We start from the raw sequence: 121,896 nt of genomic DNA on the forward strand, positions 1-121,896 counted from the left end.
CCGCGGGCCGGCAGCGCCGCGGAGAGAGTGGGTGGGCAGGCGAGGGAGGGGAAGGGAGAGGAAGGAGGGAGGGAGGGAGAGGGCGAGGCGCGTCCCCGCGGCGGGGGCGCGCTCTCGCGCGGGCTGCCGGGATCGCTCGCCGCCGCTGTGGTAATGTCCGCCATGTTGGCCATGGCGCAGGGAGCGGATCGGGCGGGCGAGCGGCGGATCTAGTGTGTGGAAGCGGCCGCGGGCGGCGGGGGTCTGTTTTCGGGCGGGGTGGGCGCCCATGCTGTGGCCGGGGGCAGTGAGGAGGAGGAGGAGGAGCGGGCCGGCCGCGCTGCACTGAGGAAGGAGGTGGAGGAGGCGGCGGGAGTCCTCCCCCCCTCCCCGCCCGCCCCGCCGCCGCCGCCCGGGCTGTTCCTGTAAGGCGGGGAGACAATGAGTAAACTCTCCTTCCGAGCGCGGGCGCTGGACGCCGCCAAACCGCTGCCTATCTACCGCGGCAAGGACATGCCTGATCTCAACGACTGCGTCTCCATCAACCGGGCCGTGCCCCAGATGCCCACCGGGATGGAGAAGGAGGAGGAATCGGTAGGGACTCGAGTGTTTATTACCCCCCCCTTCCCTCCTCCCCCCTCCCCTTTGTCAGTCGGGCCTCGCCATTCACAGAGCGCTTTACGCTCGCTGGAGGGCGCAGCTGCCGCTCCAACGCATGGGACCCTACGCCGGCGGAGTAGCGTAAACCCTCTCGGCCGGCGCAGCGCCCGCCCGCGGCCGCCATGTTGTTGCGTCCCAGTGTTGTGATTAGCTCGCAGCGCCGCTTACGCTGCCGTAAGGGGGCCTTGCCGTAAGCGGCGGCCGGGAATGGCGCAGGGGATGTTCTGGCCGCACTTGGCGTACGGCCTCTGTTTACCTTCCACTCCGAACCTTCCTCCGGCACGGGGTTAATTAATGGGCGAGGGATCTTTTGGCTAGGAAAGGTTTTCTCCTCCCACTTTCAAATTTAGTTTTGCATTGGGTTCTCGTTGAAATGACTTGTGGAAAGTAAAGCGCGTTCATAACAAACACCTTCCTCCTAGCAAGGTAATCCCGGCTCCCCTGCCGGCGGTGGTGCAGCGGGATGAGGCGGTGCAGCACTGCGGCGGGGGAGGGCGGGAGCCGCGACTACCCAGCGGGGTGTAGCGGTAGAGAGCCGTTGACCGGCTAGCTCCGCGGCGGCGAGAGGGACGGCGCTGCCCACCTAGCCGGGACGGCACCGGTTCGGCACACAGCGTTAGAAAGCAAACAGGGATGTTCACCTACGAGCCACTGGCGCTGCCCTGTCCCCGCGCCGCGTCCCCGGGAATTGTCATCATAGAGGGTGGTCTTTTGGAAGTTGAGGATTTAATGCATCCAAATTGACGGTTGCATTTTTGATAACACAACGGTTTCTGCAAAGAGTCTGCTTTTCTCCCTGATGGAATTTGGCATACTGTTGAATTTTGTCTGGCTTCACTGTGTTTATGACTCTGGAGTGGTGTTAACTTGCGTGCGAAGTTCATAGTAACTGCACCCTCAAGGATTTCTTCAATGAACCTGCGGTCCCGCCTTATTGTCAACCCTGGGTGTGCGTGGATTGGTTCTCTTGCTTCTGTGACTGTCAGAAGAAGGCTCGAGGTTTCTGTGATTGGTTTTCTCTTTTGACTATTAATATTGCAGGAAATGCTTTTATGCCTTTGATTGGCTGCTCCAGTTCTGACCTCATTATATTACCCTGTTATTACTACTTTCTGCTGTGATTTAATCACATTTTTCTTTGGTCTTTGATTACTTGAAAGTCTTACACTTTCAGGAGAAAATGAATATGGCAACGGTATCGGGATGAACATTAAGTATTCAGCTTTTCAAAAAATAAGATGAAAACCCAACATTTGCTGTAGATTTAGATCTAAGTCATATGAGAATATTCTTTTTGTTTTAAAAATGAAGTTTATTTCTAGCAGCTCAATTTTCCATGGGAACGATAATTAAAATAAAGTTATAGTATGTACAAGAATTGAATTGGAGGGGCGCCTGGGTGGCTTGGTCGGTTAGGCATCCGACTTCGGCTCAGGTCATGATCTCACGGTCAGTGAGTTCGAGCCCCGCGTCGGGCTTTGTGCTGACAGCTCAGAGCCTGGAGCCTGTTTCAGATTCTGTGTCTCCCTCTCTCTCTGCTCCTCCCCTGTTCATGCTCTGTCTCTCTCTGTCTCAAAAATAAATAAACGTTAAAAAAAAAAATTAAAAAAGAAAAAGAAAAAAGAATTGAATTGGACTTTAAAAAACACAACTTTGTATTCCACAAAGTTAAATTTTTGTTAATATTATTGTATGGGATTTGACCCAAGAGGAGAAGTAGCTTATGAGTCTTCAAGTATCAGTAGTGATGTAATTACTTGGATCCAGTTATTTGGGTTTGAGAAGGACTAAAATCAAGAAGCTTGTTCTAGAATGAACAATTAACCTGAAAGATAAGTTACTTTTTGTGAACCGAGCAGCAATATACTTACAGCTTTTGGTCCTCAGTTTGCCACATATGTCTTGGTATTTTACCTGAATTTAGGAAGAAAACTTGCAGTTTAGTTATTTTTTTAATGATGTATTAAAAACAAATAATTTAACCCTTTTACTGTTAACTTTTTCAGTAACAGTTGTGATTTTCAATCTGGAGATTGGAAATCAGATTATATTGGATTATTTTCAGTAGCCTGCTTCAGTTGCCCACTTCCAGGGAAGAAGAAATCCAATTTATGGTGGAACTAGAGTTGAAACCCAGGACTTCTGACTCTTTGGTCCTTTCTGCCTCTTTAATGTTACAAGTGGTGGTACTTATAATCAAAACAAAACTGAACAAACCCTGACAGTTAAGATTTATAATTATCTTTTGCTTCCCAGAATGTACAGTTGGGGTGTTCGTTTTTTCTTTCCTCTTTTTTAAATTAACGTGTAAGAAGACTTGTGCTTACATGAGTGACAGTCGATTCAGTTCTTCTGGTCCTGTTTACAGGACTTCTGTTATTAAGCAGAATTATTTGTTCATTTTAAAAAAATGTTCTGCCTTTAGCACCTGGGTGGCTCAGTCAGTTAAGCTTCCGCTTGATTTCGGCTCAGGTCATGATCTCATGGTTTGTGGGATCAAGCCCTAAGTCGGGCTCTGCTCTGACAGTTTCTCTGTCTCCCTCTCTCTCTCCCTCTCTCTCTCTCTGCCCTTTTCTCGCTCATGTGCACTCCCTCTCGAAATAAAATTAAAAAACTGTTCTGCCTTGAAAAGCAGTTCTAAGCAGCAGTAAAATATAAATTTCATAAATGTTTTGTGTTTCATTTGAGTTGTATTTCTTTTTTTTTTTTAATGTACGTTTATTTTGAGAGAGAGAGGGCATTCACGCAAGCAGGGGAGGCACAGAGAGAGGGAGACAGAATCTCAAGCAGGCTTATACTCACAACCATGAGATCATGACCTGAGCTGAAATCAGGAGTCAGACCCTCAACCGACTGAGCCACCCAGGCGCCCCTGAGTTGTATTTCAATTCAACTTCCATTACCAACATGTTCTAGTTACTTTTGTAAGTATTTTTTAAATTATATAGACTTGTAAAAAAAAATAACAACCTTGGCTTGTGGATTTATAATTGTTGCTTTGCATTTCTAAACTATCCACAATATGACTCCTTTCCTGCTTGATTGACAGAATCTTTTGACTTCACTTGAACCACCTTCATGAATCTTAACCTCCATTCTCACTCCGCCCCCACCCCGCCCCGGTAAAATTAAAAACTGTGTCTATTGGATTATTATTAGACTTTGTTTATATAGTCATTGACTCAGTTTTGAGTTATATTTTGATAATACTTAGATGAGATAATCTAGGCATTCTTTGAGATTGGTAGCACTCTCATCATTCTCTTAGCTCTTTCTTTTCTTTTGGACATGTAGGCATCTTCTTTTGTTCCCTTTCCTTATTTTTTCCTTGTCTTTTGCCTAAGGTCTGCCAGTAGGCATCCTCCTAAACTTGGTCTCTATAGTGCTCTACGTGACACTTGATTTAGGTCAAATACTGTTAACTTGTGTTTATTTAGAATCTAAACCAGAATGATCAGGTGATCATCGCAACACCCCTTGAGTGTTGTATAGAGATAGTTGATGTTTTTTGATAATACAGTACTGAACCATTTTTCGACTACTACTTGTGTCCCAGATACTATGTTAATAACTTTACATACGATTAGTTCATTTAATCCTTTTTAAAATTAACTTTTTTGAGTTATTTATATGCAATAAAATGTGCTCATTTAAAGCATAGAGTTTATGAGTTTTGACAAACATGTACACACAAGGAAATGCCACCACAATCAGGATAAAGCAACATTTCAAACACCCAAAAAATTCCCTTGTGCTCCTTTGCAAGTCAGTCCATCTACACCAGTAGTTCTAAGCAATTACTGATTTGTTTTCTTTCCCTATAGATTTTAGTATTGTTTTTTCTAGAATTACATTTAAATGGATTTCACATACTCTTTCATGTCAGGCTTCTTTTGCTCAGCATGATGCATTAACGATTCATCCTTGTTACATGTATCAGTCCATTCCTTTTTATTACTGAACGGTATTCTAGTGGATTGTTGTAATATATTCATCCATCCATCTGGATATTTGAATTGCTTCCTGTTTTTGGTTTTCATTGAATCTTTGTAACAACAGCCTATGTAGTATTATTGTTTCTGTTTTATGGATGAAAAAACTGTGGGTCTCACTGTTAGTAACTGGCAGGGCTATAATTCATGCCCTTGGTTTTAATATCACAAAACCCATTCTTATAACCACTGTGATTCATGTTGACTTCTTACAGAATCCCAAATTAGCTTCTGAACTGTTAAGTTCATTACAGGTTTTGTAAACATTGTTTTACTTTTTGTAATTGGGGAACTTTGAAAGATGACATTGATTTGATTGGAATATTAAATTACTAACTAGGGGCACCTGGGTGACTCAGTCGGTTGAGTGTCCGACTTCAGCCCAGGTCATGATCTTGCAGTTCAAGAGTTTGAGCCCCGCATCGGGCTCTGTGCTGACAGCTCAGAGCCTGGAGCCTGCTTCGGATTCTGTATGTGTCTCTCTCTCTCTGCCCATCCCTGGGGCCTGTGTGTGTGTGTGTGTGTGTGTGTGTGTGTGTGTCTCAAGTAAATAAACATTAAAAACAATAAATTATTAAAACAAATAAGTAAATTGCTAACTGTAGTTTTTCATCACTTAATTGTGTATGATTTTTGCTTTTGGCTTTTCAGATTTTCTGTTTCTTTTTCCTTTTTTTCTTAGAAGTTTATTTACTTTGCTTCTCTGTAGTGGTACCATTATGTTTATCTGAATGTTTACGTTACCATAAGCATGTAAGAAATTTGTGGGAAACTATTATTTTTTATTGTTTAGATTTTATTCTAATAGAATATAATCTATGTAAGGACAAGGATCTTTGCATATTTTGTTCATTAATGTATTCCGAGTATCTGAAACTGTGCCTGGAACATAATATATGTTTGCTAAATGTTGGTTAAGTGTTGAATGAGCCTCTTTTTTTTTTCTTTCTATACTAAGATCTATGTTTTTATGAAACACTGTGTGTGCGTGCATGCGTGTGTGTGTAATTCATTAGCAGATTTTGGGAAATTATTCTTGGAATTCTTTTTGGTTTCTTACTTTGATACAACATGTACCTAAATACTAAATGTATATATTTTTTCCCTCTTGAGTCAGAGGCCCCTTTAAATACACAATTTTGAACACATAGGTATGGCTGCAATATTTTTATTTTGTGTTAATTACCCTTCTCATAGGTATATGTAGATTTGTATATGATACCTTTTTGTATTAGAGTGAACCAAAATTTCTATGAAGCATATGATTCTGCTTATTTTCAGTTTTTAAAAATGTTTTATTTATTTTTGAGAGAGAGACCGAGTATGAGCAGGGGAAGGGCAGAAAGAGGGAGACACAGAATCTGAAGACAGCTCCAGGCTCTGAGCTGTCAGCACAGAGCCTGACGCGGGGCTCGAACTCTTGAACTGCAAGATCATGACCTGAGCTGAAGTCAGACGCTTAACTGACTAAACCACCCAGGTGTCCAATTCTGCTTATGTTTAAAGAAAAAGATCATGACTGATTTGAATTGCCATTTCTCCTTTTATGCTTTAGTTGCCTAATTTTGATATCCTCTTAATATTTTAAGCAACAGTGAGAGTAGGATATATTCAGTGTTTCTTACATTTCAGAGTTATTTTTGGCACTAATACATTTCATGTTTCATTATAGAGGAGTTCTAGAGAGGGTATAAAATAAAATTTCGTAAATTGATATTGTAAAAACACTGAGCATTTATTCTTTCAACAAAAGCATATACTAGCCAGTTATCATCTGAGTGCCAGGTGTTATCTAAATATGACATCAGGAAACTTTTGAAGGGGTAACCATGGATAAGGGTATTTGTAAGGCTGTGTGCTGAGTGTTGCTAGGATTAAAATTAAAAGAAGAATATGATACAGAACTTGACTTTGGGAAATGTAAATGAGTCATTGAGGTCAAAAACATATCTGGAAAGTTAGCAGAAACTACCAGGTTAAGTTGATCTGACAAAGAGCATTAGAAATAGTTAAATTTTAGTATAGTTAAGAATTAGAGAAAACTGTTACTAGAATGTATAGAGGGATTGGAGAGAGATTTAACAAGTTGGACTTTCAGGTTTGATTGTATGGTGTGTGTTGAAGCAAATACTTGAATCCAGGAATGTTTATTTTTTTTTATTAAAAAATTTTTTTTAATGTTTTTATTTATTTTTGAGGGGGAGAGAAACAGAGTGCGAACTGGGGAGGGGCAGAGAGGGAGGGAGACACAGAATCTGAAGCAGGCTCCAGGCTCCGAGCTGTCACAGAGCCTGACGTGGGCTTGAACTCGTGAACCACAAGATCATGACTTGAGTGGAAGTTGGACGCTTAACCGACTGAGCCACCTGGGCACCCAGAATCCAGGAATCTGCCCTTTTCAATCCATCATCCCCTGCTGATAGAGATTTCAGGAGGGTAGTACTGCATCATTTCTGAGCACGCCATTCTCTTAGCTCTTTCTCTTTGTTTTTTTTGGACTTACAGATGGCTTTTACTTCTTCTCCTTACTTTGTTCTGTGCTATATCTTCAACACTAGAAACTGTTTGTAACAAAGAAGGCACTTACTAAATATTTGGTGAATCAATGAATAGAAGTTGAGGTGGAGATACAGCTGCAAAAGGGTACAATTATACCAGATGACAGATAGTTTCAAATGTTAGCCCAGGGGTTTGTAGAATGGTGTAGAAAAAAGAGCACTGACTTGCAAGTGTGAAGTCTCTTTCTAGTTTTGTTTCTGTTCTTTAGTGGCCAAATGATCTGGGAAAGTTGCCTACCTTCTCTGAGTCTCAGGTCATTCATCACTACCATCACAGCTACCATTTATTGTGCGTTACTGAGTGTGTTGAGTACATGCCAGGCACTTTGTTAAACTCAGTAGGTGGTTTACGACTCATTATAACGACAGGATGTATAGTAGGTGCTATTATGTCTTTTCTAGAAGACGAAGCAGGCTTTGGAGATTAAGTATCTTGCCAAAGTTCACTCCTACTTGGACTAGAACATAGTAAAGCCAGTATTTGAACTCAAATCCTGTGAGTGATTGAGTCTAGAGCTCTGACCTTTACCACTGTACTGCTTCATCTGTAAAATGAGTGGGTTGAGAACTAGATGATACCTAAAGTTTATTACATTTTCATTGTTCTGTCATTTATTATTCTGTACTACCATGGAAGAGTCATTAAAAATTTTTGCCTCGGGGAATGATATGAAAGAAGCTTTAAGGTGAATGCCTTTTGTAAACACATTTCTTTTTTTTTTTTTTTTTTAATTTTTTTATTTTATTTACTTTTTTTTGGTAAACACATTTCTTTAACACAAACTTTTAAGGAATGATTTATCTGTGGGGTAAGTTTAGATTTCATCAGTATCAGATCTCTAAAAACGAGGCCTAAAAATGTTTAGCAGGTAGGATCATTAGGTTGATTTCAAGTAACAGAAACCAAATCTGGTTTCTTTAAGATTCCTAGGTGTTGCCTTGAAGACCCCAAAGAAGGCTTGAATGGTCAAGGCTTGAGAATGCCAGGAACCAGGGCAGCTATGGGCTTTTTAGCAGCAAGTGACATTAATATCACTAAACTCTAACAATTCCCAGTCATTTGAGAGGTAGTAGTATAGTGTTGTGGTGAAGTGCATATCTTCTTCTTTGAGCCAGACTGAATGGTTTTGAGTTCATCTATAAAATCTCATGGGTTGTTGAGAGCATGAATTGTGTGCTTGGGACAGTTTGTGGCATTCAGTAAGCAGTCAATAAATATTAGCTGTTATCATCATTGTTATGTTTCTTTTGTTTCAGAATCACAGATCCTGGTCATTATTGGTTTGGCTTGAATCAGGTGTCTGTGTACCTATAAGTCTGACAGTCTGACAGGGGAGGTTAGTACACAAGTGCTGTTAGGGCTACTCTCCTGAGAATGAGGCTTTAGTCAGAAGCTGCCCTTTAGACATTTACTGCTGGTGTGTATATAACATTATGACCAAAAGTTATGAAGTTAAATTGTTAATTAAATTGTTTTAATCCATAGTTTGATCCAAGGTGAATTTGGATACTTAGGGTATTTTTACAGACGTTAAGTTTGTAAGGTGTTTAAATGGGATAACGATATTTTACATATTTCACAATATAATGGTAGGATGTGTATTGCATTTTTTAAATGAAATTTAAATTAAGGACTATAAAAGAAGTCTCCAGAATCTTTTTAAAGAAAGCATACCCTTCATCCTAATTTTCCAAATAGTAAGGGATGCATTTTGTGTGACCTCAAAGAAGTTATTTAACTTTCCTGGCCCTTAGTTTCCTCATTTGTGAAGTAGAATTGGATTGAGTGACCGTTACAGTACCTTTGGGTCTAAAAATTACTTGCTTCTGTGAATCCACATGTCTATCTACTAGGTATATTGTCCAGAATGTTAATTAGATGAAAAGAACTAACAAACGAAAGACTAAATATTAGGAAGATACTAGTAGTTAAGCTTTATTTAAAGAGTTAATTATTGTAATCCTGTTAATTTGGTTTAGAGTCCTTTTTTTGTGAGGTTCAGTTATATTTATCCACTATTTAATACTGATTTTTCCTAGAGATCAAAAGAGAAGTCCCCTCTGTATGTTTTGGATATGATCAGTTACCTTTTCATGGAATTTTCTTTTACTGTCTCTTACTGTAAATGTCCTGAATTTTGGTATACTTTTAGCCCAGACAATTTGAGTTTTAAAATAAATTTTTTAGTATCTCGTGTTTCTCACTGGAGGGATGTATGTGTATGTATGGATATATGCATGAGAGAGTGATAGATACTTGTTTTCCCATTTAGACCAAATGCCTTAAGGAAGGTATAAAGTCTTTGTTTTACTCAGCAGAGGCTGGATTACCTATCAGGTACTTACGTGGTAGAAAGTTTGTGATACAGGCATTGACCATAATACTGGCCACTGGGATTGGATTTGATTGTATTATTAAATGTACAGCTCTGCATCTTCATTTCATTTCAAGTACAGTTGAGGTAGAAAAACCAGTAATGGATGTGTAGGTGACACCTGGTAGGAATAAGCCATGAATGAGACCAATGTAGATAGCAGTAGGTCCATCATGATTATTTGATTTTATCTTAAAACTGATCCTTGTTGATATTTTGACTTGTTTACACTTGCATGAAATAGAACTTTGGGTTTGCCTAGTCTGTCATCCACCACTGTTTTTTTGTGGGATCAATAGTGGAGGAAGATGACAGCCACTTCCAGATTCTTCTTAGCACCATTTCCTTACATTTGTTTTTAGGTTTCTTTTTTCTTGCCAGCTAGTATCACCGTGCAGTCAGAAGAATGAAGAGTGAAAGAGTCAGCCTCTCTGCTAGTTCTCTAACTCATATCTTTACTTCCAGCTTTCTCACTTCCCTTTTTTGGGAGGAATGTGGGCAAAGGATAGGAGGTTGTTGGTTGGGGAGTTGACAAGCAGCCCTTATTTGTACTGTTAATTTGATGAAATTGGTACTTCAGAATTGTGCCTTAGGTTCCAGGCCTGGCCTCTGTCACTTTCCCTTTGGGCAAGATAAATTACTTCATCTCATTAAGCCACTTTGCTTCATCTGTTTAATGAGAAGTATCTTGAAAGGTAATCTTAAAGATTATCTTTTTGTGGACTTAAGTCAGTGCCTTATACAGGCAACTGCTTTTTTTTTTTATTATTAATAACAGTTTTCAGTTATATAGGCTAATAAATGTGAAGGAATATGGAAGAGTAAAATATACAGAGTATCACCATACATTATTCTGTGGAATAGTTTCACATTTTTTTCTCCAGTCGATTAAATATATTTTTATAGTTGTCAAACATCAGCAGATTGATACGTATATTTTCCTCCTTCCATCTCTTCCTGGCAGAGCATTTTAACAATCAAAATGATTTAAAAAATTAAAGACTTGAAAAATTAGCAAAGAAACTAAATTTTCAGCTAATCCTCAGAGTAATATTTGACTCCTGAATAATTGATACTGTATTTGTTTTTAAAAGTGATTTCCTTTTTTTTCTTTTTCTTCTTCCTTTTTAAAATTTTTTAAAAATGTTTATTCATTTTTGAGAAAGAGAGAGAGAAAGGGGCAGGAAGGGTCAGAGAGAGAGGGAGACATAGAATCTGAAGCAGGCTCCATCCAGACTTTGAGTTGTCGGCACAGAGCCTGACGTGGGGCTCCAACTCCCGGACTGTGATCATGACCTGAGCCAAAGCTGGACACTTAACCAACAAAGCCACCCAGCATCCCCGCTTCTTTATTTTTTTGATTGTTAGTTGGTCATGGGGAAAATAAATTTTAGTGATGAAAATCTGTTCAGTGGGTGGTATACATTAGAGAATCAAATGACAAGAGACATTCTAATATACCAATGAACTCTGGGATGAACACTTAAGTTTGGAACTTTGAAAAGCATGGTACCAAAGAGGTAATCTTGCCATTTGATCCTTGAGATGTTTCTCAACTGGCATGGTTTTGGCATTCAGTTTTTTGGGTGTATGGGACTGTCACAGGCATATCATGAAGTTTATTGATATCCTGCCTGCTAATTGTGATAACCCCGAAATGTTTTTTTCTCGATTTCCAAATGAGGGCTGTGGGATCTGATTTAAGAACCATTGTCCAAGGCTTCTTAACCTTTTGTGACTTGGGACTTTGACAGCTTGATAAAATTCCTGCTTTTCCCATCCCCTGCTGCAACCCCCAGTTTGTCCTCTGTATTTAAGAGTTTGTTTTTTTGGTTCGTCCCTTTTTTTTTCTTTGTTCATTTGTTTTGTTTCTTAAATTCCACATATGAGTGAAATCATATAGTATTTGTCTTTGTCTGACTTCACTTAGCATTTTACTTTCTAAATCTATCCATGGTGTTGCAAAAATGGCAAGATCTTACTCTTCTTTATGGCCAACTAATATTCCATTATATATATATGTGTGTGTGTGTGTGTGTGTGTACACATATACACACACCCTGCATTTTGTTTATTCTTTCATCTATTGATGGACACTCAGGTTGCTTCTATATCTTGACTGTGGCTTATAAATAATGCTATAGTAAACATAGAAGTGCATGTATCTTTTTAGTAGTGGTTTTGTTTTCTTTGTTCCAGTTCTTTGTCCCAGTAGGGGAATTACTGAATCATATGGTAATTCTACTTTTAATTTTTTGAGGAATCTCCATACCGTTTCCAACCGTGGCTGCCCCAGTTTGCATTCCCACTAACAGAGCATATCGTTCCTTTTTTTCTCCCACATTCTCCCAGCATTTGTTTTTCCTTGTCTTTTTTGATCATAGCCATTCTGACAGGTGTAAGGTGGTTTTGATTGTGATCTCATTTGTTTTGATTTTGTCTCATTGTGGTTTTGATTGGCATTTCCCTGATGAATAGTGATGTTGAGCAGCTTTTCATGTGTTGGTTGGTCATTTGTAGGTCTTCTCTGGAAAAATGTCTATTGCACCAAAAAGAATATAATACCTGGGAGTAAATTTAACCATGTAGGTGAAAGACCTGTACTCTGGAAACTATAAAACAGTGATGAAGGAAATTGTGGAGGACACAAACAAATGGATGGATACTCCATACTCATGTATCGGGAGAACCAATATTGTTGGTTCTACAAAGCAATGTACAGACTTAATGCAATCTCTATCAAAATACCAATAGCATTTTTCACAGAAATAGAACAAATAATATGAACATTTGTATGGAACCACAAAAGACCTTGAATAGCCAAAGCAGTCTTGAGAAAGATGAACAAGGGTAGAGGCATCACAATCCCAGGCTTCAAGATATACTACAAAGCTGTAGTAATCAAAATGGTATTGTACTGGCTCAAAAAATACACACAGAGATCAATGGAATAGAATAGAGACCCTAGAAATAAACCTGTGCTTATATGGTCAATTAATCTATGACAAAGGAAGCAAGAATATACAGTGGGAAAACTGGATAGCTACATGCCAAAGAATGAAACTGGAACACTTTCTTACACTGTACACAAAAACAAACTCAAGAGTGGATTAAGGACCTACACGTGAGACCTGAAACCGTGTAACTCCCAGAAGAAAACATAGGCAGTAATTTCTTTGACATGGGCCATAGAAACATTTTCCTAGATAGGTCTCCTGAGGCAAGGGAAACAAAAGCAAAAATAAACTATTGGGACTACACCAAAATAAAAAGCTTTTGTATAGCTCAGGAGACCATCAACAAAATGACAAGACTACCTACTGAATGGGAGAAGGTATTTGCAAATGATGTTATCTGATAAGGGGCTAGTACCCAAAATATATAAAGAGCGTATACAACTCAATACCAAAAAGAATCAAGTAAAAAATGGACAGAGAGCCTGAATCAGTATGGTTTTAAATGCATAAAATAGAATCACATAAGCCAATTATATTGAAAGTTATCAAAATAATATAAGTTTGTAATTTACATGCTTTAGTAATACATTAATGACAAGATTTAGAGTTGAATCTAATTATCTTAGTTTTAATGTTTATTTTTGAGGGAGGGAGGGAGGGAGAGAGAGAGAGAGAATGGGACTGAGCGACTGAGCACGAGTGCGGGGGGGCAGAGAGAGAGAGGGAGACACAGAATTCGAAGCAGGCTCCAGGCTCCAAGCTGTCAGCAAAGAGCTGGACCGGGGCTCGAACTCCCGAACCATGAGATCTTGACCTGGTCTGAGGTCAGATGCTTAACTGACTGAGCCACCCAGGCACTCCTAATTATCTTTTTAAGTAGTGATAAGTATAAACAATATTTAAGTAGTGATAAGTATTAACAACCCCTAATTATCTTTTTAAGTAGTGATAAGTATAAACAATATTTGGACAAGTGCAACCACTGTAATAGGACAATGAAACGATCTGTGATTTCTGTTGTATTGCTAGTCCTGAGTATTACTAGTACTGTTATTTTGCCTTTTGCCTACATTAGTAATTGAAGGAAATGTTAAATTTGATAGAAGTTAGTGGAATAAGAGAAATGATTGTTTTCTCACCCAAGTTTATGGCCCCTCAATTCTTTCTTTGGAAGTTTTGAAGGTCTTTGACCTGAGGTTTAGAATCCCTCAGAAGAATTTCTTTGGCCCAAATGGCAACCTTATTGCCATGTCATCCTTGTCCCAAATATATAGTTAGGCTAAAGATTTTATTTCTTATTACTATAAAGGAGATGTTACTGTAAACAGAATATGTTATTTTTGTGTTTAAGATATTTTCTACGTTTTTTAAGTTGGAAAATAATATACCCATGTGATGTAAAGATAAAAATTTATACCACAAAATGATATATATGAAAAGTAAATGTCCTTCCTCCCCACATCCCAGACACTCTACAGAGGCAGCTGTTGTTGGCATCATGCATGTGTATCCTAGAAAACTGCTAAACAAATGCTTATTTCTTGTATTCATTTTGTAAGTAATATGTGACCTTAGAGTTAGTTTCTTAATCTAGAGTCATTCATTAAGTCAGGTAATTTTGATTTTAAATTTAAAAATCTCTGAGGAATTGAGAATTGGCAAATTGTAGCTTTCTAATTGGATTGTTGGGAGTTTAGATATAAAACCTTAATCTTTTATTCCCATGTTGCAGTTTGGCTGTCTGTAAGCCTTGCATTGTGCATAGGACTTTTGTTTATTTTTCTATATATAAAATAAGTATTTTAAAGTCCGATTAACTATTAAATGTCTTGTCAGTGAATTTTTTTTTTTTTTTTTTTTTTTTTTTTTTACCAATTATTTATGGCCTTAAGTAGCAGTTTAGGTCAGAAGAGCAATAATAGGCTCCCCTTTTGAAGAAAGCCATCTTTTTTTGGGTTATCATATTGGTAAGCTGGATCTTTCACACAGACTGCACTCTTTCAAACTTTCATTGCAGTTGTTTGTATGTGTTCATTCATTAAGTAGCTCCATGAATGCATGGACTGTGTCTGTATTACCTTTGTGTCCATCATCTGGTGCAGTGAATGATGTATGGTCGCTGCTTACTAAATAGTTGCTGATGGAACGAGCAACGCCTGTTATGTACTTTAGGTTACAGAAAGGAATAGAGGTGGTACCTGTCTTCAAGCAGTTTGTAGTCCCAAAGAAAAGAGTTGTACATGGATGAATGCATATAAGGTTTAATGTGTTATGTAAAAAGTAAAAATTATATTGTAGAAATTTGTGTCACAAGGGACGTGATTTGAACAAGAGTATGTCTGAGTTCATGTAATAGCTAGTAGAAGATACCAAATTGGGGTGTCTGGGTGGCTCAGTCGGGTAAACATCCAACTCTTGGTTTCAGCTCAGGTCATGATCTCACTGTTGGTGGGGTTGAGCCCTGCACTGGGCTCTGTACTGTCAGCAGAGATTCTCTGCTGTCTCTCTGGGATTCTCTCTGTCTCTCAAATAATAAACTTAAAAAAAATACTACTGAATTATTTTTTACAAATGAGTTTTGAAGTTATTTCGTATGCCACGATGTCATGAGTTTTTTGTTTTTGTTTTTTTTCCTGGTACATGTCATTGCTTTTCATATTGGAAAGTGTGTGATGTCCTGGAGAGTTGTTAGAGGGTTGAAAGAATTTTTGTGGTCTAGTGTAGAGTCACCTTTTAGGATAGGCAAACTTGTGTTAAGAGCATTTCCTGTTGTTTTTGTTTTTGTTTTGGTTTTTGTTTTGGTTTTAAGAGCAGTTCCTGTGTAAAGAGCTGTGGGAAAAGAAACTTTGTGATATGAAGGATGATCTGAAGAACTAGTGCTGCCTTATTTATTGTACAAGTAATGTAGAGATTTTATTTATTTTGCTTTAAAACACAGAGGACACTTTCCGTGGAGAAAGTACTTAGAAGATTTTCTGTACATTATAGGTGCTTCAGACAGCAGTAGTTCCCCTTCAACTTTATCTGAAATATCAGCTCAGCCATCTTACATTCATCAGGGCTTTCAAAATACCTCCAAAAGAAATACAGAAGGTTTAGGTCAGTGATTCTCAAACTTTGTCATGCATCAGAATCACTTGGAGGGCTTGTTAAAACACTGATTGCTGAGCTTCATTCTGACATTGTAGTTTTTAGTGGATCTGGAATGGGACCTAGGAATTCGTATTTTTTAACAGGTTCCTGATGCTGCCTGTCCAGTGACCCCACTCTGAAAACTACCACTGTAGGAGGAAGAATAGCAGTTCCATCTTGAACACATAGCAGAACAATCTGGGGTGCTTTTGTGAAGTACATGTGTTTACCTTAGACTTCCCAGCCAAATCACAGTTTATAAGTGATTCTGATTCTGGGTCGAAAAAACGGTTAGTTATGTATGCCCATGTCCCCTGCATGTCTGCCTTGCCATTTTACCATTCCAGTAAGGAGTATTTCTCTTATTCATTGGCTTTTGAACTCTTTTGATTGACTCAGTGTGTGTGTGTGTGTGTGTGTGTGTGTGTGTGTGTGTGTGTGTGTGTAGCTGAAATAAAACTGAAATAAAGTGTGTCTTGACATGCACACACACTACACACACAAATATACTGTTGGGTGTTTGTTTATGCAGTAGTTATGTTCTGTCAGGTTGCCACAAACAATGGATTAATGAATACTGAACCATTACTTCTAAAGGAAATACAGGGCTGGTCACAACATTTTCATCAAACAAATCAATACAAATTCTTGTTTTATGCATGTTTGTGTTTTGAAGATACTTTATTTAACATATACTATTGATTCTTGGCATTGAACTCACAGCCAGCAGCACTGTAAGTCATGCCTGAATGAAACTTGTCTAACACAGTTTCTCTGTAAGTTACATCACAGCCGTCTTGTGCTTAAGAACATTATAGCACTTCACTGCTGCATTTGGGGAGTCCATAAACAATGAAATCATCAAAAAACTATAAAAATGCAAAAAAGTGGCACTAAATAGAATGTTAGAAATACACTTATTTATAGTATAAGAGCTGAAAGAAGAGTGTCACCTCCTTTGACCTCAGCTGGGAACATATGACTGGGATGATTCGAAAGCCGCTTTGCACATTCTTCGAATGACTGTGAAAGTACTGCACATATTGATTTTGGGGATCACACATTTGTGTGAGGTGAATTTGCAAACACAGAATTTGTGAGTATTGAGGATTGGCTATACATATAGCCAATAGAAATAGCTATTTCTGTTTTGTTAAATGAGCTAGTTACTGATTTTATGATTGACTAGAGATTCAACCCATAGTTTGAAAAACACTGTTCTAATACAGCAACACATGTTACATATAACTTACTAGTTATGCAGTGTTAAGTAGTTAAGTGATATTAAGCGATATATATATATATATATATATATATATATATGAGTGTTTGTGTGTTTCCTTCATTTAGAGTATATAAGGTTTAATCTTGATAATGGGGAGCTGTGGTTTTGGAGGGTGCATCATCAGGTTTGTATTTGTAAAAGATCATTGTTGGTGGATGGGTTGTGGAGGGCAGCACATGGGTAGCAGTGATAGTGGTGGTGGCAGAACAGAGACTAAGCTAGTTATAAGGCCAAAGCACTGGAAATGTGATTTCTAGCTATGTATTTTCAGCAGATTTGTGACAGAGTAAAGACAATTGGGATGCTTTGTGGATTAAGGGATTTCAATTAAGTCTTAATTTTATATCAGGGATTCTTAATTGAAATTTCTGGTACCTAGATAGACTTAATGGGGTCTGTGAACTTACTGATTTTTAAAAATTATTTTATTTTAGAACAAAAGTGGGGGAGAGGGGCAGAGAGGGAGAGTGAGAATCCCAAGCAGGCTTCCTATGCAGGGCTCAATCCCATGACTCCAGGATCATGACCTGAGCTGAAATCAAGAGTCGGATGTTCGACTGAGCCACCCAGGCACCCCTTACTGATTTTTTTTTTTTAACCACAGTTTTATGTATGTCTCCTGATTACTCCTCTCATCATCAGGTTATTAATGAAGAAAATGACCTAGAGGAGGTTAAGAATTACAGTTTAGTAGATAGTACAGATTGCTTTTTTCATTGTTAATCCTTATTGTATATGAATCACAAAGTTATAAATTTTCTGAGAATTCTAAGGAGGTATATAAAAAGCTTTAGACTGGGGCACCTGGGTGGCTCAGTCAGTTAAGCGGCTGACTTCCGCTCAGGTGATGATCTCATGGTTCATGAGTTCGAGCCCCACATCTGTCCTGCTCTGTGCTGACAGCTCAGAGCCTGGAGCCTGCTTCGGTTTCTGTGTCTCCCCCTCTCTCTCTGCCCCTCCCCTGCTCTCGCTCTCTCTCTCTCTCTCTCTCTCTCAAAAATAAACATTAAAAAATTTAAAAAGCTTTAGACTGAGTTTGTGTTATTATGAAATGCAGAATTTTTACGTGGAAGCACGTTACTGAAGAAAGTAAATGTACTGAATGTAGATTCTTTGAATCGTACTTTACAAAAGTAAAATTTAGATAATTGTTTGCCTGTATTGTAGTGAATTTGTGTTTAGAAAACAGTGGTATAATTAAAATTTGCCTAATATGTTTTTTGTTTTTAGGGCATGATACAGCACAGGAAGATACTCATTCTATAGAGTGGTAATGCAGTGCACATGATCACTGGAAATGTGCTCAGCCACCTGAGCATGTCTGAAGTAGCTAATGTCTCTGTAAATTGGAAAAGCAAACCCCCAAAACATCCAGCTTGTTTTATCTGTTTTTGAAAATACCCACCTCTCCTTTGTAGCAGCATCATACATATATGCTTATATGTAAAACATTCAGAATATACCCATAAGTATAAAGAAGAAAATACAGATCCCTTGCAATCCTACCATTCTGAAATACCTACGTTTTTGACCTTTGTGGATGTACTTCCTTCCTTGCTTTTTTCCCCTCTGTATTTATGTATTTATAGGTATATAAGTATAGGGTGTGTGTGTGTGTGTGTGTGTGTGTGTGTTAAGAGAGAGATTTGCTTTTTAATCTCTTCCTTTCAGATTGAGAAATCTGTGGCCCAGCCTGAGTCATCTTGTCAATTAATGGATTAACCCTAGTTACTGTAGCCTGAGAAGTGGATGGTATAAGAGAATGGCAGTTTGGGGCGCCTGGGTGGCGCAGTCGGTTAAGCGTCCGACTTCAGCCAGGTCACGATCTCGCGGTCCGTGAGTTCGAGCCCCGCGTCAGGCTCTGGGCTGATGGCTCAGAGCCTGGAGCCTGTTTCCGATTCTGTGTCTCCCTCTCTCTCTGACCCTCCCCCGTTCATGCTCTGTCTCTCTCTGTCCCAAAATAAATAAAAAACGTTGAAAAAAAAAATTAAAAAAAAAAAAAAAAGAGAATGGCAGTTTGCATTTTGATCATTGGTGTAAAGGGAGTTTGGGGAGGAAGGAACAGGGATTCCCCAAAACAAGGGATTAAGGCATAAATACAGTTGTTAAAAAAAATTCCTGTGGGATAGGCATTGATTCTGATTTGTTAAATACTATAAGTAGGTGGTGTTCCATTGTACATTTAATCAGTGTCCTCTTGATGGATATTGGTTGTTATGTAGCCAAAATTTTCATTTCTTAATGAAAGAATGCTTCTGGTTTTTTAATTTAAATTAAGGTCGTTTTGCCACCTCTCTCAAAATTTACCTCAAGATTTCTTCTAGAACCTGTCTGATTTGTTCTAGTACACATGGCTCTGTAGGTCTGTTTTTTTTTTTTTTTTTTCCATCTAAATGCATGTCCAGTTGTCCAAACACCATTTAAAAAAAAATCTTTTCTTCCTGGTTTGAGATGCCACTTTCATCATCTTTGAAATTTCTTAGCCATTTGGATTTATTTTTAAATTTTCTATATTGTTTCATTGGGCAGAAGACTTTTTAAAACACGTTTTTTTGAAGATATACCATTGTAATATCAATCATTTCATTGTTTTATTTTTATATTTTTATCATTTAAAAAATACATGGTGAGGCTAGTTCTAACATTCTTACTGCTTTCCTTTTCCGAGTTTTCCTTACTATTGTGCTCGTTTATTTTTCCATATGACCTTTATAATTTTGTCTGACTTCAGAAAGAAAATGTTGGTGTTTTACTGGCACTTACCATACATTTGTAAATTAGCTTATAGATAATTGACATCTTTGTGATGTTGACTTTTTATCCAAGAACATGATTTGTCTCTTCATTTGTTAGAGTCTAGTTATATTTATTTTCAGGAGCATTCTTTTTCTGTTTGCTTTGTTTTTGGTTAAGCTTATTTCTCGGAATTTTATCTACTTGGTTGCTATTATAAATGTTACCTTGTTTTCTATTATACTTTATAACTTGTTATTATTTGTATTTTTAAAAACTATTGATTTTTATATATTAATTTTATATCTTGTGACTTTAAGTTACCTGATTGTACTTACTTTTGCATGGGTTCTCTTGAGTTATTGAGCTATAAATACCATGTAACTTACTTACAGAGATAGTTTATTTCTGCTTTTCTAACTAGTGTGCTTCTCATTACCTTTCATTATTTAAAATTTCTGTTGGGGGGCGCCTGGGTGGCTCAGTTGGTTAAGCATCCGACTTCGACTCAGGTCATGATCTCACGGTCCGTGAGTTCGAGCCCCGCGTCGGGCTCTGTGCTGACAGCTCAGAGCCTGGAGCCTGTTTCAGATTCTGTGTCTCCCTCTCTCTCTGGCCCTCCCCCGTTCATGCTCTCTCTCTGTCTCAAAAATAAATAAACGTTTAAAAAAAAAATTTCTCTTGGAAAATTATTTCCATTCCATATTGAATAGTAGTAAGGATAATGGGCATCTTTGTTTCTTACTTCAGTGTGACTGCTGGTAGTGTTTCTCCATTAAATAAGATGTAGATTATTCTAGACTGATGTATAGACGTAGAAAACAAAATAGGTATTTACTCGGGCACCTGGGTGGCTCAGTTGGTTAAAGGTCGAATTTTGGCTCAGGTCGTGATCTCACAGTTTGTGAGTTCAAGCCCCGCGTCAGGCTCTTTGCTGACAGCTCAGAGCCTGGAGCCTGCTTCAGATTCTGTGTCTCCCTCTCTCTCTGTCCTCCCCCACCCCCTGCCTCTCAAACATAAATAAACGTTAAAAAAAATGTAGGTACTTACAATAGAATATTATACATATGTATGTAATTTCATAAAGATAATATGTAAAACCTCCAGTGTTTCTACCATAAATGAGTCTTGAATATTTTCAAGTTCCTTTTTGGAATTTGTGGAGATTTTCCCTTCAGATCTGTTCATTATTGATGAATTATAATATTGAATCATCCCCAGCATTTGTGGAATGAACACCATTTGGTGATGAGGTGTTATTCTTTTTAAAAATATTTTTAGTCTTAATACATTCTTCTCTGTAACAGGACTTACAGAGATTTGGCGTCTTGTTGGCCCAAAGTGGCCACTCGATAGCTTCTACATTTATATCTATTTAAGCAGAAATCTCTGGCTGAGAGTAGTGATTCACTCTCATTTCTAACTTCCCAGGAGATGTAATATGATTGACCTAATTCAGGTAAGGTATCTAGCCTGATTCAGTTGACTGTGTTTGGGGTAAGGTGAGATGATTGACTACCTTGGTGGATAGCAACCCACTCCTGGGGAGACAGTGGTAGTTGAGAGAGTGGACATTGGTGGGAGTGAGACTGACTTCTCAAAAGGTGTCTAACTATAATTTTGTATTTTGCAAAACCCTGTTTATATAGTTACATAGTTAGCAAAATTCCAGGTTTTACTGAAACAGACTAAGATTTCTTTTTTAAATTGTAGTCTATTATTGGATCACCACTGGCTTTCTTATCTACTCTACAGTACACGTTTTCAGTGGTTACTTGGAGTTAAGAAAGATCCTAAATGGCTGTCCCTCTGAGTCACCTTACACCACTACTGCCTACCCCACTGCAAGGGGGAAAGTTCTTAATCTTAGCATATGTGTAAAGGTGTATATACTCAGGTATATTTCTGAGGTACTCAGAAATACCTACCGAGTACAAAAAGACTCGCTGGAAATATCACTGAGACAAAAGACACATTCTACGTAACCAACAAGATGAAGGATCCTCCCCCTGATAACATATCTATATTCACAGGGAATGCCTATATTGTAGCTTCCCGAGACTTTGTCCGACATGTCTTAGAGAACCCCAAGTCCTGACAACTGATTGAATGGGTAAAAGACACCTATAGCCCCGATGAGCGTCTATGGGCCACGCTTCAGCGTGCACCATGGATGCCTGGCTGTATTCCCTACCACTCCAAGTTTCACGTCTCAGATATGGCAGCCATTGCCAGGCTGGTCAAGTGGCAGGGCCATGAGGGAAACATCAGTATGGGGGCACCTTATGCACCTTGCTCTGGAATCCACCAGCGGTCTATCTGTATTTACGGGACTGGAGACCTGCATTGGATTCTTCAAAACCATCACCTCTTGGCCAACAAGTTTGACCCAAAGGTGGATGACAATGCTCTTCAGTGTTTAGAAGAGTACTTACGTCATAAGGCCATCTATGGGACTGAACTCTGAGATAAACTATAAGAGGATTGCTACCTGTGGGGCAAGAACATGTGGATACATACTTCAGATGGGCTGGGACAATGTGGGGTGGGAGACCAGGGCTCTGCAATCTGTGGCATCCCTAAGTTAGGGGGCTGCTATCAGAGTGTGGGTAAGTAGATCTGCCTTGCAACTTGCTGTCCTGGGTGAACACTCCTGGTGAGCATTCACCCACCCCACTCCTAAGAGCTCTCCCACTGACTTTGTCACAGAGTCAAAATAAGAAGCAGATATTTGGGGGAGTAAGGGAGGGAAGTGTGGCAGGGGACCCTGGATTTTAGTTGAGTGCTTGCTGTCTGCTTTTCTACTCTATGCTGGTTCTAATAAATTCTAGGCTTGGTAGTGGGGGCGGGGTGGGACTTTAATGAAAAGAGGGCCTTTTGTACTATTAACTTAAAAATAGCTCTTTATTAAAAAAATATATATATATATTCAGTTCTGACATCTATTCCAGTGTGGGGGATCCCCTCCCCCCCCCCGCACACACACACCAAGCAATTCTCTGACATCAGCAGAGTGTCCTACAATTCAACTCAATTCTGACACTGTCTGGAGATAGCATTAGATCCTAAAGGTTAAGGGCTCAGTTCTACAAGACTGTTCCCCTCCCTCACTTTCAGATGCCAATCACGAGTTCAGGTAGTCACCTGTGCATCTGACTGACTGGTTCTAGATCGGCGTATCCAACCACCCCCTCCTTAGGTTCAATTAATTTGCTAAAGTGGCTCACAGAACTCAGAGAAACGTTTTACTTGGTAGATGACTGGTTTATTAATAAAAGGATAAAACTCGGGAACAGTCAGGGAGAAGGCAATTTATAGGGCAACATATGGGGAAAGGGGCACGGGGTGTCCATACCGTCTTGGAATTTGCCACTCTTCCAGCCACCTCCATGTATCTATCAGCCTGTAAACTCTCTGAACCTAGTCCTTTTGGGGTTTTTTATGGAGGCTTCATTACATAGGCATAATTGATTAATTAACTATTGGTGATTGATCTACAATCTGTAGGCCATCTCCTCTCCCCAGAGATTAGGTTTGGGACTGAAAGTTCCAATTCTCTAATCACATGATTGGTTCTCTTGGCAACCAGCCACCATCCTTAGATGCTTTCCAAAAGTCACCTCATAACATAAACTATATATGCTTGAAAGGGATTTGTTAGGAATATCAAGTCACATTTATCACTTAGGAAATTCCAAGAGTTTTAGGAGTTCTGTGCCAGGAATTGGGACTCACATCGAATGTGTATTTCTTGTTATCACAGTATTACATGGGTTTTCAAAAGTTAGAATTTAATTATTTATGTATAGCAAATTTTCTATTTGAAAGATGTCTTTCTAAAATAGATTTGTTGAGGTATATTGATGAATGAACAGCATATACTTAACATGTACAATTTGTTGACATTTATATACACCTGTAAAGCCGTTATTACCACAGTTAAGATAATGAACATATTTACCATCTCTAAAAGTTGTTTCCTCATGCTCCTTTCTAAGTCCTCTCTCCTTTTTTCAGGCAAACACTGATCTGCTGTCACTGTGGATTAGTGGTTTGCATTTTCTAGACTTTTATATAAATGGAGTCATTAAGCATATATTCTTTCTTGGTCTGGTTTCTTTCACTCAGCATGATTGTTTGAGATTCATACATATTATACCATGTATCAATAATTCATTCCTTTTTATTGCTGAGAGTAGTCTCTTTTATGGATATACCACAGTTTATCCACTCACCAGTTGAGCAAATAAAGCTGCTGTGAACATTTGTGTACATCTGTTTTCATTTGTTTTGGGTAAATACCTGGAGATTAAACGGCTTGATTATATAGTGGGTATATTAAAACTGTTTAATTTTTTTGAAAAGCTGTTAAACTGTTTTCCAGAGTGGTTATACCATAAAGATACCTTTTGTGAGATGCATAGTTTAGAACCTTGCTGTTCAGTTTGGTCTGTGGATATGGCATTACTTGGGATTTTATTAAAATTGCTTGAATTTGAAGTCTCATTCTACACCTGTTGAATCAAAAATGTGCATTTTAAAAAGATCGCTAGGTGGTTCATATGCACATTAGAATTTGAGAAGCTTGGGTTTAGAGCAGTAGTTCTCAACCTTTTTTTTTTTTTCCCCTGTAACATCTGAGGGTTTTGATACATTTCTATGAAATTCTCAAATGGGTCCAAGAGATGGAGGATGGTTTTTTAAAATCTAACATAATATTGATGAATGCAGAGTATCCTGCCTCCCACACCTCCCCTATGTGATTGCTTCCTTCATAGTGGCAGTAGAGTGTTTTTGTCTATTGCCCATTTCAGATTTGGTGGTTTCCGGAAGAATTGCTTTCCAAGCATTTTTCCAAGTATAGAGCTTTATAGTCTGGCACAGTTTTTTTGTGGGTGAGAGATACTTATTTTCTTTCTGTGTAATTTCTAGGGTGAATGAATCCATTTGCTAGCTTTTTTTTTTTTTTTTTTTTTAATGTTATTTTTCCTTTGCGTAACCAGTGATCGAATTCTTGGTTGTTTTCACATATAGGTATCTTGAAATTTTCTGTAAGAGCTGTCTCTCTACTCTTAGTATTCAAGAAATGCAAAATTATACCGGAAATGACTTTGTTAATCAATAGATGAATTTGCTCAGTATCAAATAATGCTTTTTAAAACCCTGTGTCAGTGATTTATTTTTGCTTAGTTTTGAATTTTCTCTACTACTGCTCATTTCTGTTGTTGTTTGTGGATATTTAAGAGCAAGCCAGCCATTGATGTTATTATCACCTTCCTAAATTAGTGTTGATGTTGAAGGTCAGGGTCTTAATCAGCATCAGGAAATTCTCAATTTAAAACAAGGTTTCAAAAACCCAACAATTAGATAACAAAGATTAATCATTTGTTACTTTATCAAGTGGAACTAGTTGCTGTTATATAACTTCTAATTGACTTGTTTTCCAAAACTGGATTTGTAAGTCAGGTTCTAGAATTATAACGTGTATGATAAAATATGTCCATACAATAAGATTACTTTCACTTTTACATTTCTGCTTAAGGTATCAGTTACTCCAGCGATTAAAGTCCTCTTACCTTCTTTTCTTCTTCAAATCCCCACAGGCAGTTAAGATAGAGAAACTGAGGGTGATTCAGTTCTTATTCATTTAAAATTTAACACAGCTGTTTTTCAGAAGAGAAAAATCTTTACCCTGTTATTAAATTCTAAAAAGAATTTATTGCAAATGGGCACTTATCTGTTTAGTTGATAAATGTCTTTAAATCCACTTTTATAGAAAAAAACAGAAACCTTAGTAATGTGACTGTTTATTGATTTTTAGCTAAAGCTAATATATTTCTTTGGGAGGCAAAATTAATGAAATACATATAACTTTACTTACAAAAGCAGTATTTAGAATATTAGAGGAATGGATAGATAGCGTATTGAGAGTAGATATCCCTGTCTTCCTAATTTTAGAGGAGAAGCATTCAGTATTTCACTGAAGTACGATGTTGTGGGTTTTGTTTTTAGTAGATCTCCTTTATCAGATTGAAGAAATTCTCTTATATATTTTTAGTTTTCTGTGAAATTTTAGAAAGGATGTTGGATTTTGTAAATGCTTTTTCTGTGTATAGAAATGATCATGGCTTAAAAAAAATTAATAATAGTGAATTACACTGGTTTTGAAATCAATGTTGCATTCCTGGGATAAACCGTATTTGGTTATGTGTTCTCCTTTTAACATGTTGGATTCTGTTTGCTAAATTTTTGTTTGGGATGATTGTATCTGAAGGGATATTCATCTGTAGTTGTCTTCTCCTGAAATGTCTTTTTCTGGTTTTGGTATCGTAATACTGGCATCATAGAATGAGTTGGTAAGTATTCTTTCCACTTCTGTATGATGGAAAAATTTGTGTAGAGTTGCTGTTTCCTCCTCAAATATTTTGTAGAATTTGTCAGTGAAGCCATCTGTCCCTGGAATTTTCTTGTATGAAGGATTTTTAACTATAGCTCAGTTTCTGTAATAGAGGGTCATTCAAATTATCTGTTTCTTCCTGAGTGAACTTTGGCAAAAGTTTGTTTCTTTTAAGGAAATTGTCCTTTTCACTTATTGACAAGTTTACTGGTATGAAGTTCATAATACACTCTAGGGTGATGTTTCCTCCTATGTTCCTGATATTGGTAATTTGTGTCTTCCCACTTTCCCCCTCATCAGTCTCGCTAGAAGCTTATCAATTTTATTGATTTTGTTAAAGAATCAGCTTTTGGGTTCATTGGTTTTTCTCTGTTGATTTTGTTTTGTTTTATTGATTTCCACTTTAATCTTGATCATTTCCTTTCTTCTGCTTACTTGGGTCTAATATGCTCTTTTTCTAGTTTCTTAGGGTGGAAGCTAATGTTATTGATTTAAGACCTTTTTAATGTAAGTATTGAGTGCAATGAATTTTCTATTTTAGCAATATTTTGCAACCTTTTGTTTAAATTTTCGTTCACCTTAAGATACTTTGTAATTTTCCTTTTGATACCTCTGACCCTGGGGTTATTTAGAAATGTGTTATTTAGTTTCCAAATATTTAATGGTTTCACAGAGATTTTTCTGTTATGAATTTCTAACTTGATTGCATGGTGGTCTGAGGACATATGGTTTGAATTCTTATAAACTTTTTTGAAATATGTAATACACTTTTCAGGGTATGTTCTGTCTTGGTAAATGGTCCCTGTGAACATGAAAAGAAGGTGTATGCTGCCTTTGGATGGAGCATTGTGTAAAAGTCAGATCAAGTTAGGGGTGCCTGGGTGGCTCAGTCAGTTAAGCATCCGATTTTGGCTCAGGTCTTGATCTCACAGTTTGTGGGTTTCAGTCCCGCATCAGGCTCTGTGCTGACAGCTTAGAGTCTGGAGCCTGCTTTGGATTCTGTGTCTCCCTCTCTCTTTGCCTCTCCCACACTAGCGTTCTGTCCCTTTCAAAAATAAAATAAACATTAAAAAAAAAATTTTTTTTAAGTTAGATCAAGTTAGCTAGTAGTGTTAAAGTCTACTATATCTTTGCTGATTTTCTGTCTACTTGTTTTATGTGTTATTGAAAATATGATATTAAAACCTCTGTAATTGTGAATTTGCCTTTTTACCCTTGAATTTATACTCGTTTTTGTTTAATGTATCTTGAAGCTTTGTTATTAGGTGCATAAATGAGTAGGGTTGTTATGTCCTCTTGACTGATGGATCTCTTTAAGCATAATGAAATAAACTTCTTGAGGTGCCTGGGTGGCTCAGTTGGTTAAATGTCTGACTTTGGTTCAGGTCCTGATCTCACAGTTCGTGAGTTCTAGCCCCACATTGGGCTCTGTGCTGACAGCTCAGAGCCTGGAGCCTGCTTTGGATTCTGTGTCTCCCTCTCTCTCTGCCCCTCCTCCACTTGTGTGTGCACTCTCTCAAAAATAAAAATAAATATTAAAAATATAAATTTCCTTTTTTTAGGGTTTTTTTTTTTTTTTTTTGTAATTTCTGCACCCAATGTGGGGCTCAAACTCACAACCCCGAGATCAATATCCGCATGCTCTTTCTAACTGAGCCAGCCAGGTTCCCCAATGAAATAAACCTCTTAATCCTTGGTAGTTTGTTCTGAAATCTTTGTTGGATGCTAATACGGTCATATTAAATCTCTATGACTAAGCGTTAGCATGGTTTATCTTTTTCGTTTTTTTTTTTTTTTTTTTTTTTTTTTTTTTTTTTTACCTCTAACTTACTTAAATCTTTATATTCAAAGTGCATTTCTTATAGGCAGCTTATAATAGGGTCTTGTTTTTACCTAGTCCGACAGTCTCTTTTTTTAAGAAAGTGAATGTGTGCACGCACGAGTTGGGGAGAGGCAGAGGGAGAGAGAGAGAATCCCAAACAGGCTCCATGCCCGGTGTGCCTAGTGTGGAGCGTCCTGACTCGGGACTTGATCTCAGAACCACGAGATCATGACCTGAGCTGAAATCAAGAGTCGGTCACTCAACTGATTGAACCACACACGGGGGCCCCTAAAAGTGTAAAATCCTTATTAAAAAATCATGTTAAATGTAAATGATATTAACACCACTATTAAGACAGAGATTGTTGGGACCCCTGGGTGACTCAGTTGGTTAAGCCTCCCACCCTCAATTTCAGCTCAGATCATGATCTCATGGTTCATGAGATTGAGCCTCGTGTCAGACTCTACGCTGACAGCAGGGCTCTACACTGGCAGCATGGAGCCTGCTTGGGATTCTCTCTGCCCCTCCCCAACACGTGCATGCTCTCTCATTTTCTCTGTCTAAAAATAAACATAAAAAAAGATTTTACACTTTTTAAAAATAATGTTTCATATCTAGAGGCATGCATCTTAAATTTACTTATTTTGAGAGAGAGAGCGCATGTGTGAGCAGGGGAGGGGCAGAGAGGGAAGGAGAGAATCCCAAGCAGGCTCCAAGCTCTCAGTGCAGAGCCCCACTGTGGCTCTATCTCCTGGACCATGAGATCATTACCTGAGCCAAAATCAAGAGTCCAATACTTAACCAACTGGAGCTGCCCAGGTGCCCCAGGATTTTATACTTTTAGAAGAACAGTTTAAGGTTCACAGCAAAATTGTGGGGCAGGTACAGAGATTTCTTATATATCTCCTGTCCTCATACATGCATAGCCTTCCCCATCATCAGTATTCTCCACCAGAGTGATAAACTTGTTACACTTAGTGAACCTACATTGACAAATCATAATCACTTGAAGTCCATAGTTTACATTAACATTCTGTGGGTTTGAACAAATAAATGTATGACATGTGTCTATCATAATGGTATACACAGAGTATTTTCAGTGCCATTGCCCCCAACCCTCCTCACCCACTGATCTTTTTACTGTTTACATTGCTTTATATTTCCAGAATAGCATTTAGTTGGAATCATATAGTAGGTAGCCTTTCAGTTTGACTTTTTTCACTTAGTAGTATACATTTAGGGTTTCTCTGTGTCTTTTCATGGCTTGATAGGTCATTTCTTTTTAGCATTGATTAATATATTCTGTTGTCTGGATGTGCCACATTATACATTCACCAACTGAAGGGCATCTTGAGTCCTTTAAGTTTTGATAATTATGAATAAATATCTGTGGGCAGGTTTTTATGTGGTTACTAGTTTTCAGCTCGTTTTGTTTAAGTATCAAGGGCACAATAGCTGTGTTGTATGGTAAGAACATTTTAATTTGGTGAGAAACTGCCAAACTCTTCCAAAGTGACTGTGTGTTTTTGCATTACCACCAGTAATGAATGAGAGTTCCTGTTGCTCTACATCCTTGCCAGCTTTTGATGTTGCCACTGTTCTGGAGTTGAGCCATTGCAATAGTGGTGTAGTGGTATGTTTTAATTTAGTTTTCCCTGATATACAGTGTGGAGCATCTTTTCATATGCTTATTTGCTATGTGTATATCTTCTTTGGTGAAGTGTCTGTTAAGGTCCATGGCCCATTTTTCAATAAGCTTGCTTGTTTTCTTATTGTTAAGTTTTAAAGGCTCTTTGCATATTTTGGATAACAGCTCTTCATTAGATTTTTTTCTTACTCTGTGGCTTGGCTTTTCTTTCTTTTTTCTTTTTTCTTTCTTTCTTTCTTTCTTTCTTTTTTTTTTTTTTGACATTGAACAGTTTTTTTCCACGGAACAGAAGTTTTTAATTTTGATGAGGTCTAATCTATCAATTTGTTTCATGGATGGTGCCCTTAGTGTTGTATCTAAAAAGTCGTTGCTATGCCCGGCGTCATCTAGATTTTCTTCTGTGTTGCCTTATAGGAGTTTTAGAGTTTGCCATTTTACATTTAGATCTGTGATCCATTTTGTATTAATTTTGTAAAAGAGGTAAGATCTGTATCTGGTTTCATTATTTTGCATGTGGATGTCCAGTTTTTAAAGCACCATTTGTTGAAGACTTTTTTTTTAAATTTTTTAACTTTCATTCATTTTTGAGAAGCAGAAATAGAGCATGAGTGAGGGAGGGGCAGAGACAGAGGGAGACACAGAATCCAAAGCAGGCTCCAGGCTGTGAGCCTCAGCACAGAGCCCGATGTGGGGCTCGGACCTATGAACCGTGAGATCATGACCTGAGCCGGCTGGACGCTCACTCAACTGAGCCACCCAGGCGCCCCTGGAGACTTCTTAAATTAAGTTTTCTTCTCCATGAATCTAGAATATCTTATTTAGTTCTTTGATTTTGTTCCTCAGAATTTTGTAGTTTTTCCCTCATAGATACTTGTTAGATTTATATCTAAGTCTTTCATTTTGGGAGATGCTAAGATAAATGATCCTGTGTTTTTAATTTCAAATTCTACTTGTTCATTGCTGGTATATAGGAAAGTGATTTAGTTTTTATATATTAACTTTGAGTCCTGCAACCTTGCTATAATCACTTACTAGTTTGAGGAAATGACAAAATACTTCATTTTCTACATGGATGTTCATAACATTTGCAAACAAAGTAGTTTTGTGTCTTCTTTCTCAATCTGTGTACCTTTTACTTCCTTTTCTTGTCTTACTTCACTAACTAGAACTTCCAATGTTGAAACAAAGTGATGAGAGGGACATTTTTCCTGTGTAAGTTATCTTAGTGGGACAGCTTCAAGTTTCTCACCATTAACTATGATGATGTTAGATGATAATTTGTAAATAGTCTTTGTCGAGTTGAGGAGGTTCCCCTCTATTCCTAGTTCACCGACATTTAATACGATTTTTGATATAGTTAGGTTTCACTCTGTCATCTTACTCTTTTCTGTGTTTTTTGTTTTTGGTAGGTTCTGTGCCCAAAGTGGAGCTTGAACTCACAAGCCCTAGATCAAGAGTCGCATGCTCTACGAAATGAGCTAGCTAGGCGCCTTTAAAAAATACAGAATGCTTTGTGATTTTGCATCTCATCCTTGCACAGTTGTTCCAATTTAGTGTCTGTGCTGTGGAAGCAAACAGTGTTTTCTGTTTCTTCTCGTTTTCTTTTTCTCTTACTCTACCTTCTTTTAGATTATTTTTTCTGATTGCATTTTGTCTCTGCTTTTGGCTCATTTCCTATTTTTTTTGTTTTTTGTTTTACTTTAAGTGATTGCTTTAGAGACATGGTTGTCAGATGGGTCTCTTTTATTTCCCAGAGGACATTGGGTAATGTCCAGGAATATTTTTGATTTTCACAGTGTGGGGAGGTTGCGATTTGTGTTCCCAACATCTCATGGGTAGAAGTCAGGGATACTGTTAAACATTCTCCAATGCAGAAGCCATCCTCCCACAACACAGACTTGCCTTGCCTAGAATGTCGCTAGTGCCAAGATTGAGAAATTCTGATTTAGGGTTTATAATATACAGATGTTCCTTGACCTAAAATGAGTTAATTTCCCAGTAAACTCATTGTAAGCTGAAAATATTGTAAGTTGAAACGTATTTAATGCACCCAACCTTCACTTCATGGCTTAGCCTAACCTACTTTAAAAGTACTCAGGACACTTACTCTACAGTTGGGCAAAATCATCTAGCACATAATCTTTTATGATAAATTTTGAATATTTGATGTACTTTATAGAATACTGAAAGTGAGCAACACAGTGGATTTATGGGTACAGGATGGTTATAAATGTATGGATTGTTTGCCCTCATGATTGTGTGGTTGACTGGGAGCTGTAGCTCACTGCTACTGCTCAGCATCACAGGAATGTATTGTACCACATAGTGCTAGCCCAGGAAAAGATCAAGAGTAAAATTTTGAAGTATGGTTTATACTGAGTGCATATCATTTTCAAATCATTGTAAAGTGGAAAAATGGCAAGTTGAACCATCATAAAAATCGAGGACCATCTGTATATCTTCAGTTTATCACAGTCTACCTTCGTGTGATATACTACTTATGTATAGTGTAAGAACCTTGAAATAGTGTATTTCCATTTCTCCCTGCTAAGACCTTACGCTGTCGTTTTCATACATTTCACACTTGTAATAAACCCTGTGGTACATACTTATTATTTTTATTTTAACAGCCAATTATTTTTCACATACTTGTAAATGATAAGAGAAAGATGTATGTATTTATCCTTGTAGTTATTATTACTCTTGCTTTTCATCTAGACTTCCATTAGGTATCATTTTCCTTCTTCCCAAAAGGACTTCTGTTAACATTTCTTGTAGTGCAGGTCTACTGGTGATGAATACTTAAGCTTTTGCATGTCTAAAAGTATTTTGTCCCCATTTTTGTATGTGGTAAAGCAAGTAAATTTATCCTTAACATTTTTATAAATATAAATTACAGTATTGTTAACTGTATGTGCATTTTTGTACAACAGATATCTAACATCACCTTTGTTTTTGAAAATATTTTTGCTGGATATTTAATTATAGCTTGACAGTTTTTTTGTCTAGTATTTAAAAAATGGTGCGCTAGTCTTCTCACTTGCACTGTTTCTGATGAGAAATTTAATGTCATCCTTACTTATTTCTTCTGTGTGTAGCATGTCTTTTTTCCAGGCTAGTTGATGGGAACAGGTGCTCTTCTTGGCCCTGAGTGACAGACAATTTTTCCTCTAATCCTTTGGGATAGCTCTTTCTCCAGTGTCAGGTAGTTCACACACCTGTGCTGATGAGGACTATGTGGAATACTTCAGAGAATTCTGCAGATCTCCTAGGTTCACTCTCTGCAATTCTTTCCTTTTTGGTACTGTAGTCTTAGGTTCATCTTCTCAGACTCTTGTTTCTGTCTATGCATTTCCTGAAGTCTCTTAGGCTCTGTCTTAGTTCACTTTCATGTTCCATGGCATGGAAACTTTTCCAAAATAGTAAGCTGAGGCAATTGTAGGACCCCACTTGTTGTTTTACTTCTCTCAAGTATCATTGTCCTTCATTGCCTAATGTCCAGTGTCTGGAAAACCGTTGTTTCAACTCTCATCAGATTTTTTTGTCGCTTCAGGTAGAAGCGTGAATTCATTCCTTGTCACTTGATCTTTTTTTCTTTGCAATTTTTTTTATTATAATACAGTTTAACATAATTCACATATTAAAGTGTGCATTCAGTGGTTTTTAATACATTCAGTGCTATACAGGGTCATAAATTCAGTGTTATACAATATGATAACTATCTTGTTGCAGAACACTTCCATCACCCTAAGAAGAAATCCCATACCCGTAGTCACTTTCCATCCTACTACCTTTACCACTCCCTGACAACCACGAATACACTTTCTTTGTGGATTTACCTATATCTGGACATTTCCTGCAAATGGAATCATACAGTATGTGGCCCTCTGTATCTGATCATTTTCACTTATATAGTGTTTTAAAGGTCCATGCATGTTGTATCATACGTCAGTACTTTTTTTTTATTGGCTGAATAATATTCCACTGTATGTATTTCACGTTTGTTGGAATGAAAGGCAGCTACTGAATCCTTTGAACAATTTTATATCTCCCATGTAATCCGTATATGGTTTCTCCAGGTGACTTTAATATGTTGCTAGGACTGAGAATCAGATTTAGAAGGTACTAGAAGAGAATCAGGTTTAATTAGAATAGGATAAGGACTTATCTAGAGTCTTTTTTCCTTTTGTCTTCCTCTGTCTCTTCTTTCTTTGACTCTGACAGGGATACCAAATGAGTAGTTTTAAAGATTGACATGGGTTGCTTTTTGTAATACATATTACTTGAGTAAACTTCAGAAAATGTAGAGGAGAAAATAGGTCACTTATAATTTCACTATTTAATACTTTTGAATCTTTTTTTTTTTTTTTTTTTTTTTTTTTACTTTGGCACATTCCTTACTAGCTTTTAAAAAAATTCTACATTTATTCATGCTGTCATCTTATTCTGTTTACCTTACTATATTTTAGATTATCTTCAGTATGTGGTTTTGTTTCCTGCTTTTTCTACTTAATGCATAAATATTTTCAGATGTCATTATTTAAGAAGACTCAAAGGACGATGTATTTAAAGCTTAGAAACATCTTCCCAAACTCTACTCCAGATCATACCAATTTACACTTTAACACATTCACTAGTACTCATTCTTGAAAGTGCCTGTTTTACTACAATTCACTAGCTTTGTAAATAATGCCTTGCCAGCATGTTTTGTTTACATTAAATTTTTGTTTCATCACAGGTTATTATTATTCCTCCTCCTCCTCCTCCTCCTCCTCCTCCTCCTCCTCCTGCAAACCCCTCTCCCTTTTTAAAGCCCAGTGTGGGCCTTGAACTCACAACCCTGACATCAAGATTGGCATGCTCTACCGACTGAGCCAGTCAGTTGCCCCTCTTCTTCGTTTTAAAAATCACCTTTATTGAAGTGATTTACATACAGCATAAAGCATTTATTTTGTGTGTGGCTCTGTGTTTTAATAAACAAATATATCTGTGTAACCACCCTTCCAAAAAATAAGTAGAACATTTTCATTCCCTACAAAAGTCCCCATTGAGCCCTTTTGTAGTCCTGTCCTCCACCCCCATTTCAGTCAACTCCTGATCTGATTTTGATCACTATAGGTTAGTTTACTCTGTCCACAAACATCTTATACATGGAACCATAACAGTATATGGCTGTTTGTGTCTGGTTATTTCTCAGCATACTTTTGATATAATTCATTGTTGTGCCTATGGGTGTGTGTGTGTGTGTGTGTGTGTGTGTGTGTGTGAGTGATTAGTTTGACCCCTCCCCCCCTTTAACTGAGTAGTATTCCAATGAATGAATGTATTCATTTTGTCTATGTATCTGTTGATATACATTTGTATTGTTTCCAATTTTTGGTTGTTGTGAGCAAAATAGCAGTTAACATCCATGTGCAAGTTGTTTGTGAACATGTGTTTCACTTCTTGGGTACGTACTTAGCAGTAAGATGGTTGGGTCATGTGATAAGGGTATATTTATACTGTATAAGAAACTACCCAATAGTTTTCCTTAGGGGTGATATCATTTGACATTGCCACCAACAGTTGGTGTTGCCAGTTTCTTAATTTTAGTCATTTTGTGAGTGTGTAATCAAAACTTTCTATGGGTTTATTTTTCATTTTTCTGATACAAAGATGTTCATCTTTTCAAGTGCTCATTGGTTATTACTGTGCTTTGTGTAGTTTCTGTTTAAATCATGGACTCATTTTGTTAAAAAAAAATTGGGTTGGTTTATTATTGAGATATAACTGTTCTTTATATATTCTGCATAGAAGGGCTCACATATGTATTGTGAATATTTTTCTCAGTCTGGCATGTCTTTTCATTTTCTTGTATTTTAAATGGCATAATTTTTGAATTTTTAGGAAGTCTAATTTGTCAGTTCTTTCATTTATAATCAATGCATTTTGTGTCCTAAGAAGTCTTTGCCAAAACCAGGGTTGCTAAAATTTTTCTTCTATATTTTCTTACAGATATAAGTTTAGGCTTTATATTTAGAATCTGTGATCTATTTTGAGTTAATTTTTGTGTAAAGTATGAGTTAAGAGTATCGGCTCATTTTTCCCCCAAACTCATGTTCAAACCATTTGTTGAAAAGACTATCCTTACCCTCATTTAATTCCCCCATTGATTGACACCTTTGTCTCAAATTCATTATCTGTGTGTATGTGGGTCTATTTCTAGACTTTTCTGTTGTTTTATGTGCTCATATGCTAGTGATGTTGATTAATTTAGCTTTATAATTTAAAACTTATGATTTAGTAGTCAGATTGTGTATGTCTTTCACATTTATTCTTTTTCAGAGTTATTTTGGCTATTTTTCTTTTGCCTTTCTATATGAATTTTATAATCAACTTGTCCATTTCTGTTAAAAAAAAGGAACAAACGTGGTAGGGCTTTGATAGGGATTTATTAGAAATTTAAATAATTTAGGGGAAAATCTACCCAAGTAAAATTTTTTTGGAACAGCATTGAACCCTCCAATCCAGGAACATGTAATACTTACATTTATGTTGCTGTGTAAGTTTTACACATAATTTGTTAAGTCTGTCTCTAAGCATTTAGTAGTTTTGATGCTGTTGTAAGTGGTATTGCTTTTTATTTACATTTTTCAGATACTGATATATGGAAATTTACTTGAGTGTTTAATATTGACTTGCAACTTTGTTAATTCATTTTTTAGCCCTAGGAGCCTTTGAGATACCCCAGGATTGTCTCCCTACATGAACCATATCATGTACAAATAATTTTACTTCTTTCCCAGTCTACATGTCTGTGTTTGTTTTTCTTCTCTCATTGTACTGACTAGAATCTTAGGTGAAATGTGGGCTACAAGTGGTGAGAACAGACTTCCTTGGCTTGAACTTGAACTTGAGGAAAGCAGTCTTTGACCATTAAGTATGGTTATTAAGTATAGGTTTTCCATGGGTGCCTGCTTTTTATCAGGTTCGGGACATTTCCTTCTTTCAGGGAATTTTATGTTATGAATGAGTGTTGAAAAAAGGGTTTTAATTGTCAAAATTTCTAAATTTTTTTTATCTTGTTCTTAAAATTCCACTGTTTCAAGGATTGTAGTTCTCTGATATGTTTTAATAACAACAGGTAACTTTTATCCCTTAGAATGTGCCATGAGCTCTTCTGAACACCTTTTAAACTTACATAACCATCACAACAGTCCTTTGAAGTATATGTTGTCAAAGCTTTAAAGATGAATTTCAAATCATTATTTTCCAAAGGAACCTAAATACCTTTGTTTCCCATTCTCTTCATTGTGGATGTATGGAATATTCATTTCTATTGAGGGAGGTTTATTTGTTGTTTCTCCTTGTGTACTATTTTGGTTTCTCCCCACATCCTTGTTGATTTTAATTATCTTTAGGGCATGTTGAACATTAATAAGGTTTTAAAACTTCAAAACCATACAAAGGGGTTTACTCAGAATTGTCTCTTTCCTTATCCCTTTTACTCCATTCATAATACCCTAGTCTTTGTAATTCTTAACTGATAAATGATTACATTTATCAGTTGCTTGTGAACTTGAGGAGCATTAGGTGTAAAGTTTGATATATGGCTATAAGATCTGCCTTATTAAAGTTAGGTCGGTGCTTAGGTCCATGCTTATTCTTTGTCCATTTGACTTACCTTATGCTGGGAGTGGTGTGGTAAAGTTAGTTAATATTAGTACTGTGTTTTTATTTATCGGTCCTTACATATCCTGTAGCTTTTGCTTTATAAAATGGTTGCCGTGTCATTTGATGTATAAATATTCTTAAATCTGTATGGATATCCAAAATTTATAGATATAGACATTCATGAATGATATGTAGATATTAAAAACCCTTATTGTGAATTGTGGGTTTGGGTCATGCTTAATGCTATTTGACTTGAACTCTACTTATCTAATAATGAGGATCTGTTTGTCTTTCTTACTGTTTTCCATTACTTGATAAACTTTCATTCATTCCTTTAATTTTGCTTTTTCCCCCAACCACTTTTTTTGGGGGGGGGGGGGATGTTGTACACAGCATATAGTTGAGTCTTATTAAACAAGTAGAAAATTTTTTTGTTTTCATAGATAAGTCCATTCATATTTATTGATAGGACTGAATACATTTGGTCCCAACTCTTACTATAATATTTAACAGTTTTTTTGTATTGTGTTATAGTGCATGTTTCTCTACTCTTATCTAAAAGGATTATATTTTCTATTTGAGAAGGCTTTTTTCCTTCTTTTTTTTTTTTAAAATATTTATTTTTGAAAGAGAGAGTACAAGTGTGCGAGCGGGGGAGAGGCGGGGGGGGGGGGGGGGGGCAAAGGATCCGAAGTGGATCTGTGTGACAGCAATGAGCCCGATGTAGGGTGTGAACTCATGAATCATGAGACCATGACCTGAACCGAAGTTGGACACTCAACTGATGAGCCACCCAGGCACTCCGTCCATCTGTTTTTAGTTGCATTATTTCCACTTTAGTGTGCAGATATTTGTACATTAGTCTTTCATCCTTTGACCATCTATGAGAGGTGTGTGTGTGTGTGTGTGTGTGTGTGTGTGTGTAAGTAAAATTTTATTAGAGTTGCCTCTTGGTTGCCTCTTGTTGGATGAAGCCAAGATGAAGATGTATTATACTGTGGAGTATGTAGCCAGTAGTCATTTGTGGCTGTTGAGCACTTGAAATATGGCTAGTTCGAATTTAAATGTTCTATACGTGTAAAATGCACACTAGATTTTGGCATGGGAGAAAAAAACTTTGATGGCATGTTGAAACAATAATGTTATAGATGTGTAATTGGCTTAGATAAAATGTATTATTAAAATTACTTTCATCTGTTTTTTACTCTTTTAAGTGTGGCTATTAGAAAATTTAAGTATATGGCTCACATGTGTGGCTTGCATTATATTTTTATTTAACAGTGATATTCTAGTAGATTTGTCAAAAGTGCCCAATAGAATTCTTAAGTTTCTTCTGTTGCCTTGATACTTGAAGGACAACTTAGGTGGGTATAAAATCCTTGGTTCATATCTTTCATTGAGCTTTCTAAAAATGTTGCTTCATTGATGCTTTGCATTATGTTGTTTTTGAAGTGTGATTTTAGTCTGATTTTATTTTTTTGCCATTTGAGTTACTGTACTAACATTAATTTATAATAAGTACTATTTTTGTTACTATTATTGTTTATTTAGAGGCCTTGAGGATTTTTTCATTAGTTTTGAAATAGTTTTATTCAAATATATGTCAGAATTGGTTGTTGTTCTGGATTACTTTTGCCAGGTACTTAATAAGCTTTTTTTTTTTTTTTCAATGTTGTGGTGAAGAACTCATAACCTAAAGTTTACCATCTAAACCATATTTAAGTGTACAGTACTATGCACAGTGTTATGCAACAGGTATCAAGCACTTTTTCTTCTTGGAAAACTGCAACTGTACCCGTTGAACAACAGTTTATTTTTTCCTCTTCTTCCAGTCTCTAGCAACTACCATTCTACTTTCTATTTTTAAGAATTTGACTACTTTAGAGGTACCTGGCTGGCTCAGTCAGTAGAGCATGCAAGTCTTAATCTTGGGGTTGTGAGTTTGAGCCCCATGTTAGGTGTAGAGGTGTAGAGATTACTTTAAAAATGAGTCTTTTTAGGGGTGCCTGGGGAGCTGAATTTAAGTATCCAACTTCAGCTCAAGTCATATCTCACAGTTCATGATTTCAAGCCCTGCGTTGAGCTCTGTACTGAAAGCTCAGAGCCTGGAATCTGCTTTGGATTCTGCATCTCTGTCTCTCTCTCTCTCTCTCTCCCCCCTCCCCCCTTGCATGCTTGGTGTCTCTCTCTCTCTCTCCCAAAAATAAACATAAAAAGAATTTTTAGTAAAATAAAATCTTTAAAAAAAAGAATTTACTTTAGACCACACTTAAGTGAAATCATGCAATATTTGCCTTTTTGTGACCAGGACTGGCTTATTTCACTTAGCATAATGTCCTCAAGGTTCATCCATGTTATAGCATCTGTCAGAATTTCCTTCCTTTTAAAGCTAATGTTCTGTTATATGTGTACACCACATTTTGTTTTTCCATTCATCTGTTAGTAAACATTTGGGTTTCTTCCACCACTGGCTGTTGCGTGTAATACTGCACTGAATGTGGATATGTAAATATCTCTTCTAAATCCTGTTTTCAGTTCTTTTGGATATATACCTGTAAGTGGGATTGCTGGATCTTATGGTAGTTCTTTTATTAAGTATTACAATCCATGAACATTTTTGAATAACTTTTAAGAGTTACTTTCCTAGCAACTTTCAAGGAGAGAATACAGTATTTTTAACTATAGTCACTATGCTGTACATTACATCCCCAGAATTTATTAAGATTGTAATTGGGAGTTTGTACCTTTTGACCACCTTTACTCATTTTTCCCACCTCCCCTTGTAGTACTTGTCTGATTCTGGTATGAGGGTGATACTAGCCTTGTTAAATGAATTTGGAAGTTTTTCCTCCTCAATTATTTGACAAGTGCTTGATAAGGATTGGTATTGATTCTTTAGATGTTGGCAGAATTCACCAGTGGAGCCATCTGTGTTGAGCTTTTCTTTTCAAATACCTTGGGATGTTTTTGATTATTGACTTAATATCCTTCCTAATTACAGGTTTATTTAGATTTTTTTATTTGTTATGATTTAGTCTTGGTAGGCTATATGTTTCTAGAAATTTGTCTGTTTTTTCTAGATGCCCTGTTTGTTGGTGCATAATTATTTGTAGTAGTCTCTTATGATTCTTTTTCTCATTTAATGTCATCTTTTTCTGGTTTGGGGGACTTTTTCTTAGTTCACATAGCTACAGTTTTGTCAGTTTTTTTGGCTTTTTCCAAACAGTTTTTAGTTTCATTAAATTTTTTTGTTCTATTCTCTATTTTACTTTTTTCTGCTCTAATCTGTACTATTTACTTAACTTTTGTAAACTTCAGGTTTTGTTCTTTTTCCTAGTTATTTGAGGTGTTGAGTTAGGTTGTTGATTTGAGATCTTTCTTTTCTAATGTAAGTAGGAATTTACTGCTATAAACTTCCCTCTTAATACTGCCTTTGCTGCATCACTTAAGTTTTGTTATGTTGTGTTTTCATGTCTTGAGTATTTTCTGAATTCCCTTATGATTTCTTTTTTGATCCACTGATTGCTCAGAAGTGTGTTCAATTTCCACATATTTGTGCATTTTCCAGTTTTCCTTTTGCTGTTGATTTCTAGTTTTATTCCATTGTGGTTGGAAAAGATACTTGGTATGATTTCATCTTTTCTTAAATTTTATGAAAGTTGTTTTGTGGCCTAACACATGATCTGTCCTGGAGAATGTTCTGTGTGTGTGTTTGAGAAAAATGTGTATTCTGCTGTTGTTGGGTGGAGTGTTCTGGATATGTATGTTAGTTTATTTGCTCTCTAGTGTTGTTCAAGTCCTCTTTTTCCTTACTGATACTCTGGTTGATCTATCCATTATAAAGCGGGGTATTGAAATCTCCTATTGATTGTCTTATTTTTTCTCCCTTTAATTCTGCCATTGTTTCACAAATTTTGGTGCACTCCTGTTAGGTGCATATAACATATATTCATAATTGTCATAATTTTCTGGTGAGCTGTCTGATTTATCATTGTGTAATGTCTTTTGATCTAGGTATGGTCACTCCTGTTCTTTTTTGGTTACTATTTGCATGGAATATGTTTTTCCATCCCTTCATTTATGGTTATATATGTTCTTCTATCTAAAGTGAGTGCCTTGTAGACAGTGTATAGCAGTCTGTTCAGTCACTCTTCGTTGTTGTTGTTTTTTTAATCTTTGGGTTTTGTTTTTGTTTTTGTTTTTAGTGTTTATTTTTGAGAGAGACAGAGAGTAAGAGAAAGGGGATGGGAGGAGGGGGACAAGATCCAGAGCAGGCTCTGTGCTGGCAGCAGAGAGCCTGATACAGGGCTCAAACTCTTAAACCATGAGATCATGACCTGAGCCAAAGTTAGATGCTTAACTGCTTAACTGACTGAGCCACCCAGGTGGCCCATTTACTCTATGTTTTTTGATTGGAGAGTTTAATCCACTTACATTTAGAATAATTACTAATACTGAGGGACTTACTCTTGCCATTTTATTGTTTTCTATTTATCTTGTAGTTATTTTGTCCCTCTTTTCCTCTTTTGCTACTCTTCCTTTGTGTTTCATTAACACAAAGTGACCTGCTTTGATTCTTTTCTCATTTTCTTCTGTGGATCTTCCGTAGGTATTTTTTGTGAGTAAACCATCAGTATTACATAAAACTTTGTATAGATCCTAACAGTCTTTTTTAAACTTGTAAATTCGGTTACATAGAAAAGCTCAAGCTGTTTACATCTCTTTCCCTGCTTTAAAATTATTGGTCATAAGTTAAATTTTTTTTATGTTTTGTGTCATCAACATAGTTTTATGTTTAATACCTGTTTTTATGCTTTTATCTTTTAAGTTCTATACCAGAATTAAAAGTGACTTATGTACCACCATTACAGTATTCCAAGATTCTGTATTTGTCTATATATACCTTTACTAGAGATTTTTATGTTTTTGGATATTTTTGTGTTGCTCTCTAGTGTCTTTTTGTTTCAACTGGAAGGGACTCCTTTTAGCAATTCTTACAAGGTAGGTCTATTAGAGATGAATTCCCTCATCTATTTTTTACCTGAGTGGGTTTTTATTCTTTACTTATTTTTGAAGGGCAGTTTTTCCAGATACAGTATCTTGGTTGGCAGTTTTTTTCCCCAGCACTTTGAATATATCAGCCCACTCCTTTCTGGCTTGTAATAGTTCTGATGAGAAATTGCTGATGATTTTATGGGTGTTCCCTTGTACATGATGACTTGCTGTTCCCTTGCTGCTTTCAAGATTCCCTCTTTGTCTTTGAACTTTTGACAGTTTGATTACAGTGTATCTTAGTGTGGGCTTCTTTGAATTCATCTTTGTTGGCATTATTTGAGCTTTTTAAATTTGAATGTCCATATTCTTCCCCAGATTTCATTTTCAGGCATTATTTCTTCAAACAAGCTCACTGCTCCTTTCTCTTTTCTCCTTTTGGTTCATTAATGCATATATTGGTCTGTCATTAGTGTCCTATAAATCTCTTAGGCTTCATTTTTTTCCCCTTTTTTTGTTCCTCTGACTAAATTATTTCAAATGATCGATCTTTGAGTTCACTAATTCTTTCCTCTGCCTGATGAAGAATGCTTTTGAATCCATCTGGTGGATTTTTCAATTTAGTTATTGCAATCTTCAGCTCCATAATTTCTGTTTGGTTCTTTTTTGTATTTCCTATCTCTTTGTTGCTATTCTCATTTTGTCCATGCATCAGTTTCCCTGATTTCATATAGTTGTCTTTTTATGGTTTTTTGTAGCACATTGAGCTTCATTAAGATGATTATTTTATTTTATTTTATTATTTTTTAAAGATTATTTTAAATTTGTTGTCAAATAATTCACACATCTCCATTTCTTTAGGGTCATTTTTGGGAGATATATTTTGTTCTTTGAGCTGTATTTCTCTCATCCTGTTTTTTGCTATAATTTGTGCATTTTATTTTTTTAGTTTTTAATTTTTTAATTTTTTATTTTTTAAATGTTTTTTATTTATTTGAGAGAGAGGGAGAGAGAGAGAGAACGAGCACGAGCAGGGGAGGGGCAGAGAGAGAGAAAAAGAGAGAGGGAGAAACAGGATATAAAGCAGGCTCCAGGCTCTGAGCTGTCAGCACAAAGCCCGAAGCAGGGCTCAAACTCATGAAGCATGAGATCATGACCTGAGCCAAAGTTGGACACTTAATCAACTGAGCCACCTGAGCGCCCCTAGTTTTCAATTTTTTTTTAATTTATTTTTTGTAATCTCCACATCCAAAGTGGAGCTTGAACCCACAACCCTGAGAGCAGGAGGAGTCACATCCTACCAAGCCAGCCAGCTGCCCCTAATTTGTCCATTTTAAAAAATAGCCACCTCTCCCAGTGTCTAAAAATTGGCTTCATACCAGGGAAGACCTTTTTCCGTTCCAGACAGGGAATCTGGAAGCCCTTCCAGACCTTTTCTGGAGATAAATCTTCTCTGGGCATGTGCACATAATTTCCTAGTTAGAGAGTGTTACTGGTTTTCTGGAGCTTGTAATCTTTAATTCCCCTTGGTCTCGCTGCAGTACCATACCTTCTTTGGTGCTGCAACAAGGCTCTGAGCTTGAGCTCTCTTTTGTTCTCCACCATTACCAGGCATCCAAAGAATGTTGGTTCATTCAGTCCTCTGATTTAGGGGAGACAGAAGTTATAGTCCCTTAGGCAGTTTCCCCAAAAGCTGGAATGTTGGATGTGCATTCTACTCTTCCCTTTCCCTCCCAAGAGAGTAGCTGTGAGCAGAGTGTTTTCTCCCGTTTGCACCAAGCACTGTCAGTTTGTGTCTGTGGTGGTGCAGAGTTTTGTATGCCATCTTGCTCCCTGGTGGGCTTTTTTCAATATGCAGATTCATATCTTCCAGACATTTGGTAGGGGGGTGTTTTAAATATTAGTTCTGAAGGATGCCTGGGTGGCTCAGTTGGTTAAGCGTCTGACTTTGGCTCAGGTCATGATCTTGCTCCGTTTGTGAGTTAGAGCCTCGCATTGGGCTCTGTGCTGACAGCTCGGAGCCTGGGGCCCCCTTCAGATTCTGTGTCTCCTCCTCTCTCTGCCCCTCCCATGCTCATGCCCTGTCTCTCTCTGTCTCTCAATAATAAATAATAATTTAAAAAATTAGTTCTGTTGCATTGTTTTTCTTCATCAGAGACTCCACTTATATGACTGTCTTTCCTTCTTTGTCTCTTTTTACATCTTACCATCTTTCTTATTCATTTTACTACTTTCTTTACCTGATTTTCATTCTCTTGGTCCTTTGACAACCTTTATGCAACACGTTTTTGTTTGAGTATATTTTGTACCTGGCTACTAGTAATTTCAGTCTTTGTCTCTGAGATAATTGTCTTTTCTTTTTTTCCTGAGTTACTCAACTCTTCCCATTTTTTCCTGAGTCTTTTACCTTCCTCTCATCTTAGTTTTTGAGTTTCTGATTCAAAGATATTTTTCATATCCCTAAATGTTTCTTTGGGGCATATTTAAGTTTGGTGTATTTTTCTTGAAGTTTTTTTCTGTTCTTCCCTCATGCAGAGTGGAAAGAATTTATCATTAGAACAATAGTTGCATTTTTTTAAATTTTATTTTTAATAATAACATAGACTTCTAGGTTTTCTCTTCATTTTTGTAGTTAAGTGTGTAGTTCACAGTTTTACTGGTTCTGTGGTGCCCTCTTCTGTTTGTGTAGAATGATCTCCTTTTTGAGGAATAGGCAAAGAAGGACTTGTCTTATTCTAGCTGTTTCTAGCTAGTGTTTCAAAATCCCCATTATCTTGTTTTCTGCAGGACAGATGGGCTCAGTTTTTGTTTTTTTCCTTCTCTGCAGGGATTCAAAACTTGATCTTTTGATTTTGATCTCCTAGGATTTTGCTACACTTTGTTTTGTGCTGATGGCTTATTTTTCATTCTCTTTGTTATTGTGGCTTTATAAGCATCTTAGTCCTTTCCTGTTAAGTTTACTATTGTAGGGTGGTGAAGTAGATAAATGTAGTGATTCAGTTTGCTGTCTTTTGCTGGGGGTTTTGCATGTGAATTTTTAAAATAGCAATGAATAATCTTTGATTTTGTATGCCGCCTATCTCAATTAATACATTCTAAGACCCAACAAGTTGGGGCTGCTTGAGCTTGGTAAGATGCAATAGAGATACACATACAAAAATTCACATTTCAGCACTGCTGATTTCTGCCGATGTAGTCATAGAACTTTAATTTACTCCTCTCCAAAAGAAAAAACAAAATTCTCTCCTGCACTTTGCAAGATTGTGCTTGGTAGTATTTATATATGACTAAAAGTCATGAGTTATTTAGTTTATTTTCATTTTCTTTTAATGATTTATCATATAATTTCACACATTACTAGGAAAAACAGAAGGTACAAAGAATGTAAATATCTAGAAAAACAAAAAAATGTTTATTTAGGTATAACATAGTAAGTTTTGAAAGGTTATTTTAGAATGTCAAAGTAATCATAAGAAGTGACTTTGTGTATTGGTGGTGAGTCCCTTCAATTTCAGACGCAAAGCTTTTATATCACTATTTAAACTTAAAAACTAATACAGATTTATTTCAGAAAATAGAGAGCAGACACACACAGAAGAATATAAGACCCACCTAAAAAGGATTTTGTGGTATATAAAAGACTGTATTCTTCTAGTCTGTTTTCGCTACACACATATTCATTTATATTTATACATGTTATTTTATGATATATAAAATTATAGTATATATATAATTATATATAATAAAATTATGTTATATAAATATAAAATAAAAATTATAAATTTTTATAATTCCCTACTCATTCCCATTTAGACTTCATGGGTTTTTTTTTTTGGTGTTTAAATAATGCCATTTATTATTATTATTATTATTATTATTATTATTATTTACTTATTTTAAGAGAGAGAGCATTTGGGGGACAGGGCCAGGTAAGAGAGAAAGAGAATCCCAGGGAGGTTCCATGCTTAGTGCAGAGCCCAGCATGGGGCTCAGTCTCACAACCATGAGATCATGATCTGAGCCTAAATCCAGAGTCAGACGCTTAATCAACTGAGCCACTGATGAACATTTTATTTAGTCATTGTTGCCCATTTGTATTTCAAAAGTGGAGTTGGTGGGTCAAAAGAATGCCTTCTTAATGGAAAAGAAATCAAGTCATGCTTGGTTTTTAATATGCTTTTAAAAACCCAGGTAACCTCACCAACATATAATGCAGGATGTAACAGGGAATCAACATTATTCCTGCCAACTGCTTGCCCAAATAAAGATAAATGAAAACTCTTCTACCTGCTTCCAGGATTTTGTATGTTTGTCACTGACTGTGGTTATTATATGAAACACAGGCCTCTAGAAGCCATATTATTGTTGTGTTTTTCTGAGTTTTTAGTTTGGGAAGCTGTCTGATAATATGGGGAAGGAAATGATAGCTGAGAATTTATTTTTAGAGCTAAATTTGGTCTGTAAATTAAAATGGGGGAGTGTGTCATGGTCGGCTCCTTAATTTCTGGCTGCAGCTCTGTCATCTGCCAGCTGTGTTAAGAAGAGAGTCATCTATGGTCTATTTTTAAATTTCCTCACATGTAAAATTAAAATAATATTAAATCTTCGTCTATTAAAGATGTATTTCAGTAATTGGATAATACCTAAAAATGTTTTGTACTTAGAGGAGAAGGAATCTCTTCAAATCAAAAATGTGTCACCAGTTAGCTCAGTTCCTCTTGTCAACCATATTTCTAGATTACTAGAATTAAAAGATTTTTAAAAAATTTTTAATAGCCCATTCTAGTAAAGATGGAATAATCAAAGAATACTTAAGTCAGAGTCCTGAAATTTGACTCCCTCATGTAATTTATACCACAACTAAGAGCAAATAATTTGTTTCTTGAGTCTCATTAATGTAATAGTATCTATCCCTGTCTCAAAATTTTGAGGAGCTAATAAGCATAAGCATAATAATAAGCATGTGATTGTGGATATACTTTGAGAAGTATAAAACATTATATAAATACAAGGTGGCATCACATATTGAATCACTTTATTTGACCAGGAGAGGTGAAATGTCAGCAAGGTAATAGAAAAGTATAGGCTTAAATAATGCAGAAATTGCTCTTTCAAAACCTGGCTTTCCTAATTTCTTGATACTGTTTGTGGGTGTATTTGATCCTCTCACAATTTTTTAGTTAACTCAAAAATTGTTACTAATCAACTCTAAATTGATAGTAATATTTGTATAGGGAAGTGTGTTTAATGTTCCAACTTGGGATCCCACCCTATGAAGAAAATGTATTTCTTCCTGGTATGGAAAATGGAGAAACTCTTCAAATGTAAGCTAGCATCCACTTGCCTGTCCCTTACCTCAACTGCTTGCCTTTTATTGAATGTCTCTGAGCTTTTGTCCATTTTGGACGCTGTGTTTTCTCTGCCTGGATTTTTTTTTTTTTTCTCTCTCTTTTGCCTTGCTAAATCCCTATTGATCCTGAAAGTCTTAGTTTAGATTTTACTTTCTTTGGATATATTTCTCTATCCTCCTTAGACAGTCTTTCACTAATTGAGGAGACATGCTTGTCAAGCCCAAACATGATTGCATACTGAGATATCTCTCTTGTACCAGCTAAGTTGCTTCATAGCAGAGTCTGTCTCATCCACTTTTAACAATTCTGAGTAATAGGAGTAGTATCTGGTGTCTCCTAGATGCTCTGAAAAGTGTTGAAAGAATGACACCGATAAAAAAAATTCTTAGCCAGTACTCTTTTATCTTTTAGATAAAGAAATCACAGAAGCCATCTCTGATAAGTTGAGACTTAAAGGAATTTCAGAAGCAATCCATTTGGCAATTTAGGAACCTTAAGGAAAGGTAGTGTGCCTAGGATAAAGGATGGGTAGGGAGAAGTCAGAGAGAAATAAGGCCTTATAAGTCAGTGATAATTTTAACCTGAGTATGAAGGGAATTTATTGGGGAGTGATATGACCTAATTTGCCGTCTACAAAGTAATACTGCTTTGTTGGGAACGGCATTGGTCCCTTTTGTGGTTGGGAGAAAGTAGGCATTAAGTGGTAGAGGCGCAATAAAAGTTACTGCAATCAAGATGTATTTCATAGGAACTTTTGTTTAACCTTAGTTTAGAAATATTTCCTGCTGTGATAGTAATGTAGTCTGTTGAATATGGTTTTTTCTTTCCTTTTTTTTTTTTTTTCCAATTAGTTTGTACTGTTAAAGTTCAGGTGTGTAAATGCAGAAGATAATTAAAACCTGTGGCACAATTCTTTTCCTGTCATTTGCATGTGTTCCCGTATTTCTGGTATTGGTGCCAAACACCTCTGTTAATTTAGCAAACGGGATCGATTTTCTTGTAATTGAGATGTTAAATTCTAGTTTGTGAATATGTGTATATTTAACCTTTGAAGAAAATTCTACTTACTAAAGTTATAAATATCTAAGGTGATATCAGGATGAGTACAGCATTAAGGGACATCAATGGCAATGTTTTCTATAGTTCTGTGGTGAAGGAACTATTTATAAATAATTCTTAAAGCACCTTGCAGTTATTAAAGTAAATTTTAAATAGAATTATGCATTGAATTAACATTATTAAAACGACTTATGTTGCCTACTTTACATTTTCCAGGAACATCATTTACAGCGAGCTATTTCAGCACAGCAAGTATTTAGAGAAAAAAAAGAGAGCATGGTCATTCCAGTTCCTGAGGCAGAGAGCAACGTCAACTATTACAATCGCTTGTACAAAGGAGAGTTTAAACAGCCAAAACAGTTCATTCATATTCAGCGTAAGTTTATTGATTCATTGTTTTCTGTTTGTAATTTATCTACCAGTGAATATCCTTTCTTTTCTATGCCCAAAGAGATTTTAATTTTTCAGTTCATACACACTGATTAATAGAAATGTAAAACATTAAGGAATAAAATCTCTGTATGCTTAACATCTGAATTTGCAGGTGGGAGATCATTTTGAGCATTAGTTGCATTTGGAACATTTGATGTTTATGTAGATTAGGATTTGGTGTGGTACTTAAACTTTATTATACAACTAAAAGTTGGTGGATTGCTGTACTCAAATTTAAGATTTATTTTTAAAGGCCTGGTGGCTATAATGCTGATTAGGGGTGAGTCTTCAGAAGTTTTTTAGAATTAGATTCTACCCCTCTACCTACGTCTAATTTTTATAAAATTCTGTTTCTGCCTCCTTGATACTATCTTATTTTTCTCCCCATTGTTACTATTTAAATGATCACCATCTCTTGCCTTAGAACTGTTTCACTAACCTCGTGTTAAATTTACTATCCCTCCATCGCCTTTCCTTACCCTCTTCTAATATGCCTTCTCGACAAAGTCCACCAGCACCAGAGTGGTCTTCCTAAAGTGTCAGTCTGATCAAATTATTCTCTGGCTTAAAATCCTGCTGTTCTTTATTGTCTCCAGTAGTTTTCAGCTGATGGTGTAGACAGATGCTGATGTCTTGGTATCTTGTCTGATTGTGTAAGAAAAAGCCTTGGGTAGCTTGTTAAAATAGAGATTCCAGGGCTCTGCTTCAGGCCTACCTGTATGAGAATCATCAGTATGCATCCTAGTAATAAGTATTTTTAAAAGTTCCCAGGTAATTATGAAACTCCTCCAGATTTAAGACTGACTAGAAGATTGACTATTTTCTGTCTGTTCTAAGATGCACATTTTTTATTGGTCATCTTTGAAATAAGATTGCATATTAAATTGTTATTGTCCTGGATACAAGTCTAGTTTATCTAAAGAAAATTTGCTTTTGTTTCTGCCAAGCATTTAGGGAAACTACCAACATCAGACCACTTTAAAGGTTTCCCTGTTTGTTTTGTTTGTTTTTAGACCATACTGATAGCTTTAGTTCAGGCTACAGACCTGCTTAGAGTTCATTTCTCAGGGGGAGATTTTTCTCTCCTCCTTTCATGTAAGGGCAAGTTGAGAAATGAAGTTCCTTGCTGTTTCTTTCTGCATAGTTGGTTTATTTCTTTATCTTACACTGAGATTGTTACCATTTGGTAGTGTATGTTTATGCAGGAGTATTCTGTTAACCTTGTTAATAGACTCCAGCAGAAAGCTTTTTTTTTCTTTTTAATAGTACATAAAGTCATAGTGCACCTTGTAACTGGTGGCAGTTTAGATTTCACAGTTCAGTAATAGGCAAATTCTCTACTTTGAATACAAGACCCTTTGTGATCGTTGCCCCTGTCTACTCCATTAACCTCATTTCCTGACTGCTCTTCCTCACACTCTCTTAGCCATAGGAACTAACTTGAAATTACTCATATTTGCCTGGTTATTTCACATTTCACATCTCACACTCCCTTGCATGTGCTAGTCAAGTCAGCTTTCACCTCCTGCAACTCACTGAACACCTAACTTCGTTCTGAAGCTTATCCTGACTTTTGTCATCCTACTTCTGTTTTTTACTTAATCTCAGTATCTTGTACATACCTCTATTAGAGGACTTGCCATATTTTATTACAATTATTTGTAACCATTCTTTCTCTTCTTTTAGACTAGGAGCTTCTTGAGGGCAAGGACTATGTTTTATTTTCTCTTCATATCTTTAGAGTGAAGTGCATGGCTTATAGATACACAATAAATATCATGTTTGTTGACTGAATTGTTTTTAAATGGCTTTTAAAAGGCTGTTAGGTATCACAACCATTTCCAGAATTTTTTTTTTTCTCTTAAGCATTCAAGAGAAATATGATACAGCCATTATTTATGTGACTCTGTATTCTTTGAATCCCTTTAGTTTGTTGCATTTGTCCTACCTGTGTATCAGGAAAGAGCAGGTTCATAATAGGAATTTTAAGTATTTTTCAAGCCAAAATATCCATTTGTTATTGTTTTGTATTTTAATAACACTGTAGCTGGACATCAGGACCATATGTAAAAACCATTCTAGAAAACCAAGAATGAAGAAGTTGCATGTAACCCATCTGGGTCAGGCACATTAGATACAGTAAACATTAAAATTGTGTAGGTTTTTAAATTTCATTTTATTCTATTACCACAGAAAATAGAATAAAAATAATAGAAAATTATTTTCACTTTCATTTTTTCTTTTAGTCTGTCAGTATGTGTTCTACATACTATGCTATATATAAGATCCTATTGCACATATAAATTTTCATACTCCTCTTTCTACTTATATTTTAAGTTTCCCACGTTTGAATATTGTCTGATTGTCATTTTCAGTGTCTACTAATTTTCTATCAAATTGATATTTATCAGTTTGCTTACTTCTATGCCTATTACTGGCCTTAAACTTGTCTATACTAAAATTTAAACTCATGTTGTCATTGAGATTTTTTTTTTTCAGGGAAGAGCTTTTTTTTTTTTTTTTTTTTTTTTTAAGTTTATTTATGTTTTTAGTAATCTCTACACCCAATGTGGGGCCTGAACTCACAACCTCAGGATCAGAAGTCAGATGGCTGTTCCAGTTGAGCCAGCCAGGTGCCCACCCCTCAAGGAAGGGCTTTTATTTATTTAAAAAAAATTTTTTTTAATGTTTATTTTTGAGAGAGAGAGAGAGAGACACACACACACAGAGTGCGAGCAGGGGAGGGGCAGAGAGAGAAGGAGACGCAGAATCTGAAACAGGCTCCAGGCTCTGAGCCGTCAGCACAGAGCCTGACGCGGGCTGGAACTCACGAACTGCGAGATCATGACCTGCGAGTTGAAGCCCGACGCTTAACTGACTGAGCCACCCGGGCACTCAAGGAAGGGCTTTTAAACATTTTTTTTTTTTGAGTTCTGAAATAAAAGGAATTACAGAAGATATTGCTCTGGTTTTTCCTTTTCTTCTTTACATGATAGAGTTGAAAGAATCTCCATTTGCCTGCCTAAGAAAAGACATTGCATAATTGCCACAGTAGGATAGCTTAGTTCAGGTTCATCACATTGTTTCCCTGAGCTTTGGCAGAAAACTTACTTTATTACTCCACAGTGCTACTAATGTGACTATTACCCATTTAGAGTTTTTCAAAGATTCTTTTGTCTATCGGATATACTTTTAACTTTGTATGATTTTTTTTTAAGTTTATTTATTTATTTTGAGAGAGAGCATGAGTGGAGGAGGGGCAGAGATAAAGAGTTAGTCAGTCAGTCAGTCAGTCCCAGTCAGGCTCCACACTCTTCCCAGAGCCCAACTGGGGCTCCATCTCAAGTGAGCCCAAATGAAGAGTCAGATGCTTAACTGACTGAGCCACCCAGGTGCCCCTAACTTTTCCCTGTGTGTTCTACCACTAGGATACCAGCCTTACTTACCAAAACGAGCTGTTAGAAGTGAAGGTCTGTTTTTTTTTCAGGAGCAGAATTTCATCTCACTCACCATACAGCCCCAGAATATGGTTTTAATACAATTTTCTTTCCATTTCCCCTGACCCTTCATACTTTTCAGCTACAAAATAATGAGCTCCTTGCACCTCTCTGACTTATGCCATATATTGTTATACCTCCATGTTATACCCCTTTACTTCTCTCTTCCATTTGTTAGAATATAACTTATTCTCTACATCTCATCTCCAGGATTACATTTAACAGCCTTTCCCTGAGCCCCTCCAAGCAGAATTCTTGGCACTGTTTACCTCAAGCCCTCTTGTGTCATACACACCCTCATTGTAGCATGAGCCACCTTTGGTTGTGATTGTTTGCCTTCTGCTGTCTCTCTAGGCTATACCAGTCATTGAGAGCAGGGACTTTTTTTCTTTCAATTTCACTGCCTAGTATAGTACTTAGCATGTGGTTAGGTAAGCAGTGTAATGTTCACTGAATAAGTAAACGAGTGAATAAATGGATGATTGAAGCTAAAAGTATATACACGTTGGTATTTTTGAGACATTGATCTTGTAGGACTCAAAATTGTACACAGGATCAAACATAAGAACAAAATTATTGGGCTGCCAGGGTGTTCAGTTGGTTGAGTGTCCAACTCTTGATTTCAGCTCAGGTCATGATCTCATGGTTCATGAGTTCAAGCCCCCGTTGGGCTCTGTGCTGACAGTGTGGAGCCTGCTTGGGATTCTCTGTCTGCCTCTCTCTCTCTGCCCCTCCCCCACGTTCTCTCTGAAAAATAAACATTGAAAAAAATAAAATTATTTGTGTGTGTAGTGAAATTGAGGACCCGTGTGGATCCAAGTTAGAAATGAAAAGTGAGCTCTGTTATTTACAACAGTGTCATTTTAGGCCAAGAAGGAGTTGGGAATGGAATGATACCAGTCTTGATATGGATGCAAGAACTTTGTTCCTTCCTTTTCTCTTGTGGTACCAGTTCTCCATAGTGACCCATATTGGTAATCTGAGGAAGTTATCAGAGCACATTGGAGTAGTCTTTCCAGCATCTTTCCAGATGGAGGCATCTTGGAGGCATGTGGTCTTGATACCTAAGATACTGAAACTATTCCTCACTGGTCAGTTGTGTGACACATGCATAAGATGCTACCTCCATTTTACTTACTATTACAACAGATTTACTTTGGGTACCTCAACCCAGATGTTATAATTCCTTCATTCCTTTTGGAATTTAAGAACTTCATCAAATTCAGAACCCAAACTTTTCTCCTTAAGGAAATGACTTTGTTTACATTGCAGTAAGTTATTTTGATGTTCCATTATTCCTTTTATTTAATATGGTAATATTTTATAGTTGACATTAAGTATCTCAGAATTTTAGAACATGAAGGAACTTGAGATATTGTTTCAATATTGTTTCATAAGTGTTTTGAAGTTAATTTGTCTCTAGTTTTGAACTCACCTAAATGGTCCTTGAAAATAAGACTCCTTATCTTGTTTTGAAAGGAAAGGTCTCTTCCTCTTCTCCCTGCACTGCACCTACACACACAGATCAGTAGACCATCTCAGCTGCTTCTTGGCTGAAAGAGGAGAGTTCAGGAGGAAGGATAGGTGGGAGGTAGCACCTCCTCATTCTCTGTTGAGCAGACAGAGGAACTCACCAAAAGGAGATTGAAGTCTGCTATTTGTATCTGCGGCCAGGATAGTAAAGCCCTAAGAAAGTGCCTGTCATTGTGTGTATACTCCTTATATACCTTAGTACATGTGAAGGTGGCTTCTTCTCAGTCTGATAAAGGTGACCATTGTCAAGTCTACATTAGGAAAAGAAGAAAAATTCCACTTATTCAATATAAAGTAGACCTGTATGTTCCACTAGGTTTTCAGCAAGAGTGAGATGGATGCTGGCCTAACATTTGGCTTCAGTCTCATTATCCTTGCAATGCTCTTTGCTATTCTTTTAACAAAAATGATGACCTTTTACCCTGGTGGGACACACATGTTTTGATTGGAAAATCCAAATGAAGAGCAGTACTTTGTTTATACAGTAAAACTTCTTGGTGAAAAGGATGATTCTAGGAACATCACTTTTTGTAAAACTGTTGCCAGGTATGTATAAAGCAGTTAAATTGAGCACACATCTCATGAAATGAATCACGCATTCAGATAAATAAATATTAGAAAAAAAGTGCCACAAGTATAGAAGTGGATTGTGGAGAACACATTCCAGGTGAAGCTAGATCCCAGGTTCAGGTGATTGGAGGCATGGTAACAGGGACAGTGAGCCAGGCCAGGCCTCGAGGACAACCCACATTCAGATCAACTGGCTGTAAGGATCTTTCTCCTCAGGATTGTGCTGAGTCTCCTTAGGTAAAGCTGTGGGCATGAAGGCTGAAATGTAGAGCAGTACCTGGAGAGCTACTAATCTAGGAAGGAGGAAGAAACCCAAAACTCAAAGTATTAAAGTAATGCCAGGTGTTTTGGGAAAAAGCAAAATAATCATTGGTGGTCTGGGTAGAGAGATAAAAATGAGTACAAAGAGAGTGCCCCTTGAGTCTTTATGCATTTATTTATGCCCACTATTAAAAAATTTGAAAAATTGAGGTGACTTTGAGTAAAATACAGCATCACAGATTAGAGACCTTGGTTAAAGATTCAGGAGAAAACAAAGAGGTAAATTTGATACATAGTAGTGCATATTTTAGGCATGATGTAATTAATAGACGAAGCAAAAAAGTGAGATTGGTTTTAAGGTGCATATTTCAGTGCATGTTTCCTGGCACTGAAGCATTTAGAACCTCCTGTGGGGCCACACAAAGAAGATACTGTGATATAACCCAGCACACCAGATTTTGTTAATAAGTGTTACCAGAAATAAGCTTTCAGCATATTCACCTAGCAGGTAGCATCTCCACGGAAGATTCTTCAGTGACACCACACTGCCCTGAGTGTTGGCGCTTTGTAGGATTTTGTCTCTGTCCACCACCAAAAACTAAATTTCCTTCCATTTTACCCCACTGGTATAATTTAATGGGCTTCCTACCGATAAAAGTACTTTTTTATATGCTTATTTTCTGAAAATTTTAATAGAAAACTAAACTTTTCTTTCCACAGTTATGGGTAAAATGCTTAGTAACATAGCTGACCTGTACCGATTGCCATGCCCGGTCCTGTTAGTGTTTTACATATATTATGTCACTTATGCCTCAAAGGTACTTTATGAGGTACTTTCTTTTTAAAGAAAGATTACAAAAAGAGCCCAAAGTAATGGAGCTAGCAAGTGGAAGAGTCAGAATTGGAACCAGGCCCTCTGGCTCTAGGGTGCGCCTGTTTAACTCTGGTATATTGTTTTTCAGTCATGGCTCATGGTTCTAAGATGCAGATACTGATACATGTTAAAACAAATCCATTTCCATTCAAATGTGGTTGATGATAGAATCAACAATGGGAGTAAAGGATTTGTTTTTTCCATTAGTTTTGTGTGTATGTGATGGATAAATTGCAGGATAGAGGATAGGTTGTCAGCTGATAGAAAAGGAAATCCTGGGCTTGGGGTGCCTGGGTGGCTTAGTTTATTAAGTGCCTGACTTCAGCTCAGGTTATGGTCTCCCAGCTTGTGAGTTTGAGCCCTGGGTAGGGCTTTGGATTCTGTGTCTCCCTCTCTCTCTGCCCCTCCCCTACTCATGCTCTTTTTCTCAAAAATAAAGAAAGATGAAAAAGAATTAAATAAATAAAGTGTTAATAATGCAGAAAAGAATAGTAATCCCAGGATGCCTGATTGGCTCAGTCAGTAGAGCGTGTGAATCTTGATCTCAAGAGTCTTGAGTTTGAGACCCATGTTGGGCATAGAGATTACTTGGAAAAAAAAAAAATCATAATAATAATCCCATCTTGCAAAGGTAAGCAACAGAGATAAAAGTTGTCTTCCCTTTTTTCCAAATTTGTGTAATGTGTATGTATATATATATGTATAGGTCTGTGGTTTTTGCTTTTTTTTTACTTACTGTCAGTAAGCATTTTTCCAAGTCATTAACTAGCTTTAATAATTTTCAAAGCTATATAATATTACAAGGAATTTGTTTTACATCCTTCAGTAGTCAGCAGGAATCTAAGAAAGCAAGCCAATACTGAAGGTTTTTATTTGTTTACACTTTAATTAACAAGGAGTTCTAGACCCAGGATTATTTGTGGTTTTGTTATTAGTAAAATACAACTTTGTGTATTAGTAAATATTGGCAAATTAGTAATTTCATTAGTAAAATATAATTTGCATTTTAAGGAGAAACAGGATTTTAGGCTTTGAAAAAATTATTATTTTTTTTTTTTTAAAGCTAGTGCACAGTGAACTCTTTTTAGATAAAGCCTAATTTACTTCAGATGATGCTTTACGTTCAGTTGTCATGTCTCTTCAGGCTATTCTTTAGTGTTTTTGTGCTTCATACAACGACATTTTTTAGTACGGGCCAGGTATTTGGTAGAATGTTCCTCAGTTTGGGTCAGCCTGTTTCCTCATGACTTGTTTCAGGTTAAAATGGGGTGGTGGTGGTGGTGGTGGTGGTGGTGGTGGTGGTGGTGGTGGTGGTGGTGGTGGTTTTATTGTGGTAAAAAATATAACATGTTCTCTCTTAATTTGTAAGTCTGTATCACAGTATCGTTAACTATATGCACATTGTTGTTCAACAGATCTTTAGAAGTTTTTCATTTTGCCTTACTGAAATTCTGTACCCATTGAACAACTCCCCTGTTACACCCTCCCCTCAACCCCCGACAACCACCATTCTACCTTTTGTTTCTATGAATTTGACTACTTTAGTTACCTCATGTAAGTGGAATCATGTGTATTTGTCTTTTTGTGACTGGCTTATTTCAGTTAGCATAATGTCCTCAAGGTTCATCCATATTGTATCATATGACAAGATTTCATTCTTTTTTAAAGCTGAATAATACCTCATTGTATGTGTATATCACATTTTGTTTGTCCATTCATCTGTTGATTCTACCTCCTGGCTGTTGTAAATAATATTGCAGTGAACATGGGTCTTCGCATATATATCCCTTTGAGATCCTATTTTCAGTTCTTTTGGATATATACCTGGAAGAGTAATTGCTGGATCACATAGTGGTTGTATTTTTGAGGAACCTCCCTAGTGTTACACACAGTAGCTACAGTATTTTACCATCCTACCAACAATGTGCAACGTTCCAATGTCTGCACATTCACACCAAGTGTGATTTTTGTTTGTTTTTTGTTTGTTTTTTAGAGTGGCCATCCTAATGATGGTATCTCATTGTGATTTTGATTTGTAATTCCCTAGTGGCTAGTGATGTTGAGCTGCTTTTCATATGCTTGTTGGCTATGTGTATATCTTTGGAGAAATGTCTCTTCAGGTCCTTTTTTTAATTGGGATGGTTTGTTGTTGTTTAGGAGTTCTTGTATTCTGGATATTAACCTCTTATCAGATATATGGTTTGAAAGTATTTTCTCCCATTCCATAGGTTGCCTTTTCACTCTCCTGATTGTTAACTGTGCTTTGCAGAAGTTTTTAAGTTTGATGCAATCCCATTTGTTGTTGTTGCTTGTGCTTTTGGTATCATCTGGAAGAAATCATAACTAAACCTAGTATTATGAAGCTTTTCCTGTGTATTTTCTTCTAAGAGTTTTATAGTTACAGGTCTTGTGTTAAAGTCTTTAATTCATTTTGAGTTAATATTTGTACATAATGTAAGAAGAAGGTTTGTCTTAATATTTTTTGCATGTGGATTTCAGTTTTCCCAGCACCATATGAGACTATCCTTTCTCCATTGTGTAGTCTTGACACCCTTTTTGATCATCTTGTGAGGGTTTATTTTATGATTCTCTGATCCCGTTGGTCTGCAAGTCTCTTTTAATGCCTATACACAAATTTGATTATTGTAGTTTTGTAATATGTTTTGAAATCTGAAATGTATGGTTTTTTTTTTTTTTAAGTTTATTTATTTATTTTGGGAGAGACAGAAACAGCCCTAGCAGGGGAGGGGCAGAGAGAGAGAGAGAGAGAGAGAGAGAGAGAGAATATGAATCCCAATCAGGCTCTGCACCATCAGTGCCTGATGAGGGGCTTGAACTCACAAACTGTGAGACCATGACCTGAGCTAAAACCAAGAGTCGGAAGCTTATTTAGCTTGGTGAAATCTTATTTAGCAAAGAGTCTCTCTAGTAAAGGAAATTAGTTCTTCATTGCCCTCCAGTTTATGTTTTACACGTTTGGAATTTTTCAAATCTTTTAGGATTTCTATTTCAAAACTTTATGATATCTGTACTAAGTTTATTTCCTGGTCCACTCAATGCTTTGCTAAAATTAAATCTATAAGAATATTGGTATTTAATTTCTCATGTTTCCAACAGTTTAGTGCGCTATGGAGATACATTCTTTTTCTTTGACTTATTTATTATTTATACTATTAGCTATTAATAGCATGTATATTTTTGCACATATAATTGTAGAATTAATTTGTACTGGTTAAGCTAAGATACTGTCTGCATCCAGATGTCTAAGTGAGGCTTTTGCCCTCATTTTGTATTTGTTGAATGATTCATTGAGAGTGAATGAGAAAGAGATGAGGTCTGAACAGAAAGTAGGGGAGAATCTCAGGTAGAACGCAGAGATCACTGACTCAGAATATTTTTTTAAAACACAAAATTGTTTTCACAAAGTAATACAGTTTTATTTTTAATAGGTAATGCATTTAGATGATTTCAAAATAGAAAGTATATGAAAAACAGCCTCCAGTCACCCTCCCCTTATAAGAAACTACTTTTTTAAGGCTATGTTTTCTTTTAGGGTTTTGTTATGCAAATTCAAGCACTTAAGAATTTATGTTTTTATACCCCTTTTACACAAAAGTTAACATATGTACATTTTGGCACTTGATTTTTTTTTTTTCTTTTTCATAAGAGTATAGTCTGGAAACTAGCCCATATCAACATGTAGAATGTGTCCTCATTTCTGTTTTACTGCTGCATAATAGTTCTTTGTGTTTGGTTGTGCAAGATTATTATCCCATTTCCTATAGAAGGGAACTTGGATTGTTTCCAGTCTTTTGTTACTGCAGATAGTGCTTCTGTGAAGAACTGTGAACATACAGAATTTCATAAAGGTGTAATTATATGTATTCCAGAAATTGCCAAGTTGCTTTCTATAGGAGTCCTACAGTTTTACATTTCCACTAGCAATGCATTATAGTGCTATTTCATCACAGCCTGGTCAAAAGACTGCCTTAGAATTTTTTAATTTTTTCCAAGTCTTGATAGGTGAGAGATGATATACCTCAGTGCATTATTCTTTTAAATAAACCTTTTAGTTTGGAAAAATTTCAGATTTATAGAAAAGTTGCAAAGGTAGTATTCTTTTATACCTCTCACCCAGTTTCAGTTTCCTCTAATATTACTATCATGCATTACTGTGGCACCTGGTGTCAAACCTAAGAAACCGATATTGGAACATCATTGTTGATCAAAATCCAGACTTTAGTTTCTCTTAGTATAGTTTTAATTTGGATTTCTTACTATGAATGAGGTTGAGTGTTTTTTTCTTTTAAAGGAGCCATTAACATTTTTATCTTCTGAATTGTCACTGTCCTTTACCCAAGTTGCCTACTGAGTTGTTAGAAAACAAGAGAGGAATGGTCTGAAGGAGAAGAGAGAAGACTAGGAGACTTTCTTTTTAAACCATCATTACATCATTTAGGTCCTATCTAATATCATTAGGCTGTAGTCCCTCTCTGATGATGGAAATCTCTCCATGAAACTCTCAAAGAATCCACTTTCCCATTCTCATAGTTTGTGGTTCCCATAGTTGTTATCTTTGCTACTAATTTTGACTAGTAATACTTGTTATTTATTTAAATATTAATTTTTCAGAGTGGGAGAGGGATATAGTTGGCTAGTCAGCGGAAGGACTAAAAATAATCCTGATTATAGTATAAACCTGGTTTGGTTTTTTTGTTTGTTTGTTTGTTTGTTTGTTTGTTTTGGAGGGGGCAGTAGAGAGACTTGGATCAGCATGTGATCTTATAGAAATGGTCTTGGTCTCTTCTGCACTTTGCTTTATTTGTACATTGGGTAAGGAATGTAAGTAAGGTCTGTAGCTGAGTCTTACAATTGTAGGAAATCTTGGGAGACTTAAAGTCAAGAGTTCTGGCTATATCTGCATTCATGATCTCTTGGTACTCTATTGAGAACTGCTGAGCTTGGAGGCTATTAGAACCTTGGAGAGCTCCAAGCAGAGGCGATGTTGCTTCCGAACTTTGAGATACACTAAGCTCTCATCAGCTGTCTTTGAAAGTTACTTGCAGTCTGAGACCTTAAAAATTTACAAATTTTAAAAATTCAGCGTATTTAAAATTAGGCATAAGTAAAGTTTATGATCTTTAAGAGCAAAGACTTGGGTTTAGATCAGAGGTTCTCATAAAGTTGCTCGTCATCACTTGGGAACTTGTTAAAAATGGAAATTAGCAAGCCCTCCTCTAGATCTGCTGAGTCAGAAACTGGTGGTCAAGTTCAACAATCTGTTTTAACAAGCCATCCAGATAATTCTGGTGAATGTTAAAGTTTGAGAAACACTGGTTTAAAGGCTTGGATGATACTCATGTAAAGGAGAAACTTGTGAGTGTTTGTCAGATCCCTGGACTTCCTTAGGGTTAAGAAGTATGTATGGAATCCCAGGAAGGTGTTTTATTTGAACTGCTTCCTAGTTCATAGGTCTACCTAGTCAGAGCCCACTTTAATGTATACTAGGTTCTATTTAACTGAGGTTTAGGTAGGTATACGATAGCATTGCTGATGTAAGACTTGTAAAACTGTTCAATTCTGCTTTTTTAAAAAAATAATACACGTTATATATGTGCATGCAGCTTCATGGCTGTATAGTTCTGAATCCTTATTCTGCTATATAAAGGTTGATTTGGATCATAGAGCCCTCTATCCAGACTCATTATTGATAATTTCTATCTCTTGTAGTTAAGCATATTCCCTGTCTATATTTCTGCTCTTCTCTCTGGGATGTCCTTGTATCTACCTTTTTTTATGCCTTATGGCACTGATATCTATTCCAGTTTAGAAGGGAGCCTGTCATACATGTTGTACTTGAGGTACAGACAGTATTGGTTGTTACCGGGTTCATTGGATCAGTAAACATAATTTTGGAAAGTTGTATGGAAAGGAAATGCAGAGTTGGAAGAAGAGATACACCAATGAGTTTATAAGTAAATGGCACTCTTAGAAAGTGGTGTTGTTAATACTTTCAAAGAAGGGCCTTGGCAAACAAGGTGCACTTGTACCTAGGTCTTGTTTTTTTGCCTGAACTAAAGGGATCAGATATTGGCAAATAGTTTCCAGAAGTTAACACTTAGGAAGTTTAAAGATGCATGAAAGTAGGGGCTTAGTTTATACAAATGAGGGTTGCTTCCTTTTACAATAAAAAAGTACCATTGATAATTCATAGGTAAATGTTGGAAGTGTTCTTGACCTGAAATAACTTTTAAGTAAAAAACTCTATTAGAGTTTTTTCTCTTTTTAATTTTTAATGTTTGTTTTTTAACAAATCCTTGAGGACCTAATACATTTGGTTCACAACAGCTGGTTTGATATGCATGATATTTGCTTATTAAATGTAATTTATAAGCTTAAACATTTAAGTCCAAAGTGGAACAAAAACAGTCTTTTGATTTATCTATATTTTTGCTCCCTTTGAAATTCAAAGAATTTTTCATTACTGCTGTTATGATTAGAAGGGTTTAATTTCATGTCTGTGGTGTAATGGGGTAAGTTCTGAGCCCTATGAATCAAAACCCTAAAACCTATGCTCAACTCACCAAGGTTCTTAACCTCTCACAGTTTTCTGATCTGTAAGATAAGGTATTTCCAGCTCTAAATTATGTTACTTTTTAAATTGTCTTAACATGTAAATTAGCTGATACATCTGATCTTTACCTTACTTTTTTTGTTTTGCATTGTTTTTTAATGTGACTCCAGCGCTGGTTTGTTAGAAAGAGAAAAAGGTGGTAGGGAAGAGGAAAGAGGAAGATTTGAAAGAGGGAAAAAATTAAGAATAGATTTCAGGAATAAGAAAAAACTTCCTAAAAATGAAAACTATCTAGATTTTACTTTATGATGCTGAGATTTTTACTTTATTAAAATATTGCTTGAGTAACCTTATTTAGTTATATAATTTTCTCCCACACCTGGTGTTTTTCCACCAACATGAGGAAAAGGAATCATGTGATTAATTGAACTGGGTTCTGGTCTGTGACTACCCTTAGGAACTGTGAATTTTTAAGACTTTTACCTCTGTTTACTAGAAAAGAGTAACTGCTATATAATTTGAGTAAAGCTAATTAGAGTCTAGATATCCCAGCATATCTCTGTTTGTTCTAGTTTTTTTCTTCTTGACAAATTGCACATAGGTTTAAAAAAAAAAAAAATTCTCAGGAAGCATTTAATCTGGGCATCCATAGTCCTCCTTTCTATTGTTAGTACCTAGCAAATTATAGACCCTCAACAGTACATGTTCAGTTCTGAGAAAAATCAGCTTGTAAGGAAAGGACTCTGAAAGAGTAGTAATAAATACTGTCTCCATATTCACTACCTTTAGTGTTTGCAGTCTCTTTATTTATATTTTATATTACAGTCTCTTTATTTTCTTTGATTCCTGTCCAGAACACAAGGAACTTTAGGTTAAAAATGTTTCCTAATAAAAATGGAGTAATTTTGATGCTAAAAAATTTTAAATCAGGAATTGCTATTCTCATTTATATCACATTATCCATTTGTAAAACTGTTTTAAATCTGAATTTTGCTTACAGTGTGCTGCTATATCAAATTAGAATATGTGTGTGCATGAGTGAATTTTTAGGTGAAAACTTTTTTTTTTTTTAATTTCAAAGTAAATGTGACTATTAGAAGTGTGAGGGAAGAAAGTATATAAGACAGATATTGACTTAAGGTTGGAAACAACTGTCAAGCAATACATCTGTCTGCCCCTTCACTGGAAATATTCAAGCTGGATTTGACAGCCTACCCCCAACCCCACTCCCACTTTGTTTTATAACTGTAATTATTTTAAACAATTTTCAATCACATTAACTATTGGGTTTTTGTTAGATTATTTTTTCCTTAATAGACTACTTTATTACAACTAAGATGAGAGGGAGGAGGTCTCCCTCTTCTGGGCTTTGATCTTCCATAGATCAAACTCCCAACTTCTTGCTCTCCAGAACATAGCTATCAGCTTAGCCAGTTGGCCACGTTGGCCAGACCCTCAAACATGATGGCCTCAAGAGGCTTTTTCTGCCCTGGAGGAGGAACTTCTTCAGAAATTTTTGTTCTTAAAATTTGTTTAATGTTTATTTTTGAAAGGGGTGGGGGGGGGGGAGAGAATCCCAAGCAGGCTCCGTGCTGTCAGCATAGAGCCCAATGAGGGGCTCAGACTCAGCAGTCACAAGATCATGACCTGAGCCGAAATCAAGAATCAGACACTAAACCAACTGAACCACCCAGGCATCCCAGAAGTTTTTATTCTTAATTATATTTTTTGTTGTTGTTTTTGTTTGTTTGTTTGTTTGTTTGTTTATACTGTTTAAAATGTCTTCAGGAGTCAGCATTGCCCCTAATGGTTCAGGGACAGTGCAAGTGAGGATTGTATCATTGCTAGGTATTGTATGCTGTTGATGAGCACAGTGCAGTTTCTCTTGGGTCTTGGTGCAGAGCAGTTTATTACTAAATGCATTGTAGACCAAACAGATGACCCTAGTTTGCCCATTGTTTGGACGAATGCTCATTACTGTACTCTGGGTGGAAAGAAGAAATGCAGAGGCAGTGCTATTATACACTCCTGTCCATCCCTCTGCAAGTTTTTGAAGGTGAGGATATGTACATAGGTGACCAATATATAGAGCTTCTTTGGCGAATCTTTATATTAATGGTGTTTTCTGAACAAACGTACCCATATGTGGTAGGGTACATTCCTGTTTCTTCAAACCAGACAGCTTTGTTGAACGTGTTAGCAGTGCACACGTCTAGTATTTCCATCTCCTTCACAGTGAGTTTTTTAGATCACTTAATATGTGGGGTGCGTGTTCTATGGTCATGTTTGTGAATATTGATAGTGTATCCTCTGGTCAGCTCTTTTTTTTTTTTTTTTTTAATTTTTTTAATGTTTATTTATTTTTGAGACAGAGACAGAGCATGAACAGGGGAGGGGTAGAGAGAGAGGGAGACACAGAATCCGAAGCAGGCTCCAGGCTCTGAGCTGTCAGCACAGAACCCGACGTGGGGCTTGAACTCCGTAGCCATGAGATCATGGCCTGAGCCGAAGTCGAACACTCCACCAACTGAGCCACCCAGGCGCCCTGTGGTCAACTGTCTTTTTGATAGCAGAACGGCTTTCTTTTTTTTTCTCTTTGCTGGAGCCACGCCGCATGGGACCTGGTAGAGGAGGAAGAACAAGAGGGATTATTGACAAAATTCTTTTAAGGGTTTGCTCCTTTGAAAGGGATATTAAATTGTTTTCATCAATTGCACACAGTATCCAGCAGTGGTATAAGCCCTTCTAAAGAACTAAAGTTCAGAAATGTGTACCTAAATTTACCTCTTTATTGCAAGTAACCAAAAGAAGGGTGACATTTGGCTAAACTACTCATCTGAATCAGAGGATAGAAAAAAGTTCAACTAGATATGATCAAGTAATTCAAAGGATATAGGGTAACACTTCGTTGGACTATGAACAGTGTTCTAAGCCCAGTGACCATAAGGTTCACTGTGTGAGGAAAACCATGATGGACAAAAAGTTCTTTTCCCTCTCCAGGAGTGTTTGCAAGCAATAGTCAATACTATCATACTTAAAATGAAGGACGTGGAAGCCTCTAGGACAGGGATACATATCTTCATCTACTGTACGTATCTCTCTACCTGATCCATTTAGTAAGCACTTAATAAATAGAATTAGTGCTAGGCCATGAATTTTGTATGTTTTACAAACATCGTTTGATTCACTCTGTAAACGGTTCCTGTGATACACGTAAGAGATACGTATTATTTCTAGGTAGCACTAATTATCTCCTTATTTTTGGCAACATAACAAGGAATGTTAGTAGGAAATTATGGAATAAACCCTTTGGGTTCTTCTGGTGATGGGTGGTGGTGATGATTGCACAGCAGTGTGAATATCCTTAATACCACTAGACTGTTACACTTAAAAATGGTTCACATGAGGGGCGCCTGGGTGGCTCAGTTGGTTAAGTGTTCGACTTTGGTTCAGGTCATAATCTCATGGTTCGTGAGTTCGAGCCCCACATCAGGCTCTGTGCAGACAGTTCAGAGCCTGGAGCCTGCTTCAAATTCTGTGTCTCCCTCTCCCCCTCCCTGGCTCTAGTGAGAGCTCTGTCTCTCTCAAAAATAAACAAAACATTAAAAAAAATGGTTAGGATGATAAATTTATGTTATGTATATTTTGCCACATTAAAAAATAAAATGAAACTTTTTTTTTATAACCCCCCCCCCCCACACCACCCCTAAAAATACTTTGGGTACAAATTGTACATGAATAATAGCATAGATGTCTAAATAATTATGTAGATGGGTGCTTGTGAAATACTTTCATGCACATTTCTCTATTCACTTATCTCACTTATTTACAAAAAGAGCTGTGGCATAGACAATTTGTATTATTTAGAATCTTGTAAGGAAAAATGATATCAGGACAGGTGATTCAGATAAACTTATTTCTTTTGTCCTCAGGAATACAGTTTTGTTGTCCAGTCTCTTATGCTGCACATGTTCCTCTAATACCAGTTAGCTCAACAATAGTGATTGCTCACTGTGGGGTGGTGGGGGGGAATGATGCCAGTATTACGTGGAAGTTGTCCTGATTCTTTTATGATTTTTCCTTGCCAAAGGGGACTGGAGTAGTGAGAAAATAATTAAAAATCTTCAGGGGCGGCTGGGGGGCTCAGTCAGTTAAGCAGCGGACTTCAGGTCATGACCTTGTGGTTCGAGGGTTCCAGCCCCGCATCAAGCTGTCTGCTGTTAGCGCAGAGCCCCCCTTCGGATCCTCTGTCTCCCTCTCACTCTGCCCCTCCTCTGTTTTTTCTCTCCCAAAATAAATAAGCTTAAAAAAAAAAAAGAATTAAAAATCTTCAACAGGGAGGCGCAAAGGCTTTAGTGCTTGGCTGCTATACATGCAAGAGCCCTTTCAGCTCCATAAGACAATTTAAAATAGAGTGTCTGCAACCTATGCTTCCCTTCTAAGAGAGGTGTACCCAGCCTTGGACAGCTCTTAGCTAGTGGCAGGTTACATTTCCTTCTGGAGCCCCAACGCAGAGACCCACTCCAGATTGTGTTGTCTCAGCACCCACAAGCCAGCAATCTATTCTGTTATTTTTGTGCATTTTTACTGTTATTTGTGTGCATTTTTAGTATCCCTTGAGGTAGTAGCCAGCTATATACTAATGTAACAGTTACAGTTTGTTTTGTCTCTGATAAAGTTATATAGTGTTTCTGTAAGCCTGTTATTTTTGGTGTATAATTTTACATAGAGGATTTTTTTTTTTTAGGAACTCATGTTATAGCAGAATTGTCTATACTTTTTCATAATATTAATCAAATTATAGTGGTCCATTCTGCATATTAGCGACTAGTTCTTTCTGATTTTTGTCAGTTCATAAAAAGAAGTAGGTGACTGCAAGGGCCTAGAAGTAAGGGCCAAATTCAGACCTCAGCTTTTCAGAGCTAGACAGTCCTTAGGATGATTTCATTTTTTAAACAACAGATTTCTTGCTGTTAGTTCACATTCCTAAGAGTATTTCAGGGAGTATCTCCTAGTAACTTGCCATATTGATTGTTTTCTTTGTTCATGGGTGATGAGCCTGAGAGATAGCCAAGAGAGAAGAAACCATACTCCAAAGAGTGAAATTGTGAAAACTACTTCCCTAGTAAATCTTTGCTTATCTTTCATACCCCAGTGTTTCAGAAGCAATTCGTTCTTCTTTACTAATCTAGACCATGGTTAGCAAGTTTTTTTTTTTTTTGTGAAGGGCTAGATCGTAAACGTTTGGGCTTTGGGTACCACATATGTCTCTACCACATATTTTACTTCTTTTTTTCTTCTCTTTAAAACAGTTTGTTTTAATTACTCTATAGAAATGTGAAAATCTTTTTACATATTCACAGCCTTACCAAAAACAAACTGCTGGCCAGATTTCATTGTAGGCCATAGTTCACCATTCCTTGATTTAACTATTTTTAACTAAAATACTAATTAAAATCCACTGGTAACTCACCTAAAATCATTTTTTTTCTCCTTTGATAGGTGAAACATATAGGAGAAGTCGTCATTTGTGACATAACTGTCAGTCATTTAACAAGCTCCCACCCCTGGATGTTTGTTATTTCTTTTTTGCTTTAAGTTAAAATTTCCCATGTCCAGACTTAAAGAATAATAGAAAAAAATTACTTCCAAGTATAACCATGACTAGATACAAGGTTAAACTGTGGGTTAATTTGAAAAGTTTTTCAGATTCTATCAAAGTATTTGTGACTTTAATACATTGGGTACAAATCAGTCTTAAGGAAATAAGCCAGAGAAATAGATGTAGCAGCTCTTCTTATATGGGAAGTCTTAGTCTTCAGAGAAATAGAAAAAAGTACCTTTTTTGCAATAATCTACTGTTTTCAGTTATTCATAGTCGGGCCTGCTTTAAAGAATTTAAACTAAAAGCCCGATAGTTTCTATATACCTGATTATTAAGGGCATTGATACTAAAAAGACCTACCTATAAAGTTGTACTTTAGTATCACTTCTGCTAAATCACAGGATAATCTTGATCTATCTATAAATGGAGTTGAGTAATAGTAACAGCCTACCTTTATTGAGCACTGTTCCTCTGTACTGGGCCCTATGATATGCACAAATTATTTTATTTAATCCTGACAAGAATCTTATGAGATAGATGCATTTATTGACCTTGTTTTACTGATACTAATGTGTTTTCCATGTCTGTAGTTTTATCATTTCAAGAATGTTATATAAATGGAATCTATAGGGGCACCTGGGTGGCTCAGTCGGTTAAGCGACCGATTTCGGCTCAGGTCACGATCTCGCGGTCCGTGAGTTCGAGCCCCACGTCGGGCTCTGTGCTAACAGCTCAGAGCCTGGAGCCTGTTTCAGATTCTGTGTCTCCCTCTCTCTCTGCCCCTCCCCTGTTCATGCTCTGTCTCTCTCTGTCTCAAAAATAAATAAACGCAAATAAATAAATAAATAAATAAATAAATAAATAAATAAATGGAATCTATAGTACTTACCCTTTGGAATTGGCTTTTTTTTTTTCCATTCAACATAATTCCCTTGAGATTAATCCAAGTGTTGCATGTATCCTTAGTTTGATCCTATGTATTGCTGAATATAATTCCATCATGTGGATGTTCCACAGTTTGTTTAACCCTTCTGTTGAAGGACATTTGGATTGTTGTTTCCAATTTTTGGCTATTATGAATAAAGATGCTTATGAACATTCATGTGCATGTTTTGTGTCAACATAAGTTTTCATTTTATAAATATAATTTTGTGTAAATATATCTATTTCTCTGTTCTATTGAACATTTAGGGTTTTTTTTTTTTTTCTAATGTTTTGCTCTTGTGAGTAATGTAGCAGTGAACAGCCTTGTACTTGTTTTGTCCACATTTGTGAGTACATCTGTGGGATATAGACCTGTAAAGTGGAATAGCTGGGTCTTTTAGAATGTGCATGTTTAACTTTATTAGATATTGCAAAATTGCTCTCCAAACTGGTTATACTAGTCTGTATTTTTACGAGAAGTGTAAAGAGTTCTTGTTTTTCATAATTTTACCAGCACTTGTTATTGTTAAGCTTTATAATTTTTCCCAGTCTGATGGATATGAAATGGTATTTGCTGATTTAAATTTGCCTTTTCCCAATTATAGTGACGTTAAGCATTTTGCTATGTAAATTACCTCTTCATATCTTTGGGACCATTTACTGATTCTTTTTTAGAGATTCTTTATATATTTTAGGTATTTATCTTTTATTTATTTATTTTTTCAATGTTTGTGTATTTTTGAGAGAAAGAGAGAGAAACCGGGAGAGAAATGGTATGTGAGTGGAGAAGAGGCTGAGAGAGAGGGAGACAGAATCTGAAGCAGGTTCCGGGCTCTGAGCTGTCAGCACAGAGCCTGACGCAAGGCTCAAAGTCATGAACCGTGAGATCATGACCTGAGCCGAAGTTGGACATTTAACCTGAGATGCCCCTAGATATTTATATTTTAAGAAGCTTTTATTATAGAAAAGTTACATCTTCAAAAGTAGAAAGAGTAGGGGCATCTGGGTGGCTCATTCAGTGACTCTTGGATCTGCTCAGGTCATGATCTCACGGTTCGTGAGTTAAGTCCCACATCAGGCTCTACACTATCATTGCAGGCTCTGCACTATCAGTGCAGAGCCTGTTTGGGATTCTCTCTCTCTCTGCCCCTCCTCCACTCACAGGCAGTTCGTTCGTTCTCTCTCTCTCTCTCTCTCTCTCTCTCTCAAAATAAATAAATAAACTTTAAAAAGATGAATAAGTAGAAAAAGTCGTACATTGAACTGCCTTGAACTCATCACTCAACATTGTAATATTGTTCTTCTACGACCATTTTTCCCCCACCCCATGATTTTATATAGCCAATCCAATGTCATTTCATCTGGGAATTTAAAAATATAAACATAATACCATTCTCACACCACTCCTTACAAGAAAAACAGCATTTTCTTAATATAATTGGAAATTGAGCATTTATCTTGCCTTTTTCTAATGAACTGTATCTCAGGCTCCCTAAGTGGTTGAAGCAGGGATGTTTCTCTGTATAGAAGTATTCCAGCTAAAGCAAAACAAGAAGGAAGGATAGAGTGTCACTGTTTTGCAACCCCTGAGGAGTTAATGGATCAAGGCAGTGGTCATTAATGGTTGCCACTGTCACAGAAGGAGAGACGTTACAATTAGACTGATGTAGTATAATGGTGATATAATACACTAAATGCTTTGTTAATACATTATTCACTTAAAGACATGTGAATTATATGGTATATAGATGATATCCTGACAAAGGTGTTGAAAGAAAAAGAAGTAAACACAGGACTCACTGGCCCAGATCTCTAATCACTATTCCCTTTTCAAGTGGGCACAAGTCTTTTGTGAATTGATCTGAGTTCACAAATAAATTGACAGATTATATAAATGGAGGGAAACAGAATGTCTAGATTTATTTTCAAAAGGCAGAACACACTCACTTGTGAGAACTTTTCTGATGATATTTCAGTGTGATTGGCCAAACTGAAAACTGTGTCTCTTCATCCTCTCCCTGTGCATCTAGATCAGAGTTTCTTACCTTCTTGCTAACCTGACTCATTGCATCCTGATTTCCTGGGTCCCCCCGCCGCCACACCTCCTTTTGTAATTTCCATCACCCTGAAAAGAAAGCTCATGCCCATTGAGAGTCACTTCCTTTTCCCACCCCCAGCCTTACGCAAACACTAATCTTTTTCTCTATATGTCTTTTTTGAACATTTCACATAAATAAAATTATACAATATGGAAAAAAAAAAAAGAAAAGCAAAAATAGACTGTAGTTGGGTTGCAGAGGCACCAAAATGAGCATCTCCCTCTACAGTCAGAGTCATTTAGGAAAAACGGTCTTTGGCACAGGCCCCATGCTCATAAATATTTTGGGATAAAGCAGTTCCCAGGCCCTGGCATGGGCTTCCACAGCAGAACAGCTTGTCCATAGTACTTGCAGGTACAAGGAGAGGCCCGAGTCAGACCCGTGGCCAGTCTTTGCTTGCCACCAGAAGCTCAAACAATGAAGAAAATCACATTCCAGGTCTCCTCTCCACTGTGTTGCCTCTGGAATGCCACCTCCTTCCCCCCATCCTGGAAGGAGTCACTTTACACTGAAGTCCAGGGACGGATGGGGCACCATTCACCACCCTTAACCCCTCATGATGCCTCCAGCCTATATGGACTCCACTGCATGTACAACCCTATCCAAGTGCTGGTAGCTGAGGATGGGGCTTGGGGGTGGGGTCTCATTCTCTAGATCCTAAAAACAAAAGGAGAGAACCAAAAATTCTGAACTTCCTGATGGAGGTTTGTTTCTTAGTACCTTCTAAAAGTGACTGTGAGGATGTTTATTGTTACTAGAGTCATTATGGATCATGAACTTACATATATTTTTATTAGGATTTAATTCATCGCATTATTATCCTTATTGATACTCATATTCATCCATTTCTGGCCTGTAGGAAAAAACATTCAGGTTAGCTTTTAAGTCCTTTTGACATGGCTGTACCGTACCCAAAAGCAAGAAAACTAAGATGTTATAGGCTCACCTTTTGTATTTCCTGGCTCAGATCTGAAAGCATCCATTTCTCCAGGGAGTTTATGTTCTTTTTAGTGGCATATTCTGGTTGGAGACTACATCTGGACACTAGGGATGTTCACTGCTACTGGGTTAGCCAGCTTCTCTAAGACTTTTTAGTGGACCTCACAGGGAAATACATACTTTTACAATTTGAAAGGTAAAATACATATCAGTTTTTTACTAATATTTCTTACTTAAATCAAGACTACAGGGTTTTAATTTTACAAACTTAAAACCTTCACATCTATCAGTTCTCAAGGGTGGCCACATAATTACCTTGTTTTATCCCACCTTGCACCACAATAGTCTCAGAATAATAATGCCAACACGTGTACCAATAATATAATTATCAAAAACAGTTTGAAGTTTTTTTGGTTTGTAGGTTGGTTCATTTTTGCTTTTGGTCTTAAGAGTATTTCCCACTAGAAATTTCATTTTACTATATTTTAAAGATACTTGTAATAGAACCCAAATGACAGTTGGCTTTGTTTGTTCCATTTAATTTTGTTCTTAAGGATTTTGTTCCAAGATTTTATTTTGTTTCATATTATGTAAAACTGGTTCTAAAAGTCATATCTAGTAGCAGTCTCTTACTCGACACATCCCCAAAGGCAAGGGAATTAAAAGCAAAAATGAATTACTGGGACCTTGTGAAGATAAAAAGCTTCTGCACAGCAAAGGAAACAACCAACAAAACTAAAAGGCAACCAATGGAATGGGAAAAGATATTTGCAAATGACATATCGGACAAAGGGCTAGTATCCAAAATCTATAAAGAGCTCACCAAACTCCACACCCGAAAAACAAATAACCCAGTGAAGAAATGGGCAGAAAACATGAATAGACACTTCTCTAAAGAAGACATCCAGATGGCCAACAGGCACATGAAAAGATGCTCAACGTCGCTCCTTATCAGGGAAATACAAATCAAAACCACACTCAGATATCACCTCACGCCAGTCAGAGTGGCCAAAATGAACAAATCAGGAGACTATAGATGCTGGAGAGGATGTGGAGAAACGGGAACCCTCTTGCACTGTTGGTGGGAATGCACATTGGTGCAGCTGCTCTGGAAAACAGTGTGGAGGTTCCTCAGAAAAATAAAAATAGACCTACCCTATGACCCAGCAATAGCACTGCTAGGAATTTACCCAAAGGGTACAGGGGTACTGATGCATAGGGGCACTTGTACCCCAATGTTTATAGCAGCACTCTCAACAATAGCCAAATTATGGAAAGAGCCTAAATGTCCATCAACTGATGAATGGATAAAGAAATTGTGGTTTATACACACAATGGAGTACAATGTGTATATAATGGAGTACACACAGGGCAATGAGAAAGAACGAAATATGGCCCTTTGTAGCCACGTGGATGGAACTGGAGAGTGTGATGCTAAGTGAAATAAGCCATACAGAGAAAGACAGATGCCATATGTTTTCACTCTTATGTGGATCCCGAGAAACTTAACAGAAACCCATGGGGGAGGGGAAGGAAAAAAAAAAAAAAAGAGGTTAGAGTGGGAGAGAGCCAAAGCATAAGAGACTCTTCAAAACTGAGAACAAACTGAGGGTTGATGGGTGGGAGGGAGAGGAGGGTAGGTGATGGGCATTGAAGAGGGCATCTTTTGGAATGAGCACTGGGTGTTGTATGGAAACCATTTTGACAATAAATTTCATATATTGAAAAAAAAATTAAAAAAAAATAAAGATAAAAGTCATATCTATAAGCGAAGCTATATTCAAAGAAGTCTAGTTGCTATCCATTTTCTGCCTCCCCTGCCCCAATTTCATTTTTTCCTTTCATAGTCAATGCTTTCTTAAAATCCTATGGTTTGAGATATTAATCTTTTATTCAGTGACTGGTAAGCAGACCCATGGAAGGAAAAAAGGCTAAGAAACAAACATATCCACCTACAGATATGTGGAAATTTGATGTGTGATCAGAGAGACATTCCAAGTCAGTGGGGAAAGGATGAAAAATTTTTATTATTTATAAGGGAGAGAGTGTGAGCAGGGGAGGGGCAGAAGAGAAGGGGGACAGTGATCCAAAGTGGGCTCTGCACTGACAGCAGCGAGCCCAGTGTGGGACTTGAACTCAAGAAGCAAACCATGAGATCATGACCTGAACTGAAGTTTGACATTCAACTGACTGAGCCACCCAGGCACCCCAAGAATGAAAATATTTGATAAGTAGTGCTGGGACAATGGTTATCCATATGGAAGAACAACCAAATAAAGACTAAATATGAAACACAAAATATTAACATTAAAAAAAAAAAGGATAACCTTATGACTTAAAGAATTCTTAAGGCAAAGAGAGAAACCATAAGGGAAAGGTTAATAAATTGTACTCTATTAAAACTTAAAATTTCTGTACAAGCAAAGAATCGTAAGAACAACCCACAGACTAGGGGCACATATAAATGCACTCCTTTCAGGCAAGTTGTGATAAAGGGAAAGTAGCATGTACTTCTGAATCCAACATACTTGGGTTCAAATTCTGTGTGACAAGGTGCAAACTAACTGAAACACCTCTAAAATCTCAATTTTATTTTGCAGTGAAGATACAATACCATCCTCTCCCGGGTTTTGTGAACATTAGAGAAAATGTATGTGAAGCATTCATTTGAGGATAATAGGAATTGCATCAGGGGTAACCATTGTTACAAGTAATTGTAATTCACAGTACTTACAAGCAACAACTGAATTAGGGTTTTATTAAGCTACTGAATACTAACTGGAAATGTTTAGGACTACAAACAAAGGAAAAATAAAGTTCTGCTTGAAACCTAAAATCTCAAAATAAGTTGTACTAACCCTCGGGGAAACATTTTTTACCAAGGATTAAGTGTATTAAACAGATACTTTTTATTATAAGGTTAGCAATTACGATTCAGATTAACTAAAGCAAAAAGGGAATTAGTGTAAGGATTCTTAAAGAAATTTTTAATGTTTATTTATTTTGAGAGAGAGAATGAGATTGCGAGTTGAGGAGGAACAGAGAGGGAGGAAGAGAGAGAATCCCAAGCAGGCTCTGCACTGTCAGAGCTGAACCCTATGCAGGGCTCAAACTCAAAAACCGTGAGATCATGACCTGAGCTGAAATCAAGAGTCGGACACTTAACCTACTGAGCCACCCAAGTGCCTTTTGTAAGGATTCTTAATGCTTATAAACTAGAACTGGAATTCTTTTGCTTTTTTCCTTCTCATTTCTGTTACCTCACAGCTTTGGTCTTCCATGGCCCATATTATAAATGGTACCTTTTCACTTGTTCCCATCATTAACACACATATTGCCTCTTGGGGGGGGGGGGTTGGTTTGGGTTTTTAGGTCTTTTAAATCACATGTTTTTATCAGGTTAATACGCTTATCAATAGGCTTAGTTGAGATTTTCTTCCCCTAATAAGGGCAGTCTTTATCCCATTCTGAGAGATAACTGCTTTTTTTTTAAATGTATGTCCACCTCTTTTTTTATTATTTTTATTATTTTTAACATTTTATTTTTTTGAGAGACAGAGAGACCGAGCCTGAGGAGGGGAGGGGCAGAGAGAGAGGGAGACACAGAATCCAAAGCAGGCTCCAGGCTCTGAGCTGTTAGCACAGAGCCCAATGCAGGGCTCGAACCCATGCATGCAAGATCATGACTTGAGCTGAAGTTAGATGTTCAACTGACTGAGCCACCCAGGCACCCTGAGATAGCTACTTTTTAGAAAAATATATTCTCTCCTCTATTTAAAATGTTCTTCTTTTTACTTATCTACTCGACACACTTTCCCTGCCCCCCCCTTTTTTTTGGCTATAATTACATTATTAAATCAGTATTCAGTGTATACAGTATTCTGCAAATATTAGCAACTGAAACAAGTACTTAATGATTACATTTCCTTTCTTGCTTAGGTTTTTATTTTCAAAGGAGACAACTTCCTTATCTGTTTCTGTTTCTTTTTCTATGTGCCTTTCATTAATTCAATGCAAGTTCTCCCATAGAAGTATGACTCTTTTAATATGTTCAAACAGTCAAATAATCTGTTAATTTTATTTCTTTCATGGACATTTTTTCCTGGAACCATTAATTTTGCTGCTTTATTCTAGACTGGTTGCTCTTAGGCTTACTACATGATTGTCATCTGTCAACATCATCTTGGGAATTTCTTCGCTTCTCTCATGTGTTTGCTTCGCTCTTTCCTGGATTCCAGACTTCTCTTATGTTTAGATATACTCCATTCTAATGGAGCACACTTTCCAGTGGCTTTCTGAGAAAGGGTGTTGGGAAGGTGCATTTTTTTGGGTTCTTGCATGTCTGATAATATTTTTATTGTAGCCTCATACTTGATTGATAGTTTGGCTGGATAGAGGGTTTTAGGTTGTTTTGACTCTTGAACACTTAGGAATTTTGAACACTGTTGTCTTTAACATCTAGCGTTGTTGAGAATGCTGATGTTATTTATTTTTGCTATTATACTTTAAAATTTTAATTTTCTGTTCTCTAACTGTTCCTTTTATATAGTATCCTGTTTCTCTTCTACTTTCATGGATGCAGTAATATCTCTGTAAGGGTTATTTTTTTCTTTCTCTTCATTCTCATTGTTTTCTCTGAGTTTCTTTTTTTCATTATATTTGTTTTGCTGTCTTTTCTCAAATATCTGCATTACTTGACTGTCCCAGTTATATTGGAATAAGATCATTTATGTGGTGGCTAACTTTTTTTTTTTTTTTGGCTTTTTGTTTTTCTTTTATTTTTTTTAATTTTTTAAATATTTATTTACTTTTGAGAGAGAGACAGAATGCAAGTGGGTTAGGGGCAGAGAGAGAGAGGGAGACACAGATCTGAAGCAGGATCCAGGCTCCGAGCTGTCAGCACAGAGCATGACACGGGGCTAGAACTCACAAGCCATGAGATCATGACCTGAGCTGAAGTCGGCCAATGAAGCCACCCAGGCACTCCTGTTTTGTTTTTCTTTTAAAGCGAGAGAGTGTGTGACCAGGGAAGAGGGGCGGGGTGGGGGGAGAGAATCCGAAGCAGGCTCCATGCTCAGCAGAGTCCAACATGAGCCTCGATCCCACGACCCTGGGATCATGACCTGAGCCAAAATCAAGAGTGGGACACTCAATCAACTAAGCCACCCAGGCGCCCCTGTTTTTGTTTTTATAGCTGAGTTGGGAGGTGGGGATGGCAAGGTGAGATGGCAGTGGATGGCAGTGCTGGCAGATTTCATGATTCAACACATAGCCTGTTGCTTACCCTTTCTCATTTGGTATGGAGGCTTTTACTTTCCCTCGGTATATGCCTGGTGCTCCAGAGCCCACAGGCTCTCTGGATCGGCCTTTGCAGATTAATCTGCCAGGCTTCTACCATTTGGGAGAAAAACTATTTGGTTAGCTACACTGGACAAGAGAAGGATCTAATTCTCCATATAAAGATTTTTAACTAATTTTCCTATTTTCAGAAGTGTTTTACCCCTTCTTTCAGAGAGTAACCATTGATCTCAACTCTTAATAAGTCTTTAGATGGATAGGGGGAGTTTTCCTGCTTCAAGTTGTTTTCTCTCTACCTGCCTCCCCCACTGCCCTGCCCTGACTGTTTTATATCTCAGTGTTCTCTTGTCTGCTAAGCTGTAGCTTTTGTAAGTCTGAAAATTTGATTGATAATTCTTACCTCCTTGTTCTCATCACCTCTGAAGATAAATGCCATTGGAAGAAAAAAAACAAACAAACATTGCTCTGCTTTTATTTTGGAATTTTTGGACACGTATTTGTGTTCGTTCTGCCTTATTTAACCAGAAGCAGTCTTTGTGTTCACATTTCTGTTACAAAAGCTTTAAACCCTGTTCTATTTCATAGGTCACTGGTTACCAATGGGTTAGGTGTTTAGGGTCAGTTACTCTAACCCTGTGGAATGGAATGTCACACGGTATCAAACATGGCATAGGAGGGTTCACAGACAGATACCGTGATTAATATCTATAAATAACAAGGATAGGTTTATGTGAAGAGTTCTAAATTCACAGAATTAAGATAGGGAAATTATCCATGTTTGTTTTACTATGTTTTTACAAGGCTGGGAATTTAAAGTGCTCTCATTTAACTTATATTCAGTGTGTTAGAGAGTACTTACACCACATGTGCTATTGCATCGTAGTTATGCAAATAACCAGAGAGAATAGGGTGAGTGGAATAAACTGAACAGAGAATATGTATGATCTTAGAGGCTGTATGATGGAGACTGCAGTATAGAAGACAGAATGTTCTGAAGTCAAAACAAACATTGCCGGGGCACCTGGGTGGCTCAGTCGGTTAAGCGTCCAACTTCAGCTCAGGTCATGATCTCATGGTTCGTGAGTTCAAGCCTCGCGTCAGGCTCTGTGCTGACAGCTCGGAGCCTGGAGCCTGCTTTGGATTCTGTGTCTCCCTCTCTCTCTGCCCCTCCCCTGCTCATGCTCTGTCTCTCTCTGTCTCAAAAATAAATAAAACATTAAAAAAAAAAATTAAAAAAAACAAAAACAAAAACATTGCCACTTATAAATTGTTGAGCGTAGCCTGCAAATTTTGCTTAGGAGGACAAAAAACAACATTCTTTTTTCTTTTATACTTTGGAACCAATTGAGAAACAGACACGGATACTAATAAAAATGGTGTTGGAAGACAAGACATAGATACGTGACCTCAGTGGACTTTCTCATATTTAACCCCTGAATTAGACAAGCTTACCCACCATTGTTTGGGCACTGGTTGGAGACAAAGCAGGCCTCCGCATAGGGAGAATTGGCCCCTATGCTTACCATGTAGTAGAGGGCTGACTAGAATGCCCCTCTTCAAGAGAAGGAAGAAGCACAAGAGATTATGCTCTCAAAGATATTGAACTGATTAGGTCCTCCTTGCAAATTCATCTAAGTCACGCCTTCCTTGGCTGAGGAGAAAGTACAGGGGTAGGGAGAAGCTGAAAGTATTTTTCCTGTACTTTTCCCTCCTGAAGATTTGAGTGGAAATGTGGGGAGCACATATTTCCCCTTAACACAAAATATATAATAGACATAATATGTAGTAGTAATATTCATATTCATAATAGTATCATGAAGTAATGGGCAGTAGCTAGCCCATCATTATGTGCCGCATTGAATTGCATGCCACTCGTTTTGTACCATGGTCGGTAAAGTCTTTTAATCTGAAAACTTCTTGCCATTTATTTATTAGCTCTGAGAAATTTTCTTGTATTACTACTTCTGGATTCTTCATATTTTCATTGCACTATATAACTATGCCTGTCAGATACTTGCATGTGAATATATCCAAGTAAAAGGTAATCTAAGGGACTTTGAAAGGTACCTTTAACCAGAAGTAATTTTTGAGAGAGAGAGAGAGAGAGAGAATGAGAATGAATCCCAAGCAAGCTCTGTGCTGACAGTGCAGCAGAGCCCAATGTGGGGCTCGATCCCATGCACTGTGAGCTCATGACCTGAGCTGAAATCAAGATGCTTAATGGACTAAGCCACCCAGGCGCACCTCTCCTTACCCTTTTAAAAACGTATCTTTGGGGCACCTGGGTGGCTCATCAGTTGGGCATCTGACTTTGGTTCAGGTCATGATCTCATGGTTGGTGAGTTCAAGCCCCATGTTGGGCTCTGTGCTGAAAGCTCTGCTTCGGATTCTCTCTCTCTCTCTCTTTCTCTCTCTCTCTCTCCTCTCTCTCTCCTCTCTTCTCTTCTCTCTCTCTCTCTCTCTCTCTTTCTCTCTGCCCCTCCCCTGCTCCCGCTCTCTCTCTCTCTCTCAAAAATAAATATGTAACAATTTAAAAAATAAATAAAAACGTATCTTTGTGCACTATATAAAAATAATCTGTGCACTTAAAAGAGTATATATGTATACATATATATTCTATTTATATTTTTTAAAAATAAGTGCACATGTACACTGTTTTGTACCTTAGCTTTTCTCACTTTTTGTTAAGATAGGTGTCGTTCCCTATCAGTATACATACATCATTATCATTCATTTTTAGGGCTTCAGTCTATTCCATGTATGTACAAACCATTATATACAGTATTTCTGTATTCCCACATACATTGCTTGTTTTTATATTTTTTACTTCTTACAGTGTCACATCTAATATTCTTGTATGTGTATATTTGTCTGTTTGTATATTTATACGATAAATTCCTAGAAATAGAATTGCCAAGTCCAGGAGTAGGTGTCTTTAATTGAACTAAATACCAGTTTTAATTTCCTCCTCATGGTGTTTGAGATTTCCTTCCCCCATTCATTCCAAAATAGCATACCATCAAGTTTTAGATCTTTGTCTGTCTGATAAGTGAAATATATCTTGTTGCTGTGTTTGCATTTATTTAATTTGCTTTATGGCTTCTGAGCTTATACCTACCCAAACATTTTTCCCCTTGCATTTTCTTCTAGCATTTTTCGCATTTTATTTTTTACTATAAAATTTTGTTAAATACATCATTTATTGGTATTAGGAATGAGGTAGAATTCTAACTTAAGTTTTAAAAGGTAACTAGTATGTATAATCCCTTTTTATTAATAATCTCCTTTATCCTCAGTGATTTGAAATACCATTCTTATGATACATACACTTTGCACTTGAGTTTATTTCTAGATTCTTAATTTTCTTAGATAGCTTCTCATTATATTACCAAACTACCATGTTGATAAATATATAACATCTTTTTTTAATAATTGCTACTATTTTGGCATATATTTCATGATGTCCTATTTTTGATTTTTTAAATCTTAATTCCAGTATAGTTAACATATAGTGCTTTATTAGTTTAAGGTGTACAATATAGTGACTCACCAATTCCATATATTACTCAGTGCTCATCCAAATAAGCGTACTATTAATCCCCTTCACCTCTTACACCCATCTCCCACCACCTCCCCTCTGGTAACCATCTGTTTTTCTCTATAGTTAAGGGTCTGTTTTTTGGTTTGTCTTTCTCTTTTCCCTTTTCCTTTGTTCATTTGTTTTTTTTCCTAAATTCTACATATGAGTGAAATCATATGGTATTTGTCTCTCTGACTGTCTTGTTGCAGTTAGCATTATACTGTCTAGCTCCATCCATGTTGTTGCAAATGACAAGATTTCAGTTCTTTTTATGGCTGAATAATATTCTGTTATATATATAGCACATCTTGTTTATCTCTTCATCTATCAATGGACACTTGGGCTGCTTCCATACTTGGCTGTTGTAAATAATGCTGCAATAAATGTAGGGGTATTTGAATTAGTGTTTTTGTACTGGGGTAGATACCCAGTAGTGCAATTACTGGATCATAGGGTAGTTCTGTTTTTAACTTTTCGAGGAATCTCCATACTGTTTGCCACAGTGGCTCCACCAGTTTGCATTCCCACCAACAGTGCAAGAGAGTTCCTTTTTCTTCACATTCTTGCCAACACTTGTTTCTTGGGTTTTTTATTTTAGCTACTCTGACAGATGTGTGGTGATCTCTCATGTGGTTTTGATTTGTATTTCCCTGATGATGACTGATGTTAAGCATCTTTTCATCTGTCTGTTGGACATTTGTATGTCTTCTTTGGAAAAACATCAGTTCATGTCTTCTGCCCATTTTTTAATTGGATTATTTGGTTTTTTGATGTTAAGTTGTGTAAGTTCTTTATATATTTTGGATACTAAGTCTTTATTGAATATGTCACTTGCAGATATCTTCAGTAGGTTGTTGTGATCCTCTATTTTTAAAATAGATTAATTTTAGTTACTGCTTTTACTGTTCTGTTAAACTTTAATTCACATCTATGAATTCAGATTTTATTTTTTCTTACACTGTGCTTCCAGTCTCCGAAACCAATTTTTTGTTTTTGTTTTTGTTTTTTTATTTGAGTATAGTTGACATACGATGTATGTTACATTAGTTTTGGGTGTACCCTGAAACCAATTTTTAGATGTCTGCTCATGAGCTTCTCTTTGGTCAATGTGTTGTGATTTAGTAGTATTCTGTGGTCAAATATAAACACACTGTAACTCCATAATTTCTCCTCAGTTTGAAGAATTTTTCTTTTCTTTTCTAGCCTTTAATCTAGACAACGAGCAACCAGATTATGATATGGATTCAGAAGATGAGACCTTATTAAATAGACTTAACAGAAAGATGGAAATTAAGCCTTTGCAATTTGAAATTATGATTGACAGACTTGAAAAAGCCAGTTCTAATCAGGTACTGTACCCTTGTAAAAATGTCTCCTGTCTTAAAGTTAATCCAGTTAGTAGCTTTATTTAACATTTTCTTTAGACCTGAGTATATTGCCTTTTAAATTTCCCTGACATCTTAGAATTTCTGTTTACAGTATTCCTTGAACTGAATAATTCAGCATAATTTCTTTGAATAGGAGTATGAATAGTACTATTCTGACTTCTTGTTTGGATATAAAAATAATACTAGCTGCAATAGTATTTAATACCTTCTCGATCCTTTTCATAGGACTGTATTTGCTTGGTTGGGTCTTTAAGGCAGATATCTTATACCAAATCTGGCTTAGTTAAGCTCAGATTTATTAAGGTACTCATTATCATTTTAGTTTTACGTATATATTACTTAAAATTTTAAGTGAAGAAAAAATTATTCGCAAAGAAATAATTTTTTTAGTGGGTCATTCTAAATATGGTATAGAGAATTTAAAAGGGTATGGTCTTTTTGGAAAGCAATTAGGCAGCATATGTCAGGAACCTTAAAATGCGTGTACCTTTTGATTTAGTAATCCTACCTCTAGGAGTCATTCTCAAAAAAAATAACTGGTAAAAATGTCAGGTTTTTGAACAAGGATGTTCAGAATGACTTATGAGTTGTCTGTAGGGTAAAATATCACATAGCCATTAAAAATAATTATTTTGAATATTAACAGAAATTGCTCATTATATAATGTTAGATTTCAAAAAAGGATACAGAATTGTTTAAGTGCAAAACTCTGAGATTCATTTAAAGTGTTTACATTTATATGTGCACATTGAATAAAAGATCAAGAAAATCCAGCAAAATACCACTATTGGTTCTATTTAAGTGATAGGATTATTGGTGATTATTATGTTCTTTATTCTGTTTCTGTTTTCCAAATTTACTATAATGAGCATGTATAGATTGTTGTAATTAGATTTTAAAAATAAATTGTTTTAAAAAATAATTGCTTGGTGTATCTGTGTGGTGTATTAATATATTAATTGTTATTAATGTAGTAAGAAGTTAGAGATAAAAGTAAACATTTTATAGTAGACTGTTAACACTTTTCAGTAGTTTACCCATTACAAATTCATTATTTTCCTTTACCTCCCAACTAAAGTCCTTTAAATCCTTAAGGCATTACCAGCTATTCAGAACATTTTTCAAAACTTTTCCATTGTGAAATGCCTGCTGCATATTTAGCCTTTCTTCCAGTCTTTTCCCCCCATTTGGATGGAAAGTAATATTTGATGTGCAATCAAAAAAAGTACATTGGAAACCGAATGTTGTAAAATTCAACTTAGTTGGTTTTTTGAAAGACCATCTTTTTTTATTGGAAATTTGTTTTAATTATCAAATTGAATATTGAAAATATTCTTATTAGTGCTCACAGTTTTTCTAAGATTTTGATTACTGGCATCAGGTATAGGTTCATTTTTCTTCTTTATATGCAAACTTCTAGCAATCTTAGGTTCAGTCTTTATTTTGGTATATCTGCTATTTTTCATGATTACTCAAAAATTACTCTTGGTGGCTGAAGTTATATCCTCAGAAGCCTTCAATGCTCTGTTCTGTAATTTGCTTTCTTTCATTTCAGTCAGTAATTACTTAGTGCTTAGGTGAACAAGGGAGGTGACAGAAGTTCTGCCCTTGGGGAGTTTCTCATCTAAGTGGGGCAGGATAAACAAAACACACGTGAACAGTAATACACTTAACTGTCCACATACAATCAACACTATCCTTTTTTAGTTCTTTTTGTTCAGTGACAAGCTTCAAAGCCCTAAAATTGGGTAGGCTCAGAGCATAGTAGCACCTGCTTTTGGCAGTGTAGACAAAGGTAGAAGTTTGCCTTAGGGACAAGATAATGGTCCTGTTATTAGAACTAAGGATTAAAGATACCAAAGACTCTTCTCATTCCAGGTACCTGAACTATGGATTCACAGATTTCTTTATTTTTCCTTTTTGGCAGCTAACATAGTAGCAGATCTCAAGGCAAGGAATCAAGTTTGTGGTTAAAGCAATATTTATTAGGTTGACAGAGAAAAGACATAAAAGATAGACTGAGACAAAGCTTCTGCTCCCATCATTCTGTGGAGACTACTGCAATGAAGTCATTATTGAAAATTCCTGTTGCCAAATGCTGTGATTAATTTCAGTCCTCATTCATTTATTTTAATTGAGCTCTTTATTTCTTGAAACACCTCACCTTTGCTCTTTTGAATATACTTCATTCTCTTCTGATTTTTTAAATTATTTTCTTTGACCATTCCTTCTAATTGTCTTCTACTGAGTCCTTTTCATTAATTTCTGCAAACATCAGGGTTTCTTGAAATTCTGTTCTTGATATTCTTACCTTATGTATTTTGGGATAATATCACCTTAGCAAGCATTTTTCTGAGGGTAATAATACATATATCTTTACCCTTGACTTCCTTCTCAAGATCCAGGACTTTCTTTTTTCTCTTTTCGTGTTGCCTGTTGGCTTCTCCACCTAGATAGTCCCCAGACCTCTCAAGTTTAGCTTTTCTGACTTACTCTCTTAACTCCACATGATCCTGTACTGTATTCCTCATCTCTCCAGTGACTCCCAAAACTCACAATGATGTGGGGTTTTTTTAATCCCTTCAGTCCCTAAATTTCTAATTCTCACTCTTTTTCCACCTGTATATTGCTTGAATATTTCATCTTTAATTATCTCTTCTCTCACTTCTTCAGTCTTTCTACCTTTGCCCAAAAATATGTCATGGGTCCCTATTTCCAAGAGAAGCCTTTCATTCGACCTCATATTTCTCTATAAAATACTACCCTGTGTCTTTCCTCTTTTTTTTTTTTTTTGTCACCAGTTAAATTTTTAAAAGATTAGCTGTATTGTTTAACTCTTACCCATACTACAATCCATTTCAGTTTACTGAAATTGCACCCAGGGCACCATTGACCTTCTCATTGTCATCCATCCATTTCAGCCTGTATCCTACTAAATGTCCCTAGAGTAGTGGGTGCTGTTGACCTCCACATTTCTTGAGTCTTGTCTTCTTTCTTCATCTTCTCTTCCGTTTTTCCTCTACATCGTGTTTGTTGCTGTTTCCCTCAGTATCTGTCCTCAGAATTTATGCTTGTATCTTAAGCTATCAACACAGGCACTCCCAGATGGAGTATTTTATGATTCTCTCATATATTTTAATGCACTAATATTCAGTTCTAAAGTTCTTACGTTGTTCACTTATTGTTTAAATTGTATTTGCCTTGCGTCCATTGCCATATTGTAAGTTTCTGTAGGTAGTGGTTTTATCAGTTTTTTTCCTGTCTTCCCCACAAGCTATATAACACAACGGTGGACTGATAGGAGTTGATTATTAACTACTTATTGCTTAATTGACTATATTAAAAAACATTAATTTTATGCATAATTTATTCATTTGTGTATTATAAATGTGTTTATTGAAATTGCTAAGCCATAAATCTGTATGTAAGCAAACTAAATGATCTTTGTCTTCATGGAGCTAGTAGTAGTCTAGAAGAAAAGCCCACTAGTAGAATAATTTTTAATCTCCTCACCTCCGGGCCCCCAAAGTAAGGAAACCAAACAACTCAGAGCTGTCTTAAAAATAATAAATTTTACCACAGACCTTTTTATCAAGTAAATAGTGGTCTCCACTGCTTTCTGGTAGAAAGTGTTAAATGGCAGAAGTTTTTTCTTAAGATAGAAAAGTAGTAAGATTCTGATTTTGTGGATATTTAATCATGTGTCATAATTTGAGACTGTGCAAATAGTTTTTGCCCACTCAAATTGATGCTGTCACTGTGATCATAATGATGCCAGTGACACTAATTGCCTTAGAATAGCTAAAGATACTTTTAACAGAATGGTTAAAATAAAAATTTACTGTATAGCAACATAAAAACATCAGTCAACTGAGAAAATACAGTTAACACTGGAAAGAAAGGTCAGGATCTTTAACTGTAAACAATGTATTGAATTCTTGGTACCTGAGATATAAAGAGGGTATGTATCAACCAGGCAGAAGGACATTTCTAGAAGGAACAAGAAGTACCAGAGAAGGAGACCTGAGGCAGTGTTTTAATCCCATGACACTTCCTGCAGGAGGATGGGAAGCAGTGTTATTCTGGTAGTAATGTTGGATAAGAAACTCATCACCGCTCTGCAGCTTGATGGAAAGAAACCTATCCTCCTCCACACTCTAGAGTTAGAGTATAATTAGTGAAGGGTACAAAATTTTATCAGAAGCAGAATGACCACAAACAGCTGAAGGTGTGTAGCATATCACACCATTGGTCCCCAGAGCACATGAGAGCTGCTCGTAATGTTATGATGCTGTAAGCATGAGGTCGAGTTTTTGTTTTTTGGTTTTTGTGTTTTATTAAGGTGTGTTTTTTTTAATTATTCTTTTTTTTTTTTTAAGTTTATTTATAGAGAGTGAGCAGGGGCGGGGCAGAGAGGGAGAGAATCCCAAGCAGGCTCCACGCTGTCAGTGCAGAGTCCGACGCAGGGCTTGATCTCATGAACTGTGAGACCATGACCTGAGCAGAGATTGAGAGTCAGACGCTTAACCGACAGAGCCACTCAGATGTCCTGAGGTAGAATTTTACTGGATCCAGAAAGTTTGATTCTTAATCTACCACTGGCCTTGTAGACTTTGGGCCATTCCAGAGAACTTGAGCTAACGGAGTTGCCCATTTAAAGTGATGTTTGGAAATATTGCTGCTTTTGGTTTGGTCTCTTATTCCAGGCTGTGGCCCTCCACTTTAAAGACCAAGTTACTCAGACTCTCAGATGAGTTGAAGCTGACTCCACTGAGACATTGAATAAGCCAAAGTATGGCCACATATAATTTCATTACACTAAAAGTAATCATTACATGGACTAGAATACTTGAGTTGACATTGTCAGTGTATTCTCTTCCTGTGGCCAATCTTGGCAGCCAAATTATAATAAGAAACCAACTAATTAACCCTGGTAATCACCATCACAGGACTGGAAATCCAAATGATTATTGCATTTATTCTATGAAGTTATACCAGTATGAGAAATCAGAGATCAAATTTATTTGGTAGGTCATGCCGTCTTCCATTGACTTCATATAACCCTCATATTGATTCATATGTTGATCTTACAGTTTCACTGAGAAAATTTTTCCCTTAATTTCTGAGTTTAAGGGAAACATTTGTTAGATATCTCAGCTTGTTTTGAAAATGAATCTTCATTTCCAAAGTGATAAAGTAGAAAGATTGTGATAACAGCACTTCGTTGAAGTTTTCCAGCCTTAACTCCATGATCTTTTTCTAGAGTTCCCTGTAAATGGGTATAAATGGGTATGGATAACCCATAATCCATCCTGCTCAAGCTGATCAGTCTTCACAAGGAACAAGGAAACATGTGACCAAGCAAATTTTTACAAACCTTAGTTTGAGATATGTCAACATTATGTTGACTGTATTGATAACAGAGAAGGACATCCTTGAGATACCTGTGTCAAAACTCCAAGGGGAATCATCTGAGGGCTGCTGTCACAGACGTAACAATGTTATTAGCAGAATGAGTGTTGAGAACAAGGATTCTCTAGTACTAAAGTAGCTTCGCTAGAAGAATTGCCTTTATATGTAATTCATACAAGAAATTCAAGATTGCTTAATGTTGAAACCTCTGGAAACATGCTAAGTTTATTCTTTCACAGTTTCAAAAGAAAGTTGTTATGTTAGTTGCAGTATATTGGAAAATATTAATCTTTCATTGTAGATAGATATAGAAAGAAACCTTCTGTATCTTCTGGTTTCTGTTGGAAAACAAAAGCACAGAAAGAACCTAGTAGACTGTTGAAAACTAGATCTTCAAATGTATAGAATCACAGATTATCAGATTTTTGATGGACCCGAGGTGTCTTCTAGTCCAAGACTTACCTGAGGCGTAGATCTGTTGCAGTCTTCCCAACTACTGTTCATTCAGTCTTCTTAAGTATTTTAAGTTGTGGTTCTTACTACCTCTCAGGGCAAAATGTAAATTTTTGAATGAATCTCCTTATTAACAAATCCTTTGTTAGATTGAATTGAATTCTGTTTTCTGCGATCGTGATGTCTGATCATCGTTAGACTGATCATAGTTTAACTTTGATTTCTCATTTTCAAACATAGTTGATGACAATTTGTGTTTTTCATTTAGCTTGTAACACTTCAGGAAGCAAAACTGCTGCTAAACGAAGATGATTACCTTATTAAAGCTGTGTATGACTACTGGGTAAGAAAACGTAAAAACTGTAGAGGGCCGTCCCTCATTCCTCAGATAAAACAAGAGAAAAGAGATGGCTCCACCAACAATGACCCTTATGTTGCCTTTCGGAGGAGAACAGAGAAAATGCAAACTCGAAAGGTAATGGGCAAATTAGATTTAATTAGTATGCCTTAATAGTATTTAAGATCAATTTTTTTCTGCTAATAATTTCAATAATTTTGAATACCTTGAACATAAAGAGGAGCTAATAACATTGTTGAATTGAACCAAATGTTAGAAATCCTGCTCTTCAGTAGCTTCTGTTGGTACAATAACCAATATCCATGCCCTTTATAGTCTCCTGATTTTACCATTTCAGACTTACAGTTGAAGTAGTAAAAGGAATTCTCTATCTTTATATATCTCAGAAATTTGAGCTCTTCAGTAAACTATACATTTTATACATATCCTCTTGTTTGGGAAGCTTAAGAGCTTATAGCTCTTTTGAAACCATATTCTAATTCTTGGGTATAAAAAAGAACTTGACTCCCTTTAGCTACTGTGGGGTCATGGGAAGGAAGGAAAGGTTCTTTTCAAGCCTGTTCTTCCCATAGTCAGAAGTAACAGTGGAATCTTTTTCTTCTTTTCTGAGTTGTCAGTTGTGTCAGATTTCTAATTGATGAACTTGTCCGCATCTGCCTTTCACAAGCAGTGTGAGCCAGAATTTTACATAAGAGAAACAGGGTTTCATGCTGTGGAATGATATGTTATAGAAGAAAGTGTTATTGTACAGGTGGTGTTCATTGTCTTCTATTTCTCATAATTAACAGTAAACACCATAGACAATAACACATTCTCTAGCGTTGCAAAAAATTAGAACATATAAATGTAAAAGCCATGAGGAATTATGATGGGAGGCAAAGCCTTTTCTATGGATTCCTGTTTCTCCTAACATGAAAAGCTTGTCCTTGTCAGTTGTGAATGTAACAGCTGTGAAACGTAACAGCTGCCAGGAATAGTATATTTTAGGAAAAATTCTACTACTGGTTAATAACCAGTTCCTGTAAGTCTGTCTTAGATGTCCCAAGTTTAGATGACATTGCCTAAACCAGGCTAAGTTTTCAACTTGGCGTTTTAGTTCTTAGATAAGATATTCTGAGATATTTTATGAAAGTGTAACATCTTGCTTAGAAAAGACTGGGATGAGGTAAATTTGTAAATATAGGCGATTAGACATGAGGAAGAGGAAGTTTACCTGAATCGTTGAAAAATATGAACTAGTAATTGCTTTTTAAAAGAAATGTAATTAATTCAGATACATTCCTAAACAGACTTTTAGCAGTGTTTTTTTGAAGGAAGTATACCATTAGGCTTCTTTCAGTGAGTGGGTGTGAAGAACTGAAAACTAGGGAGTATTTATTGACATGTAAACAACATTTTAAATGTTTAAATCAGCTTTATTCTTAAATAGGTTAAATCACTGTTTTCTAACCAGTGCATATTGGGAATTGCTAGTAGTGCATTCCAATGTATAGGCGCTTTCATTGTGCAATAACTAGTATTGCTTTTTCCTGACACTCTGATTTCTACCCTTTCTCTTGCCTGTTATTTTCACCTTCCTCTGCAGAGTGGTACATTTTCTTTTCCAGTAGTCTTTTTATTCCTCTCTGTTTTCAATTTTGGGACCAAAGACTTTTCCCCTTCACGCACACTGATGCTGCTTCAAAATGTTTATGGTTCAAAATGAGAAAGTTGGGAACGCAGTCAACAGTGAATACCCCTAGATGTTCCAGAGGTGGGCAAGCACTGGGAGCTGCAAAAATGAATATTGCTAGCAAAGGTTCTCTACTTTTTTGTTTCCACAGATTGAAAACACGTGCATAGCTACATACAGAGGTGCTAAAATAAAGGACTTCTGAAATATTTGCTTGGCAGGCTAGAATTTAATTTTAATTTGGTAAACTAATACTTAATTTGGGAGTGCTTAAGTACTTTTAGGACATTCTTAAATGAGACAGTCTTAAGGCACCAACATGCCTGAAAGTGCTGATTGGGAAGTCTTAAATCAGCATGTGTGTTTAATATGTTTAACCCCATATATACAACTGTTAACATCTGTGCTTTCTCTCCTCCCTCTCTGTGGCCCAGAATAAACGAGAAAGACAAGAGAGGAAACTCAAAGTAGTTGTTCTCAGTCTGGCCACATGTAACAATCTCCTGTGAATTATCCTTGGTTATAAAAAGGTCTACAGTTAAATCTAAAGTGCAGCAGTTTGAGAACTACTTCCCTGAAGATTGGGCAGTAGGTCAGAACTATAATATGTAACTGGGAATAGGGAAAAAAGAGTTGGTCCAGAGCAGAGACCATTGTGAGGAACGGTAAAGGAAGTGAATAGATTTGAAAACAGGGATAGGGCCATCTTAAAAGCACAGAAAAGATATCAGTATGAATTCATTGTTTTTAATATTGGTATAGTCAGATATAGATCTGTGAATGTATGTGTACATACATATATTACAGGTGTATTTCCTAGCTCTGTTCGCTGAGTCTAGAAGCAATAATACTCAGTAGCAGTGAGCATGCCTAGCATGTACATCTTGATTTTTAAATGCCATTTTCCATCAAAAAGAACCAGAAATCCTTAGAAAAATAGTGTTTCCAGGTCTAGGGCTGGGAAATATAAAGATACGCTTGGAACATTCTGTTATGCCAGAAAGTAAGACTGTTGATTAAAGATAAAAGCATGTTGGACCCATGTCAGAAGGCCTCAAGAGCCAGCTTGAAGGGACTCTACTAACCAGATGTGGGAAAGTTTTAAATGTCAAAATAAATAATGAATAACCCATAGTAACCCATGAGTCCATACTAATATAAATGGATGGATGGATGGATGGATGGATGGAGGGTGGGAGGGAGGGACGGATGGATGAATGGATGGTTGGTTGGTAGACTGACTGATAAAAGAGAAGGGAACACTTTTCCTTACAGTAGAACTTTAAAATTTCCAAGTTTCAGTAGAATGATGAAGTTTGAAAATCACCATTGGGCCGCCACGATAGTAATAATTGTTTCAGGCAAAAGTTAGAATCAGTGGATACTACATTAGTGGTAGGAAATTTGGTGAGAAACAAGGTATGTAATCCTACAGTGTCCTTTTTAATTAAAAATAGTAATTTGACTAAAGGAACCTGATAGCATCTTAATCAAGGGATAAAAATTACCATCAACAGTAATGGGACAAATAGGTATCATTTAACTCCTGATATAAGAGAGGGATACAATGATCACTTTTGTGATAATCCTATGAAGAATACATAACCTGAATTTAATTGTGGGAAAACATTGAAGAAACCCATAGTGAGGAACATCCTACAAAATAAGTGGCCTCTATTTAAAAATGTCAAGACTAGGATCACTGTAGAAAGTCAAAGGAACTATTCCAAATTATAGGACGTTAAAGAGACATGACAGCTAAGTGCAATTGTGATCCTGAATCAGACCCTAGACCAGGAAAAAATTTACTGTTATGAGTGAATTTAATAATAAAAATAATTGTCCTGCTAATATCCTTTATAGCATCAATTACATAAACATATAAAAATACATATTTAACAATTATATTTATTGCTATAAAGGACATTAGTAGGACAATCAGTGAAATATGAATAAAGTGTTTAGATAATACGATAACATCAATGTTAATTTCCTGATTTCAATAATGGTTACTGGTTATATAAGAGAGTATCATTGTTTCTAGAAAGTACATATTAAAGTGCTTAGAGATGAAGGGACAGTACACATCCCAATCATTCTCAAAAAATGTTTTTTAAATAGGGGTACGTGGGTGGCTCAGTCAGTTAAGCATCCGACTCTTGATTTTGGCTCAGGTCATGAGCTCACAGTTGGTGAGTTTGAGCCCCACATTTCTCTCTCTCTCTCTCCCTCTCCCTTTCTCTCTCCCCCTCCCTCTCTCTGTCTGTCTCTGTCTCTCTCTCTCTCTCTCTCTCTCTCTCTCTCTCTCAAAATAAACTCTAAAAAAATATGCTAATTTTGCATATTTGTGTATGTGTTTATTATACATTCATGTGTATGTGCCTTAGTCCGTTTAGGCTGCTGTAACAAAAAACACCATAGACTGAGTGCTTTAAACAACAAATATTTATTTGTCACAGTTCTAAAGGCTTGAAGGTCCTAGATACAGGTACTAGCAGATTCAGTGTCTGGTGAGGGCCTACTTGCTGATTCAGAAGTGATCATCTTACTGTGTCCTCACATGGTGGAAGGAGCAAGAGAAAGAGCTCTTTGGGGTCTCTTTTATAAGAGCACAAATTCATTTGTGAGGACTCCTCCCTCATGACCTAATCACCTCCCAAAGGCCCTACCTCTAAATACCATCACATTGGGGCCTTGGAGTTTCAAAATGAATTTTCAGAGGACACAAACATTTCAGTTCCTCACAACATAGACTAAATAAATACATAGAGATAAAACAAATGTAAAATAACAAATAACATTTGAGCAATCTGGATGAAAATACAGAAGAATTCTTCATACCGGTTTTTTAACTTTATGTAAATATGAAATTATTTCAAAATAAAAAGTAAAAAAACAGTAGAGAGGACTAGAGAAAGGAAAAATTAGTAAGGGTAGTTAATTTGGGCCTAAAGAGAGCAGAAAATGAATGGTTAAGACAGGGCAGAAGCATATAGTCCACAAAAAACAGTGAAGAGGGGGGTGATCTTAAAAGGTTCTGGTGCACTTTTGAATATTGTTCAGCTGGCATGTAGCCTTATATTATTACTCGTCTTTTGAATCTGTATGTCTCATTCTTACTAGACTGTAAGCCTTTTGAGGATAGGGGACATGTGCAGTACTCTGTACAGGGGAACACTTTAATATTTGCTCTTGGTAATGTTAATTTTTTTTCAGTTGGGAGGTATTTCTGCCTGCTTGCCAAGTTTTCTTGCTTAAAACCATGCTGTAGATTTTGCCTTTTGTCACATAGTACTGAAGGGGTAAAAAAATTAATTTCCTTTTGATGAAATAAAAGAATGACTAATATAACATTTAAAATACTTGGTACGCAGTACCTTAATGAGATTTAGTTTAGGTTATGTTTTATAAGTGATGATTAAGTTTCAAATACAAGAAACTATACATTAAAGAAAAAAGTAAAACTTTGAATCTTTAAGTTTTATTTTCTCTTTTATAATCCTCCAATATGAAACCTGGCTTCAGGTTCTTTCTAATGTCATTGTATTATTAACTCAAGGATGGGAAGATTGCTTAAGTGCAGTGTCTGGATACATAGAATGAGAGGTGGTAATGGTCTGTTTTTAAACAAATAGTTCCATGCCTACTATAAATATTCTGTGGTTATTTGATTAAACACAATATTTTATATTAACAGTAACTTTTATGCAAATAGTTGCTAATTACAACTGAGCCTTCTTTCATTATTAAGCAGGACTTTGATTTGGAGTGGTTCAAATTAAATCTCAGGCTTCACAGTGGGGCCTTCTTAACAACACTCTGAAATTTAGAGTTTTCACTTGTTTTCTGCCCTGCGGTGAGGTGTTATTACTTTGAAACATGACAGTCCAGTTCTTTGAGATACTTTATATCCTACTTTCAGTTTTATATCTGAGTTTCTGATAGGAAGTTTTGCTTGTCATTGTCATCGTGAGTGTTTACATTGTGGTATATTGAACCTTCCAACCTGCAGTTACAGAGGTGAATGATAGAGACCCATTTTGGCTTTTTTTTTTTTTTTTTTTTTTTTGGTAGGTAACCTTGCTTTAACAGAACTGTTTCTGTCACTGGAAAATGCCTTGCATCAATTTCAATGGGCTGCATTTTCTGATTGATACACTAGGTTTTATTTCAGGCAGACTTTTAAAAATGTGTGTACGTTGGAATTATCCCTTCTATCATTCCATCTTTTCAACAGTGGGCAGCATTTTTTTTTAATATTTGAGAGATACTTGCTTGTACTTCTGTTTTCAGAGTTAAATAGGTTCTCTTATGTAGTTGCTGTTTAAGATGATTTTTAACATTTTTATATTTAATACTTTTTTAACATTTTGCTTTATGCAACAGTTTTGGATCTCATAAGATTTTGTTGAATGAAAATGGAAATGTTGATGATTGGATTGTTTATTCTTCTAAAATTGTTGTTTTCAACAGAATCGTAAGAATGATGAAGCCTCTTATGAAAAGATGTTGAAATTGAGACGAGAGTTTAGTAGAGCCATAACAATTTTGGAAATGATTAAGAGAAGAGAGAAAACAAAACGAGAATTATTGCACTTAACCTTAGAAGTTGTGGAAAAAAGGTAACCTTGCTGCTGTTGTATACTAACGGTAGCTTTAGCTAAATGATGGTCAGAATATAACCAAATGATTTGTTTTATTTTTTGCCATGCTTTAAAACAGTTAAAATGGATTCTTAAATGAAATCTACATTTTTTGAAGAATCCGGGTATTGCCAGTTTTTTTTAAGTTAGATTATCAGTTTGGATTGCGAATTTGGGGTATATTTTTGTGTGTATTATGTATAGATCCTCTAATATACTTAATTTTTTTTTCAGAATCCTTTAGTTTTATTAGAAAAGAATCTAGAGATCATTTTGTCCATCCTTTTTATTAAAGTTTCTATTAAAATTTGAGGGAAATGAATGTTTAAATGATTTTATTTTCTAACTAGGTAGAAAACATTTTTTGTTTCAACGCATTTTATAAATGTGTCTCTAATGCAGTAGTCCTTTTCCTGCATAACTAAATAGACTAAACTACACCTGACAGAATTTTATGTGATTCCTGAGGTAAGCATTCTAAACATCATTTCCAACACTGTTTGAAAATATTAAATATATGAGAAATTTGTCTTCTGTATACCTTAGAGGGTTTTTTGGTTTTTGTCTTACTATATCCCGAATATGAACTTATTTATTCCTGTAAATTTTCTTTCAAGAATAATCTTTTTTTAAAAGAATAATCTGATTAATTAATTAGTTGTGTTCTAGTTAATTGCGATATCATTGGGTTTTTTTTTTTTCTAATTTATTTTTCAACTACAAAACATTTTCTTATATTTTGTGACCTTTTCAAGATATCATTTGGGAGACTATGGCGGTGAAATCCTTAATGAAGTGAAAATCAATAGATCAGAAAAAGAGTTATATGCCACTCCAGCAACTCTTCATAATGGAAATCATCACAAAGTCCAAGAATGTAAAACTAAGGTGAATATCCTCTGGGGAGAAGCACATATGATAATATTGTTTAGACAATTAAGGGTTTCATCAGCTGTCTTAGTATAGTTTGATTAAAGAAGAAAGTGATTAACATGCGTTAGTTTTTACTATTGCTAGGAATTTTTACATACATATTAACTCATTAATCGTTATAGCAGCCCATTGACACAGATTTTATCTCTGAGTGACTTCTAGATTATATAGCTAATAAGTGGCTGATTCAAGATTTAGGTCTAACACCAAAAACCATGTGCTTTTCACTGTGCTATCTGCTTCTCTAGAGAATATGGGTAATTAAAGTTGAGTTGTTGTCACTAGCCTTAGCGAATCCTGCGTTGTAGTGGCAGGCATCAAAATCTAAGATTAAAGCTTTCTTCATTGAGACTATTTATTATTGAAAGTTATTCTTAGTTTCATTATCACTTCCAGAATCAACTGCTATCTACTTTGAGTGATTTGAAGAAGTCCTGTAACTTCCAGATGCTATTTTCTTCTCTAATAAAGAGCCAGATTCAGTGATTATTTAAGTCTTTTAGACTTCAAGAAATTGTATTTATTCAGTATTCACTTGGTACATTAATTAAAGTATTCATTAATAAAACCTTTAAGGAGCTTAGATTTAACTAAGAAATAGGTATTGACTGAGCATTTAGACAGTGGAACTTTGTATATAGCAAGATTTAAAAAGCAACATAGGGTGTTTGTGGAAAATTCATCTTTTAAAAATGTACACAATTCTTACTTTTCCTGGGTTCGTTGTTAAAGGTCAAAGAAGAATGTGGAGCAGGAAGACTCCTCCTTTAATCAGCTGATGTCAATTCAAACACAAAAGTTCTTTCTTATTAATCACAGGCATCTAGCCCACCTACTTGATTCTTTTTAAAACACACTTGCCTCTATAGCCAAAAATGTTATCAGTGCAATAAATGTTATTTTCTAAGTTATTTTTTAAAATCCATTTTATATAAACCAATGCTTTTTCCAAGTATATGATTGGTAGAGAAGATAAAACTCAACCTGAAATTACTGACAGAATCAGCCTTTCCTATATTTTAGGTTTTTATTTTAGATCATCTGTAGGAAAAACACTCAGAATGTTTACTAGTGTTAGAGATACGTTTGCTCATTCATTGTTGATCCACCCCATTACACGTAGCTAACTTTATTTATCTTGTCACACATCCCACCTTAAAATATAGGTAGTTTCGAAGAGGGTGAGGTTCTCTTTTTGATGCCATAGATTTAACCATTGTAGGAAACCTAGCTATATCACTAAATAATTTGCCATTTAAGCAACATTTTCATTGTATGTACCATTTTTGACCCTGCAGTAGTTTTAACAAAAATGTGGACTACACGGGAAAATGTAGAACCTCTTAAATATTTTTTCACTTCAATATTGCTTGTACTTTGGTGCTCTATTAGAACAATCATTCCCAAACTTTTTAAGTAGTAGAACCCTATTTATTAAGAGGAATACCACTATGTATGTCAAAACAGATAGTAACAGAGCTTCTCTGCTGAGGGGTGGAAAGCAGGGGGCGCTGGAAACCCACCCCATCTGTCAGTCTGGTTGCCAGATGACCTCTAAAGTGCTATCACAGAACTCTAGGGTACTTGAGAACAGTTTGATTACTGTTCAGTTGAGGTAGTAATTCTAAAAAAGCGAAGTTTTTTCTAGTTAATAAACTCATTTTCCTCAAAAAGATTACCAGCCATAGACATTTTTAAAAATTGAAAGCAAGTGTAGAAATAAATTAATGAATTTATAATCTAATTCAAGTTATTTTTCAAATAAATTTATTAATCATTAATACAGTGGATTTAAATAAAATTAAAATTAAATGTAAGTACTTTTAAATGCTGGACTGCATAATAATAGAGTAATTTATTTAAATCACTAACATCATAGTTTAAGTATAAATAACAATATAAAAAGCAAATTTAGGTACCATTATTATTTTTAATCACAACTTGAAAAAAGTAAAACATTTTTCAATTTATGACCACAATTTTTGCATATTAAAAACAGTAAATAAAATCACCTCCTGGGTAAAAATGTATGTTTTTCAAAGAGCAGTATAGTTTTTCATGATTTCTAAAATGATTTTCATTTCTTCCTTTTGGGGGAAAAATCGTCATGTAAACAGCACCCTCATCATTTGTCTTTGAAAGAAGAGGCTTCTGATGTGGTTCGTCAAAAGAAGAAGTACCCAAAGAAGCCTAAAGCAGAGGCTTTGATAACATCTCAGCAACCCACTCCTGAGACATTGCCTGTGATCAATAAGAGTGACATTAAGCAATATGACTTTCACAGCTCAGATGAAGATGAATTTCCACAGGTGCTTGTTTTAAAACTATTTTAAAGACATTTCCTTCTAGTCTTTTATATTGCTATATTTTAAAACATAATTGACCTCTTAGTTTTGATTCTTACTTTCTTCACCTAATGTTGTATAGCATAAACATTTTCCACATTATTTATGTAGCCACTCATGTGGTATTTACTTTCCATTATGTTCTCTCAGTTGGATAGAATTTATTCTCTGGAATATTTAGGTGGTTTTCAGTGTTCTTTTTTATAAAAATGAATGTTTCTATTTTTTCCATCTGTATTTAAAGTAGATTATTAGAAATGAAATTGCTGGGACACCTGGTGGCTCAGTTGGTTGAGCGGCCAACTTCAGGCCATGATCTCAACGGTTCATGAGTTCGAGCCCCACGTCAGGCTTTCTGCTATCTGAGCAGAGCCCGCTTTGGAATTTCTGTTCTTCTCTCTCTCTCTCTCTCTCTCTCTCTCTCTCTCTGCCTCTCCCCCATTCACATTCACATGCATGCTCTCTCTCTCACTCTCCCTCCCTCTGGCTGTCAAAAATAAGTACACATTAAAGAAAAAAAAATGGAATTACTGAGGGGCATCTAGGTGCCTTAGTTAAGAGTCCAACTCTTGGTTTCAGTTCAGGTCATGATCTAATAGCTGATGAGTTTGAGCCCTGCTTCAGGCTCTGCACTGACAATGTAGAGCCTACTTGAGATTCTCTCTCCCTCTCTCTCTGTGCTTACTCTCTCACAAAATAAATAAATAAACTTAAAAAAAGTAGAATTACTGAACCAAAGATTATCAATATTTTAAGATACTTAATACATAATTGTAAATATTCACCAACAATAACCAACAATAATTTTTTTAACAATTTTTTAGCATTTTATTTTGCAATTTTTAATGTAAACTTTGCTAATTTGGGCAATAACTATTTATATTTTTTTAATGTTTATTTATTTATCTAAAGAGAGAGGGAGAGAGAGAGTCCGAAGCAGGCTCCACACTCAGCATGCAGCCTGATGAAGGGCTCAAGATCACGACCTGAGCCAATATCAGGAGTTGGACATCTAACTGACTGAGCCACCCTGGCGCCCCTGGCAATAATCATTTAATTATAAAGATTCCAAAGAACTAATGCAAATTGTAAATCATGAAGATAATTCTTTGATTTATATTGCAACAGTTTATAGCAAGATGTTTGCAATTTTAAAAATCTTTTTTTTTTTTTAAGTTTTTGTATTTATTTTGAGAGAGAGCATAGGAGGGGCAAAGAGAATCATAAGCAGGCTCTGCACCATCAGCACAGAGCCCACCCAGTATGGGGCTCAAACTCATGAAACCACAAGACCGTGACCTGACCTGAAGTTGCTTAACCAATTCAGCCACCCAGGTGCCCCTGAAATTTTAAATTCTTAATTTCACTTTCACAAGTGCTGTTTTTAAAACAAGACCTTTATGTATCAAAGGATGAATTTTAAAAGATAAATACATATTTATAGTTTAGCACCTGGTCTAGCAACACCCTCTTTTTTCTTGTCTATATGGTATAATCAATGTAAAGAGAATGCTATAACAAATACATTTTATTATATTTTAACATTTTTATTTCATTGCTTTAAGAGAAAAAAAGTTCTAACCAACATTACAGACGTTTGGAAACAAACTGTTTTATAAAACACTTTATGGTTGTAACTATTTAAAATGTAGAATCGTAAAATGTATTCCCTTTGACTAGACTATGTGTTTTTTTTACTCTTTTATCACTAATTTAGTTTTTCTATCCCAGATATTTTAGCATTCATATGTATTGTAAAATGCACAAATACAGGTTTTAATTTAGTACGTGCTTGAAAAGCACTTAATGAAATAATTGATTACTTTTGTCAAAGGATCATCCAGTTAGACTCAGTGCATTAAAGAGCCACGGGATATTAATTAGGTGGCCATTTTGGAGGAATGAGGAAAATAATGTCCGAACACATAGTAGTTTTCCGATAGAAAGTGTAGGGAGGGCTTCTAGGCAGAGGAAACAGCATGTAAGTGAGAATTGCTTGCAGTTTGGCATTACTGGAGCATAAAATACAAAGGGGAAGAGAGGTTGAACAGAATGATGCTTGCAGTAGTAGCCAGGTGGCAGATGGCTTCTATCTACCATTATACACACTAGAACATTATTAAAGAACCTTAAGTAAGAATATGACATGGTTTCAGTATATATTAATAATAGCCTTATATTGGTGTAACTGAAGAGAGCCTTTAAAGTTTTGCTGTACACTCCCAGCTCTTAAGAATGACACCAGGGGATATTATGACCTATGGAAACTTTTCCTTTAGTGCTGGAATAAGTCCATCCTCCTGATAGTGGGACACACTTACATATTAGTCATATATTCCTCTTGCATTAGGGGACTTTTGTTCCTATTCTAAATTCTTGTGTTTATTCATATAGTCCCCAGCCTTCAAACCCACATCAAAATTTCAAATTATATTTTGAAACTTTTAAGTTCCTCTTGAGTCCTTTTACTGGGTCTTTGACAACTCTTATCAATTTTTATAATGGTATCCCCTGTCACTGAAGAATAAGTATTTACCTATACAGTTGGATATCATTCAGTGAGGCAGCTATTTAGGCTGGAACTCTTACAAAATCAGGATTTTATTGCTAAAAAGATCTGTAAAATAATGATGTGCTGCTTCTTTGTCCAGTAAACAAGGAAAAAGAGAATAGGGAGACTTAAGAGAATAGACATTTTAACCAGATTCTCCAACTGATTTGCAACAGAGCAGAATTAAAGCCCTGTCTTTTCTTAATCACACTTCTGATTCTCCTAATGTCCGCTCTCTCTTCCTGTGTCTCAGACTAAATCCTCGAATCCACTCCTGAAGAATGGTGGTCGGGAGGAAGGGGTGGTATATTTTATGCAAAGAATTTCTGAGATTTTGTGACACTTCCCCTGTGTGTATTTTAGAAGAGGTAGAGGATTTGCAAAGGAACCAAAGTATAAAATTCACATTGGGGATTTCCTTTCAAATTTCAGGTTTGGGGCTTGGTTCCACGGGAAGAAGAATCAGCCCCAGCTTACTGTTTCTGTGTCTCCCCCATAGGGTTGGTGGAGGTATATTGGAACCTCACCAAATGCCTTTCTCCCCTGGATGACCCTGCTCAGTGGTAATTACCACAGTTTGGAAATAATGTGGAGAACACATTTTTCCTCTCAAAATAGGAAGAGAGGGATTTGTGAGGTTCAAAATTTGCAAGTAAATTTGGTTGAGCCAGCGTTGTCAGAAAAAGAGATGTACTCCAAAGTGAAATTGCGAGACTACTGAAACTTAAGTACCAAAACTTTTTTTTTTTTTTAATTTTAACCATTATGGGTAGAAATTTATCTAAACCATATTATTTCTCTGCTGTATTAGAGTATATTTGTATATAATTTACTCCGTTTTTGATGACACTTACAAAGTTTGCTCTAAAGTATCAGTGTTGCCCAGGAGTCCACTCAAGTTTTATAGGGATAGTTCACCTAAGATCACGTGGTTCCCAGGCAGAGTGCATTTTAATTATGTGACAACTTTTTGAAAGTCTTTATTTTTTCTTTTGCTGTCAGGCTATGGGCTTATCATTTCTCTTTGCAACCAGTCTGCTTACCTTTAGCAAGCCTTCTGTCCTTTTCTAATTTTTCTGCTTATCATCTGCCAAGTTTAAAACGTGATTTCACTAAACTGTACACCTGAAATATTACATTATATGTTAACTGGAATTTAAATAAATAAAAACTAAAAAAGTGTTTTTAAAAAAGTGAGTAGGGAAATAAGGGACTCCCTTTGAGAAAAACGTATGACCTTGTATGGCCTTAGAGGGGGCACTATTCATAAACCTTTTTTACTTCCTAGTTTTTCACTTTTATTACAGAGAAAGAAAGTTATTGGAGAAAAATACATCTGCCTATATAGGTGAACCATAACTGTCAAAATAAAAATATTTATGGCCGCATACGTTATTTAGAAAATATAAGTGGGATATATAAAAACTGTACTAATTCTTTTTAAGTACTCAACGTGTTCAGAAGCAATTACACAATACTATGTTAACGTACCTGCAAGAACTAATCCTTTCAAAATAATCATTTTTAACCATAGAAAATCATTGCTAGCCTTTAGCTGTTTGGGGGGAATTTACTGCCTACCATATGTAACGGAGGCATACTGTTTGTGATCAGATTCTGATTTTAGATTCTTACAAAGATCTGTTGACTTCTGATAACTCCTAAATGGAATGTCTCATGCCTCTTTTTTTTTTTTAGGTACCATCCCCAGTATCAGAACCTGAAGAAGAAAATGATCCTGATGGTCCCTGTGCTTTCAGGAGGCGAGCAGGATGCCAGTATTACGCTGTAAGAATTTTATTTTTTTGTAGTGTTTTTGTGAACCAGATGTTCATAGGTAACTCTTGTCAGGGTAACTTAGTCTTGATCTAAAAATGGGAAGTCCACCAGCATTTTTTATTTAATATTGCCTATACACATACCAGTAAAAGATGCTAAAAGGTACTTAGTCCTTTCAGAGGATATCCAAAAATCTCATAATCCTTTACTTGGAAATTGATAATTTAGAATTCTAAATTTTAAAAATTTAGTTTTACTTTGGGCTTTAACTGTAGTTTAGCACTTATGAAAATTTACTGTCACTGCTAGAGTTAGGTAAGCCCAGAATCTCTAATTGAAGTTTTGATAGTTGCTGTTCATTAAAATTTATTTTAAGCAAGCCCATCCTGTATATACATACCAAGTAAGTATCAAACATAAAAGAATCATCTTTAAACTCTCCTCATGGCAATATTTTATCTAATAATTATATTCATAACTTTTTGACACACTTAGAAATTGCTTTGTGTTATTAAGTTTTGGTGCAACATTCTGTCAGGAGGGACCCTGACTCCCAGATGCTCAGATTTTCAGATAAAGTGTAACTATAGAGTTAATGAGGTATGGCTTGTGGAGACCATTTGCCTTGTTGCATTATGGTAAACATCTACACTCCAACTTATTTAGGATGTGTGTGTGTGTGTGAGAGTAGTGTAGAAGAGGTAGAAAGTTTTTTACAAGTTACGCTAATGAGAGAAAGAAAAAAATATTATGAAGGGATAGAGAAGTGTTAAGACCCAGAAAAATAGAATAATAAAGGGAATAGGAAGGCAGAGAAATGAACCGTATGTTCTTAAAAGTAAGAAGTGTCAGCCTGACCCATACATGCTTGAAGTACAATTTTTGGTCCAAAAAAAAATTTCTTTCTGGTATATCTCAATAGGAAGCTTATAAATTACTAACTTTCCTATCTCTACTTTTTCTGCCATTGATATTAAAAGCCATATTATTCTTTAAAGATATATTTCTTTTAAAATATACCCTAAAATATTAAATACACTTTGAGTTATTTTGGTGAGTGAACTTTTGATTCAGTTTTGTAAAATTTTATCTGGTTTTTTACAGATAAAACAATTTTACAGTTTTATATCTAAATTTTAATTGTTAATGCTGAATTTTATTTTTGTCATAATTTAACCTTTTTTCTTTTCAGATTTATTCCGTGGGTTTTGATTTTCTTTTTTTTCTTTCTTTGCAGCCTCGTTTGGACCAAGCTAACCACTCCTTTGAAAATTCAGAATTGGCAGATTTGGATAAGTTGAGATACAGGCATTGCCTTACAACACTCACAGTCCCAAGAAGATGTATAGGATTTGCAAGGAGGCGAATTGGCAGAGGTGGAAGGTAAACTATTTGTCTTGACCTGATTTTTGTTTTACAAGGTAGAAGGGAACTAATTCTTCCAGATAATATTTGGTTTTATATTGCTTTTCAGGGTCATAATGGACCGAATATCCACAGAACATGACCCAGTCCTGAAACAGATAGACCCTGAAATGCTGAATGGTTTTTCAAGCTCTTCCCAAACTATAGACTTCTCTTCTAATTTCACTCGGACCAATGCTTCCAGTAAACATTGTGAAAACAGACTGTCCCTTTCTGAAATATTAAGCAATATCAGATCATGTCGACTACAGTGTTTCCAGCCAAGGCTACTAAATTTACAGGACAGTGATAGTGAAGAATGTACCTCAAGAAAATCAGGGCAGACTGTGAACAATAAAAGAGTTTCTGCAGCATCTGTAGCTTTATTGAACACCAGCAAGAATGGCATATCAGGTAAGCTGTCACTTTGTTAAAAATATATCCTGCTCTTTTTTCCGACTTTTCATTATACACTAAATAAGGGCTCAGGACACTGGGTGTTGTATGGAAACCAATTTGACAATAAACTTCATATATTGAAATAAATAAATAAATAAAGGCTCAGGGTAAATTTTGAAGGTTTATTTTCATAATCCCATCATGGAAAAGAATTTTAGCTTAACCTATTATATTTTTGTTTTCCAGCCTAAGAAACTAAACCCTAGTATTGTGGTTCACATTTTAACCAATGTCATGATACCTATTAAACCAGACTTATATTTTGAGTGTGTGTGCCTGGTATGGTGAATGTGTAGGCAGAATGCATAGGGAGTTCCCTATGGGTAAAGTGGTTATAAGCTGCTACCAGAGTATCATAACCATAGTGTGCATTTGTTAAAGAAAAGTTTCATTTTTGTGTGTATTAACTTTGCTCAAATGTAGGCATTGCTCCTCCAGAGTACCATTGAAAGCTTTCTTTCTGAAAAATGATTTTTTAAGATTCTCCCTATGAATAGTTGTAATTTTGTCTGATAGCTAACCTCTGATTGAGACTAGAAATAGAAAGCATTTTTCATTTTAAGAAACACTGTGCTCAATTTAGTATTTTTATGACATGTACATTGTAAATAATGTATAGTATCTAGAAAATCTAAAATGTAATTTTGATTTGTTTTTATCTGTGGATAGTCTTCTCTTTATCACATGTATAAGTGGGTATAATTTTGAATATCCTTATGATATATACAAACACTGCATGGTATCCAGAGTCAAAACTAAATGTGACTTGACTCACACTGTTGCTATCCTTTCTTCTTGTAAAACGTGAATGTTTCTAAATTCTTTCCTGGATGTACATTTTACTATGTGAAATTATGTTGAACCTCCTTAAAGTGATTTTAAAGCATTTTATTTGGTCTCAGTAGTGTTCAGTCATTTTTAGTTACTGGACTGCTTATTTTCAGACTTGACCTAGACATATATCTGTTCAAAGATTATAATGGAAAATTGGATTTGTTTGAATGATTGGAAGTTGACATGTCATTTCTCCAAATTAGTTGGTTAATTTTCTCTTAAACAAACTTAGGTAAGGAAAACGGCATCCTGTTATATAAGGTTCATGAGTTTGCGAAGTTTAATAAGCTTTCAAAGCCGAAATAAATACCTAATATGATTTGTGGTGCAGACTTCTTAGAAATCTAAAGGTAGTAGGAAGTTCATGAGTATTAGGTCAGATTTTATTTCTGCCGACTCCAAGACCATGTTCAATTTATTTAACTGAACTAGAACTCCTGTATCAAAAATTACTCAAAATAATTTTTGCCAAAAGAGGAGTTTAAAAACATCTTGGAGCTCCTTTGTGGTTCATTCACTTAAGTATCCAACTCTTGATTTCAGCTCAGGTCATGAATTCGTGGTTCATGAGATCGAGCCCTGCATTGGGCTGTATGCTGACAACATAGAGCCTGCTTGGGATTCTCTTTCCCTCACTCTCTGCCCCTCCCCCATTCATGTGCTCACTCTCTCTCAAAATAAACATTTAAAAAATAAAACATCTAAAAATAGGCATTTATAATTAGATTTGACAGTGGATTGAGTTTCTTCTCTAATAATGTGTACCATAGCAAAATAATGATTTTGTTTCATCTCAACTTGAACATAGCCAGATATTTGCAGCTTTCTGCTGTACATTGCCAACATACTCCAGAAGGATTTGACTTGACTCTTGTCCAGAAAATATGTATGGTTGTGTATGTTACAGTATCATCAATACTCTGTATGTATTGATCCAGAATACAACTTAATATAACTTAAATTCCATAATAGCTACCTGTAGAATTTTGTGACACTACCATACATCAGCATAAAATAAGCATTTAAAGTATCTGAGGCATGCAATGCCTGGGTGACTCATTTGTGTAAGCCTCCAACTCTTGATTTCAGCTCAGGTCATGATCTCACAGTTTGTGGGATTGAGCCCGAGTCAGGCTCAGTGCTGACAGCACGGAGCCTGCTTGGGATTCTCCCTCCCTCTCTCTCTCAAAATAAATAAGCTTTAAAGTATCTTAGGCATACGTGCACTTTTTAGGTAACTTAAGTGACAAATACGTGATGTTAACATCATAGACAGTAAGGTTTTTTATTTTTTGCCTTTCCCCTACCATTAAAAAAAAAATGTTCTTTTTCATCTGTATTAATTTTTCCTGCCTTACATTTTTTAGTATTCTCAACAGAGTACCATTTCCTTCTTTCTTTGACAAATCTCAAGGCTTAAGCAACAGCTAAGCTACATAGAGTCAGTGTTTTTAAGTAGAATTTGTCAAATATATGTTTAAATCTGTTACTAGAGTAAAGGATTTTGTTTGAAATTTTCCTTCTGTGCTGTGACCCTCTAGTCATGGAGGCCACAAGGTTTTTGTTTTGTTTTCAATAAATACGTTAGGTTTCAAAATATTAGGCACAGGTATATAAATGCATAATGGAACAAGTCTTTTAACAGCATTTTTGTAAAAAGTTGAAAAGCTCTGACAATTTTAGGTACCCATTTGCACCAGTGGATTCCATTACAATTCCGTAAATTTTGATAAGAATTCTTTCATTTATCTAAAGAGAAGGATGTAGGAGTTTTTAAAAAGTTACATTTTTATATTTGATGGACAGAGACAAAAGAATTGAATCTTCGTATATTTGATTTCTTTTAATCTTTGTCTTTATTAATACTGTTGCCTTCTGCTTCTTCTTAATGGACTTGGTCATGAGAGCATGTGTGTCTTTAAGAGTTTAACAAAACTGACACAGGACCATATTTTTACGTTGCAGAGTATGTCACTGATCTTGGCAATTATAAGTACTGAATTTTCTGTTTCACAGCTGGGAAATCTCAACAAATAAAGGGTTTAAATCAGAAGTAGAAACTGCGGCTGCCTGGGTTGCTCAGTTGGTTAAGAGTCCCACTCTTGATTTTGGCTCAGGGTCATGATCTCAAGGTTGTGAGATCGAGCCCTGCATTGGGCTCTGGGCTGGGTGTGAAGCCTGCTTAAGATTCTCTCTTCCTCTCTTGGGGCGCCTGGGGGCTCAGTTTGTTAAGCGTCTGACTTTGGCTCAAGTCATGATCTCACGGCTTGTGAGTTCGAGCCCCACGTCAGTCTCTGTGCTGACAGCTCAGAGCCTGGAGCCCACTTCAGATTCTGTGTCTCCTTCTGTCTGCCTCTCCCATGCTCATGCTCTGTCTTTCTCTGTCTCTCAATAATAAATAAAAGTTAAAAAAAAAAAAAAAAGATTCTCTCTTCCTCTCTCAAAAAAAAAAAAAAAAAGAAATAGAAACTCTATACCTTTGACCATAATATTTATTTATATCCCAAGTTTCTTAGTTCTTAGAAAAAAAAACTTGAACTTGAGGGCTAGTGGCGAAGAATATTCCTACTTTTATGCTGTTAATAACCCAGTTAATATTTTTCAAGTCCTGGGGCACCTGGGTGGCTCAATCATTGAGCATCTGACTGTGGCTCAGGTCATGATCTCACAGTTTGTGAATTCGAGCCCACATCTGGCTCTCTGCTGTCAGCACAGAGCCTACTTTGGATCCTCTCTCCCCCTCTCTGCCCCTCCTCCACTCACTTGCACACACTCTCTCTCAAAAATAAATACACATTTAAAAAAAATTTTTTTCAAGTCATAATTCCTGTGTCCTAAAGAATATCTAGTTGTTATTTTTGATATCATACTTAAAGGACTTAAAACAAATTAAAATGTATGTCCTAGGTATTAGAACTAGAACTAAAGACTTCATTTTAAAGCAAAGACACATATCTTATTAACTATTAAGTAAAATAAAGATCTGTTTTCTTAATTGAAAAACTCTTTTCAAAGAATAGAAGTAGGACAGAGAAAGGAAAGATGGATTGTGCTGAACATGGCAAGTGAATAACCAAGGATAGATAATGATTTAGAATTATTATATGGAAAGCACTCTGTTAAGTGTTTAAAAGTTGCGAGATTTTGTAAGACAATAATCCCTACCTTCAGGGAGCTTACAGCACATGGCAAGTATTACATTCTTTATATAAATAGATCAAAGTTTTTAGTCATTTGAAACTGCACTATTATTTAGCTCTTTTTTTTGAGATATTGTTCTTAAATCCCAAACTCCGAAATGAAATTGTATTTCACATCTAACAGTAGCTTTGCTTGGGGCACCTGGCTGGCTCAGTCGGTATAGCATGTGACTTGATCTTGAGGTCATGAGTGCAAGCCCCATGTTGGGCATAGAGATTACTTTAAAAATGAATGAATGAATGAATGAATGAATGAATGAAGCAAGCTTTGTTCAGATTTGAAGAGATGGATTAGTTTACATTCAGTCTTGGTTTTGACTAATGCATGGTTGCAAATGAACACTTTTTTTCCTCATCTCAGTGTACTGAGTAGGTACCAGCACCCTTGTTGATCAGCTTCAAATATCTTACCATTACCAATTTGTAAGAACATCAATTTGAACAGTGTTCCAACAGAAATTCCTGATTTTTGTTTATTTTTCCATTCTTTCTTTTCTTTTTTTCTTTTTTTTTTTTAATGTTTATTTGTTTTTGAGAGAGCACAGCTCCATGCAAGTGAGCGGGGAAAGGGCAGAGAGAGAGGGAGACAAAGAATCCCAAGCAGGCTCTGCACTGTCAGTGTGAAGCCCCACGCAGGGCTCAAACTCAGGAATCCTGGGATCACAACCTGAGCTGAGATCAAGAGTTGGACGCTTAACTGACTGAGTCACCCACATGCCCCCCACCATTCTTTCTTAAATTGCCATAAAATGTTTGCAAGTATAAAAAGTTCTTCAATAGATAAAACTACATTTTAACAATGAGCTAAGGTATTCACAAGGATTTATTTTTTGAGTTAGGATTGCTTCCAAAGGTGAGAAATAGATTCAGATTTCAGAAATTAAAAAGATTTTAGTTTGACTGCTAAACGAAATAATATTCAAATTTCAGTTGTAACTATTTAGGTTGGGTGTCAGAAGTTTAAATGCGTCTTTAAAGATTTTATCTTTGGGGGCGCCTGGGTGGCTCAGTCAGTTAAGCATCTGACTTCAGCTCAGGTCATGATCTCATGGTTTGTGAGTTTGAGCCCCACATCAGGCTCTGTGCTGATAGCTTAGAGCCTGCTTCAGATTCTGTGTCTCCCTCTTTCTCTGCCCCTCCCCCTGCTCATGCTCTGTCTCTCCCTTTCTCTCAAAAATAAATAAATGTTAAAAAAAAATTTAAAAATAAAAAAAAGATTTTATTTTTTTTAAATCTCTATACCAGCGTGGGGCTCAAACCTATAACCGCAAGATCTAGAGTTACACATTCCATCAACTTAGCCAGCCAGGTGCCCCTTAAATGGGTCTTTATTTTTTTTATTTTCACATTTCATTTGTTCCTTATTCCTTATCCCCCTCACCCTTCACTCCTGACCTCCCCTCCCATCTTCACCCTTTCTACCCACAGTTTTGCAGTTTATTCATGAGTTTGCCTTTAACTGTGACAGTTACATTACAGGATGTGTATAGTCCTAGACACATAATGTCAGCTTTCAAGGATTGAAGCATTTGTCCTCAGAGTAGCTCAGAGTGGCTTATGTGAACTTTCACCTGACTCCTTGCTAAGACATACAAGGTTTAAAATAGGTTGTCCAGGGACGCCTGAGCAGCTCAGTCAATTGAGCGTCTGACTTTGGCTCAGGTCATGATCTCACAGTTCATGGGTTCGAGCCCCGTGTTAGCCTCTGTGCTGACAGCTCAGAGACTGGAGCCTGCTTCAGATTCTGTGTCTCCCTCTCTATCTCCCTCCCCTGCTCATGCTCTCTCTCTGTCTCAAAAATAAATATAAGCATTAAAAAAATTTTTTTTAAATAAAATAGGTTGTCCATCATCCCCCACCCCATCAGCCCCAAATCTGTCTTTTAAAACAGACAAACAAAAATGCATATAGTCAGCTTTGCTTAATAAAGCATATATTAAGACTTTTGTAACAAAGACCTACCTTGTAGATGGAGAATACTGGATAATATATTCATCTTGACTTTTAGATCTTTATTACCATATTAGATGTTCTTCATTAAGCTATGAAAACTTGGTCTAGACTAGTGTTTTAAAAAGTTCATAGCTTCCCAAGAATACACTGTATTAGCCCACTTGGAGAAATACCGTGTTAAAAGATAATTTTGAAAAGGCACACACACAGGGGCACCTGGATGGCTCAGTCAGTTGAGCATCCAACTTTGGCTCAGGTTGTGATCTCATGGTTCTTGAGTTCGACCTCTACATCTGTCATGCTCTGCTGACAGTTCATGATTTTGGCTTGGGTGGTGGTCTCGTTGGTGAGATCCAGCCCCAAGTCGGGCTCTGCGGTGGCAGTACAGAGCCTGCTTGGGTTTCTCACTCTCTCTCTCTCTCTCTCTCTCTCTCTCTCTCTCTCTCTCCCCCTCCCTCCCTCTGCCTTTTTCCCGCTCCCGCACACACAGGTGCCCTCTCTCTCAAATAAAAATTAAAAAATAAAAAGGCACACACACAAGCACAAAAACCATATGTTCATACCCTGTTATGAGATGGTCATCCAAAAGTTCCAGAATGTATTTCTATTAGATTTTTCTTTTTAGTTAATCAACAAAACTATACAAAGTTAGCGAATACTTGTAAAGATTTCACATATACTGAAGAATATCTCTGTGGGCCCAAGGTTAAGAAACCAGCATAAAGTCTAGGGGAGATACCTTGAGTATATTTTTAGTGGATCTGTCAAAATACGGGAGAGAAAGCTGATAAGGGGTCAACCTAGCAGACCACCATATAGGAATCACATCCTTGAAAGGTGAAAGATGAAATGAAGAATACCTAGGAGTTTTGAAAGCAAAATCAACATTCCAAGGATGGTAACAAGTATTCTCACAAAAACTACATGGATTCATCTGGTAAATAAAGCAACTGATAAATCTAAGATAGGTAATAAGCCAGGTATAAAGAAGATAGCCAGGAAGGTTAGGGGCTTTACTGAAAAACAGAGTTTTGGTTATATACACAAAATATTTAGAAATGCAGGTATGCCACTAATGTATAGAATGACATATTTGCATATATAATGAGGAAAAATCAGTAATACATATACCTATCAGCATGTGTTAACTACAGAAATTTGGAAAAGTTACTCAGGTAAAAAGACACTTCCATCCATCTGGATTTTAAGGAAATATTGCTACCTTCACAAAACAGTTTTGTGGTTACTTTTAAACTGGCAGGAATTGGAGGGCATGGGGTAGGGTAGATTATGACCAGCATAAATTTTACTTTTAAGCTAGCAACGTGTAAGCAACTAGTAGAAAGAACTTGGCTTGGCCCTAAGCAAGAGAAGCAGGTAAGGCTTCTTTCTTGCATATTCCCAGTTGCCCTTTTGCCACTACATGCACCACCACCCCCCCACCTCAAAGCTGGGCCCCTAAATTCTAAACAGTCTTCTTCACACTATAACTATGACTTTTTCTGACCTGTTTTAACTTTTGCCTCTTGATGATTGTAAGTCAACGTAAGAAATAAATTTCTTGTGGAAATATTTAAGTAATTTATGAAAGGAAACATAATTAGTAGGAAAGGTACTTTCCATCAAACACCTGTCTCCACCTACCATTAGGTCAACTCTAAGAATGATAATTCAGTACTGTGTCTGTGCTATTAAAATCATACATTTCTTACTGCTTTCCATCCACCTAACAAAAGGAAAGAGGTCAGTTAGAAAGGGTGTTTTGTATGTGTTCCAATTCTGTGTCATGATTACTAATTGCTCTTTTTGTCTAAAGAGTTGAAAATGATATGAAATAATGCTCTAGAAAATTCCAAATGAGGAACTTTATAGTAAAGAAAGAACTAGAGGTCAAGAATGGATATAACATGCTGAGCTTGAAGTAACGGGGAGGAGAAAAAAATAAATGTCATTTTTTAAGGCATATCCATATTATAGAGTTAAATTGAGTTTATATTAGTAACTTTTCTTTAATGCTTTTTTCTTCTAATGTTTATTTATTTTTGAGACAGAAACAGAGCATGAACGGGGGAGGAGCAGAGAGAGAGAGAGAGACACAGAATCCAAAGCAGGCTCCAGGCTCTGAGCTGTCAGCACAGATCCCGACGCGGGGCTCGAACTGACAGACCATGAGATCGTGACCTGAGCCAAAGTCGGACGCTTAACCGACTGAGCCACCCAGGCGCCCCTATATTAGTAATTCTTAACCAGTAATGGGATCAAGGGTGACATTTTTATTATTAAAATCAGCCAGGGTTTAAAAAGGTTAGGAAACAGTGACCATTAATTTGAATAATTTGGATTGAGTCTTTATTGGTTAGGATTTTAATGCGTTTCTTTTTTTTTTTTTTTTTTTTTTAATGTTTATTAGAGCATGAGCGGGGGAGGGGCAGAGAGAGAGGGAGACACAGAATCTGAAGCAGGCTCCAGGCTCCGAGCTGTCAGCACAGAGCCTGACGCGGGGCTCAGACTCACAGACCTTGAGATCGTGACCTGAGCTGAAGTCAGATGCTCAACCAACTGAGCCACCCAGGCGCCCCTTAATGCATTTCTTATGGGAAAAAAAGATGGGGTTCCTGAGCAAATTAATGGTCTCAACAAGACAGGGCAATAAACAGATATAACCCCACCCCAAAACAGGCAATTTTATCAGCATTCCTTTTTAATATATACGTAAATGATCATCCATTCATAAAAAACAAGCAGAACCATCTATAGTTGGCAACACTTTGTTACTCATGGATTACCAACCAAAAGTAATTTTTTTAATTTTGGAAAAAAAATGTTTAATGTTTGTTTATTTTTGAGAGAGACAGACAGAGTGCAAGTGGGGATGGGCAGAGAGAGAAAGGGAGACACAGAAGCCAAAGCAGGCTTCAGGCTCTGAACTGTCAGCACAGAGCAGGGCAGATGCAGGCAGGGCTCGAACTCACGAACCATGAGATCATGACCTGAGCCAAAGTTGGGTGCTCAACCGACTGAGCCACCCAGATGCCCCCAAAAGCAATTTTTTAATTAAAAAAAATGCTATTTGTTCTTTCTACTAATTTAAGTACATACTTATTCTGAATTAGTGAGATTTTATGATTTTCTGACTTAAAAGATTTTAGAGAAGAAGATTCTCATTGTTCTCATTTCTCTCTCAATTTTGAAGTAGCTGTTAAAACTGTATTCACTTAATTTTCTTCCTCATTTAAAATTAATCACTGTGACTCCCACCTTTTCACCACCACAAAAAACTTAGCTCCAGATAAACTTAACACTGGATTTGAGGGACTAGACCATGCTAACACCAGATTCCAACCAAGTTCATTTAATTTGAATTGGCACAATCCTTTATACACATAAGACTTATTAAACATATTTATTTGGGTTTAACTTAAGAGTTTTCCTTCCTGCCTTTTATCTAATAAACTATTTTTCATCTCTTTCCCAAGGTTTTCAAACAACTGGAAATTTATGAATACTTCACATTTTCATTTGATTTTGAAGATTGTAAATTTAGAATTAAAAATGTTTTTTACATTTAAAAATAGAACACTTGCAGTGAATTTAACATGTGCAAACAAAGAAAAACATTTGATTTTGTTGGTAATTCAGTAAGATAACTAATGTGTACTTCAAAAATGCAGGTAATATTAAAATTTTACAGTGTGCACTCTCATAGCCCCAGGTCTTTGAATCTTCTAAAAATAAAATTGCTATCTAAGAACTTTTTTTCCTTCATAGCCCAATACAAATTTTAAATGATAACGTTGTCGAACAGAAATGAAGGCATATTTAATGTTTTGTCCATCTCTGGGGCCTAACTCCCTTTTAATAGAAAATAGACTGTACTTATTAATAGCTTGTTATATGTCTAATTTACCATCACGTTTTTTAAAATTTCTCCTTTGTAGTAAATGGAAAACTTGGGGGAGTAGTCAAGAGTAACCTAGGTTCAGGCTGTGTCCTCTTCTAGCTAAACTCCTTTAGGTCCTGTTAATGAGACTTTAGGTCCTATTGATGAGATTGCTCACTTGCATTTAAAGGTTGGCTCATATTAGTTGCTATTCCTTTATATGTATCTTTTCTTTCCAACTACACTTTTGGACTTTATAGCTGGGACCCTCCTTTTGCCTTTTATTTTGCCATGTATTCACTTAACTCTTAATGTAGCACTCTGCATCATCGTAAATAGTAAATACTGATTGACTGAAAGAGATAGGAGAGAGGAAAGAAAGCAATGAAGAAAAATAGAGCAAATTTTCTCTAGTAGTACGTGTATTCTGATCTGATTTAATACTTCATGATTTTGATAATGTACTGACTTCTATGGAAATAGCTTTATGTCCTCTAAATCAGTTTATCAGTGATTTACTTGAAAATTAATGAAAATTTTTTACGTTTCTTTGAGAAAAATGCTTTCCTCTTACAACTTTTTCTTGGCTAATCTTATAAACAAACGTTTTAGATGTCTCATTTTTACTTGAAATCTACTGTTAACACAGTTGGTCACCCCTTGATTGCATCTGAGGATATATTCTGTCTTTAGTTTTCTGAAGAGTTCTCTGATTTCTAACCCATATTTCTATAGATAAGACTTATTTTAGCATCAAATCTGTTGGCTTGAACTACAGTTACTGATTGTGCAAGGTGAACACCTTTGTCCTCTACTCTGATTTGTAACCAGGGAAAATGTCCTAGATGAGAACCAGCAATAAGAATCCTTTATAGTTCTGCAGATGGTCCTGCTTTCTTAATAAGGCTATCACTTAGTCATCATCATTATTATTTGTTTTAATAAATCAGTTTTCTCACTATATACTTCCACAATTTAGAAAGCTAAGAATGATCCCAAAGACACGAAGTCTGAATAAGTAATAGAATCCTCATATTAGGACTATTTTGTACAGTATAAACACTGCATGTAGGAACTTCTTTTGGCATGTGATTTTAGAAGATCATGGATATTAACATAAACCACTTTTGCTTTTTATTGAGTTTTTTGCTGATGTATGATTTGCACTTGCTTTTCATCTTAATTGTGCAATAATTTTAATTGTATTCTATTTGTGTTGTGCAAAGTACTTTAAAATATACTTCTGAACTGAATGTCCTTTGCCAGTAACAGGGGGTATCACAGAAGAACAGTTTCAGACACATCAACAGCAGTTAGTTCAAATGCAAAGGCAGCAGCTTGCTCAGCTTCAGCAGAAACAGCAATCTCAGCATTCCTCGCAACAGACGCACCCAAAAGCACAGGTGAACCTGTCTTTTAATCGTGGTTGTTTCTTTTTTCTTCTTTAATTACATAGTTTTGTACAATTTTGTCAAGTCAAAGATAACCTTGATAAACTAATGTATATTTAATGAGGAGAATACTAGAGTCAAATATGGTATTTGTAATTTAGGAAAGAAACCACATTGTTTTAGAGGGGTATTGAGAATTTGTGGAAGGAATTAGATACTCTTAGAATTATCATCCCCACCCCTACTCTGCCTCCAAAACTTTTTTCCCCCAATCTTAACCCCTTCCTAAACTGTGTTTTTAAGTGCCATTTGGGTGTGCCCCATGACTTAGGAGGTAATTTTCTTGAATTGTCCACTAAATCCAAACAACATAATCCCTTGCCTCTTTGAATCACATTTCCCTGAAGAAAAAAATTGCCACTAGGTGACGTTTTCCATTGGCACCATTAGACGAATATGCTAGGGGTTAAGAACAAAAATACTTTATAAAATTGCAATTGCCGGAGGAAAGAAACCCTGCAAATACCTTGATATGAGCCCTATAACACTTATTTTGAAGTTGTGGCATCCAAAACTGTATGAGAATAAATTTCTGTTGTTAAGCCACTAAAAATAAAAGTGTAATTGAAAAGTTTGTTTGAAATTTGAGCCATCTGAAAGAAATAAATCTAATACTTTAGGTCTTAAGTTTTGTTACTTCATAATTCCAAAAGTAACTCTGAAGTAATAACTGAGGTTAACTCAATCTTTGTTGTATTCTGTGAGCTCTCAGGCCAGCGTCTGCTGATGGTAGGTCAGTTCATTCTCAGAGGGTCACTAAATACACTGACCTTGGAAATCCTGAATCCAGCAACATGAAAATCTCAGTGACACCAGGAGCCCTCAGCACTCCTCTAGCCTCCGGGTGGATTTGGGAGTAGCCTGCATTCTGGAGCTATTGGGTGACCTGTTTCATGCAGAATCAAGAGGAATGGCCATTAAACTTGCCTTTGTTTGCTTTTTCTGAATCTCTCGGGTAACTAGCCTACTTGCGAGGTTAGTTAGGCAAGACATGTTTTTACATTGTGACAAAAAGGATGGTTAAATTTCATTTTGTCCCTAGTATCTAGATTGTCAAGTATTTTTAAAGGCATTCTTTAACACTTATTGGAAAAATTAATAGAGCATAAAAGGTTTGAGGTTTTTTAATCCCCTAGTTCTTTCTCAGAAATAGTTGCTTCCCAATTTTTAGTCACTCCCTGCTTAAAAATGCCAAAAATAGTCTGTGGAGTCTTGGATCTCTTAATCTTAGCACTTACACCTGTTCAAGATGAAAAAGGAAACCACCTTTTGGGTTTGCCCATTTCTTAATATTCACATTCATGAAATCACATTTGAAAAATTGAGAGTTTAATTTTGTTCATTTTATAGGGCTCAAGCACCTCTGACTGTATGTCTAAAACACTTGACTCAGCCAGCGCCCACTTTGCTGCATCTGCAGTAGTCAGTGCACCTGTTCCAAGTCGCAGTGAGGTAGCCAAGGAACAGAACACTGGCCACAACAACATAAACGGTGTTGTCCAGCCTTCAGGTAAGCCTGTGGTTTCATGCGATACTTACTAGCTCAAGGTTGTAACTTACTGATTGGAGATACGGTGTTTGTTTTAAATACAAGGGGAAAAAATCGTACAAGTCAGGACTCCAGAATTTCTGAGGATAGGTGTGGCGGAATAGCTGCATATTTTCTGGAAATCACGTAGAGCCTGCTCCCTGTTTCCTCCTGCTCCCACTAGATACCTTCCTGTGTAACTCTCCACCCTGCCTGGTTTTATCCACATACTGTCAGTTGCCTCACATCTTAGGAAACATACTGAGCTAATCGCTAACCATCACACTGGAATTATCCGTGCATTGATAGGCAAAATATAATCCAGGTTGATCTGTCAGTAAGTTTGAAATTGGGTTTACCTTCCCACTGGCACATACTCATGGGACTGCTTTCTCTGACTCCTCCTCTTGAAATACAGTATTACTCTGAAACCTTGTCTGCTTCTTACCACCCTGAGTCCTCAAAGACTTGCTGTTCCTATCAGCCTTCAGCTACTACTCAGACCCTAGGGTTTTTCCACTTGCTTTTAGATACACCCATGATCCTGATTACCCCGCCTTACTGATTCCTTGCATGCGTGAATTATGATGGAATCCGACTGTCATTTCCACATGGTCTCAACCTCCAGAGAGGACCTCTCTGCCCTGTTGTTTCCTACTTTCCAAATGTAGACTTTTATGCAGGCTAGTAGAAAAATGTGTCTTTGGCTTGTAACAGGTAAGTATGTTGTGATCAGGAACTCTCTTTGGAGAGGCCATTATGTGGAAAGTTAATTTGGTATGTAATTAGAATACAAATGTTTGCACAGATTTTTATTAAACTCTGATTTTCTGAGAGTTTAATTAATGTCTCATGATACGAATTAAATGATGTTATTTTTCTCCTTCAGGAACCTCTAAAACGTTATACTCCACCAATATGGCTTTATCATCCAGCCCAGGGATTTCAGCTGTACAACTTGTAAGGACAGTTGGCCACACCACTACAAACCACTTAATCCCAGCATTGTGCACAAGCAGTCCTCAAACACTTCCCATGAACAATTCCTGCCTGACAAATGCAGTGCACCTCAATAACGTCAGTGTTGTTTCTCCAGTCAATGTGCATATCAATACACGGACTTCAGCACCATCGCCAACAGCCTTAAAACTTGCCACGGTTGCTGCCAGTATGGACAGAGTGCCAAAGGTTACTCCCAGCAGTGCCATCAGCAGCATAGCAAGGTGTGTGTGTGTGTGTGTGTGTGTGTGTGTGTGTGTGTGTGTGTGTATTTCTGGTACCATCCTGTCCCTTTCTGCTGGCTGTCCTATGGGAGGAAAAAGACATTTTTTACTGCAATAGATGTCTATTGATTGACTTGCTTTTAACACATACTGAGTTCTACTCAGGGTAAAGCTCTGTGACTTAGATTATTTGTTTGAGGTCAATAGTGGGATGTTTACATGCCAACCAGAAGCATAAAAAACAAGGGGGGAAAGCACATCAAATTGGGAACCATCAAGCCCAAAAAATAAATCAAAGGATATTTTAGAAGCTTGAGTCTTCTACTATTTTTTTGTAGCTTAGACAGTTGGGGAGGTTAGAGTTGTTACTGATTCCCATGCCAGAGCTTTAATTTTCAAATCAAAATTTGTGTTTTCTTCAACATTATAAAAAGAAAGTAAATTATTCTATGTATATATTAAAATTGAGACTCTTCTGGGATTAGCTAAATCTGTGATCATGTATTTCAGGGTATGTTTTTATATTTCTTTGATACTAGTACATGAGAGCAACAAATCAGAAAAAAACTTGACGTGCATGAGTTAATAACTTACTGCATGACCTTAAACCTATAAAATTAAACTGTAGTGGAAAGTAATCTAAGTACTGTTGTGCTTCTGATGATTCTTTTTTTTTTAATTTTTTTTTAATGTTTATTTATTTTTGAGACAGAGAGAGACAGAACGTGAACGGGGGAGGGTCAGAGAGAGGGAGACACAGAATCTGAAGCAGGCTCCAGGCTCTGAGCTGTCAGCACAGAGCCCAACATGGGGCTTGAACTCACGGACCGTGAGATCATGACCTGAGCCGAAGTCGGACGCTCAACCGACTGAGCCACCCAGGCACCCCTGATGATTATTCTTTTTGAGCATCATATGCTTCATCTATTGTAAAAAACTTGGATTGTGTTACATATTTTCATAAGTAGTTTATCATTGGCTTCCCCCGAAATATTATGTTAAATTACTGTGTTTCCTAAGTAAACAATTGTAATCAAGTAATTAGGAAATAATAGAATTTCTTAGATACACAAAACTTTTCCTCATTCCTGTATAGCAATTGTAAAAGTAGGAAATGTTCTTGTGAAGTACATGTTTAGTTTTAGTTACGTAAAACCGTATCTGTAAATACTGAGTGATAATACCATATTCTGGAGAGTATTAATGTTTATTTTACTCTTTGCCTTATTTTAGAGAGAACCATGAACCAGAAAGATTGGGTTTAAATGGAATAGCAGAGACAACAGTAGCTATGGAAGTGACATAACCTAAAACGTGTGGCTTTGACCTGTGCTGATGGTGTGCAGTCATTCATATTCCAGCTGAATGCAAAAGGCGACACTCTGTGGATCACAGAGCGTAACAATGGACCTAAATGGACTACAATATATCGGATATGAAATCGATATATGATGTATATTTTGTAAAATTGGGAAAATCACTACCTTGTAAAATAGTTTATTTGTATCATCAATATTATTTCTGTTACTTGAATAGTAGATATTCATCATCATGCTTTTGCACTTGAATTTGCAACTGAATGGATTTTAAAAAATAATTCTTTAATGGGATCATGAGCATGAAATGGGATCCTGCATCACTTGTTTTAACTATTTATTTTGCCATGTTTACATTTTGTATCTTGTAAAAATAAATCCAACTTTGTGTCTAAAAAGTTAAAGATTCATAGCTAGGAAATGAAATTCTTGTAATTTTTTTCTAAAGAAACTGTAAAGTTTTCACTTGGTTCATTTTGTTTCACAATTTGACTAGATGGACTTTTTGGTAAATACTAGTGGCATTTCACTGTCAAATATGAAGTTCAAGGCAAAATAGTATTTTCTATTACTGTGCAGGGGAAAGGGATGGATCGATACATGCAAATTTAATGTAGTAACTCACTTTTCCATATATTTTGAATGTATATTTCTATTTATAATACCAGTTTATAAAAAATAATTACACAGGAAAAACGGACTAGGAAAAATTATGCATCTAGCACATTTAAACTGTGCAGATAAGAAAATTTTTCAAGGATTACATTTTATCTGAAGACTGCATATTTTAACTGGCTTTAAAACTGTAACACACCACATAAAGGATATTTTACCAGGTATGTATTGCATCATATCATTGCAATAATTATTGGAAGTCTAGATATCGAGCCATCCCAGGTGTTGGGAGGGGGGGAGGGTTGTGGCAAGACTGTCTTTTCAATTTTGGAGAGTTTTCCTGTGGCTACAAGGCAAGTAACGGGTTGGAAAAAGTCTGACTGTAAGCGTTGGACACCTTCATAGTGTAGTGTTTTAGTGACTTTTTTTATACGGTTCTTGTAAATTAGATACGTGTAGTGGTGTTTCAGAATGTTTGTTTATGCACTAGTTCAGACAACTTTCCCTGTTACTTGTTCTTGATAAGTGAAAACTGCAGGGAAATAAAAATACATATCAAAACATGGACATGCTGCATATGTGTTTATTTCACAATGTGCACACAGCGTAAGTGAGAATTTAAGGGAGACGATAGCACTTAACAGCACTTTTCATTTTCACAGTGCTTTCCAAGCATTAATGAAAAGATTTGTAAGAAGCTCATCTGTGGGCACTATTGGGTTTCAGATAATCCAATATAAACTACCTTTGATATGAAAAGTTCTTAAAATAGTTTACGGAATGTAAGTAATTTGCAGTATAACATTCACTGAAATCTCATAAATGAGCCTCATTTTATAAATAAAAGTTTAGAGTAGAATTATATTGCAAGGGGGTTTTGTCAAGTAAGTACCGGGAAATGTAAATATTTTTAATGAATATGATTAAAACCATTTCAAACTTACATAATTTTATACTTTACATTTTTTATATCTGCAGTCCTGAAAGTTGTAAAATTGATATGTCAGTTGAATTAATGGGCCAAGATTTCTGCTGAGAGTGGTTTTTATTCAGGTCCTAAATGTGTAAAGCAATTTATGGTCAAAACCACAGAGAAAAATAAATTTAATTTCTTCATCGGTTGTGACCTGATAGGATCCATGCTCGTTTCTGCCATACTACCTCTGGAGTTAACTCATTGCTGATGATATAAAGGAAATAATTTTGATTTGATATGTATTATGACTGTGTTCATTCTGCTTATAGTGATGTATCTCCTTGCTATTAAGAACTTAACTTTAGTGCCAATTTTGGAGAAAGCTTTTTTTTCCATTTTACTAAGTAAAGCATGAAGTGAACTTGCCTTATGTGATATACATGTTATAAATAATTTAAGTAAAACAAAAGAACTATCCATTTGTACAGTTTCTGGAGATGTGGCAAACCCAGACCTTATCAAAAACTGGTGACCAATTTATTTGTTCCTTTCGAAGTAAAATAGAAAACTAAGTCCTTCCTTATTTTGGTGGTTGTAACTGTCTCACAGATGGCATTTCAGTTACTTGCACACACATTTTTCCAGTGCTTTTCAAAACCTTTCAAGTGATGAGAGACTTACCTTTCACCTTTAAGAACAGTTTGTTTTTGCGCTGGCCCCCCACTGGGCAGTACCACCCTATTTTGGTTTTCTGAGGAAACTAATGTTGATGTTGTAGTTCACTAAGCTTCCAGAGTTCTTGGA

The 121,896-nt window shown here is 36.3% G+C and overlaps 1 protein-coding gene across 3 annotated transcripts; it reads left to right on the plus strand.

Moving 5' to 3' along the window:
* The first annotated feature begins 377 nt into the window (after positions 1-377).
* On the plus strand, positions 378-121,567 carry EPC2 (enhancer of polycomb homolog 2). Of its 3 annotated transcripts, none has more exons than XM_007078544.2 (14): positions 378-573; positions 48,810-48,969; positions 81,983-82,128; positions 88,301-88,507; positions 94,536-94,684; positions 95,461-95,593; positions 97,756-97,947; positions 102,233-102,322; positions 103,551-103,696; positions 103,788-104,131; positions 115,310-115,446; positions 116,845-117,004; positions 117,912-118,245; positions 119,479-121,567. In XM_007078544.2, exons 1-14 carry the CDS (start codon positions 421-423, stop codon positions 119,549-119,551), a joined length of 2,424 nt encoding a protein of 807 aa, XP_007078606.1. In that variant the 5' UTR covers positions 378-420; the 3' UTR covers positions 119,552-121,567. The 3 variants fall into 3 exon arrangements, with proteins under 3 accessions (XP_007078606.1, XP_007078607.1, XP_007078608.1); XM_007078545.2 differs by having other exon boundaries at positions 115,316-115,446; XM_007078546.2 differs by lacking the exon at positions 97,756-97,947.
* Positions 121,568-121,896: the final 329 nt, after the last annotated feature.

Source organism: Panthera tigris, chromosome C1 (assembly GCF_018350195.1).
Source record: "Panthera tigris isolate Pti1 chromosome C1, P.tigris_Pti1_mat1.1, whole genome shotgun sequence".
Classification (NCBI taxonomy): domain Eukaryota; kingdom Metazoa; phylum Chordata; class Mammalia; order Carnivora; family Felidae; genus Panthera; species Panthera tigris.

Bases quoted from the DNA above. Each gene is read 5' to 3' on its own strand.
- EPC2 (XM_007078544.2), top strand. From the start codon at position 421: ATGAGTAAACTCTCCTTCCGAGCGCGGGCGCTGGACGCCGCCAAACCG. The intron at 48,970-81,982 runs GTAAGTTTATTG...TTTCTTTTCTAG, and splicing joins ACAGTTCATTCATATTCAGC to CCTTTAATCTAGACAACGAG. The intron at 102,323-103,550 runs GTAAGAATTTTA...CTTTCTTTGCAG, and splicing joins CAGGATGCCAGTATTACGCT to CCTCGTTTGGACCAAGCTAA.